Source organism: Gavia stellata, chromosome 4, assembly GCF_030936135.1.
Source record: "Gavia stellata isolate bGavSte3 chromosome 4, bGavSte3.hap2, whole genome shotgun sequence".
NCBI classification, from domain to species: Eukaryota; Metazoa; Chordata; class Aves; order Gaviiformes; family Gaviidae; genus Gavia; species Gavia stellata.
In genome coordinates, this window is record NC_082597.1 from 66,634,111 (window position 1) to 66,754,383 (window position 120,273).

Here is a 120,273-nt window from a genome sequence, read left to right on the forward strand (position 1 = left end):
CCATGGGCCATATCACCACTGGAGATCTCAAACGTAATTAGGATCATCCTCACCACAGTTTTGGAATTGGGAAATATAACCTCCTCTCTTGCTCTTTTACAGAGTGGAGATCTGAGACCTTGAATTTGAACACGCTGGGTAGCGTCCAAAAAGTCTTTGGCTGAACCAGGAAATTACCCCAGGTCCTCCTATCTTTAGATAGAGTCTTAACCACAATCCAGTACAAACACCTTTCACTGAACTGTTTTAGTAGAAACTCTTAATTAGTATGGATAATGTTGCAGTAGATACCACGGAATATAGACATTAACCCATTGCCAGAGAATTAGTCATTCCTTTCCCTATTTCATCCTCCTACCTTTTGTCTACTGTCATTGCTTCTAAATATTAATGGTTTTTCTCCTCCCTTCCTTGATAAATGTAATTAAACTATGTAAAATATTGCATTATATTGTGCACAGACACACTGTTCAGGTTACTTGGCTTGGGGGGGTGGGGGGGTGTCTTTTGAGTAGGAACATGCTATATATTAAGAAAGGTTCAACCCTCCCTTCTGGGCCCATACAAAACTGCAGGTGAGATGAACTGGTACCATCATGAGCCATGATACAAGAATCCCAGCCCTTTCACCGGCTGCTGCTTAGCCTGGCAGTACATCGTCAAAAGGCAACTCATTAAAGCTGAGGAATTGTATCTCAGGCTGCCTGTTTGCTTGTTACCATGTTTAGCCCTTAGGCTCCAGCTTGCCAGAAATGTTACGTTTTCCTGCTTTTACGGTCTAGGACCAAAAAGCCCAACAGTAGCACTTCACAGCCCTCTTGGGAGGGGGTGGTTCATGAGATATAACCTAATGAGCACAGTCATAGTGTGAATCACACACAGGCTATGCAAAGGGATGAGACTGATGTTTCCTAAGTTATTTCAACTCCAGCAGCTGCTCTTCCATTCTTTTACTCTGCCACTGATTAAAACCTCACTTTGCATTCCTGACTCATACTCTAGACCCAGCCCATCTGACAGGAGACAAAGGGCTGGAAATAGCAGCAGAAATCAGACTGTAGAAAATGCACGTTTTAGCTCAACATCACAGTGCATCAAGGACAAGGCTTGAAGAATCAGGTGTTAATATAACCATGTGAGTCCACACCTAGCATATTGTTTTAGATGGTGCACAGCATCTGCCCACTGAAAACCTAGCAGGGAGATTTGCTCAAAAATACCAAAGACAAAGAGCAGATATACATAGCAGAGAGTATACATAGAGCAGAGTTTTGCCATTCTCCACAGTCATACTTTGAATATTTTAATAGGTTTGCATATGATGATGAAATAAGCCCATTTTATCTTATTATTTCACATGTTCAGAGCCAAAAGCATTTTATTATACACAGCAGAGGTATTGTCAGCTCAGGATTAGAAATTAGAGTTTGCTTGCATTCTTTCTTCAGCTGTATCTTCCAGTGCTGTGTCCAGTGTGACTGTAAATAATTCAAGTTTACGTGTGTAACATTTGTTACAAATTTTTCCATTATTCAGCCTAAGCTCCCATTCTCTTATTTGTATCCTATTATTCTTAGTGATCTCTCAGACCACTCTAAATATCCACACACACGAAAAAGAAGCAGCAGGCATTTGCTGTCCTTACCAGCTGCAATTTAGAGCCAATACTGCAAATCTCCCCACGGGGTAATGGCTTTAAACTGAAAGAGGGTAGGTTTACATTAGATATAAGAAAGAAATTCTTAACTATGAGGGTGGAGAGGCACTGAAACAGGCTGCCCGGAGAAGTTGTGGATGCCCCATCCCTGGAAGCGTTCAAGGCCAGGTTGGATGGGGCTTTGAGCAACCTGGTCTAGCGGAAGGTGTCCCTGACCATGGCAGGAGGTTTGGAACTAGGTGATCTTTAAGGTCCCTTCCAACACAAACCATTTTATGATTCTGTGATTCTGCACATGCACATGCCCTTGGTCACAGGGCAGGCAGCACTGTGACCGTGAAAAGGAACGGGGACACCAGCTACAAATACAGTGCTCGTCATTAGGCTCTTTTTCCTATGATGACTACATATTCCCTCCGAAATTGCACAAGGCCCTCTCCTACGTATGCCTGCATTTTGCAGTCTCTAAGCTGTAATCAGCTGTCCAACTATGAGCCAAGCTGCCATCACTCACACCTTGAAAGGTGTTGGCCTCAAAAGTCCCCAGCCTGCTCTTACTTTCTGGGGCTCAGAAGGACACCACCACTGCCTCGAATGCATTTAGACATCTGGGAGCCCCTGTAACTTAAACAAGAGATTTCAGGTCTCCCTCAGTTCTAGAGAGATTAAAGGGCATTGTTTGACCCTCAAAAATGTGTCTTAATGTGTGTGTTCACCAGGAATTGAAATAGCCAAGCCTGAGCCACTGGGTGAACACAGGAAAATGGTGAGTGAAAGGGGCTTTTTTAGCTGCTGCCTAAGAGGGTTAATATCCTTCAGAAAGTTCAAAACCTCTCTGAAGCCCACGAAGGTCATAAGATAATGGGCCCCAGCCAGAATAGCTGTGTTTGGCTTGGAATAACAGCAAAATAAATCAGTAATGTAGTAGTATCAGTGTTGAAGTCTGCCTGGAAAGCACACTGTGCCTCAGGATACATGGGCACACTTGAGTTTAAGTCAAACCACTGGACATTGGGAATAGCCCCATTAAAAACTGTGCACAAGTTTAAACCCCACACAATTTTTTAAGGCTGGAGAACCTTAGATGTGGCATGCAGGATGAATGATCTGTAACGGAGATCAAAACAGACTTCATAGAAAAAAAGCTGTTAACTAAAAGTGAGGAAATAGCGTGAAGAGGAAATACGTGTTCTCATCATAAAACCTCCCTTTTGTAACAAAAGTGTTGCTTGGCAGCACGGTTGGGGTGGGCTGTATGGTGTGTTTGTGCTGTGGTTACCTTTGCATTTGCATTGCAGTTACAACACAGTAACATACAGGATGCTGCAGAGAGAACAATGGAGGCTTTCAAAGACAACCTTTATCCTTGAGGAGGGACAGGGCGGCCATGCGGGCTGTCAGCTCTCTCTGTTTGCTAGCACCTTGGATTAGGTGTGTTGTCCGGCTCCTTCTTCATGCTTAAAATGCAAGCTGGGATTACAGGAATTTTACTCTGTCTTTTGAAAATTAGAACAAGGATCCTTAAGAAGTTTCTTCTTTCATGATGCTAGGAAAAAAGCTGCTCTAAACATATGATACATACAGCCTTGAAATAATATTTTATTAATAAGATCATATTTGTTGTTTTAAAAGCATATGGACAGAGTTTTTAAAATAAAGGGAGCTGTGATGAGAAACCCAGGCCTGATGATATACACGCTGATTGAAAAGGAGAATCTACAAAGTAGTATTTTCAAGCAGCATTGTTGTAGTCTTTGTTTTTTTTAATGATGCTACTACTCAACCTGAGAATACTTAAAACCTGGAAGTCAATAACTGATGTTTTGCATAGCAGTAATGCTCCTGCAGGTGTCATTGCAAAAGTTTTGGCACAGCTTAAATGACACAAAGAGATGGAGGAAAAATTCTCTTCTGGTGTGAAAGATTGGAGCAGACATGTTTGAAAGAGGTGCGAGTGCCAGAGTGGTTCATCGATGAAAGGGCAGGAAAGACAGAGCACGGGGAGGAGGGGAGGGAGCTGGCTTCTCTCTAGTGAGCGGGGAGGGATACCAAACCTCCGGTGAGACATGTCACTGGACAGGGTCAAGCAGCAAATGCTACCTTGGCAAACAAGTATGAGGTGGGTAAACTGTGAAAGTGAGAAAGGCCAAGCAAGCCATGTGGAAAAGAAAGGAGAAATTTCAGAAGCTCTGAAATTCACTTGGCAGAAAGCAAGACTGCCTTGATGACAGGTCAGAGGCACTTCCAGTGCCTCCAGCAAGGAGGACTTATCTCAGGAGACCCTCACTGCAAACCCTGACAGGGTTGAACACAACTCTCTTCCCAACTTGTACGTGGAGTGACAAGCTGGAGCGGATATTGCCAAGGTTTAAGGGCTGGGCGTTGCTAAGGGATTTTGTTTTGCATGTTTCTGAAGTCCTGCACACCGAGCTGGGGGAAGCCAGCACTGGTCATGCACTTGCCTCTTGTACAGCCACATCTGCGGGCCGGCAGCCTGACCAGTGCTGTGCCTTCTGAATACACAGCGTGGATTACCCGTCCACCACAGACTTTTTTCCTAATTGGATCAGTTATTTTCGACTGTTATGAAGAAAGACGGACAGATTCACCATTACCTGGGCTTAGGGTTGTAATTAAGTTATTGTGGGGTAATTATGGGTAGTAAATAGGGCACAAGGAATTCTGTAGTCTATAATATGCTCACCTATAAAAGAAGAGGTATTTAGTACACCTGAAAGACACGGACCTGTCTTTTACAGGCAACCTCCTGTTCTTCACATCTACTGCAGTGGCTAGAGATGTAGATTTGTTACATTTGCATTAAAAAAAAAGAGAAAAAGCGTAAGAACCTGAGGTGGCCTGATCTAAGAAGGTGCTTATATGTAGATTTAAAAGTTGGGCCCCATTGTTGCCATTTTGTGTTTTTTTCAATGGAAAATTGCTTTCAAATCCTAGTGGTCTTACACAGAGGAAAAAAAAAAAGCCCAGCACCCTCAGCCTGATCCACCGCAGCACAGCACTAGAGCAGCTTTGGAAGAACACTCAACTGGTCCACATGCAAGTTTCCCTGTGTGACATCAACAACAAAACAGCAGGCACATGTTGTCTGCTCTCTCACCACATATGTCCACTTTCCCCGCAGGGCCAGAGAGAAGCCCAGCTCGTGGCAACCACCCCTGGCCCATCCTGGAGCCCTGCAAGGCTCCACCCATCTGCACATGGTCATGAATCGGTGCATTTTTTTCCCCCCACTGCCACAGCAAAAGCGATATTCTCAGCTAGCCAGATGCTGCACGTCGGGCTGGCTCCCCTCCCGCGCCTGCTGTAACAGTGCAGGGCAGGACACCACGCAGCGGGGATGCCCGCAGTGGGGCTTTATGGAGCAGACACGTGGCCTGTGGGACGGATGCTTTGGCAAGGATTGTTTGAACAAATTTGGGGTGGGCACAACATGGCAGCCTGGGAGGGCTTTGAGCAGCACAGAGGCGAACGGCTGCTTTCTACCCATGCTGTGGGCACTCACTCCTTGGGAAAAATGCACTTAGCAGCATCGATCCAACAGTCGTGTTAAGTGCGGTTGGCAAAACCCTTGGAAAGCGCATGTCTGCTCTCAAATTTTCCATTAAAGTCAGCAAACAACAGTTAGTTGATTCCCAGCCAGGAAAGAAAACAAAAGTAAACATGGTGTAGCCCTGGACAATAGTTCCTGATCTCTTATGAGTTTATACCCACCACCTGCAGCAGACGTATATTTTGCTCTGCCACTGTTTCCACTCGTGCAGTCTGGTTGTAGGGCCTTGGCTAGGATTTTTTTTCTCTGTAGACACGCAGCTAAAAAAAAAATTAAAAATCAGTGTAACATCTCAAGCCAGAAAAATCTTTTGACAAAATTCTTGTTAAACATTAAATTCTTGTTAAATGCTCATGACCCTGTGGTTTGGGCAAGAAGACACTCTCCTGACTGCTAACAGCATCACTGGCAACGTTTCTTTCCTTCACCCCGAGCAGTCCCCAGGATGTTTAGCTCTGGCTGCAAGCAAAGCCCCAGCATGACCTGCTGTCTTCACAAAAAGGACAGCAAATAACTCATAGTTTACACTGACTTGTGCTGCTGTTCATTAAGCAGAGGCATCTTTATTGGAGGGGAACAGTTTAATTTTTACATTCATGCCATATAGCAATAGCTTTCTCGGGGTAAGAAGACGAAGGCAAGGAGGAAAAGAAAAGGAGGTTTTCTGTGAAGATCTTCTCAACATTTTTGCTCTTTCTGGGCCATAACAATAACTCTCCTCCTAAACTAAGCAAAATATTATTCTTCCCTCACCCCCCTCTAAGATAATTAATGGTTTTTTTGGGAACCTCTTTGTACAACAGGCTTGCTGAAAACTGCAAACATGCTATAAAATACAAACCATTTTTGCTTTGGCTTAGTGGAGAATCTCTGAAGGTGAAATCTCACTGACAAAGTTGAGATCAGAAATAATCCAGCAGTCCTATCTCTGCTCCCGTATCAAAGTCAGTTCCACCTCCTGTAAATTTAGCAGTGAAGTCAGGGTGACATATTGCTTTACCTCCATATAACCCAAAATACATTCCTAGACACAGAAAAGTCAGGACAGGGTGGAGGGAAGGGAGGTTCCCAAAACAAAGGATGTTGCAAGTGTGGCTTGAGGATTTTCTTGCCAAAACAAAGTGAGATACATCTGTTTGGGTCCTTCTTCATTACAAGAGTAGTTGTGTTAATACAATGGTTGCTCACAGGTATACAAGCTCTCCCCAGGTGGAGAGGGTTAAGGTTATAACAGTGCAGGAAAGCCCCATGCGCCACACACAGATATACACACTGATGTTTTGCAGTACCTCTATATACAAAGAACTGAATCCTCCAGGGGGGTGAGAGGGAATTTAAGAACACGGGCCCTGTAAGGGATACCCCTAAAATAAGGGATAGCTCACTGTCAGTGGTAAGAAGTTTCAGAGGCCATCAGGATTGCTTTCCAACCTCCCATTTCACTTGAAAGGGATATATCAGGAGATGCAGCTTAGCATAAATAGTTTTCTACTCTAAGGGCTTTTGGGGGTACAGGAGGGGTAGTTCTGTGAAAGCCAAGCTTGTAGTTTGATATAAACCATGATGTGGTAAAGCCTCAGGTTGTTAAAAAAAAAAATAAAAAATCACCACACCTTGGATTTTCAAGTTCTGTTAAAAGCTTACTGTAACTGAAGCTATAACTTTTTTCTTCCCAGCAATAAAGCAGCATGAGATTTAGACTGTTTAAAAATCCGTCATGTTCATTGGCCTATAGTTTTTAAATGCTTGGCCTTAAACACAACTAACTTTAGGGGCTCAGGAGCTTTGCTCTCCTGTTCTTTCATTGGTGTCCCACAGACAGGCATATTTGGGTACCGCATCTATCCCTGTCATCACATACATTATGCATTATGCATGTACCATTACAGGTGGTCAGCTCTTCCATGTACACCAAATCAACTTGTCACTGTCCAGAACAAACATTTCATTTCTTTTAATATGTATTCTTGCTGGTCTCTCCAAAATACAGCAGCCACACTGCTGCTGCTGCTGCCCGCACTAGATAGAGGATTTGGTCAGGGCTTACTAGTGGAGATACTAGTGATTTTGCCATCCAGGAGTATTACAAATAACTGAAAAAGTGTAAAAATAACTTTAGGTTTGGATATTAATATTATTATTTGATAGGACAAGAGGAAATGGCCTCAAGTTATACTACTGGAGGTTTAGATTGGATATTAGGAAAAAATTCTTTACTGAAAGGGTTGTCAGACATTGGAACAGGCTGCCCAGGGAGGTGGTTAAGTCACCATCCCTGGAGGTATTTAATAGACATGTGGATGAGGCACTTAGGGACAAGGTTTAGTGGTGGACTTAGCAGAGTTAGGTTAACGGTTGGACTTGATGATCTTGAAGGTCTTTTCCAACCTAAATGATTCTATGATTCAAGAGAAACAAGCTATAAGTTTTGTGAAATCAAGTTTCCTAGGAATACTTTGAACTTCCTCAGGAGTGGAAAGAAGACTAAGCCGTGTTAGGATCTACAACAGGGACACCCTCATCTTGACACACAGACTCAAGCACTGGGCCAACAGAGATCTCAATGTGCAAGAAGTGTAAATCTCTGCACAAGGGTTGGAATAACCCCGGATATCAGTGCCAGCTGGGATGACCAGCTGAGCAGGTGACCTGCTGAAAAGGGCCTGGGAGTTACAGTGGAAACCAAGTAAAATTTGAACCAACAGCACACTTACATTGTGAATTTTGGAAATGGCATAATGGGCTATGTTAGAAGAAGCATGGCCAGCAGACCAAGGGAAGTTGTTACTCCTGTTTGGCGGGGAGTAACACTGCACTGGAGTGTTGTGACTTGAACTCTCCCAGTTCAAGAATAGGGATGCCAGGAAGCTGGAGAGGATCCAGCAGAGAGCTGCCAAGGTGGTGAGAAACCTCGAGAACCTAAGCTGTAAGAAGAGGTTGAAGGACATGGGCTTGTTTGGCCTGGTGAAGAGGAGGCAAAGTGGGGATGTAAAGCAACCTACAAGTATTTGAAAATCATCCCCAGAGATGACAGAAACAAACTTGTCACATTAGTAATAGGTGGTAAAGCAAGGGGCAACAGGGCAACAGTATCATGCTGAGGTTTGGGAGATTCAGGTTGGGCATTAGGAAAAAAATTTTTACCAGGACAGGGATGCCATGCTAGAAATGGCTACCCAGAGAGGTCAGAGATGCTCCATCCTTAACACTTTTGAAAACTTGGCTATAAAAAATAGCATGGTAACTCAGTATTTCCTATTCTGTGCACAGTGCAAATGGTGACATCTCCAGTGCAACCAACACAGTTGCTGACAGCAGATGACATTTCAATGGTGCTTCTGTGTTTGCTCCCCTTTAGTACCATACAATTTCTACAGGATTTTAGAAGCTTCTTGGCATGAAGTGAAAGAATAACAAACCAGTTTAGGTTCAAGGGGATAGAAAGAGAAATTCTTTGAGCTAACTTTAGCTGAAGACTAGGAAATATTTTCCAGTTGAAGGCCATCTCAAACTCCACGTGGCCCTGCCTGGTTACAAGCAGCAGACCAGAGCAACATTTGTTCCAACGAACATTAGCGTTAACTTGATTTGACCAACGACACTAGAACAAAATGTTTTGACCTTCTAGTAGCATAAAGAAAATCCCTTTCTTATTCCCTAGCACAAAGTTTAGCTTCACAGCAAAGCAGATGATAGTTTTTCACAGTTTTTGAATGCTTCTGTACTTCTGTGGTGTTGTTCTAATCAAGCCAGCAGTTCTGCCTCCATGAAATCTCATACAATCCTTATCTGAAAGGAAAAATACATGTTGAGAAAAAAACCCACAACACTAACTTAGAGACTTTCCTGTTGTGGGTCTTAAAATCATCACTACAAAAGAGCTTCCCCATATCTATTTTCAGAATCTACTGTACTTTTGCTTGAGCTTTGATTTTTCACAATGCTGACAGCTTCCTTTACCATACTTTTATCCTCTCCTTTCAGTATAACTCTCACATTACAGCTGTAATAGTCGCCATCAGTCAGACTGGGCCAGCTTTGGAAATGCCTTTGATCAACTCACTAATCAGAAGTTTATATGTGAGCCCCACATCAAGAAGCAGTCCGGTCTCTTAAAGGACTTTGAGTCTTGCCTAGCTGATGAATGAGCAACACAGCCAATTGTGGAAAGGTCTCAGATAAGGAAGAAACCTAACCTTGTTCGTTAGCTGTTTTCACCAGCTATAATCAATAGATGGCTTCCAGATGGATTCAAATCTTGGGCCCCCAGTGCAAGTGTTTGCATAATGTGGCATTTGTTTTTCTCACTACAGTTACCATGTTAATGTTAATTACCATGTTCAGTAGGTGAAAATATTAGAGGTTATCATTGGTTAAAGCGCTAGGACTTGGATGTACAGATTCATTTTGATTTATGGGCCTTCACTCTTTTAATGATTTTTTTTTCTTAAAGGTAGAGATGAAAATCAGAGAGGAAAGGGGAGAAGGATAATGTACTGTAGAAGTCTTCTTCATTTTAAATTTTGGAGCTTCTTTTGTAAGTAATATGATTACTTAGAGATCAGTTTTATTCTGCTTCTTTTTTTTTCAACAGCTGTGAGCTAGAGATGCTAGCTCACCTGGGAACCTAGGTATAAACAAGCAATGGGTTAAAGAAGTGCCCACGGAGATTGAGCCTATATTTTTAAACATATTTAGAAACCTAGTAGCAGTTAATAGATGCGTAAAGTTTGTACTGCATCTGTCACTTGGTAAATGCTGAACAAAGTGAAAGGAAGGAACCAATATCACAGCTGAGGAGGGAACAACACAGTTTTAAGAAATTGTAAGAAAGAACTTCATATTGAAACAATTTACTTGTTATGCCTCCAAGGCAGAATACCACAGTAATCTGCTATTCTAACAGCAGTAATGAAGTTGTTCACAAGATAAATCCTGTTTCTTTCATACTTGATGTAAAATTTAAGGAATAGCTGCTAAAAGCCCCGTGTCTCAGAAATTCTGCTGTATTGACCAGGCTCAGTTACAGTTCTGTGAAAACATATGAACTAGTTAGCAGTAATTACTAATAGAGGAGTTAGTTTTCTCCATACAAAACTGAGATGCCTCCTAGCCTGCAGAGTCCAAGCACCGAGTCCAGATAGAAGGTAATTGAGTAAATGGAAGTAAGTGGTTTAGGAATCACCAAAGATCTCATCACATAGGAAAACTTTACCCTGGAGTCTTCCTTTCAAGATGTTTGAGGCCTTAAGAAGCCTAGCTGCCATCATGCGTTTCATATAAAAATTATGATTTTTATTCCTAAAGCATGTAGGCACTTTAAGAAAAAATCGTATAATGCCACCTGGGGACAGAACTACCCTTTAGTACTGCATATCTAAGCCTCTGCATACACAAAAGTACAGAGGAAATAACCTGAACACTCTGCTCAAATCTCGTTCTCCATATAAATGTTATGGTTCAGAATGTACTGCAGGAAAAGACCAACAAGTTTTACCTGTTCTTGAAGGGTTTACTGGATTCCTGCACCCAGAGGTAATCTATTTATTGTTGCTCACCTGTCAGAACTTGGCATCTTGGCTCTTGGCATCAGCAAAATCTGTTATGAACTTGGTGCCCTTCAAAACAACCAATCTTCCCGGGCATTGTCTAGAAGAGCAGTGAGTGAATTAACCTCACCTTTGCCCTCTCAAAAACCACAAGGTCATAGCTCCATTCTGCCCTAAAATAGCCACCTCAGGTTACTCTCCAGTGACGACAATCCATGCCACTTCCTCAGCAAAGTACTAATGTGGTAGTTTGTTTAATACTTCAAAAAAGCTTATTAAAAGGACTATAGTTGCACCAAGTGGAATTTTCTCAGTGTCTGCTAGGAGCCCACATGCATGTGAAATGAATGTACAGGGCTGTATGCCACATTAAAAAAAAAGAGGTCAAAGATACTACCAAAACCGTTCTTTAGGGCAATGGGAATATCCATAGCAACACAGTGTTTCAGAATAGTGTAAGGCTTTCGAAACAAAACAATCACCATTCCTGGCAATACTCCCTTATCCCTGTGGAGCTGGAGGCAGGAATAGCAGTATCAATCAAATCTTATCATCAAAAAGTGCACAGTTATATGACCATATACTAACTTGAAAATCCGCTGCTTTTTGTTTTTTAATAGTCTTCTCTGGTTTCGGTAGATATATCTCTCTGGAAGGGAGTTGCTCTTTACTCATGTCCTGTAGCAGCAATGGACACTGTGGAACCCTCACGAGCGTAAAGAACACATGGATGCGAGGCCATACATCACCTTCCCATCCTTGCTGAAAAAAATAAGAAAGGGAAGGTCTGCGTAACTTATGGTTATAGAATGGGCAGGCATTACCTAAGACAGAAATGTATTGGTTTAGGGTTTTTTTTCATATTATATAGTTTGTTCTTGCTATTAAAAAAATAGATCATAGGTTTTCCAAATGTATAGGTAATCCATCCATACTACAGCTCAACACGCCTGAACTCAGCTGTATAAACCAACTTGATGCACAGTCCTGCAGCCCAGACTCAACCTCAGACTCAGGAAAATTACACAATTGCGTCTCAGCCATGTGACCAAACACCTGGAGAAATTTTTCAAGCTATCAGAAAAGCCACAAGGATATTGATAAATCTGTCATTTAACACCCCTTTTTTACAGTTTGGATGGACTGCAATTTCAGTGATTTCTATCTCCCTGATCTGTCTTTGACCACTGAATACTTGAAGACACTTGCAAGAGAGTGAAACTTAGAAGTGCTGTGCTGCCTTTCAAAGGTGGCAATTGGGAGATGCACAATGCACTAGTCCAACTTATTTTTTTGAAACATTGATTATATATATGATATGAACTGAAAGTACCTGCTTCAGATAAAGTGCTTTCTTCTGCTCTTTCCTGATTATAAATTATTTTTTATGATAACTATTAAACAAACTTGATATCAAAGAGCATCAAAGCTCCAAGCAGCACTACCTGCATTCATGAGCTTTCAGACTGCTAAAGCATAGCAGGTTCAGGAGTTGGTTGGGTGTTTCACCACCTTCAAGGTCAAATAACTATCAACTACTTTTTTTTTTTTTGAGATTTATTACTTCTGACAGACAAATGTAGATTAAATATATTCAGCAACTCCCACACATATTTATTGTAGGAGCTTCCTCATGCAATATGCTAGCTCAAGGGCACCCTTTTGCCAAGAGAGCTTTCATATCACCTAGGTTGTTTCTAGAAAGGTGTGAAATCTGTTCAGGCACACTGAGTTCCAATGTCTCTCTATATATACGTGTGTGTGTTTGTGTCTGTCTATACAAATTTATGTACATTGGTTATAAAAAGAATGTCCTCAGGACTGGGGGAAAAAGTTAAGCATCGAAAGTTAGGAAGGACCAGCAGTAAAATGACATTTTTAAGTCTGTTCTCTCATGTTTCCAGCATATGCTCTGCATTGGAACAGAGAGGAAGAGTTTCATCTTGAAATTACATTACAATCTGAATGACAGTCTAATGTCTATGTCCACAAGAATTCACAGTACTTTATAAGTAACTCAGCCTGTGTTGGCAATCGCAGTTTTTGACACTGCCTTACTGCTCACGAACACTTCATCTGGTTGAAATGCTTAGATGCCAGCTGCATACTGGTAGTAGACTGTAGTTCTAAAAATTAGTGCACTTTCTGTTTCTCAGCAATATTAAAAACCACACAGGATAATTACGGCAGTTCTGCAACTCGAGCAGAACACTGAACCTGCCTGAGCCATTCTCTCGCTTGAAAGTGACATACCGATTACAAGTTTCATTTGGCTAGAGGCGTTAATTTATTACATTTCAACATTATGCTGAAGCTGTAACTTCATTTCACACTGCAGAGGCCCATCCCATGCCAAGAGAGCACAGATGCACAGATAAATGCTGAAGAGAACTTGGTTTGGCAACCCCTGCCCACAATCCTGGAAGGAGGCATTTAGGTGCCAAGTTTAGATAGAAGCTTCTGCTACGTTTTGAATGCTGCCATTAAAACATGTTTGCAGTGCATTTACAACCACAAAGTGAAGTCCCATGCCAAAAGTTAACTGTAGAAAAGTGAGAACATGGCATATTTACCATATTACTTTTAAATGCACTCTGCATGGACAAGAGCAGCAGTGACTCATCTACCTACCAGCGCTGCAAAGCCACATGACATCTAAAAAAATACCAATATAGAAAAACAAGACCCTGTTTCTAACTCACATTGCAAAGAAGAATTAGAAGTGTAAACAGCTCACATAAACTAGGACAGCTGGTTTTTCTAGCCCGGTTTGGGCAAGGAACACCTTGTTAGAAAAAAACTCTTTGTATTTCAGAATACCCTTCTCATAACAATAATAATAATAATCATATATGAAAGCATAGCCTTCCAAAATGTACTTCTGCCAGAATCAGAAAAAACATACAAGAAAATGGATTCTTTTAACATGTGAAATGTTGAAGAAGCTACTGCTCACCTAGGCCAGTTTCAAACATTTCCAGAGGGAAAAAATTTTACGTTGGCTGCACCGGAGATGTGTCAGCATGTCAGAGCAACCCTCTGGGTCTCCAGGCAGCTAACAACAGTTTTCCCACACGGCATGCACGTGTACATGTGTGCATGCACGCATGCGTGTGTGTGTTTGGTGGGGAGGTTGCCTAAAAGCAGCACTGTCTTTATAGGCAGCCTCAGTACAGAAATCAGCACCCGGGGCTGTCACTGAGATATCAGGGTGCCATTTCACTACCTGCAAGGGTGAGGACCCGCCAGTGCTGCCACCGTGCTGCTCTCCCCTGGGAACACACAGCCAGGCAGCTCTGCCTGCCAGGGAGGACAGGATCCAACTGTATTTTTAACAACTGTCTGGAGATCCTGAGTGCAAACTGCTCCCAATTCATGCTCAGAGCATTTAAGGCTTTGTGAAGATGTAGCCCCTTTAATGACAATACTAAAAACATCTTCTAAGCATTCAAGAAAACTACATTTCTAGCTTGGCCAGAATGGAAGAAGACAGCTTAATTAAAATGACCAGATTTTCAGACAGAGCATAGCATTTTTTATTTCATCTCTATAGTTTTATATTGTAATGTAGTTTTATAGCTCTGCAGAAATTATTTTTCAGAAGCTGAGATCCGCTCAGATCTCTTAGGATAACGTGTTTCCTTTCACAGGGAATGCGCACCTTGGTGTTTATGCTAATAAAATCATTCCTCATACTTCTATTTCCCCTGTGCTGTATATTCTTTTCCAGTTTTAAACTAAAGATGCAAACGAAGAAAATTGTTCCAGCAAGGTCTGTAGCATATCCAGCTATGTAGCCATCTAAGAAGTTTGAACTGTATTAATTTCAGTGGCCTAACTGCTTTTCTGTTAGTCTCAGGACAGTATCAGAATTGGCCAAGTCAAATGCCTGAACTCATTTTCAACTTGTCACATAGATCAGGCAGTGCTCTAAGAGGACCCTTGAGCTACATGCAAAATCTTGCTAAGATAAAGGAGATAGATGGAACAAGACAGATTGGACGAAAAACAAGTTAATCACTAATCTAATAAAATCTATATTGCAATTGTTAGGGCCTAGTAAAACGCATACTAGAATACTTAAACCAAAATTATCTCTGGAGATAACCAATTATCTCCAGCACAAGTGGTGAGGTTCAAAAGGACCACAGGATGGTAAGCATAAGGCTTATCATTAGAGAGGGTAAAAGGCAGGCCAGGAATTTATAGACCAGACACACCAACCTAATCTCTGGTATGATATATGAAGCTCCATTCCAACAATTAATAAGGACATAGACTGAGAGTGCCTAACACACTGCCTGCTAAGGATTTACTAGGTGATCTCACAATGGCTTCTGTCACCCGAATTTGAAAAATGCTTCTCTCATTGAAATTCAGCTGGAGCAACAGTAAGCGAGGAGAGTCCCTGATTTGCCATCACCACTGTATCTTCACACAACCTCAACAAGAGAAGACTGACATCAAGCAAAAAGATGTCCTATGACTTAAGGTGAGATTTAATGGACTTTGAATTGAACTGAAAGAGAAAAAACAAATGGATGAAACCAAAGAGAGATTGCCTCAAGGTATTATGAACTGTTGGTTAATTGTACTTTGACTCTCTTTGTAAAGAATGCCTCTCCAGTCTGATCCGGTTGCTGACTAGTTTTCAACTAGTTGTAAATTACAAGTATTTGCAATGCTTTCTTAGGGAGATTATTCAACACATGATCATTCAGCAGTTTTATGGAGCACTTAGAAGCCTGAGCTTATGTTGAAGGGTGTTTACTGTGGACAACAAAGTAAAGACAGGGAGCCACAACAGCATTATACAGGACAGGGAAATCCTGTGTTTCAATCTGGATGTCATTGCTGGCTCAGAGTGTGGTTTTGCGATAGTTTAAACCAACTTAAATGGTTGCTGTTTCCTCCCTCATGACTATACTTTCCCTTTGCCTTCTCTTACATCCATTCTGGCATTTATCCGACACCTCCTTCTCTGTTTTTCACCTTCTATGCTGTGTCTCCTTTGAGCCTGTGTAGCTCTCCAGACAGCTTGCTAGGGTGTCAGACATGTGTGGCATTAGGCCAGGGCAGGCATGCGGGGCCAGGGGCAGGCTGAGGCTCTGCCTGCGGGCACTCCGCACAGTTCAGCCTGGCATGTCACCAACCTTGGCTATGGCTCTGCATGCATGACCTGCCGGGCACCTTACTCATCAGAGGAGGAAGACTCTTGCTGCAGTCCTCAGGAGAAATCAAGACCACAATGACAGTAACAGGATCTCTTAGCTATCCTCTTTCTTGCTATTATTTCATGCAATTTATTTATATGTGCCTTTCAGCGAGGTCCCTGAGTCCCATCACAGGTTTCCAGCCAGTCTCATCGCTGGCCAGCTTGTGGTGCCACACCTGCTAGTCAGGGCTTTCAAGGAGCAACAAAGTGAGCCAGGTCCCATGAAACACAGCGTTATCTGATCAGAAGGCAAGCACTCCAGGAAAAGAATATCTCAATGTTTGCATGCATGCCTGTCATACCATGCCATCATGTTCCGTTCATGTGGTGAGCCAGGAAGGTGGGTCATAACCTTGTATTTTAGAGTCTGAAAAGAGCTTCGCCCTTCCTCTTTCCTTCAGAGGACAAGAAGAGTCATCCTTTTCAAGTCTCCTCTGTCTTGAAGCTATTTGACACAGGTCCCAGACCTGTACTTCCTCCCTACGGAGGTGAGAAAAACCAGAAGCCTTGTTGCTTGCATTGTTTCATGATCACAGATGATGTTAATTGCCCCAAAAGTAATGAATTTCATGAAGCATTCTCTTACATTGCCCACTGAGTCAGGAACACAACCACTAAACAAGCCATAAAGGTACATATCATAGCGCATTATTTCATTAATCTTGGAAGAGCTGCAGTAGCATGTATTACATGCAACCCACAAACGTAAGCTGTTTGAATATTACCTGGTAAGTTAAATCCTGTGTTCTGAACCGCTGGCCAAAGCAAGCTCCTCCGTTGGATTAGCTGAGGACTTGCATGGTGGAAAGTTGCAGCGTCAGGCCTCCAAGACGGTACAGCATCTCAGCCACAGGTGGGCTATGCACTCATTGTCCCTACTCAGAGCAGTCACCCCACAAGAGCCAACAGAATTTAGGGAAGGTGCTAAACAAATATTTTGAAGGTTGAGCGAAGTGTGGGTGTCCAAGTCAAAAGCTGACCTCGTCACTTCATTAGCTGTGGAGAAACCGGAACCACCATTATTTGAATTTTTATTACAAGAAAGGGTTGTGTAACAGGCTGTGTGTTTTCCCCTGACCTATACTTGCCAGTCAGGAAAAAATCGGTAATTCTGGTGCCCAAAATATCATTAACTAGTGCTACCACACTTCCCTGTCTTCTTGAGCAAGCCTTAGAGGAAGAAAACAGAAAAAGCACTTCAAGAGGAGCCTGCCCCAGCTGTGCAGGTTTCGGCCGTTCCAGATGTGGGATGGGAATAGGGGGTGCGGGTCTCCAAGTGCCACTGCCTAGGAAGGCACTCTGTTTGCTCCACGGCTGCCTGAGCGCAGAGGAGTTAAAAGCTTGGGGTGGGGTCGTATTTACACGTTAGCTCTGTGTCGCATGCACCAGGAATTGCCTAACACGGTTTCACTCCCCTGAGTGCTTTGTCTGTAGCTGGGATTTAGCACTGCAAAGCACAGCATATCTACACTTGATGAGCGATATCTCATTACTCGTAGGAATAAAAGGCTGTTGGAGCTATTTCGTTTACAGCTGGCCAGCTGAACTCTAGACATGAAAGCCACACCCATCCTCAGTTTCTGTTTAAATGGGATTACAGGTAATTTCCTCTTGTGCTTTACTGCAGCCATGGTTTATGGATGAGAAATCAACGCATCCCTGTGAATTCACAGCTGTAAAGTAAACCCCCCCCCGGCAGGAGGAGAGCATTGCCTCCTCCCGCCAGCCCCAGCCCATACCTGGCACAGCCCTTCATTGCTGCTGGGACCAACCCACTGGGTTTGCTCGAAGCCAGGCCAGCGGAGCAGCAAGGAGAAGGCGCTGGCCTCCGTCTGGGAAGTGCCACCACGGAGTGCGCGGTGGCTCACCTGGCACTGTCTCCACGGCCACACCTGGCAGGCTGAGGGCTCATCAGGAGGGGCAATAATTTTTAGTAAAGGCATTGATGAAAGGATCCAGCCTCACCGCTGGGACATTGCGCCTGTTGCCACCTTACCTATCATGGCAACAACAGCAACAACAGCGTGGCTGCAGCAAAGCTGGGTGCACGGACTGGGGGTGGAGGAGAGGAAAGGGGACCGCACCAAGGCCTCCTGCTCTGCTGCGCCCTGTCTCCCCAGGAGTCACATTGCAGAGGAGGCACAGCTCCAGGGGCTGCTCTGCTCTCCCAAGACACAGGATCGCCCGCGAACTGGCACTGCACGTGACAGGTGCTCGAGGGAGGGGGACACCAGAGGCACCCCCAGCCTGCCTCGCAAGCCTGGGCTGCAGCACACCTCCCCAGCACGTCAGGTGGAGGGGGAAGGGCAGTGCCCCTCTGCTCCTATCCGCTCGTTTTAGCACAAGCAGTTCTGTACCCCGACTCCACTCAACCCTGCGTAATTTTACCTACTTGCTGGGCAGGCACTCCCATACTGCCACTGCAGAGCAGATCCCCAATAATATTAACCCATTTGCCCTGGAAGAGAAAGCATAATGATTTCTCATATAAATCAAATCTCAATAGCATCAGGTGAGAAACCACCATTTCAGAAACCCTGAAAAAGTTTCAATTAAGATTTACAAGAAAACAAAAACCATCTCGTTTTGGGGCAAAAAAAAATTTTACATTTTGGACTGAACAAAATATTTTCCCACTTCTAGCTTTTTCTTTTTTTGTATTAGCAAAAGCAAAGGAACGTGGAGGACACAAAAAGATAAAAAGGACCAGAGATGCACAAAAGTCCCCGGTGACCTCAGAGGTAACACACCCCAGGGGTGGGACAGCCGCAGTTAAACCTCTGCAGCTCACGTGCCCTAGAAGCCCACAAAGCGCATACCAGTGTGTCCCTCCACAATGCAGTGTGATAGGACCAGCCAATCTCTCTTTCACAGACGGTGCTATAAATATTTAGGCCCAAGATAACAAAATGAAACAGGACTAAATGCTTCCAGAGTGCTGGCAGGAGGCACGGGGCAGTCCAGGTCCTGTTCCAGTGAGCCTTTCTCGTGAAGATGTAACACAACACTGCTGGGAGCAATTTGCCAGGAGCAATTTATCAGAATTCCTATGCTGCTGAATAGCAAATTTCCAGAGGTAACAGCTTGTTTCTCATTAAATCCTTTGGTTAACAAAGCGCCACTAACCCCGCCCTTCTTTGAACAAGTCCTAGTTTCTTCAGTAGGGTGGACTCGTGTGCTTTCCAAATCGCCAATGTATTTATCACTTTTCCAGGAATTTTGCAAGAGGACGTGTAGCCACATAAGGCAGTTCTAGTGAATATGAGCTGGACCCAAGAGCATTTTGACATCAAGGTTAGTAGCCTTGACATAATAGAATCAAACTATTATAGGCATTTAGGGTGTGGATGTAACTTGAAACATATTTAGGAAATAAAACCCGATAGGCTACCACAACACAAAGTAAGAGTATTGTTCTGGGATCTCATAGGGCCTCTGATTCTGATAAGAAGGCATCCAAGTAAAACAAGAGGAATTATGACAATAAAATCAGTGTTTACTGATCAAAAGTTAAGAACTGTTGTCTGCAGTTCCGTGTGCAAGTACCCCTATTCCAACTGTGAAAACGATCATTAAAAAAATAAAAAAAGGAAAAAACACATTCAGCCTAATGGGGTAAATGTACTTTTAACCAAATACTCCTACTCCTTTTCGTTATACAACACCTTTGATAGGTGAAGCTCCTCTCTGACAGTTTGACAGTCCTTTCAGATGGTATTGAGCGTTGGAGACTTTGTGGGGAATGAGAAAAAGTTGGTGGGGCCAGAGCTGCTGCTGTTGGAACGTGCTCCTGTTTCCTACAAAACAAACATGTACAAATGAGGAGAGAAAGGAATTAAGCCAGAAAAAGACACTTTTGACCCTGGCACTCTATTCAACTTACAATATTACTGCTGAAGAAGTAAAAGCCGTTTAACCAAAAACTCCCTCCCGCATACCAGCAACTGCGCTTTTAAAGGCATGATTTTAGTGCCTCGTAGCCATTCTGTAAGAGTCACTTTGGCCAGGGAAACCAATACAGGGTAAAAAAGAGAGAGGGGGATAGGAGACATTGGGAAATATAAGCAGGATGACAAGGAGCATTACAGGACCTGGAAGATGGCAATTCCAGGTTCATATACTGTAGGTGAGTTAGCTGAAGCCAATGGGCGTCTTTGCTGCATAGTGCCTTTTAGCTCAAATCAAGACAGTTGTAAACTGTATGTAAACTTTGATTCTGAGGAGACTAAAATGCCATTCAAAGGAAAGAAATAACTACAGCCTGCATCACTTCAGCAAAAGGCCCCTTAGCCAGGCAGACCATGGCTGGGTACCTCATGCCAAGTCTGTAGAGGAGGATTCCCATTTCCCATGGGGGTAGATCTTGGAGAAGGGGCAGAGGAGGATGGAAGCTGGGGAGATGGGATTTCCTCTTTTCCAAGTTGTGGCAAGTTTGCTTGGGCTCAAACCATGGAAAGGGGTAGCTAAACAGAGAGTTACTGGGAAGGGTATCACTACCCAGAAGTGTTGTAATGTCTTCAGCCGGATAGCGACAAAAGATAAATAAATCACATTTCAGATGCCAGAAATGCTGTATAAAAAAAAAAAACCCACAAGCAGGAAACAATGGAAAGCTACTGGGCTGCTGCCTTATTAGCACTTCACAACTGTGAGAGGAGAGCTTGAGGCTGGGCCCTTCACCAGCATACTTGAGGGGAATGCATTTATTGTGCTTAAAGAATATTACTCGTCAAGGTCACCCAGACAGATGACCTGGGAAGAAGTCAAGTGATAACATGAAAACTTCACATTCCATTAAGAAATCTGCCTCTGCAGTTGTTCTCTCTGTGCCTCAGACTGAACTGCATTTCTGTATTTATGCCAAGTAGCTTTTCCTAGATCATATATCTTTGGGTTTAGCCAGACAAATGGGAAATAATAAATTTGAGTGTATAGAACAAGGAAATAAAAAGCAGAAGTTTTATACTGCTGTCCCGTTGGCCTGAGAAAACATATGAGATCTTGGCTCAAGCAATGATCAAGAAACACATTGAGCAGCATTAATTCCTCTCAAGTGCTTTCTTGAGAAACAGTTTCTCTGATCTTAGCCCCAAAGTTACCTTTGTTCCTTGCAAATTTCTGCCTTAATCCCAGCAGAGGGATAGCTATGCTTTCAGTAGTGAAAAATTACTTGTTGTAACTGAAGTGACAGATGGAACTACTAACCTCAAAGGGAGGAGACGCACAGAACTCAAAATTTCACATTTTAATCATTTTTGTGCATCTCCCACTCCAGCAATTCATCCCACATTAGCACCGACAGTGGGGTCACAACAGGCTTGAGGCATGCTTGCAGCAATACCTGAACAAGGTTTTTTGTGCTGCAAGATGTGTTTTTTCTCTGGATTACATGAGGATACAAGATCTGCACGACAATGTTTCTAAAACTGATGGGAGATGAAGGCTGTTTTTATATGCAGCCCAACAACAGATTTATCTAGCTTTGAAATATTTAATTGAAAACTTTTTTCCACGAGGGACTAGCCTGTGCCTCTTCTAGTTGAAACATCCGGGTTATAATGTCCTGCAAGGAAGTCTGTGTGTTGGAACTGCAGCCAAAATTTTAGCCAGATAGGCACAAGCAGGCGATGAGTGAGAGTCATGAATGTGATTTGTATCAGGTGAGTGTTACTATGGCTGTGCCAGAGCAAACTTGATAGAAGCTGGTGTACTGCCCTGGCAGTATCAAAAAAGAGAGTGATTGCTGCTGGGCCAGACTCCCAGCACATTTCACCTTCTCATGCACCAGCACAGGTCATTCAAAAGCTCAAAAAGAGCAGGAAGAGGCCCTTTACAATTTTTTATGCACATACAAGCTGTCCTGAAAACCTCTGCAAAACATGAGCAAGCCCTTCTTGCCCAGGGGCAACCCATTGACTCTGACTGTTTACCTCAATAAGAAATTGTTCCCAAAGTTGGTCTCCATTTGTTACAAGGAACTGACTTGCAGGTCAGGGCTTTCAGTATTGACTCTGCCATTCTGTCAAAATCACATTCCTACATAGCCTATCCAAGGAGATCTGTGGTCTTAATACAGAAAAGCTACAATTCCAATTGTCACTCTCCTAAGGTCTGTGTCAAACAAAGCACGCAGTAAAATGACTATGGTTTGCATGGAACACTGTACACGTTTGAAAGCAGACTTTATCTTCAATATTTAAAACTGATACATATTTAATTTGCCATTTTTGCTGTACTTGAAAAACAGTAATATGACCCCCCCCAGGCTAATTTAATATAGTTTTGTGAACAAAGCATCTGCTTCGCATCTCCAAGCAAATGAGTTTAAAGTCTTTTACAGAGTGGATTGCATTAACCTTTCTAATTATTTTTCTCCTGAGAAAGCATTTCCAGATTTCTCCTGACAAAACATATTTCACTCCTGAAGCATATTTACCACCAATAATTAAAACCAAAATGGAGCAAACACACACATGCTCTTGTAAAATAGGCAGCCCAACAGCAGAACTGCGAACACTGAAGAGCCTTATGGCTCCATACAGCCTTGGAGCTGCCTGTAACTACGGCTGATAACAAATTCCATCCAGCACAATATGTGTGCTAGCTACAGATTAACCAAAATAACCAAACCCCTTGCAGTTAAGGTCTGACACCAGGAATGTGTTTAGTCCTCTCATTTAAAAAGTCCTATGTTTCTGTTAAAAGCAGATGCTTGATTTGCTCCAGTGGAGCACTGTCTGTGCATTCCAGTGTGGCAGAGGATCGGTATTTATCACCAAAACAACCCCAGGAACATCCACAGGATCTTTAAATGACTGAAAACACAGTATGTGTCCTCCCTTTCTCCCCCTACCCCAAATTGTATACAACTCTGTTTTATGTTACTCTACAGAGCAGCTAAGTCACGGGACTGGTGTCTTCCTATGATAAATACCTGCACAAATCTTGGGAACTCAGCATGTTCACAAAAGCGCAATGAACTGAAGCAACAGTGCAGTGAGTCACCCAGTGGCTGCTCCCTTCAAAGGGATATGGAAATCGGAGACAGCAAACTAGAAAGGATCACCTTTCCTCTGCCTCTGTCAATGCCATTCACATACCACTTGAATTTTTAGCTCAAATCTACAAAGGAAAAAATTCTTTCACAATGGCCACATTGAACTGAGATACAATGGAAAATTGCTGATTTGATTTTGTTATAAAACGCACAGAATTATTTTGGACTAGGCACAATAGTACTAAATTCTGTTTCAACTTGGTATAATTATAACCGGCCATTCATATGCTGAACTTACATCAAAGAGGAATTTATTTTGAGTAATAGCACATAATTCATCCTAACGTAATTAGAAACGAAATGCAACATGTGCCCAGGCATCACATCAAGGGAGAAGGGGAAGTGCAAACTTTTTAATTCATACTTCGTAGGCATTGCTTAATAACATGACTGGTAAAGATTAATTATCCATCACAGTGCAACAGATCAGGTAATATTAAACAACCAAACAAAAATCAAGCTGCTCAGCACAAAGGAAACCCATTATAAACACAGTGGAAATTATACATGCCAAAGCTAAATTAATTCCTGGTATAATTCCACTATTAAGGGAAGAAAAAAAAAAGGAGAAAACATAAAAAATGCACTTGGGCCTCGGTTTCTGCAGTGCCTGGTATTCCCAAAGACAGGGTGAAGCTCTGCCTCGGCCAGAGATGGCCACCCAGCCTCCCAGGACCACAGCCCTGGCGTAACACCCCTCTTACCCCCCAGCTGCACATCTGGGAGGGCAGAAGCAACAGGACAGATGGACAGGAAGAGCAGCCTGGAGCCCACCGCCCACCCCCTCAGCAGAACCACGGGGGACACCGCGGCGGGAGGATTAGGGTGGCCACATCCCAGCACCACTGAGCACCTGCCTGGTTGCAGGAGCCTCCAGCAAGCCCTGAGGGGTCTCAGCTGAACCAGTGGCAACTGCTTGAGCTACAATCATCCCCTGAATGTCCTCAAGCAGCGGGGCGGCTTTCCAGGGGTCCTGGATTGGTACTGCTGCTGCTTTTCACATATTATGGCTAGCCAGGTGAAACGACGTCTTCATTTCTCTAGCAAAACCCTCCACACCCTACGTCTTTTTCCACCTCAAGGTACCGCTGACTGGCAAGACAGCTTTTTTTCCCCCTCCAGTATTTGCACATAGTTGCCATGATCCTTTACATAAGGACTAAAAGATACAAGGACCATGCTACTGTGTACCAGGGAGGAAACAAAAATAATAAATAATCTGAAGGGAAGATGCTGACATGAAAACCTCTTTGTAAAATGGAAAGAGCAAGTGGAATGCAAATGAGCAAAAAGCAAAAAGGCTTTCAACTGTTAAAGTGCAGTCTTATGAAAAAAAATGCTGCTTGCGAAATAAGTTGACTTATCTGCTTCAAATAAACTAAATGAAGTAGAAATGTCACTATAATAAAACGTCTGTATCATGTAGCACAAGAGGAACAGGCATGATTCTTGGCTAATGATTGCCTACCTTTCTAAGTACGTACTTTGTGCCAGTAGCTGCTGCATCGTATCTTGAGCTGGTGTGTCACTGGAGCTTTTGTAACAGATTTATAGTCTAATAATTCTGATTGTATTTAATGGATTTACCACTTACCTTTGTATGGCTGCATTTAAATCCTTTTTATCCTGATCATTTATCAGTGTATTCTTTGATTCTGCCTTGCTATCTGTCATTCAAATCAACACTGAAATTTGGCTTCAAGAAGAAAGCAGGGGGGGACCTTTATTCACCCTGAGACACACACGTTACCTTACTTAGGCAGCCAGTCAAGGGACTACAGTGAACAGAAAGGTCTCCCTTCGGTTTTCAATGTTTTTTACCACAGGACAATAGCCACACAAAGTAAATACAATTGTGACAAAAGGCTGAAGAGATCCTGATTGGACAAAGACCACCTTTATTAAATGTCTCAAATAAAGAAAGTTTCTCTGAAGTACCTTTTCCCCAGCTGTTTTTCCTCCACCTGGGTTGACTCTTCTGCACTCTTCCCATTCCTCAGCTCTGACCTTGTTTGTTCCCAGGACTTGCTGTCAGTTTAAGCTGAAACAATACTTTATGGAGCGCACACGGCTCTGAACATCACCATCTCTTGTAGCTGGGAAGAGAGGGCAAGAGCAGAGGGCTTTTCGGAGGTTGTGGTGACCTGAGATACAGAGTGGAGAGCTCCAAAGAACCAAAAGCAACTAGTCACAGTAAGTGAAAAGGTGGACTTACAACATTTGTCAGTCCCTAGTAAATATCTCAACATATTTTGGAGATAACTAAGAGTTGCTCTGGATTACCAAGCTTTCTGTAGCAATTGAGGGACCGTTGTAGCAGCTGCTAAAGCTGCCTGTGCTGGGTGCAGGCACCACCCTTCTGGGTTTTTGGTTTGGTTTGTTTTTTTAAAAATTGCCTTCTGAAGTTACCCGTGTTCTTCCTCTCTACTCAAATGTGTTTGACCAAACAAATGCCAGCAGGCCATAATCCAATTCTTTGGAAGACAGACAGCAAAGAGCAAGCTGCACTGGTTTTAGCCAGCTGGGAAAGTCTCCAACAGGGGCGTTAATCTCCCTGTGCTTTGCTCTTCCTTCCTCACATGAGCTTCAGTGTATTTTAAAAGAGCTATAGGGTTGTACTTGTATATATGTATGTGTGTATATTTATTTTATACACACTTTAAAAAAAAACCCTTTCATATATATATGCGTACAGATATAACCTAAAAGGCTATATAGTAATAGTGGTTATTGCTAATAAATGTTAAAAATGATCCACTGGTTGTGTGTAACCACAATATCAAAGCCACACATGCAAGAGGATCCTTCACCTACCACTGTTAATGAAATTTCTATTTATAGAAAACATGTTTGTTTATGTGCTTCTGATAAAGATTGAATAATGAATTCCTCAGGGTTATTTGAGGTTCACACACACAAAAAAATTAAAAGTGCTTACACAGCTGCTCCTGGACTTCTTCCCTTCTATTTGGCAGTCAGGAGTTATCCTGGACTCTGAAACAGCTTGTCTTGGTTAACAGCAAAGTTAAGCAATGTAAATGGCTAGCAATCCCCTATAGTAGGCCGTAATGCTAGGATACACATCGTACTGAGAAACTGTCACTCTCCTTACTTGCACGGATAATTAAGCAATTGCAGACAGGGATATGCAGGGCCTGGTTTTCATGTCGCTGGAGTCCCACAGAAGTAAGGAGGATTGTCCATTGCCATGATCTGTTTCAACAGGTTAAGGAAATCTTTAAGTCTCCGTTACCCAAATCATGGCTAAGCAGCTTCAATTTCCACGGATGTCTCCCAGCCTGCAGCTGCTCCATAGTGCTGGATTGGCAAAGGGAAGGTATATAATGGGCCAAAACCCACCACTTTACAGCTCTGGGGACATGTGGGACCACGGCCATACTTTCAGCTGATAATGAGAGTGAGCATGAGGATGATCTAACGCTCTTTAGAAGCCATTGTCTCCAGGAGTTTGGTCCTAGCATTGATGGGAGGCATTATGGCTTGGATTGAATCATCATGGAGAAGCTGATATTTCTGGCTGCTCTTCAGCATCTGCTGGCTTGGTCTGGCCAACATCGTAACTTCGCAGCTAAAACAAGGCTTCTGGGCTGACAAACGTTTCACCCAGGCACTCACTGCAGCTCACACCCAGCAAAACCCACTGCCTCTTAAAGACATCATGGTTCCGGGCTATCAGTTTTTACCAGTATCACACAGCAGTGCTGACACGTCCTTGCAGTGTCACAACTCCAGCTGCAATGAAGCTGACCTTGTGGTTAGCTTCAGGCAGGCGGGAAATGGCTGCAGCTTAAGGGCTAGGAGTGAGATTTAGGAACGGGCTTGCACCAAGAGCTGCAGAAGACACTTCTCAGACAACCCAGAAAATGAAATGCACCCTTCTGAGACACCCAGCATCCCCAGACATCCTGTGTTCCACTGACGGACCTGCCTTCCCTGCACATGCCCCGTAATGCCACATTCGGGCTGCCCAGTGCTTTGGGGAGCCACACGCGGGGCTGCCCCAGGAGGGGGGACAAGCAGGGGGCTGAGGGCAACCCCCCACCCAACAGACCTCATCAAGGGGCTCAGCCCCACAGGGTCCGTTGAGGGGTGAGCCAGGACCAGGGGGTTGCATCAGGAGCAAAAAGAGCTGGGACTGGAGACAGGGCTGGGCAGAGGCACCCCTGTAATGTGGCCAGGACGGGTGCCAGGGCTGAGCCAAAACAGCGTCCTGGACCTCAGTTAAGGTGGGGAGGCCCCGGGGGGGGGCTGGGCTGGGCAGTGAGGGCTGGTAGGGCCCTCAAGGGCCAGAGAGGCTCCTAAAAGTCAGAGGCACACACAGAGTTACCTGCTGTGAGGCCTTAATTCCTGAGTGCCATCTACCTACTTGGGTCTTAATTTTATTTCTGCAAATCTACCACTCAGTTGCTGCCTGCCCTGGACATAGCAAAGTCCTCTGGCTGCACAATGCTCTTTTAGCAGTGAAACTTCCCAACACATGAAGATCTTCCCTGACAGATCTAGAAACATCAAAAACCATGACAACGCTAAAAGTCCCAGTGCCTAACCCAGGAGAGAAAGGCTAGGCACCCCTCCACCCATCATACCAGGAGGCTCCCAGACCTTGCCTTAGGCGAGCAGAGCACAACACGCTGTCCGCACATCCCCTGGGTTCATCCACAAGCCCACTGTTACCAAACTTCCCAAGTATCTGTTTGATCCCTCATCTGAGCAACTTGAACCTTGTGTCCACATCCTAGGTGAGAACTGTCGTTAATGGATTTTTAGGCAAAAGGAAGACAGCTGGTGACTCTGACACTTGCGCTTAGAGAGAAAGACCCAGTGCAGGGGCTGATCTCCAGCAGAGAGCGGACCTATCTATTCCATCTGGTGATAGATACACCTTCCTCCCACATGGCACCTAAATCCCTCAAGGGTGTGGTTTAAGATGTCCCCACTTCATACCTTTTGCCATTTTTTTTCTGGTGGAGACTTATGCACTACTGCAAGCCTATTCATTACATAGGACTTCATTTTACTGGGATGAAAAAAATTTCACTGGTATCAGTTTTCCCATACTTGAGCTTTCTGACATAAACACACAGATGTGCAACAGGAATTTAAAGCATTTCTTAAGCCTCAGCTGATAAGAGCAGTTAGACATTGCATCTGTACCCAAAAAACCTCCTGCATTGTGCAAAAACCCACATCTACTTCTTGGACTATTATTGCAAAAACACCGGCATGTTTCTCCAAATAAAAATGAAACTGCAAAGATACACTTATATTCATTAGCCTAAATACATTTCCTGTCATGCTGCATTTAGACTGTGGCTGTCCATCATTTCCCATTGTTTCTTCATATTCTGTGTCTTTTTGTAGCAATTATTGCTTCACTTTGTATTTAAACTATAAATACATTTGGGCACAGACTACCTTTATTTTCCCTGTTTGTAACTGGGCCTTGTAACAAAGCATTTCTGGTAACAGAAGGAACAAGTGGTTTTCCTCTTAGTGGGTCCTGCTTTTGAAACACAGATTTTTTCTTAGAAACCTGGCAGAAACATTAATTTTAAGGTTTCTCCTCCTCCTGAATTCCATTCAGCCCTCATTCTGATATCTCCATGATGTCTGACAAGCCAGGTTAGCTACAATAGCACCTCGATACACAGCAAATCTCTAAACCTGACTAGATTAGAGCACCCTGAAATGTCTTTGGGAGCCAATATCACCTCCTCGTCATCAACCATTCACTAACCACCTACTTTTCCACATTGTTTATAGGTATTTCAAACAGCACTGAGCTTAATGTAGATCCATAAGGAATTCCAGTTGGTAATTCCCCTCCATTGCGAAAAATGAACATTTTTCTCTATCTTTTATCAGTATTTGCAGCTTGCCCTATCATGTATGCGGAGAATTCTGTGACATGTTAGGGGAACTCCCACAGGCCTACAAGATTGCAGGTAGAATCCCACTCTGTAATTTCCCCTTATCAAGTAGCAATACACAGGGTATGAATAGCCTGAGCAGAGTGCATTGACTAGCAATTCCTGGGAAGAAAGAGCGAGCATCTCGTTTTCAGGAGTGGAGCAGGAATGTAAATTATTATCCTTCAGACCACAAACCCATCAAATTAATCATCTATGAACATCAGAGACACCTATTTACATACGTGATGCAGTATAAGGAAAATAACCAACAACCTGGAATGAAAGCTGACACTGTTGTCTACATCAGGGAACATCATATTTCATCAGTTGCTTACATGGTCACCAGGTTCCTGCTCTTTCGTTCAAATATATACCAAATACCTTAAATCAAAAACAGAAATATGCAATACAACAGATGTTCAGTATCCATGTCAAGATACGCACAAGAAAAACAAACTACATAGTAAGAGAAGACACAGCATCGTTATGTTACATACAAATGCCAAGTGCTGCAAAATGTTCCAGGTGTCTCATGGAAATATGGAGACATGCTATTGAGAGCTAAAGTTTACTCAGTTTGAAAACTCTAGTTTGCTTAGAGTTTGAAAACCACATTTTGAGATGTAAAAGCGAGGAAGGGAAAAGGAGATTGGAAGGACTAAGGAATATTTTATCATCTATAGTATCTCTTAAAGAGGATATTCTCACCCCAGCTTACTGAATATTTTAATGTGTTGAGTCAAAGCAGCATGACGTTTTCTGGTATCAGATAAACACAAGCTAAGTTTTAGCAGGATTTTTTTGTGTGTTGCTATTTAAGGTCAATTAAAACATATCTGCTGGCTTCATTAAAAGCTGATTCCCAGCTCAACAAATGCAGAACAGAAAGACAGAAGGCTGGAGGGACACAGGTAGAATTAAATTTGCTGCTCTGAATAGAGCCTGGAAAGCACTTCACTGCCACTGCTCTCAGCCCCATCCCAAGCCCCACTGAAACACCTTGGTACAGTCCAGGAAGATTTTAGAGATTCCAGAAAGATTTTCTGGGTTGTTCCTGGCCAGATAAGCAGAAATATTTCAGTAAAGCTTTCTGTGGCTGCCTCTGAATGCTTAGATCCTTACCTCTTCTCTGCCTTTTTCATATCCTACCCATGTTAATGAGCACCAGAATTTAGGGAAGAAAAAAGTGGCTGCTACAGGAAGCAGTACACTAAAAATGCTCATTCACAGAGCAGGATTTACAATACAGAACTGGGCATTTCCAAGAATAGCTTTTATTTTTCTGGAAGAAAAGTATATCGTGTGCAGTCTCTCTCCTTAGCACCGTACTTTCAGGCCAGCAGTCGTATTCTGCTCCTCTCTTCCCTTTTTAATTCTCCCTTCCCAGGCATACATGCTATTCTGTACAGTCACAGTTGTCAGGGTAATGTCCAAAACCCATGGATTAATAAAAGCAGGAAATTATCTTCTTCATATGACACTACAGAACACTTTAGATGGATAGAAATACTATCTTATCGGTTACAACTGACACTGAGTTGAGTTAGCCTTCTGCTCGTACAGCCGATTACATGTGATCTCTGAGAAATGGCTCCCATCGGAGTTTATATCCAAAACCTCACCCACAAGCTGGCAAATGTAGTAGGAGAAAGCTGTAAGAGAAAAGCAGTAGCCACCCAGTTCCTCAGACATCATGTCCCAAAGCTCACTTTCATTTCTTCAAACACCAACCAGCCTTTTAAAGCTTATTTTATGTAACCCGCCGGGAGCACAGCCCGAGGTTTGTGTGGCTGCAGGCTGTGCAGTATGTAAACAAGAAAGCTGGTCTGTGCATGCAAACTATCTCCAGAAACAGAAGAGGCTTGAGGCACATTTTCCCAGAAGAAATCTGCCGTTATCAGCTTTGAAGACAAAGTTTGTTTATCAACAGTCTAAGCAGGCAGTTTGATGTTAACAGATAGGGTTAGAGATACAGCACAGCCCAGGTGTCTTTCAAAAGTATGTGCCCGTGCCAAATACAGGTCCCCATTTACGTTAACCATTAAATCCCATGGTCAGGATTGTGCAGAGAGCAGATCAGCCAACGGTTTCCTTCAAGCCTTAGAAATTGTGAACCTTGAATTCTGAGAGGACAAGGGCACACGTATGCCAATGCCCCTGGCCCGGCAAGATGTTTGAACCAACATGGGCCATTGAGGGGCTTGCATAAGTAGCTATATGTTATCTGAAATACACAGCAGTCTCAGCACATGTGCCCGCAGCAGATCCGACAGCCTGAACACCCAGCTCGCAGGCAGAATTTAATCTCAAATCCTTCTGATAGAAGTTCACATCTCAAAAGTAATTTACTTTTCCAAGGCCTCCTACTGTGTTCCTCTCCTTTTCATTGCTATTTGTTTACCAAACCACAAACTTGGGTGTATTTGAAAGGTGTATTTGCCAACACACATTGCTTCACAATGTATTATCTGATTGAAAATAAGATTTCCCATAAAGTGCTCAGAGGAAAACTGGTACCATGTCAAGAGAAGACAGCAGCAGGCTGTTACCACTTTTGTGTGAAATAACAAAATGAGCATCCATAATAACTTCCCCATGTCCAGAAAATACTGTGGTGAATATAGTGACATGAGACATCTGCCAAATCCACAATCTGTTTCTTATGCTACAAGTTTGTTAGTCTATCTTATTTGAATGAGAAAAAAAAAAAAAAAAACAACAAAAAACCCCACCTTCTGAAAAGCTGTAGGTTTGACTTCTACTGAAAGAAGTAATGCTGAAACAGAAAATGTCTTAAAAAACTTTCTCCATTACAGTGGGTGGAAAACTAGTCCTTGAAAGTAAATGTAGAAAACAGAGATATTACTACTTTCCCTATGCCTGCAAACGACACAAATACTTTTAATTATGAGAAAGGATGAAAAAGGCTGGAAGTGAACTATTTCCACCTGACACCACTTTTGATTAACTGTTGAATGCACCGATAATGCAGGATAACAAGCATCAGCCATGCTGAAAAGTGACTCAAAAATCTGGATGTCGGAAGCAGACTTCCAGGGAGTGGAGCAATCAACTGCCTGGGAAATCCCCACGTATGAGGTATCCAGGTCCCTTTGGACCTGAGGAAGGTCAGGAGTTAAAGGCAAGAGAGGCCTCACAGTGGAACAGCTGTATGTTGCCAGTGCATCCCCTTTCCTAAGATGTTTTGTTTTTTTAACAGCAGCTGAGTTCCTAGCATAACATCTCTCAATGGCTACAGAACCACTAAATACAGATATCAATTGTTAGCGACATAAAAGGCAATTTATTATTGATCCAGAAAATCAGCTTAGTCTTCCTTGGCTTTTGCGTGAAGTCAATTATGCAGATGTGGAGCACACATCACACACTGGCAAACAGAATCAAATTCTGCAGTAACACTGCAAATATATTTACTTAGCTAATACTGCAAAACCTAACCTGCGCAAATGCTACCAATACCAGCAAAATTTAGCATATTAAGTTCTTGTATTGCCACCTCGTGGCTAATGTCCGTATAACGTCACTTTGTTGTGGGGAGGAGAGGAGATAAGGAATTCCGTGTACTGTGTAACAAGCTAATAAATGCTGGCATAAATCAAAGCAGAATTTTAAATTTAGTTACATTTAATAATGATACTTTGCAATGGAATAAGACTCTTCTCTGCAAGAAGAATATGAATCAAATACTAGGTGAAAACTTAAGTAACCACCCCAGCTGTGGTGTGTCAGTTGTGCAGTCCTCACTCAGCCTGGCACTCTTGCTGGTGGAACACAAAAGACAATGTTGCCACTAATAAGTAACTTCAAAATCAATCCAATTAAGTAATCCTTCCGGGAAATTCTTGTAACCGTTTCCAAATCCTTTGCGTGATTTGAAATTCAACTGATACAGAGACCATTGTGGCTTACAGGAAATGTTACCTTCTTTTGAGAGTTCAATCCCGCAATACTGTGGTGGTTGAATTTTATTATGTCCCCATCTACTTGAGAATAAGGAAAGGCAAAGGATCCATGGAGGAGGAGGAAGACATAGGTGGAAGGGTGCCTACCGCTGCCAGCAACATCAGTTACTGACCAGAGAACCCTGTGGGCACTCACTGGTCTCCACAGAGGCCTGTCATACTAGCTTTTTATATTTACCTTAATTTCACATAGCAGTTCCCTGAACTCTCCAAGTAATTTCCTTCAAACTGCCAAGATACTTAAATACCTACACTGGCAAGCAGAGGGAGTTTCAGCTTTCATATACATTTTTATAGTCTGAAAGCAGTGGTTTCCTCCTCCCCTTCAGTGTCAGCACCATCCACAATCCAAAATCAAACAGCCAGGATAGAGGACTCATCCTTGAACAACTCAATTGGAAAAAAACAACATTCATATTCTCATCAGGAGCTCTTGTTAGTTCTTGTTCTAATCTATGTTATTTATCCAAGTACATCGTCATAAAAATAATTATCCTTTTGTGGCTATGCTATTTATCACAGGAAGGCTAAGCCTTTACTACCAGTTCTGTGTTATTTTCTGCAAATGCTTGCAAAATGCCTGCAAAAATCATTTGCTTACACGGCTAAGATAAATTGCTTTATGATTTATAGGAAGACAATCACACACAAAGCTTGATGATTTATAACAAAAAGGCTAAGTAAGCACTTTAATCATCTAACTGTATCCACATTTCTTCTGTTTAGGCTTAGCCTGTCTTCTAACAGGATTAAGTCCTGAACACTTCCTACTTTCACTGGTTACATTACCGGTATCCCATAATACAGCCACGAGAGTCACTGTAGGCTTTGTCTTACTCCTTTAAGTGAATGGTTCTTAAAACAAATAATTTGACAGTTACAGTATGGCAGGGTGGTGAAATAGTCATGAAAATTTTCTCAGTAATGCCACAAGCAAATATGTTGTTAGCAAGTGATACCAACCTGTAAGCTTCAGGGGAAAAAAGGCACTATGTGCATATACACTTTGTATGATTATTCAAATTTCAGTGTCTTTAACATACTGTGACACTTTTTTTTATATTATACATTATATTCATACACATAAGAATATACATAATTCAGTGATTAAAAAGGCCAGTGTCTGACATATACAAACATCATCTCTGATGGGTAAGTTCTACTATTATGCAGTGAGTTAGATGCAGTCTAAGAACATTGCCTGGAAGAAAATTAGTCCTTTCAGCAGTCTAGCATTCTTTCTTTGCAAACTTCTCCTACACAAGTTCTTGCTCCATCTTTGCCAGGAGTGATGGGCATGCACTTAAAATATCCGACTGGGATGCAATTACAATGGAGATTATATTTCTGATAGTTTCATGGGTTTCTGCATGATCCAGGGGAAGTTGTTGCAGTTAAAATGGGAGATGCACAACTTTCTTCCCAAGACTTTCTTTATCTTATTTGAAAATTAAGCCTGTGCATGACTGTTTGCAGAGAATGGAGAAATTTTGGACTTATGATACTATCCTGTTATTTTTACATGTAGCATTTAGCTCCATAAAGGCCCTTTTACAGGATGCCTGTAGCATGGCTTAGTCATACCTACATCATACAATGAGCGGCACTTCCTTGGAAATTAGAGCCACTCTTCACGCCCTTGCTGCATGCATACACACTCACAGACACACTACTGTGCTACCCAGTATCAAAATCCTCTTTCTGCTGCTGCCTTCTCTGTTTCCACACTAAACACAGAGAGTACACATGTTTTCATACCAGATAATGGAGGGAAAGGGTGAAATGAAGGACAGAGGTTTCTCCAAGACTTGCATGTACCTTGTGTGAGGGAAACAAATGCATGCCCAGTCACAGCAACATCCACTCCAACATGAGTACCAAGTTCGATCACAGCATGGGCTTTGCCATTTGGTTTGTGATGGTGTGCTCTTACCATCTCCAATGGGAACACAGTCAGAGGACACATGTTGAAAACTGCAAACAGATTTATTTTTTTTAAAGTGACATAACCTTCAATTTAATCCCATGCAAAACACCGATGATCTCACTCTAGAGAGGCCGTGTAAAAGCAGTAATTGCTGAAAACTAACAAGCCACAAATAATAGCATTCTGACCATGATATTTTAAAAAATCAAGGGGATTTTCATAGTTGATTCTGGGTTTGGGGTCATCCCAGAAAATCCCAGTATTGAAACTGCAGTCGAGGGAGTCTAAAGGCAAGGACAAAAGCTGCTGTCAGCGCCATAGTCTGCAAACCCCTGGCTCATTTAGAGCAAAATGATTTAGCCTGGAAAAATATGAAAGCATATTCCACATTAATTGGTCTGGTATTTCAAGGACGGAGACCAAATTTAAGTCTAAAACATGATCAACACGGCACAAAGATCAATTAAAAACAGGCCTGCGCCTATCAGAGGATGTATAAAGAGCCCCATGAATAAGAAACAAAATTAAACAGTATATTACACCAGAGAAGGGGAAAGGACACACAAGCACCAAATACCCCTGGGCAGAGAGAGACAAGGAAACAGGGAACTAGTTATTTTTCAGCTGAAAAAGATGACAGGATAAAAAAATACAGATATATTGAAAAAGAAGAGGATCAAATGAAATAAAATAAATGTGAGAGAGGGTGGGAAACTGAAATGAAGGAAAAGGGAAAATCCTCATTCAAATGCTCTGACTAATCCAAGAGAAGAAAAGCTGCAGAGGGTACAAGGACTGCAGAAAATAACCACTGCTTTCATGGCTACAGATGCCACACAGTTAGGCGTGACTACCCCTTAGAGGTACATCGAAAGCAAATGCTTTTCCCACACTTAAGCCACAGAGAGAAGCAAATCCCTGTAGAACACAGCAGAAGCAATAATAAGAAAAGAGGTGTCAGGGGGATTGGTATCAGTTGTGCTTCTGGGAGGGAGTAGGCACAACCAGAGCAGCTGCCATGGCAAGGTGATTATCCCAACACCACTGAATATACGGGGAGGCCTGGGGGCATTGGATCCTAAAGCTCGTGTTGATGTTGTGGAGCTTTATGCTGGTTCACCCTCACTGCAGCCACAGACAGCCCCCTCTGAAATGGAAGCAGAAGTACAGGAGACATGAATAAGCAATTTTGGCAAAAATGAGCTCTGTAACTGAATTAACTAGTTCATTGCAAAGGGAGGAATGGTAACAAGACTCAGCATCTCAGAGATTTCAAAGAAGTAATTTGATGCAATCATTGTATCTTTTCCACTTCCAAGTTGGTGTGAGCTGTTCCTGTTCCAACAGACCGTTCCTCACCACCTACATAATCAAAATGCTCATGGCTTGGTCTCACGGTTAGCACATGTCATGACCTCACTCAGTTTAGTTTCTTCCACTCCTCCTCTGACATGGTCATATTTCAGAGCCAGTCGTAATTGTAGCTAAAAATTAACATGACTTGTCCTTTTCATATTTGCTATTATCTTATTTGGACATCATTACCTGAAGGGTCTTCAGTTAATTCTCTGGATTGCTGATAAGGAAAGAAAACAACTCAGTGAGTAACAAACGTATAACATACACCATTAAACAGTATGAAAGACTTTTTAAAACAATTTTCTGATTTCATATTTCTATTCTTATCTAACAGGCTTTTTTTTATATAAACAAAATCATCTAGGTTGTACACTAATAGTGTACTAAAAAGCCTCTAAAAATCAAGCTCAGTAAAAATAATTTGTGTTAGTAAGCTATGTTTTGATAAAGGAAAAAAATAACTCTACTTCACTAACTCTATCTCATATAAATAAAACTGTATGGTCTCAGTTCTACAGAGATCTGTGTGCACAAATCAGTGGATAATCAGTGTCCACATATCAGGAGATAATTCTTTGCAAGAATGAAAACCAGTAGTAGTCCCAATGCACTCCATCTATTAAATACAGCTGTGTTAATGTAGTATCAAAGTTGTGACACAATTTATGGCCGGTGATATATAAACAAATTCAAACATTTCCTGCAGCAACTCTATTTGACTGCTTGAAACAGAATATCACTTTCGTATTGGAAAAGAAAGTCCTTGAATGCAATGCATTTCCATGTTTTAATGTTGAATGCCGCCTTGTGGAGTTCTCATGCTTTTTGGCTCACAGACCACCACGCATCCTGTGTTGCTAGTGAGAATTTTGTAGCTTTAGGAAATTATGAATTCAGAAGAATGCAAGCTGTGACGCTGCCTGCCTTGCACTACTTGTTTGGCATCACCGTTCTTGGGCCAACACACGTAAGAGGCTTCTTACCTTGCAATGGCATACATGTCATGCTGTGTATTTTATATCCAATCCTGTTCTGATCTAGCCAGTCTCAAGAAAAGTATTAAAAATATCTTTACTCACCAAAAAATGTTATTCTTAGCTTAGATTTGGTGATGAATCAGGAAGCATTTGTAATCGCCTATGAATCATCCTATGTTTTTAATACTGTTGCAAACTGGAGTGAATTTATGAAGTTAATTCAGGAAGAGACAGTATGAACAAAGAGAAGAAAGAGCACGGATTATCTGAAGTCAGTAAACCCTATCAGCACAAAGGGATCTAACCATCTGCTCCAACTAGGCATTTACCTGAATCTACAGCAAGTAAGAACTTTCCATAGTCATTGCTTTTACTAACAGTTAAACGTGCTACAGAATAGCAACTTCAGCTTAGTGTGAAAGTGGTGTGTGGGAGAACATTATCAGGCCCTTTAGAAGATAATGGCTATTTTTTTGGTTTCTAATGTGCAACAACTAGATATTCTTGTCTTATTCTTGTATTATTTGGATAGTGAATAATCTAAACTTTTCTCATTCTGTACAGTATTTTCTCTTATTGTTCTCCCCATTGTATTATCACCTCTATACATTACTTCTAAGACAGAATGACAAAGATTTTAACAACGTTTATAAAGTCCTTACCACTGTCTCAAAGGTAAGAGCTGCCCCTGCTAGGATATTTAGACTGTAAGACAGGCAAGCATGTAGACCCTGGATTTCTAGGGAGCCATACACATACCTTTAGCAGAGCATGAGCTGTTCAGAAAGAGTACGTGGCTTCACAAAGAGGGAGGGACTGCAATAGCCAACGCTGTCCCTATGTAGGTGGACAGGAGAGCAGAGCCTATTTTGGGAGGCAGGAGGGAGCATGAAACTCCATCTAAAGGCTATGTGCCTTGGTAGGCAGGGCCTTCCCCACTTGGTGAAGGAGACAAAGGATAACTTGTGAGCATGACCTTTCATCCCTGTCCCGTTCCCCTTCAGAGTGGGAGCCGCCATCTCTGTATACCCCCATGAGAAGTATCCTTCCCTTGGCACTCAGCCTACCTCCGGTGGTGCAAACAAGCTGGAAGCTGGCAATGCAGAAGAGGGCCCAGCCTGAAAGGGTGAAGAGCGTGCAATTCCTCCCCAGCAAAGGGAAAGTACAAGGTTTTTAGGAAGATGTCCTTAGGGAGGGGACAAAGGAACAGCAAGCCTTGAACCATGACGCATGGCTTTTAACCATCTGTAATATCACCTACATTTCTGTATCGCAGAGGCCAAATAACTTTTGCTATATTCTTTGCTCGGATCAGTTTCAGACAGTCATGGCAGGGTTCACGTGTAGTGATGAGCTCAGCATTACACAGGTCTCTCTCAGAACTGAAAAAATACAATATTGTCACAATTACAGACAAGGTGTGTTTGCAGGAGGAATTATTTCTCTTGGAACCTAGAGTGGGTTCTTCTCTTTTTTCTCTTCTGTCACTGGCCAAGGGAGGTGAGTAAGGGGTCTCAAGCCCATGACAAGCAAATACTTGTAGTACGTACCATGAACTTGCCAGCTTGGGAAATGAATCTACCTACTGTTTGTGTACTCACAGCACTGTAAAGACAGATGCTCTGGTTTATGAAATGCGTATCCAGGAATCATTTCACCACCAAACCATAATCACCTGAATATGAGAGTAGGTGACAGCAGAGCATTCAGCCAACACACTGCCTGCTAAGCAGTTGTCAGAAGAGGCACTGTCAGCGAGGGACACGTGCACAAGCATTTGCAACAGCGCTGTCAGTCTGCAGAGAAATTTCCCATAGGCAGCAAACTTCATGAAACTCAAGTCTGCATGTGTCAAAGGAGGCAGTTCAGGTTGATCGCCCAGCTGTGATGCCCTGCATTTCCAATGGCTAAGTAATACCAGAGCCCACACAGAAGCAATAGCTCTGCTACTGGCTACTCCCATCTCCAGCACATGTGAAGACCCCTGCCCGTGACTGCCCACGGGAACTGGGCTTACATGAGGTCAGAGACAGGGGACTAGCAGCACCTCTGGGACTCTGTCACATAAGTTTGCTGGTTGTGTTAGAATATAAGATCACATGGACCTAGATCTGTGTAAAAAACAAATTGTACTGAGTGCTTTAGAACACTAAATTCCTTTCCATGCTATGTAACATTACTTCTTCTTTCTACGCTGTGGAAATTCACATCTAGATTAGTCAGAGAGCTATTTCTTCATTAATGAAGCACCCAACACCAAGACTTTTTTTGTCTAATTCCTTCAAACTATTTAATGAGTCCCTACCTCATAATAATTGCATTAGCTTCTGCACATACAATTGCATGCTGGTCAAAATCAACATCTGCCTTCTTGCAAAATAAACTATTCATTGCCCCTTTTGGATATCCACTGTAGCCCAGGGCAACCTAGAAAGAAACAAAAGGTAATGTTGTTCTGGGACCTTTAGTTATTTACAGCCTAATCCAACTCCTAAAAGCTGTTAATAACTTCAATGAGAGTCCTCATGTGATGCTGTTTGGTAATGTTTATGCAGATCTCCATTTCAAAATGATTGATGGTAGATCCTAATCATATATTTCTATGATATGTAAAGTTTCAGAAAATCATGAATATTTTTTCCCCAAAAGAATAATTTGTCAGTTTCCAGAAATATATTTTCCTATGAACATGAAATACAATGCTTATAAACATCCACCACAGGAAAAGTTGATTAGGAAGAAAAAATTAACACAAAAGAGGCTGCTAAACACAAAGTCACCAAAGAGATTTGGAAAATATTACCTATGTTTTCTTAGCTGTGTTCATTTTGGAAACATATAAAATAAAAATAAGCATGGAATTTCAATATGATAATAGTAACAATGTCATCAGGGACATCAGCTCATTACTTTAAAGTTTAGCAAACACGGGACTTCACCTCTTCTAAGTGCTGACTATGTATTAAATAATCCATCACCTTAATGTTCCGGGACAGTTAGAGAATATAAAACTTTTTTTCGCAAAAAGTTGGTTTATATTATTGCAACTCTCCTAACATTTTTTAAGACAGTCCATATGATACAAATTAACTCCCTCATTTACGCGCATAAACACAAGCCTAGTAAACTTAAAGTGCATTTCTTATGGCAGAAATGGGCTTTTTTAAATAATTCCGTGCCTGATAACTTATTACACAGCAATCTTACAAGCACTATTTTCATATGACAATAGATCATGATTAGACATTTTTATAAGAGCATAATTTCCTAGACCACATAAACCTTTACTTACAATGTTGTCTTCCTTGTAAATCAGCGTCCCCACTCCATTATTATTGTCTGAGGATAAACAGTCAAATAATCACAGTTATAAATTCATACAACACTCTGATAGTACAATAAACCAGCTGGTCAAAAGGTATGACATTCTTACTCATTCCTGCTGGTCCAGGGAGATGCAGAACACACCTGTTGGGACAAAAGTTGCTGTTCCTTGCTCGACTGCCTCCAGAAAACATTGAACCAGGTAAACTGCTGACAAGAAAGCTAACCAGCTGTTTAGGCTAATCAATGCACTTACCTCCAGTCCTCATAGCTCTCTGTCTCCTATAGTCCATCTCAATTGCCTTATCTAGTGCTGTTGTGTAGAATACCAAAAACATTGACCATCCCCACTGCTGAGACTAGCATGCTTTCTATCGTTGCAGCTCAGAAAGTTTAAAAAGGACTTTCTCTGCCTGAACATCAAGTTCTGTTAGACCTTCCTCAAGGCACAGGCACATGCAATGACATCTACTGCCCAGGATCTCTCCCTCCCTCTTCCCCCCCACAAGAGGAAACAAGCCCCCAAAATTGTCTTTTGTGAGAAAGGAAAAGGAAAACTAGAAACTTTCCACTTTCTGGAGACCCAGGGGAGCTGGTGCGGCTGTGATGCTGATAAGGAGTCTTGAGATATGGCTGGGAGCCATAAGACTCCACCTTGTTATGGATGAGCAGATGATTAAAAGCAGTGAAAATCTGCAATGCTTTCTCTTCCATAAAGCAGCCAAATGCATTTAGCTAACAGTAGGAGAAGCATTGGGAAATAGTAGTAGGGATTTGGGATAAAGTGGAAAACACCTGCTGTGCTGCTGAGTGAATCCTATTCTCAACCTGCACAGGTACGACTGAACAAAAAAACCAGCCTAATATCTTTGGTGTAACCAACCACAACCAGCCAGACTAATGGACAACGTGAGAAAGTAACAGGTAATTACATCCAGTTTTGTTTCTTTTTACCTATAGTAGTAGTGCTTCTTCAGTTCTGCAAATCTTTAATGCAAAAATAGGAAAACTCACCAAAAAACAATGTTGGAACTGACTGCCTGCCGTTTGATACCACGGAGAAACTGGCCCCAACCAGAGCCTCTTGCAATGAGCCTAAGGAGTTAGAAATCCCCACCTGGCGAGGAAGACAGGAGAAGCACATTCCTCCTCTTCTTCCAGTTTGGCTAGCAGTATGGAAAAAGCCCAACTAAATACCTCTGCACTGTGTTTCTTTGAGTCTTACTCAGCCCTGGGGCTTGTGCTGAAGCAACTCCCCCTTCAGCAAAGAAACGTCCATTTGGTAGTAAAGATAGACTCTGGTTTTTTTAGGGAGATTTTTGCCCAATTTGCACTACCAGCCTTGTTCAGATAACCTGAATATGTTTTGTAAGACAATGATGCAACATGAATTAATTTTACAACATAGGAAATACCACCATGATACTAAACTTGGCCAGATATGTAGAGTTTCATGAATTAGCTAACAGAATGCAATGTAATCAATTAAAGATTTTTTCAGTACATTACATCTCCAGGAATACAACTAACAACTATGTAGGAGTTTTCTACACTGTGTGAATTACTGAGCTAAATTTAGTAATATTAATTTACTTACCGCTTCTGGATGCTAATAAATCACAGAGCTGTATGGCATGGGTGTATTTATCATCATTCTTTACAGTGGATTCCTTCTCTTCTAAGATTATTATTTCTTTATCTTTGCAACTTGCCAGAGTCTTAAAACAATTCTTGGCTGTAATAAGATTTTCTTCATATTTTTCCAGTTGGTTTTCCTTCAGGTGTTCCAAGTTAAAGTGCTTTAAAATTCCCACATCAGTTTTTTTATCAAATACCGATGCAATTGGGATTAGATCACCATCAGGTGATGCTCTTTTATTTGAATGAAGTATTTGCATCTTTCTTTGATTGTCTATTGTTGGTACATATACCGCTGCAACAACATAGCTTTCTGTAAAGATGGCATTAGCATGTTTTACCAGCTCATCACTTGGGTTATTTTCTGCCATTTTAATTTCAAAATTTGGCCAGTAATACACTTGTGAGACTTGTGCTGAATAAAGAAAATATATATGCAAGATTAATATTAAATATGAAATATACTAGTGGTCATTTTTCCCATTAATAAACATAAAGTGATATGGAATATACTTAAGCAAGCTGCAGCTTTTCCCCATATTAGCAAAATAATATTAAAATATTTTTTTACTAACACATTATTTTCATAGTCAAAAGGGAAACTTTATATACAATTCATGACTTTTCTTTTCCAGACGATTAAACTTTTGTCTCTTCTTACATTTACCAAATGGTAAAAATTTCCAAAACAAGGAGATTGTTTTAAAAAGATACAGGAAGTTATTGAAGTTATTGTAGAGGAAAAATATGTATATCAATTAGGCAACTAAAAAACCCAGAAAATTCAACATATAGGTAGTACGTTATCATTTGTGAAGTTCTACAGATTAACTTGTTTCCAAAAAATCTACCTACTTCCCTTGTTATCCTGAATACTAGTACCTGAAGTACATTTTTCATGTGATAAGTGACTTAAATGGGAATGACTGTTTTCTTTTTGTTTATTTTATCAGGTCGATTATCTATGCATCATTTTTTCAGGATTTCCACATCCCTTGGGACCACTCCTTTAATTTTTTTCTCATTTAACAAACATCTCTAACAAGCTCTAGTGGCTCCTTTTTCATTTAATGACTTGCATTCTTCATGATCCATGTGTTAGTAAATACCAACAATTTGTACAATGATCACATCTTAATACACTCTAATAATCACAGCTACCTATTGTATAAGCTATTTAGCTACATCAGCTTCTGACAGTGATCTGAATGATATAGAACCAACTGAGGAAAAATGCAAAGAGTAAAACGGAAGAAAATAAAGAGGAAGAGAATGACTGGCATGACTAGTTTACCAGCCTGTGAGTATGCCACATGTGCAATCTTAGTCTAGGAGATATTTCAGTTCTGATACTGACCTTGAACCAGCAATTTTGCACAATAATTACAAGGCATCCGAGACATGTAAACTTCACAGCCTTTCAGCGCATTAGGAAACCTTAACAGCACTTTTGGCACAGCATGAAGTTCCTCTGTTGAGCAGCCCAGGGCAATAATCCTTTTTGGCTTGCTCGCTTCACAGATGACGATTCCAGTTTTGCAATACTGCATACACATACACAAATAAACGTACACATATACAAATGAATGTATAACCATCCAGTGAAGGAGAGTCCAACTAGATTACGCATATGTAACATAACAGCAACAAAGGGATGCCACAGAAAAAGAATGGCATTTGTTGCAAAAGGGTAGGGATCAAGCAGTCTAGAAATGTGCTGATTCCTGTGGATTTTCAGTCAGTTGTCGTGTGTCTACAGCACATAACTCAATTGTTGTATTCCAGATCAAGAGCGCAAGTACTTTGACTGCAGTCCAGAAAGGGGTAAGAGGTAGACCTTTGGAAAGTCTGTAAAATCACGGAAAAAGTAGGGAGATGAATATCCCAATAGCTGGTCGAGCAGATTACCAAAACAGGAGAAAGGAGGGACAAGGTGTAGTTTCAAACAAATGCCAACACTACTCAAAGGATACCCACAGTGGGAACCACCAGACATCTATGTAGCTTCATAAACTCAAACAGCTTTGATTTATTAAAAATCATTAGCATCTAAGCATAAAATAGATTAAAATCCTTACTGTGGGACTGTGGCCCACAAGTGACCCACACTGTGGCAGGGACACTCCTGAGGGGCCCCAGCCAGCAGAGAACTCACGCCAAGACAGGGCCAGTTGGAAGCACAGAGGAGCAGGAGAAAACTGGGAAAAAGCACAAAGGAGCCGCAGACAAACCATCACGCACACAGCCTCAATCTCCTGCACCACCCTTCGCCTCACAGAAGGAATTGGGACCAACTGAGAGTAACCTACAGTGAAAACAAGGGAAGTTGAGACTAGGAAGGTGGGAGGGTAGGTGTTTGGCTTAAATTGAACCTGGAAAAAATGGATGGAGGATGTTTAACTCCTTACATTTTCTTCTTTTTCTCCATATCCAATTCAGCAAACAGAAGTCTGGTTTTATTGGCAATAAATTAAATTAAGTAAAAATCCCCCAAATTAAGATCGATTTGCCCACAATACCAAGTCAGTAATTTTTAAATCGAGATCCTATTGGACACTATGGCTTTTTTAGCCTTGATAACAATGAATATGCTTGAGTTGACCTAACTCACAGTTTTCTGTGATTCACTTGGTGAATTTTCCATATGTAGTGCTAAGAAGATACACAAGTCTTCTTTCTTCAGGTGAGGAACAGGAGGACCTAGAAAGAAACAATGGAAAGAAAAGTTAATCAAAACCACCTTGGAGAAAAAAGTAGGTGACGTCCTAAAATTAGCAAATAATTACTGGTAATGAGATAGAAAGGATAATTATCTAGCTCTCCAGTCCTAGGTGAAAACTTGGGGAAAAATGTTATTTCTGTGCATGTTGAACTAAAGAAGTGTTTCTTAATAATGTATCAGAGCTCGATTGGCCAGTTACTCTGTAAAGAGCCTTATCCTTCCACTTTACCCATCAGCACATCCATTTATGCCTGCCAGTCCTGTGAGGCAAATGGTAATGACTGTCCCAGGAGCTTCTGCTTCACAGAGCAGAGGGATCCTGGATCTCTTTTCTTTCTGTTTTTTTTTCTGCTATCTACTCTTTTCTGCTGGCATAGGGAATGATTCCTATTGACTTAAAGAGGGAAGAAACATTATGTGAATATCCAATATCTGGAATGGCCAACTCTATTCCCCGATGTCATACTCTTCTTCAAAATTTGTATATTTCAACTATCATAGTACAAAACCTTACCTTTCATGTTATATTTTCTGCTAAGATTTCAATAACATCAGGTGAGACTGAAAAAAATTTATACAATTACTTTTACTTAAACTAAAATCAAAATGACAACAAATATGCTGCCAGAGAGATATGCCAGAAGTTCGTGTATCAGCTCTCTGTACTGTCTAATATCCAGCTCACTGCTTTCAGGACAATTATATTTATTCAAACCTGTTTAAGGAAATTTAGGCAAACCAAAAATCATGATTAGTGAAAAGTTTACTAAATTTATTTCACTTTGCCTTCATCAATCTTTCCTTCTGTTCCTCCATTGTCTTTTGAATCACTGGGTACTGGAAGACAGAAAAGAAAAAGGTCTCATTAGGAATACCACATAAGAAGAGATTACATGAAGTGTAGCAGTGTATCAACCCTCCTCCTCTCGTTATCAACCCTGACAGATAATCCACTGTGATTTGGGCGTCTCAGACGCCACAATTGATTTAGGACAATGTTTGACAGTCAGGACATCGAAGTCTGGGCTCTGATACTTTGTTCAGAAAGAAACTATATTAAAATTAAAGGGAATTGCCTAGATATAAAAGTTAACTGAATCTCACATAGAAATAAATATGGCTCCCCAATGGTGATGGTGGTGACAAGGGGGTTGGGTTGGGTTTTTTTGTTGTTGGGGTTTTTTTTTAAGTTTGAATTCCACCTTTTTAGCCTACAAATCCATAATGCTTTCCTCACCCACAGAATGGCCAATACCTACACTGTCTCCTCTCTCCCTTTGCTGTCACACTCAGGACTGCCTCTTCTTGTCTTTGATACCGAGCCTCTGCTTGTTCATTTCTGCCATCCTGTCATCCTCCTTATCTGAACTTCATCATCCTGGTTCTCACTCTTCCCATCAGTTTAATTTCATTCTACTGCAAATATATACTGTTCTCCTCGATTTTAAAATAATCTATCCCTTACTCCTCTTCAGTTAAATAGTTTTCCCCAACTCACTTGTCCAATGTATCTTCATACTCCATGAAGATGTGGTCAGCAACTTTTTTTGAGTTTCTAATTTCAGTTTTGTTCCAATTCTTCATTTGATTTCAAATCCCTATTCTCCCTCAGTAAGGGAAATGATACTTCAGCTTATAAATCATTAAGACTTCAAAATTTTAGTTCAGTTCTAAGTTTGTTTTTGTGTAAACCAAGCAAGAAGCATACAAGATTTTGCATATTCTCAAAACGTTGTGCAGTGTTCTTAAAAATTTCTGTTACTTTCTACTGCTTGTCTAGTCTAAATAAAATTATAAGTTATTTAAAAAAATTTCAGTATTAATGACATTTTTCTGTGGTAGGAGACTTGACTCCCTAACTGGCATAACTCAGAACAGCATAAAGCCAGTGGCATGGGGAGAAGACTCAAGCCCAGTACCTCCAAGGATTTGGATATATCCATTTAAGGCTAGAAACAATTAACAGAAAAGGCTTAAAATAAGAAAACTGTCATGAAGCATGCTGACTAGTCATTTGGGCAAAATGAAAAATTAATGACTGAGAGAGCAGAAACGATTAACCCCAGAAAGTTGCTATGTTTCCCCTGTCTTTTCAACTGTAACCAGTTACGGAGTCTGGCCACTTACAGACCTCAACATTTCTGTATAATTCTGTCTTCTGCATATTCAGAAGTATTGCGTCAGAAGTGGAATTTGCAGGGTACAGACATGTATAATTTATAATTCCAAAGGAAGTTTGGAACGAGCAGAACTAATTCAAGGGTAACTCAATTAAACTTAACAGTAATTAGATGCAATTTATAACCAGATTTGTTTTTATTACATGCTGCAAAAAGGGCTTTAAAGAAAAATACTTAGTAACATACTGTGCTTTTAAGTTTAAACACCAAGTAACACCAAAAGAAGACAAATGGAACAGTACCAAAGGACAAGGAAATTAATCTTAACCATACCTGCCATAAGTTGAGTTTCACACTGTTTCCACTGGAAAAAAACAGCCAAACAAGAACTCAGTAAATGTATTTAAAGCATAAGTGAACATTTATTTAGTACTTTCCAGAATTTGCCTGCTCACATCTGCCATTATATCTAACAGCTATTAATTAATCTACCATGAGGATTTCTTGGACCACTGGACAAACGTGGGTCCTCAAAGTCATTCTTGTCTATACCAGTTCTAAAGCTCTTGTTCTATAGATGAAGATAAAAGTCAGTTACATAGCTTACTCTCTAAGCATTGTCCAGTTCATCAGTAGTCTTGTGTGTCCCAGTTCCCTCTTTTCCCAACTCAGACTGCTTTCCCTCCATCAGATGTATCTGATGGATCTTGAAAAGTGAAGCAATACTTTTCTGCATCATCTGCTTCCACTTCTGACATGCCTTCTACCTGCTGAATTATTTTTATGACATCTGGAAATGACTGGCTCCCAAAACTACTAACAGAGTTCAAAACAATAACTGAAAAGCTCTGATGTGTATATTCAGGTGAATACATATTTACATATCATCAAATGGTTCATGAACACTCAATGTATTTTAATGAACCTTCCATCTAATGAAAACGTACTTCTTAAAAACAACAGAAGAAAAACCCAAATAAACAAGGCAAACCAGAAGAATGACACATATCAAAGCAAACTAGTCTATGCTTTTATTATATAAATCTTCAAAAATACTTTTTAGCAATACAACCCTGAGTCTAATCTTCAATACACAAACCTACCTCATGATAGTAAAAGTTTTTCTTTAAATCATCTAGATGAACCTAAAAGAAAAAAGAAACTTAAAAGCAAACAAATAAAGGAGGCACTCATAGAATCACTGAGGTTGGGAGCCACGTCTGGAGGTCTCCAAGTCCAGACCCCCTGCTCAAGGCAGGGTGAGCTAAAGCAGATCTCTTCGGACTGTGTCCACTCAGATTTTTAGCATCTCCAAGGATGGGGCCTCCACAACCTGTCTGGGCAACCTGTTCCAGTACTCATCACCCTCACAGCAAAAAAGGCTTTTTTGTATGTTTTAGTGGAATTTCCTGTATTTCAAACTGTGTCCATTACCTCTCGTCCCATCACTGAGCACCACTGAGAAGAGTCTGGCTCTGTCTTCTTTACTCCCTCCCATCAGGGATCTATACACATGGATAAGATCCCACCTGAGCTTTCTCTTCTCCAGGCTGATCAGTCCCAGCTCTCTCAGCCTCTCTTCATATGAGAAATTCTCCCATCGCTTAACCATCTTCACGGCCTTTAGCAGGGCTCGCTCTCCTATGTCCATCTCTCTCTTATAGTGGGGAGGCCAGAACTGGACACAATGTTCCAACCACAGCCTCAACAGTGCTGAGCAGAAGGATCACCTCCCTCAACCTGCTGGCAATGCCCTGCCTAACGCAGCCCAGCAGGCTGTTGGCCTTTGCCTCAAGGGTACATTGCTGCATCCTAGTCAACTTACCCACCAGGGCCTCCAGGTCCTTTTCTGCAAATCTGCTTTCTAGTTAGTCAGCCCCAGCCTGTACCAGGCCCTGGGACTGCTCCTCCCCAGGTGCACAGGCTTTCCACTTCCCTTTATTGAACTTAGTTAGATTCCTGTTTTGCCATTTCTCAACCTGTCAAGCTCCCTCTGAATGTACATCACATCTGATGTACCAACCACTCCTCTCAGTTTTGGATCGTCTACATACTTCCTGAGGGGGCACTCTGACTCATCATCCAGGGCATTAATGACAATATTAAACAGTTTTGGTCCCACTATCCACCCCAGGGGTACATCACTAGGGACTGGCCTCCAAGCTGGACTTTGTGGTGCTGATCACAACCCTCGGAGTCTGGCAGTTCAGGAAGCTGTCAATCCACTTCACTGTCCACTTATCTAGTCCACACTTCATCAGTTTGTCTATGAGGATGCTGTGGGAGATAGTGTTGCAAGTCTTGTTAAAGTCAAGATAAAAAACATCCACTGCTCTCTACTCATCCACCAAGCTGGTCATCTCATCATAAAAGGATGTCAGGTTAGTCAGGCATGTTTTCCCCTTCATAAATCCATGCTAACTACTCCCAGTCACCTTCTTGACAGGTCCCATGGTCTTGTGTACATCCAACTTCTTTAAATATTCCACAACCAGATTCTACTCTACTGAGGGTAAATCTTCATTGCTGCACATCTTCCCACTGGTCTCAGGACATGGGATTCCTGAGGGCAAATCTTGGCAGTAAAAACCAAGGCAAAGAAGACTTTGAATGCCTTGGCCATGTTTGTCTTTATAGGGGTAGAATTTAATCTAGAAACATGGACATTAACTAGATACTTGGGCCTGAACCAAAACTAAGACCTTTTCCTTCAGAGAGATTTTTCCAAAACCATACACAAATTATTTGACTTCAATCACACCCAAGTAAATCCTGTTAAGTAATTAAGGGACTTCCCTGAAAGGAATAATACTCCTTTGCAAACTCAGAAAATACTTGTTCTTTCCACTAAACAGAGGGCTGTATCTTACGATGGAGCCAAAAATACCTTGTTTGGCACAGACCTGTAAACAGTGAAGCCAAACTCATCAGACACTTCAAATATGAGAATGCGAGACTTAGAAAAAAGACTGTTGCATTTACCCTGAGGGATTAAAAGTTAAGTGTGTGAAATGCAGGACAGAGGTACTCCTTCATATCGGTGGTCTTAATGAAGCATGCCACAGCTGCCCTCAGCATTTATGCCCAGGTTTTCTGCATATAGTAGCCAAGACACATATCCAGGTCTTACCATCATAAGAGTTCAAGCACAGCCAGAGTAAGCATTCAGATGCAAAATCAGGGAGCACTTCAGGGCTCTGCCATATAGACACAGCTAAACAGGAGGCTGAACTTTCCCAGTGCAAGATCCTAAAATATGTAACTTGTTCCTTTCCTGACTTTTGAAGCATCTGAGTGTAAAGATTTCCAAGGCAGAAAGCAAGCCATAAAATTTCAGCTATATATGAGTACAAAGAATGAAGCATCTCGTAGGTGATGATCTGCTATAGTTCCTCTCCTATACAGAAGAGTAATAACTGTAGGGTTATTGAAGGGTTTGTCTGTAAGTCAATTATAAATAAACTGAACCCCTGCCCCCAAACATATAAGTACATTATGGCAATAAATAAATAGTATTACATAAGCATACTTCTTCACTTTGTTTGGATGATTCTTTCACACAATGAATTGTCTTGATTTTCACAGCCTTCAAAAGGTTCTGACAGTCACAACAGGGAGGTTTGATGCAGTAAAGAACATCACTCTCTTCTATTTCGGGCTTTGACCTGAAAAATATATGTATTTGCACAACTGATTAATTTTCTGCAAAGCTAAAACTGAAGATAATGTTTACATTTCTTTTCAATAAAATTAGTATTTTCATTGAAGAATATTATTTCTAATTAGATTACTCTCTATCTCCTCCTCCAAGATTCCTATTTCATCTTGATTTTCTCTTCAAATATCTGATCTTTTTTGCTTCCTCTACTTCTGTGTATATAAAAGTACTACCATTATGAGCTGTATAGTGTTACAGACTAAAGATTCACCAACTATTGACAGCTGGAGTCTCAAGGGATCTGACTGACTTGACAATACTCTTGCTAGCCTACGGACCACCAAAAAAGACTGCCGGGCAGAATGCAGCAGACTGTCTTTCAAAAACTGTTTAGAGCTTCATCACAACAAGACTGGGTGATTATTTTGGCAGTGTAGGAATACAAGGAGGTACCACACCTTTTTGGGGGTGGAGGAGAGGAAACGCACACATTAAAATCTTGATTATAAGCTCAGAGCTGTAAAACATTAAGTCTTTGAAACTGGATTAACGGGTGACGAACAGATGAAAAAGTCAAAGAGAAAATCCATGGTTAGTCACTGACTTATTCACACTACACACTATTCACATCTATTGCCATAAAGAATGCCTGCAAAGTCACTCCATTAGTAGATTTGTAACGATAACCTGTACAGGAGAGCATTTGCTTCAGCATGGAGAACAACATCCCGTTTCGCAAGTCCAGTCTTTTGTTTTCTTCTCCCTGCACAGGGCAAGTTTGCATACAATATGCCAATGGGGTATCCATTATAACCTGCCCCAAACTGCCAAAAAACAAATGAAATAATAAAATAATCAAAATCTAACAGACCCTTCCAAACTTCTTCAACATTTTAACTATCTACTAATACAGCTTCAAAACCTAAATATATGCTGTCTATCTATTTCTAGGTATATATAACTTCTAAGTTTTTATAGCTATTTATATCAGATTTTTAATCAGCTTTAACACTTTGCCATGAGCATCTTACCACCCTATCACATTATCCCTTTTAACACAGTCAAGAGCTAATTTTGCTTTTGTGTCCAATGAGGTCATTGTTCTCCATTAATTTCATCACCATCTTTTTGTATCTCTACCTTTGCAAGAAACTTAGGATCCTCCTTTTTAGTGGGCCTCAGAGATTATTTTTTTAAAGTTAAATGATAAAATATTATCATTACTATTAGCATATTTATTATGGGATAATGTGTTCATGAGGGAAATTCATCTCCCTTAACTTCTTTACATGTCTACACCTGAAATAGTCGCCCTAGACTCCCTTTATACTCAAGGGAGAAAACCAGCTCTACCTGGCCTATTTCAGACTCTGGATTGGGATGAATGACACTCCAGATCTCCACCAACTATAAAGGGGAGCCAGGGCCAATAGCTCAGAAGCAGGCATGTACACTGCAGATGTCTACATTGGGTCAAATAAACTGCACCCCTTGGAGCACTGAATAGAAATTTTACAAGTGTTGGAGAATTGAATCTACTTACAAAATATCCATCCTGACTGTAGAGTGTACACCCCACACCTCGGTTTGGATCATCTTTTAGAAGAGAGAAAGATTTCCATGTCACTTGAAAACATACTTTTTTCATATTTTAAAATATTTGACAGTTTAACATGTAGTGCTTTAATGATATAGAAATGGAAGGCATAAGTGACTGCTTATATGTTGAAAGAATCCCTCCATGCATATATATTATCCAGTTCTAGACAGATACCCATACACAGTAACACAATGAGGCATAACTACTACCAAGCACAACAAATGTCAGATTTCAGAAGAACACAACAACTTAAAATCTGACTCAAGGTACACTCACTCTTTGATTAGTAATTGCAGAGTACTAACTTGATACAAAATCCTGATAACACAATATAAAAGGTTATAAATACATCAAGATCTTCCACTGATGAGATTCGCTTTAAGTTCACCTAGGTACATTAATAATATACTAAGAACGTTTAAATTTATATATAAATTTATATTATTGTTTCCCCCCTCCAAAATTGATTAAGTGATAAAATACTGTTTTCTATGTTTCTATAATATGTGTTTCCATCTTCTGCTTTAGGTTTAAGCTCAGTATTGCAACAAACATTATAAACAGTAACATTAAACATTAGTGTAACAAATACATTAATGAAAAATATTTTAGCAGTTACGTTAGGAAAGGGTGCCAATTTCTCTGACACCCACATATGTTGTGAAATATTTACTCTTTGCAGTAGCTGAATGAATCAACGGCAATAATAAAAAATATATATATGGTAATCCATCCGTTGTATATGGTTAATATTCTTTATATACTCTCATCATAACTTACCAGATCTTGCTGCTAAAAAATAACAAAGCTGCAGTGCATGTCGATGAATACTTTCCTTTGGTTCTTTTTTCTCAAGTTGGGAACATTCCAGTAAAAAATTATAGCAACAAAAAGCATTTTCCAGCCGTTTGACACAGGTATCTTTGCAGCCACGTATGTTAAACAGTGAATAATATTTTTCAAACTCTTCAGTTTGATAATCGAGCAATTTAAAATATCTGTTCAGCTGTCCTTTGCATCGTATTTTTTTTGCAATCATTTCCACAGTTTCAAAGCTTGTCATGGGTAAGAGCACACTGCTACTTATATGACTTCTGAGAAGCATATGGTCAGCTTGTTGAGTATCTTTCTTAACCACCGAATAATCTCCCTTTTTTTCAGGAGCCATCGGCCAGTAATAGACTGAAGAAACCGAACCTAGAGACAAACACTGAAAGTCACTTAAAGTGGCATACAGTTGGGTGGGACATTCAATTCACATGGGTTTTATTTGAAACAATAGGCCAATTTTCTATTGCATTGCCATGCTGTGTATACACTAGAGTCCAAAGCCTATGTAGTTACCCACAAGCTTAAACCACTCCCATTGCAATGGAATCTGAATTGAATATAGCACTATTGCAACAACTGGTACTTCACTTTCATAAATGACCTCCCACAGTTTGTCAATCCTTTCTCAAGCAAGCAGCCTCACTTGTTTCTAAGAGACTGTCTGCATAAAAAAGGATTACTTGAATAAGGAGGGATTTATTGGACTGAGCCACGTACAACACTTCTCTAGACACGATAATTAGTGAGGTCATTTATGAATTTCTTATTCAGGTAAAACTGCAGTTAACACAGATTGATTAAAAATGTATTATATACCTTGAATGAGGAACATGGTACAAGTTGTGCACGGTTTCCTGGACAAATACACAGTGCAGTCACGCAAAGAACAGGGAAGACACCGAATGATTTGTTGTACGGCATGCAACCCAGGTTTGGAGAAACTCATAGCTACCACTTTGTGTACTTTGTCCGATTCACATACTACAATCCCAGTCTTATTGAACTGAAGGGAAGAAAAGAGAAAGCTTATTTTTCACAGCAGATTTGATTTTACAAGCATGCATGCTTTATACAGATTCAAAAACACACTATAAGTTTTGCCACATTGTATTACATATAACTGCTCTTTGGTCCCAGAATCTTTAGATCTCTTTATGAAAAGTTAATGTAAATTTAGTATGATTTTTTTTTTTCTATGCATTAGTTCTCAATAAATCCAATTAAGAGCTGCTCCAATTAAGAGACACATGAAACCAAAACTGGAATCAATCAGAAAGATCAAATATAGATTTCTAAAACACTCTCAGAAGTATTTGTTTGTTTTAGCCAAATTTCTCAAGAAAATATATACACACACACACATATATATACAGCTGGGTTCTTTATAAACTCTATATTAGCTGTGGTAGGGAAAAAAAAAAAAAGACAGTGGTATTAAAGTTAATAATGAGTGTCCAGGTTCTTTAAATCTTCTGTACATTCATGTAACAGCAGGTATTCTAATGCCCACTGTTGCTACAATAGTGCAAAAAGTAAATTATACTGTTGCTGGATACAGCCCCTCTACAAGGCTGGTAGATGCACTACACAGTAACAAATTAGAATCACAGAGTAACTTAGATTTGAAATGGAAACCTGGAGGCTATCTAATCCACCTCCTGCTCAAAGAAGGGCCAACTTCAAAATTAGATCAGGTTATTTGGTTCTTGCTTAGATAACAGGTTTTGTCTTCTCTGTCACAGAAGTAGTTGGAATAATCTATTCTAGGTGATCCATGGTGGTGTTGGGTTAATGGTTGGACTTGATGATCTTATAGGTCTTTTCCAACCTTAATGATTCTGTGATCTACGGATTCAAATGTTCTGAAGTTCAGTAACACCTACAGGGAACGTTTCACTGAACACAGGACCACTTCGCCTGCCCCGATGGATGTCTGCATGGGAACTGAATACCTTGTGCCATTTTTCAGAAAAGAACAGCAGCTCTGGGATTCACTACCATCTTTCAAAAAGACTGTAAACATATATTTCCCTAAATTTCTCAAAGAAATAATAGCATTAAGCAAAGCAAGACTGAAGAAAGTAGTATCAGTGATATCAACAGAGATCTGTTACTGACCATCTGACCAAAAGGTAAAAGGATGAAGTGCCTCTTTTTTTTTAATCTGTCAAGCAATCATCTGATGAATTCAAGGACCTTTTGATAATGGTAGCCTAACTATTGGAGATAGCAGCTAGAAAAGTAATACGTTCAGGATACACCTGCAGCTCTGGAAACATGCTGTAGCCTATTTTCATTGCAGCAATGAATGAGAAAACAGGTATTTTACTTTTGATTCTAACACACAAGAAATGACCATAAATCTGAAAATGGAACGTAATTCCAATAAAAATTGTGATGATGTGATACATAGGAAAGGATGCTGTAAGAATAGAATAATTATGATTTCAGAAAGACATATATCAGCAAATTTAAGGAACTGTTAGGAAGTCTCTTGGAAAAATAATCCAAGGACTATGAGAGTCTGACTTAGCAGAAGAGAAACAAGAGTAAAATACCCTGATGTAAAGGAATAGTCAGTAACACCATGAGACCACGTTGGTTGTACCAACAGATCTTTTTCAAAATCAGAATAAGAAAAAAAGAAAGGAAGTAAAGGCAATGTGAAGAACAAGCATAAAGGAATAGTATAGCATGCACAGATAAAATTAGAAAGACTAAATTACTGAAAAAATACAGATGCTTCCACTAGCAAGGGATACAAAAGGCAAAAAGAAAAGAGTATATATAAAATCACAGGAAGAAAATCAAAGGAGGCATGGTTACATTACACAACAGGAATGGAGAGCAAACAAGTACACAGAAAAGGCTGCAGAGCAACAAGATGAAACCAAAACCAAGCAAAGCAAGATCCTGCTTTGGAAACAGAAACTGAACAAGCAAATACAACATAGAAACATCTGCTAGCCACAAAAGAGTCAGGAGACTATTGTGAACTACAGTTCAACAGACCAACAACACAACATTACTATTGACCTCCACATATGATAGGTGTTTACAGAAATTGCATGGCTGTAGTTACTCGATCCAAATGAGTTTCATGTCAGGTTTTTGTCCTACCCTAAGAAAAATGCAAGCACACTGGAGAATCTAGGGAAGGAAGCTTAGAGGTTAAAAAAAAACCCCAAACCCAACAAAAATCTAGGAGAAAGACTGAAGCTTGACATAAGAAAGTTGAGAAATCACTCCTATAAAATGGTTTGAAGATCAAGTTAGACAAGTATCTGATAATGGTGATGTAATTAGACTTAATCCTGCTTCACTGCAAGAAAATGGATTAGATTATTTCAGCCCATTTCTATGATTCCACTGTTTCACATTCAAAGCTGTTTGCTATTATTAGGTCCCATATCAGATCAACTGTTTATAAATTCAGTAATATTTAAGAAGTAGTTCTTAAAGTTTTTAGAAGTATAACGATCACTGTTACCCTTATCTGCTAACTTGATCACTGTGTAGTATTCAATCTATAGTTTCATAAACCATTCTCAGATAACCTAGAGTATGAAAAGCTTTCTACACAAGAAAAATAGTGTGTGGAGTTGAAGATAGAATATTCAATATTTTCATATTCACAACTAAAATTAAGCTAGGATGTATTTTAACTATGGAATTGAGGACATGAATAAATGATAAAATGGAAATTTCAGTTATTCCTTTCAGAAAAGCACAATGGCCCTTAGAGTGTCTGGGACCAATTTGGCTATCGTTAAAGCACCGACAGCAAGCTCCAAACCCGAACTGCAAAGTCTGTCACTCTCGTCCTGTGAGGAAAGGACTAAGGAGCTCTGCTTAACAAGGTACTGCTGCTCAGTCATGCTTAGCACAGAGGAAGGTTTCTGTTTTCTCTCACTTACTGACTGTCATCCCTAAACTGATCCTTACGTGGATGAGTTCACAGCCTACAGCTCTGCTGAGATGCATCTGAAGAGACTCACAACCCCAGAAAAGCCTGGCACACAAAGGGTAGAGTAACACGCTGGGCTTGCTACTACTCGTGATACGCTCTATTCTCGTACATAAATGGACCAAGTATAATGTTTTCAGAGACATTCACATGAAGAATTGTACTCCCTGAGTTAATAACAGCTCCAGGGAGGAAACACATTACCACTAGCCATGCTGTCTAGTACCATTCTAGCTATTGGCAAGGCTGTCAGTTTGAATGTATGAATATTGTTTTACCTGTGTATTTCACCCGCTTTGTGCTGTTCCCAAAAGCAATGACAGTTCTGGCTAAATGATTGAAACTACATGCATCAGCAGGATCACAGGGAACAGAAACTGAATCTGGTTCAGTACGCACAGGAAGGACAAAGGGAGGCCAACAACTCTGTCTCACAGAATGATTTACTATTTTAAATCACAAGTAAATGCAAAATAATCTTCACAATATCCCTACATATAGACAGTTGAACATCATTTTATCCCCATCTTCTGAGTAGGGAAAGCAAACACACGACAGTGCCACTTTTCCCTGGCAATCTCCTCCGATTCTATTATGGGGTTCATTAACAATTAGGGCATGTTGGTATACCTCAGAGATATGACATAGTGACGGGAAATGAAAAAACTGGTATTAATCAATCAACTTAGGAATCCAGTATCTTTATGTAACCTTATCAGATTACAGTAAAAAACTTAACAGCATCGATTATTACCAGTAACTTTTAAAACACAAGACTAGAATGGACCACCTAACTCATCAGATTCACTCCCCCCAAAAAGCGGGCAATCATACAATAGAGGTTTGTTATAAATGTTTTTTTGGATGGATGTCATTAGATATTTTAAAGGATAATTCTCAGTAAAATAAGAAGGAAAAATATTTCCTAGCCATGATAGCCTGTTACGTACCTGGTCAGATGGAGCATGACACTCTGGAGACTCCTCCATAAGACGAGCTAGAAATATATACAAATCTTTCTTCTCTAAGCGTACGCATGGGTGACTTTCTGAACAGCCCAAATAAAGAGGTCATAATTAGTAGGCAAATTCAAATGCTACAGAAAAGACACAGTTGACTATAGCACTTTTGGTAATAGGGGGAATGAAGGCAGCGTATTTGGGTAAAGGAAAACATATATAATTTTTTTTTTTAATATACTGCACATACAGACTAACTGTCAGAAATTACAAGTGAGACAGAGAAAAGTTTGTGACGGTATTACCTAAGGAGTGCACCGCTTACTGCTAAGCAACACTGAGCTGGTTAACAGCCATAAAGCAATACCGCCATGCAAATAACAAATCTAATAAACCCCACAGAAACTAATACTCAGAGAAAAGCTCTGGGCTGTGGTTAAACTCCTGCTGCTCGTTCTCTCTAGAAAGAAGTAGTCGAACTTCAGATGTGATGCCTTGTTTTTGTATTATTTCCTGAAGCTGAAGAGATGTGCCCATTTCAATTGACTATATTGAGATGATTAACCAGACCAAAGTGATACAAACCATCCTCCATGTCCCTAGCTCCAGAAGGTCTCCTCTTCCAAGGAAAAAAAAAAAGTCTTCCTTTTAACTTACTTCTGAAGCAAAGCACTGTAGTAAAAGAGAAAATACCTGTACGTGTATGTGTATATATATAAATGTATATAAGAACATGTAACTTGTGTTTATTAATTTTTAAAAAATAATAAACACCCTTCATCCCACATAAATGCAAACAAAACGTAAAGGAAAATCTGGTATCTTGTATTGCCGATCCCCTTTCTTTTTGCCAACACAATGAATCTTCAGCAAAACAAAAACAATTTATACCATCCGTTAAGTATGCAGCTACCAGTCCAGTGATGAAGTACTTCACAGCACCTTTTCTTATAAAACACCATTAGCACAAACATTAAGTATTTCCCAATTATAGATACCTCATCACTTTAGGATTAGCTCACTGGTGCTTAATGGACTTTTTTTTCCTTCTTTCATTATTTTCCACCAAAACCTGATTTTCTTCCATCATGTTTATCCCCAATGTGTTATTACAGAACGATTCTGTACTTCACTTACCTGCAGGTCTGTCAGCAAGAAGTCTTCAATGATAATAGCTTTCAAGTGGCAAAACTAATGCTTTTATATCTTCCTTCTCTCCTGTGACTCATAGTCACATACACCGTTTTGTCTTTGACACTACCATGGACCCACCCTGCCAATATTTGTATGCCATGGGGAGATCAGTTTGATGAATTAGAGAAGTTGACCAGGACAACTAGACGTTGACCTATGACCGCTACACACACGTCAATGCTCTCCCCCCAACTTAAAGTGAGGAATTAAAAGATAGATTTGTATTGGTATTCTTACTTAGCACTGCTCAAATCTCTAATAAAATATCTTCTCTGGGCTGTGTGAACTCAAGAGTAATTGGACAATCAATATACCTCGTATTTGATGATGTATACTCCCCTCTGAAATACAGTCTGCCAATACTTACCTATGTAATCAATATACAAAGCAGGACTGTCCAAGGCTGGAATGGCTTGTTACAAAAATTATGTAATTTCTTTAAAAGACTTGTTTTCCATGCTCAATCATGCTGTTCACACCTTTTTCTTGTTTTGTTTTTTTTTAAAGTACTACTGACTTCCTCCTACTACGGTGCTTTAGGGAACCATCAGAGCGTACCAAACATACGGGATTTCCAAAGTTTTTTCAGTTATCTTTCACTACTCTAACTAAACTGAAGTAGACGCATTGTTTTGTTAAACTGAAGCGTGAAGTCAGTCAAAAGGAGGAGTAAACAGTTCTTGAAAATGTCAGAAAAATACCACGAATGTTGTTTTTCTTGGAGTGGCAGTTCCTCAAAGCGGCAGGTGATGGGTACAAGCCCTCTGTCCCTGCTGCCATACCAGCAGAAGTGATTTACTTCAACTAACAATACACCTGGGAAGAACGCGGAAGTTCATGGGCAAGTAAAATACAGCTGAGGGCTCTAAATCCAATTTCCTATTAAATCCCACCGCGACAGTGTTTTAAACAGGCTCAGACTTGTTGAAGTTTGTAAATCCTAGAGTTCTTAAAATTCTAAAGCTTCAATGTGACTAATTTAAGCATCTGGCATCCGTTCTGGCAGATGCCCTACTCGAAGCTGACGGCCCGACTTCCAACGCAAGTGTTTGAGCCTGAAGGCAGTGTGGAACCCCGCTATTTGGGGCTGGAGAAAACTGAAGGAGGAGCCGACACGCGGCGCTTCTGTCTGCATCTTCTTTAATACCCCGAAGGACACCCACCAGCCAGCCCACAGGCCTGCAGCACTCTCGCCCCCGACTCTTCCCGGCGGGGTCACGGCACACACGGCGCCCCGACCCCGCCCGGCCGGCGGGTACGCCTCCGGGGACGAGCGGAGGCGCGGGGAGCCGCCCCCCGGCAGCACGGGCCCGGCCCTCCCGCGGCCCCGCCCCGATCCCAGCGTCCCCCGGCCAAGATGGCGGCGCCCACGCTGGGGCGGCGGTGCGGCCGAGCGGCGGGGCTGTGGGGCGGCCCGCGCCGGGCCCCGCCGCCGCTGCTCCCGCCGCGGCGGCGAGCCCACGAGCAGCCGCGGCGGGCCCGGGGCGCCGGGGGGCTGCTGGCGGCGCAGTGTGAGCGCGGCCTCTTCCAGGAGGTGTTCCCGGCGCAGAGCGCGGAGGAGCAGCTGCCGGGGCTGCTGGAGCCGGGCCGCCCTCCCCTCACCGCCTACTGCGGCTTCGACCCCACGGCCGACTCGCTGCACGTCGGGCACCTGCTGGCCGTCATGGCGCTCCTCCACTTCCAGCGCGCCGGCCACAACGTCATCGCCGTGGTGGGCGGAGCCACCGCGCGCCTGGGGGACCCCAGCGGCCGGGAGCGCGCGAGGGAGCCGCTGTCGGCGGAGCGGGTGCGGGCGCACGCGCGGGGGCTGCGGGCCGGCCTGGGGCGGCTGTTCGAGAACCACCGGGAGCTGTTCTGGGCGGCGGGCGGCGGGCGCCTGGGGCAGGCCGCGCTGCTGGACAACGCCAGCTGGCTGGGCCGGCAGCCGCTGCTCGACTTCCTCGGCGGGGCGGGCGGCCGGCTCCGCATGGGCACGCTGCTGAGCCGGCAGAGCTGCCAGGCGCGGCTGCGCAGCCCCGAGGGCATGAGCCTGGCCGAGTTCCTCTACCCCGCGCTGCAGGCCTACGACTTCCTCCACCTGCACCAGCACCACGGCTGCCGCCTCCAGCTGGGGGGCGCCGACCAGATGGGCAACATCATGTCCGGCTACGAGCTCGTCACCAAGTACGCCGGGGCCGGGGCCGGGGCCGGGGCGGAGGGCGGGCACGGCGGGGCCCCTCCCCGCTCACCCAGGGGGTCTGCCCCGGAGGCGGCGGGCGGTGGCGGTGCGCGGCGTCAGGGCAGCGGGTCTCCTGACTCCGCAGCTTGGCGGCGACAGTCCCTAAAGGACCGGGGGCAGAAGTCCCCTTCGGAGAGCTGGCGTTGGGCAAAACTGTGGCGTTTGAGAAGAAGAATTAATGGTCCTGACCATGAGCCTGGCACGCGTACATTTTGGCCACGGTTTTAAGCCTTTTCCGTGAAACGTTAACAAATTTTCAACAAAAGTGATGGGTTCTTGTGCTAGTGAATGTGTTTGCCCGAGAACCGAAGTCGGATATCCTGAAACATGGGACAAAATCGAGACAAGTCTTCTGCTGGCAAACACATCCTACTGTAATCGCCCTGAAGCAGAGGCACTTGTGGTGTATTGGTAAAGGTGGTTGCATTTCCTCTCGGAAATAAAATGAAACCTGATGATGATGAGTTTTGCATATCCACCAAATTTGGTGTGAGTCTTACAAAATTTGCAGAAGTATACAAGCAAATCAGTACATGGCAATGCTTCTGCTTGAGTACGTGCTCGACTATTACGAGACATTAGAGAATCGGCACAGAAGAAAAGCCTTACAAGTGTCCCAGCCACATAGCCAGCTTCAGTGAGTGCTCAGAGCAGAAGACAAAACATACAGGACTCTTGAATTTGCTAGTGCTGTTGCTCATGAAACGACTTTGAAGAATGTGAACTTCTTTGTTACACACAAAAGAACTTAAATTTTTAACTTCAAGTTGTTTTTTTTCCTAAAGCACTCTTCACAACACAGTGTTCTGGCATCTTTTGCCCCTCACCCCCCGGTCATATTTAACTGCTTTGTCTCAAGGATAGAATCTTACAGAATGCTTATATTTTAGTCAACTTTACCAATATGTTATTTTTTTAGATCTTTTTTTTTTTTTTTTAACATGCAGTGACTCTCCTCTTTCTCAGGATGACAGGAACAGATGTGTTTGGAATTACTGTACCTCTTATTACCAGTACTACTGGAGATAAACTGGGAAAGACTGCTGGCAACGCAGTTTGGCTAAACAGAGATAAGACTTCTCCGTTTGAGCTGTATCAGTTTTTTGTCAGACAACAAGATAACATAGTTGAAAAGTAAGTAGTTTTTCCTCATCTCGCTTTTTGACATTGTTTATAAAACCTGATCCTAACTGTTCTCTGTAACTGTTCCGTGTGGATATGCGTAACGCGAGCTCCTTGTAGAAGGATATGTTGATTATAACTGTATGTTTATTAAATAAACAGGCATGACTGGTTCCTAAGTATACAGGATAGTGGAACCTGTCTCCATATGCTGGCACATGCATCATAAAATTAGAATGTGGATGAACAAGTAAAGCACAATGCGCTTTGTTCTGCCAGTGGGGTGACTTTATCTTACGAGGTTTGTTAGTTTCAGTACCGTAACATCACAGCATCAAATGAAATCTCTCCTGCTGAGTAATAAGCAACTGCAGTTCAATAGGTATCAATTACCTCATACTAGGTAAAAACTTGTAGTAGCCAGAAACACCACATTCTAATTGCAAGAAGCTACCGGTTATAAACAAACACATAAAGTTCAGCTTCTAGAACTGCATCACATTAAAAACATGCAAAATCCCTAAGCAAATTGAAATACTGCCTTGTTAGGAAAAAGTCAAGAAATTCCTATTTAGGATTGTATTAACTGTCTAGATTAGCGGTCTCCAAATTTTTTTGATCATGCACCCCTATCAGTAAAAAAAATTTTGAGCATGCACTCCCTAATACATGTATATTTATTGATAGATTATATAAATGTACTACTGAAGTTCTAAAATTTTCTTACTGTACCCAGTGGATCATCTTGTGTACCTCCTGGGGTGCTGGCACCCCCCTTTGGAGACCACTGGTCTAGATAAAAAACGTGCCCAGGAGACAGTTACACTGTCCAACTACTACTTAAAGCTGTAGCATGTACAGAGACAAAATTCTGAATGATAATTTCTTAGGGTAGAGCAATTCCAATGAGCGAAACATGGTCTTAGATTCATTGCTTGGATTCATTCATCTCTGAATCCACATCAACCACACATAACTCATATTCTTACTGACCAGTGTAAAAATCTTAAAAACAGACAATGAGAATGTGAAAGGGTAGTGAAAATATGAGAAATACCATTTGACAGGTTTCCTTCATTGATGGCTAACCTCCATGCTGCTGTGCCAGTTACATGGCTGAAAATAAATAGCCGATAGCTTTTTTCAGGGCATTAGGTTAATTTTAGTAAGTTGCTATATGTTCTCTTTTAAATCTGCTTTTCTTTAAACTTCAATATTACTGTCAAATCTGAGTCTTCATAAACCCCAGACACATACTTCCCTTTCATATTGTGACCTGTCTCATAACTCAGTTACCTCTCTCAAAGGTTTATGCCCTGATATGTCAAATTTAGGTTCTGCATCCACAACACTTTTCAGACTGATAAGAAGAGTATGTGGGTACTTAACATTAAAATGTTTCACGTGTTCAGACTATGTAACAGTAAAGGTACCTTTTTTTAATACACTGAATTTCATACTACTGCAAGTCCATTAAAATGGATTATACTTAGATACGCACCTTTAAATTCTTGATTATCCTAAATAATCTTCCTGTTGAGATACTCACTCATCAATACATAGCATACTTCTGTCCTGCAATCACCACAGAATGGCAGTGGTATTTTGCAATAGTATATCATGCAACTATTAAGAATATGATACAAAACCTTGTTAGTTGACACACAATTGCAGTAACTCCTGGAAAATAAATGTTTCAAGAGAAAACCAAGTTGTTGATTGCAATACAAGCTTTATAAAAGCATTTGACACTATCTTATGTATGAAGACATTACCCTAAGTGGAATATTAAATAAAATGTGAGTTATCCTGTTCAGCATCCTGGGCAAAAACAGAGAGCTGTTTGGAGGGACAGAATATCTGTAATATGGATTTCTTAAATTGATTAAGAATCATTTTAGTGTAGTTAATGAAGTTGGAATGACAAAGGTAGGAGGAAATCTGTAATGATGGCTCTGTAGACAAAATAATTTTTTCCTTGCTTGTAGATATCTGAAACTCTTCACCTTCCTTCCTCTTGAGGAGATTGACCACATCATGGAAATGCATGCTAAAGAACCTGAAAAATGGGGCCCTCAGAAACGACTTGCTGCAGAAGTAACCAAGCTTGTTCATGGTAGAGAGGGGCTAGAATCTGCTAAGAGGTGAAGTTTGATTTGTCAGGCAGTTTTCTTTCAGATTTATTCAATGGTAATCCCATTATCCATAGCTTTTCAGGGACTATTTTCATGTAGTTAGTTGTTGCTCAGCTGTTAAAAGAGAAAAATGTAGTGATTCTGTAGACTTAAAAATGCATTAACAATATAAAAAAAAAATTGCAGTACAGTGGGTTACGATAAAAAAAATACTTCTGTTACTGTGTGGACCCTCAGATGCAGCTGGGGAGAGGAATCTGATTAGTTGAATAGCACTTTGTGTGAAGATAAGACTAGCACTGTATTTTGAATGATCTTTGTTCTTACAGGTGTACTAAGGCCCTTTATTACAGCAGCGTGGAGGCATTGGAAGCTATGTCTGACCAAGAGTTACAGGAACTTTTTAGACAAGCACCTTCAGCTGAATTGATGCTTGAACCTGGAATGAATGTTCTTGACTTGTGTCGCAAAGCAAATGCTATTCCAGATGGACCTAGTGGGTATGTATGTTATCACCTGTGCTCTTTGGTGTAAAAACCTCATGTAAACAGGTTGTAGTGGTATGCTTTCAGAAGTTAAACGATTGGGACAGCCAAATCAAGTAGAAACAGGCTAGTGATATATATCTCAGCATTAAAGAAGAGGGGAGCAGGTGGCCTCATTCCATTTTGAAGTGTAAGTGTAGAATAATGCAGTCTCATGTACCTTAGCTGGAAGAGGTACACCTGATGAAGGGACATGTCATGGTTTAACCCCAGCCAGCAACTAAGCATCATGCAGCTGCTTGCTCACTCACCCCCGGTGGGATGGGGGAGAGACAGAATTGGAAGGGTAAAAGTGAGAAAACTCAGGGGTTGAGATAAAGGCAGTTTAATAGGTAAAGCAAAAGTCACACACGCAAGCAAGCCAGAACAAGGAATTCATTCACTGCTTCCCATCAGCAGGCAGGTGTTCAGTCATCTCCAGGAAAGCAGGGCTCCATCACGTGTAATGGTTACTTGGGAAGACAAAACACCGTAACTCCAAATATCCCCCCTTCCTTCTTCTTCCCCCAGCTTTATATGCTGAGCATGACATCATACAGTATGGAATATTCCTTTGGTCAGTTGGGGTCAGCTGTGTCCCCTCCCAACTGCTTGTGCACCCCCAGCCTACTCGCTGGTGGGGTGCTGTGAGAAGCAGAAAAGGCCTTGACTCTGCATAAGCACTGCTCAGCAATAACTAAAACATCCCTGTATTATCAGCACTATTTCCAGCACAAATACAAAACATAGCCCCATACTAGCTACTATGAAGAAAATTAACTACCCCAGCCAAAACCAGCATGGGACAATTTAGGCAACAGCCTACGTTTCCTTACACCTCTCGGAAAGAATGGGAGTGGTAGAGGCTAAGGTAGTTTCAGTCACTCTTGACCTGGACTGAAAGTAAAGTGGAAGAGAATTTAAAATTTATTCAATTATGGATCCAACTAAGAAACCCTTAACTGAACTTTCAGTACTTAACAGCAATGAATAGCTGCTTCTTGCAATTACGAGTTGTTGTTTTTGATTTTTTTTTTTTTAAGGTACCAGAAAATTACAGATGGTGGCGTTTCAATAAATGGGATTCGAGTAACTAATCCTGAGACTGTTCTTATTCTCGGGCAGCACATTCTCAAGAATGGAGTATCACTGCTTAGGATTGGAAAGAAAAATTACTACATTATAAAATGGCTGCAGTTGTGACCACAGAACATCCCCCTAAAATGATGTATCATTTTGACTCTGTGGCTCGAAGACATACTTGAAGATGTTTCTATACTGTGCATTACTATGCAGCTCACAGCCCAATACCATCGTTCATTCTCAAAATACACCAACAGAGTTCAAATAAAGGCAGCTAAGTTATACCACTGAAGAGATTTTTCGATACTCTGCCTTGTTCAAAGCACCACTCCTAAGAGGATATGCATGAGAAGATGAAAAGATTAATTTCAGAGTCCAAAGATGGAGATGTTCTTCCCCTCATTTAACAACCTTCTGTGTTGTAGAAGGAAAACAGGGGCCAGGTACCCTGCAGCATAATCCACAGCAAGATGTGCAAAAGCATACTGGAAGCCAGTACTTAGAGAGAATGCATGCTGCTGTCCAGTTTGACTTCAGCCTAACAGAGAAACCTGCATAAGTGGGTAAGGACAACCAACCTACGATCAACATTTTTTTTCTGAACAGGTTTGCTTTGAAAGAAGCTGCAGAAGATTCACAATAAATAAGTAGAATGATTAAGCCCTAATATGTAAGCTTGTTACTGGTTACGTATGGGGGCACCTTGCAAAAAAGCTTTCCAGGCTTAATGTGGTAATACAGAGCAAATTCACTTTTTGAAGTGCAAGAGAGTATAGAGCCTTTCAAAGCTTAAATCAGCCTGATGATCCCTTTTATGCCTTCTGTGTGCTTAGTGTGACTTACAATGTGGGTGACACTTACTCCACTTCTTCAGTCCTGTGAATTACCTGGATGCGTATGTGCTATCTTTGTCGAAAGTATATCCTGGCCACTAGTTCTATAGGCAATACAGTCAGTTGCAAGACAGTATATTATACCAGAAGATTTGAAGCATGTAAATGAAAGCTTTTTTAATTTTAGATGCCTAGGAGTTGTGGGTGAACAGCAGCACAAGGGTATCTGGACCAGGAAACATGTAAGGGAAGCTATAGTACTTTCGCAATTAAAGTCAGACCCTTCAGATAGGGCAACGTGCACAAGCAGCACTTCTTCGTGAAGGAGCAAGAAGTGATCCTACTGCTTTATGGCCTAGCCAACATTTGGGATCATGGTGTCCTCATTTTCTTGTAAAGACAGCATGAAAGTGAGAATGTACTTCAAGAGTGGGTAGAATAGCAACATTACATTTGAAGCTAGTATTTCTTTATTGCTCTGAAACACCACCACCCCTTTTTATTACTAGCCACTACACCTGCTTACACACCTGGAATCAACTAAGCATGGAATACACCACCTTGCTAAAAGTCCCTTCCCATGGTGGGGTGCAGGATTGGGTTGCTTAGGCAATATAGGTGCCACAGTACTTAACAGCCAGGTCACCTGAACAACAACAAAACCCACATGTGGTTAACCAAGGTTATTTGTAGTACAAGCCCATATTTGAATTACTTGGAACTGGTTAATTGACTTTGAATACAGTAATGTAGCTGACTGGCTCAGAACTTTTTTATTAAAGGGACCCTCCCTGCCCCAGTGCGAACCCTCAGTCGGATTTATGAGGTGATTGATTACTTTGGGCTTTGGCTGCAGCGTTGTTTTCAAGATTTAAGGTAATCCTCACTCTTAGGCCAAGGAGAATCATTTCCTAGTCCATGAACTCCTAGACAACAGAGTTTTGCAGTCTCAGCAGCCACAAGGGGAGAGGCCTTAATCTTAGCTATCTGAATGTGGTAACTCATCACCATCTCTTACGTTGTTAGAATAAGTCATGGTATTTCAGCTGGTTTAAAAGCACCCAGCCTATGAGAAGAATGGGGAAATTACGATGTTAGTAAGTCTCAAGAATCCAAATATTCTGTAGTTGGGTGGGGAGTGGGGAGTTTCTGTTGGTTTTTTTTAGGTGGGTTCTTGGGGATTTTTTTCCTTGATCAACTTGATGTTGGCTTTATTTGCACTGACAAGATTTCAATACTAATAAATTATAGTGGCTTGCTGATTATACGTCCCAGTTTCTTCAGATTATTAAACTGTAATATAGTAGCACTTTCAATAGCTCACCACATGAAATTATTAGTATCAATTTCAGTTTCTAGATCCCACTTACTGCCTGATAATGAGATCTCTCTATACTAATCTCTGTTATATAAGAAAAAGTAGTTGAGTTGTTCCTACCTTAAAAAAAAGCTCTACATACCCTGTTAGCTCTCAGGACCAGTTTGTGTTGCTTGTTACTTTGCCTTAAGTCGCAGTAACGATCAGGGCTATCCTAGAGAAAGCATATGGAGGAAAAATCACAACTTTTGACATGAAAAGGGTAAAGAAGGGAAGGGAAAAGTTAAGTTCATCCACTTAATATCGCCACCTTGTTCCTTAAAGAACAAGAAGCATTCTAGCAATATAAAAGATCAGATCTGACAGTTATGTTCTCGTGGCAGGAAATAAACTCCTAAGAGTAGAGTAAGTCATGTTTCACATCTGATCTCTCTCCTGCCTTTTTTCTTTCATCTCCAAATGATGCAGACACACATAAATCCACAAATTCAGCTTCTTTGTAAAAGCATTATTACCCACTTTGATGAACTATTAAAAAGATTTTATTTATTTTTACAAATACAAAATAAAAAAGGGAATTAAATTCTTGGCATACAAGGTTTTTAATAAGATCCATAAACTCCAAGAAATTTAGTCCGTGATTCTTTTTGACCAACTCCTAGCAATCCAAACCCTACCCTGACTCTTTCCAAAGAAACAGCTGGACACAACCACTACTTTTCATGACTGTACGGGGTATCACAACTGAGCATTTGAACACTTCGGCCGAGAATCAAGGATGACCGAAACAGCGAGTATTCTTTCTTAGCCTGGTCTCATTTCTCATATACCCCAAAACAGGTATGTTCTGTTAATCAGAGACAGAGCTTGTTCAAATGTAAACCATTACTAAGTAAGTATTTAACATGTCTACAAATGTGTGATTTGGAAGTGCAAGAAGAAAAGTAATTATTTGGGCCAGATATTAAAAAAACGACAACAAAAATGTTTGTACAGCATCTAGGGACAGCAAAAACTGGAGGACATTATTGTGGTAGCTAGCAATGAAAATGTAAAGGGTAAAAGGGCGTGCAGCAGGTAAACTAAAAGGGAGCTGTCAGATCATGAAAGCACCCTCGCTAGTTTAAACAGTGGCACTGGGCATAAAACCATATTCAGGTGGTCTAGTCTGTTTTTCTCTTAAACTTTGAAGTATTAATCATCTAGTTCTCACGTCAAAGCACAGAGCTTAACTGGCAACAAGTTAAAAAGCAGATGCATTTGAGATCTTCAGTATCTACAGAAAACACTAGCTAGCAACCTCTCTCATAGCTAAAGGATTTAGCTGTGGAAAAAAAAAATACTCAAGATAATTCAAGTTACCAACAGGGCACAAGAGACTGGCAAGTTGTTTCCCCTGCTGTATTCCATAAAGCAGGGACCTAAGTTCGCAATATCTAATCTGGCATCTTTCAGAGTCAATCCTCCATAAAGCATAGGGTAAAGGCAAGTTTTAGGTCTAAGTTTTGTTATGTTTACTTCAGAATACAGTTTGAAGCACACAGACACCCCCCCTTACCCATCTATTCCACTAAGTGAAATTTGAAACTGACTACTAAAAAACTCAATTATAAACTCTGTTGACATAGGAATACTATGTTTTATTTACAGTAGTACCACACACAGGTCAGGTATTAATATCAAACATATACTAATCTAAACTTAACTACAGTGGTTATTCTCTCCCATGATTGTGTGTTTCACTGGATAGCAAGTTATTTCAAGTTAGCTGAAATTTATGCATCGATGACAAAAGTATTTTAAATTAAATAAGGTGAACTAGAAGACACTTATAAACCATCAGTCTAATCTGGGAATTTTTCAGTTGCTGCCTTCATTAGGCTTTTTTCCATAGTTTCCCCATAATTTCTTTTAATGGTGGCAGTAACAGTAGCATTTTAAGTATTTTAGTTCCATTCTAGACAACAGATTGTTTAAAAAAACATTAATAGCCAGTAGCAGCCTGTCTACACTATTACTTATGCAACTGTACAAGAACTAACAATGTAGAACTGCATGAGGGCAAGTACAAACATACGTAAGGCTGTACAAATATAGGTAGTTATAGTATTAACTTGTAAGAACGTAAGTCTTGCCACCTGAACTACAAGTCAGTTCAAAACTTTATTTCTGGGATAATTAATTTTGTGTATTATCTGTTTATTTAATAACAGGATTGTTACAGCATGAATTTTTAAAGACTTGCATTAAGGATTACAAATCAAGTTCATTTCTTGGCACTCAAACATTACCAAATTGAAAATTTTTGTGAAACTTAAAAAAGTCATAACATTTCAAAAAACAAATTAACACTGTGGAAATTTCACATGACGTTACAGAGCCAGTTATCACTTGCAGGAATTTCTTAAATAAATGGAATTCATTTGCTTTATGCAGCATTTCAAAACTTTACAAGTCAGAATATTTCTTCACAAGAGACTGCTGACTGAACTTTGGGAGTTAAAGCTTAGGTAGCAATTCACTTATGGACTGCTCTACCTTGTTGAAAACATACTACTTAGATGTCAAAAGTAAAAGGGAGAGAGGTGTCAAGTGAATGCCAACCAGAAATATAATAATTTTGACAAAACTTTTAAAAGCTTTCACTGTTCACCAAAATTGATTTGAAAAGTGGCTTGCACTTCAACTTCACTACAGTCATGTTTCTTGAATCTGAGAACTACCATCCCTGGATACAATGCAAGAAGTTAAAATGACTTTCTTTGTATTCATTACATGTAATGCATACATCATGACATTTTAGGCTATTTAAACTACAGAATAGATTTCTGTGTTCTGCATGAATTATTTCAGATCATGCACAGAAGTATGCAAAAGTTGCATCCGTCAGACTTAGCTCCTTGTGCTTATATTGGTGCCAAACTGAAGATCACCATGAGAAAAAAATACATTTTTAAACAGACCTTCTTTAAACTGAGGTCTTAACAGTTTTTAAATTTTCAGTCTTTAGCAGCTTACAAAAAGAATTCAATTTCTGTTAACTGATGAAATGGGGAAGGAACTGAATATGGTAATAAAAACTTCACTATTATTGGCTCAATATCGTAAAAGCAAGCCACAGGTGTTAACAGCAGTGTCCTATGTTTCATGCAAGTTGTGTTAAAGATATAAAATATGAGCAACACCATAGTAAACATTTTTACTTTATACAAAAAAGTGAATCTGCTTGAAAAGTACATGCAAGTGTACTGGCTGTAGTTTAAATAAATTTTTATTCAAAATTAAAATGTTTACTTTTTAAAGGCTAGTGTGATCAATATTTATCTGTATGAATTATAAGAAGATAACTCATCAACTTGATTTCCAACCTAAAATTCCCTAATTTTAGGATTGTCCTCAAAAAAAAAAGCTACTTACAGCACAGTAAAATTTCCTCAAAAGTATCTGGTGTAAATATTCCAAACCCACAGACTTTCTTTCATACTGTCATACATTCCAAAATTTGGAAGAAGTTGGGGGGATCCCCTTCTCCCTGGCCAACTTAACCTGTTTTTAAAAGAAACACTTATTATCCCATAACAGTTTTGAAATTGGTTTTTATTTTTCAATTCTGCCAGAACAAATTTACTGTCGGATGGTCCAGGGGCTTGGTCCCAGGGGGGAGAGGAAAGGAAACATATTCTTGTAACCTGATTGTAATCCCCAACATTTATACACAAGCTCCAGTGCACATGATTAACTGCACCCACTTTTTAGTAGGCTGTTATTGTTCGCAAGCTCCAGGCTAATTCTTCCTACATGATACTCCATTAAATGCAGTTCAAAGTTTTGTCTGCAGTTTTAACATTTGGGGAAAAAAAATGGGGACGCGCATACATAGTAATACGGTAGGCTTTTCTACTGTGCTATAAAATTGATACCTCCATCTGTCATAGTGCATGCATATATTCATGAAAGAAAATACTCGGTGCTCTCTTCTCTTCACAGTATTTAAACTTCTATTGTAAAAGCAGCTTAAAACTATGCCACAAGACTACACCGTCCATCTTAACCACAGGCAACCTGTTTAGCAAGTCAGGCACTGGAACTTCAATGTTTTTTCCCCAAGTTCAAATGAGACTGTCACTGAGACAGTAGACTTGGTCTGCTTTAATTTGCACCAGAAAGCTGGTAAGAAAACATTTAGAGCCATTTATTATGTGGATTAAATACGACTTATTTTGCAAAATACAGCATATTTTTCTGTTTGCAAATCAAACCAACTGCCTTTACATGAGCAGATTTACACAGTTGCAGTACACAGATAAGAGTTCATAAATAAAAATTCTACTCCGTATACCATGCCTAGCAATTTTCAAGTCAATGTAACCTCCAATGCATATAAATGGTGTGACTGGTACAGTCTTCACCAAAGATGTGTCTCACGAATCTCTGCAATGATCTGACTGGCTCGCTGCAGCGCCTGCACACAGAAAGACAGAAAAGCCAAAGTTACATAGGTTTTCTGAAGAGATTTCTCAAAGAGGTAACAGCAGCAGTCTAGGAAGTGTGATGTTAAAAATCAAATTAATCATTTTCATCATGAAATGAGTGGTAACCTGCAATAACTCTGAAGCCTTCCATCTGTAAAAGATAAGGCAAGTGGAAAAAGCAAAAGGTAATGGTAAAACTTAGCATAGGTGTCATAAAAACATTTCTCTAGAGAGATAAAAATTAATTGAAAACTGAACTTCCAGTTAGAAGCAGAAAGAGCTCATTGTCATTGTTCTGAGCAACTTTTACATACTCAGCATTCCTGGTAACACCTATGTTTGTATTAACATTTTGTGTTTATAAATAAATTTTCAAGAAGGAGAGACTTTTTCACCACACACAGTTTTAATGCTTTAAACCTTCCTCAAAATAAAAGGGAAACTGTACGTATTTATTACCTTTAGTATTCTGATGCATTCATTACAGACTAGCCTACTAAACTTTGCAAATTTAAAAGCTCAGAATACCAACTAATACTAACATTAAAGTATTACTCCAATTTGGAGAAATCTGAGCTATGAGTTTGGCCCTGTAAGTTTACAGTTTAAACGACTTAACAGACAGTTCCCCTCACTCAAATGTTGATCATATGATAGCAAAGATTAAACCTGCTGCAGGTGGTCTTGGACAAGCTGTTATTTTCAGGGTGTCCAAGTCTCTCAAACACATACTGTTTGACCACACTGCATGAGAGAAAAGCACCTCTTCCTACTTCCTCAGTGAGCTGAACAGGCAGAGGGACTCTTCTATGCAGTTCAATCCAAAGCAGCATATTTCTGCTGCAGCTGTTGCAGACTGATAACCACGTAATTGAACAATAAAGAAATAAAGAGTTCTGTAACATAGTCACGTCACAAACTCACTGTCATACAGATGTACACAGGGGTCATAAGTGAGTTCCAACATTTCCACTGTTCACATTATGGGGTACTGTCTAGCTACACCAGCCATTGGCCAGTAGGCTCTAGGTGAAGCATACATATGAACAGCACTTAAAACACTGTAAGCTTAATCCCCCAAAAAAGAACTGCTGAATACCATAAAGTAAAGTTAAATAAAAGCAAATTATTAAAACCAAATGTATAATTGAAAAATAAAACCAAATTAGAGCTTCTGCTTTATGCCCAAAATATAGTTTAAGTCACTTCTTCCCAACTACTCAATCTACATAATACTTTCTGGTTATATATTGCTTTTAATTCCTCTAGCAGAGAGAAGTAATACACTGGCATACTCCTAAAAAGCAGCAAAGAAAAAAGGAAGGCAAGTCTTCCAAAAGTCTCACATTTATATGGTTTCAATTTAATTAACTAGTCCTATTAGCTCCCGATCTTTTTAATACCTTTAGCATGTCAGCTGCCTCTTTTCTGCGCTGTGCCATGTCCTCAGATTCCGTCAGAAGGTCATCCAACAACAAGGATTTATACAGCTGGCCTACCAGTTCACTCTGCAGAGTGTCTTTCACATGGTTCACCAGAAAATGCATCACTGCCTTTGGCACACTGCAAGCACATAAAGATTGTTTCTTCAGAAGAATTATTCAAAACCAGGTCTGTTCTAGATTGAGGAATCCCAGAATCACAGAATTATAGGGGTTGGAAGGGACCTCTGGAGATCATTTACTTCAATCCCCCCCTGCCCCACCAGAGCAGGTTCACCTGCAGCAGATTGCACAGGAATGTGTCCAGGCAAGTTTTGAATAGCTCCAGAGAAGGAGACTCCACAACCTCTCTGGGCAGCTTGTTCCGGTGCTCGGCCACCCTCAAAGTAAAGAAGTTCCTCCTCATGTTTAGATGGAACTTCCTATGACCAAGTTTGTGCCTGTTACCTCTCGTCACTGGGCACCACTGAAAAAAGACTGGCCCCATCCTCCTGGCACCCACCCCTTAAGTATTTATAAGCATTAATAAGATCCCCTCTCAGTCTTCTCTTCTCCAGACTAAAAAGACCCAAGTCCCTCAGCCTTTCCTCGTAAGAAAGACGTTCCAGTCCCCTAATCATCTTCGTAGCCCTTTGCTGTACCCTCTCCAGCAGCTCCCTGTCCTTCTTGAACCGGGGAGCCCAGAACTGGACACAGTACTCCAGGTGCAGCCTCACCAGGGCAGAGTAGAGGGGGAGGATAACCTCCCTCGACCTGCTAGCCACACTCTTCTTGATGCACCCCAAGATGCTGTTGGCCTTCTTGGCCACAAGGGCTCATGGTCATCCTGTGGTCCACCAGGACTCCCAGGTCCCTTTCCAGAGAGCTGCTTTCCAGCAGGTCAGCCCCTAACCTGTACCAATGCATAATCTTAAAGAAAAGCCTCAGTTTGCGTAGCCCTTTTCCCTGTTACTCCATAAACGTATTGCAGACATGGTTATTTCCAACACAAGACAAAAAGCATCACCTGAATCATCACCTGAAAGCCTCTGAATGAACTGGAGTTAAAAAAATCAAGTTATATGTGGCTAAGAGGTATTACTCCTGACCTTTACTTACTAATATGAAGAACACAAGGGCACATTGCTGGCTCATGGTCATCCTGTTGTCCCCCAGGACTCCCAGGTCCCTTTTCACAGAGCTGTTTTCCAGCAGGTCAGCCCCTAACCTGTACCGATGCATGGGGTTATTCCTCCCCAGGTGCAGTACCCTACACTTGCCTTTGTTGAATTTCATAAGGTTCCTCTTTACCCAACTCTCCTGTCCAGATGACACTGAATGGCAGCACAGCCTTCCAGTGTGTCAGCCACTCCTCCCAGTTTTATGCCATCCACAGTGTGAGCAAGTGGCTACACACAACCTTGTCTCAAACTACCAGGAATTTATCGCTACTATAAATAAACAAATCTCAAGTAAACGCAGTGTTTTTTTACAATTTAAGAGCTGTTGAATTTCTTCCAAATAGGATAGCTGCATTGTAAAGACTATATGTAAAAACATTGTAAAAACTGTATGTAGTGTAAAAAATGAGTTACTTTGCTCACTAGAGACCAACCTGAGGCTCCACTGTGCTAGGCATGACAAAAAGCTAAGTATTTCAACCCCAGAATCAATCTTAATATGTGAATGAGAAAGGAAAGAGGCAAGGAGAGAATTCCTATATCCAATCTTACTTAGCAGATGAACTGAAAACAGGATCACTGTTCAAACACTGGGCTGTATTATCTCTGATATCAGCAAGCATAACGCGAGGGCAATTTAAAACTGCAAATGGAGTTTAAGTGTGAAAAATGTATTTGTCTGGAATGGAGGCAGGCAGCAACCAATGAGAATCAAGAACAATCCATCAGAAAGACACTACACAATCTGTATAGCAACATTTTTCAGCTCTACGTCAGGCTAAAACACCTGAAAGAAAACACTGTCTTAGCTCCGATTTCCATGCCACTAAGCTTCCTGAAAAAAATTCCAAGTATTGAATCTAGCTGAACCTGATTTTCTTTAGGACTTCGGATATGTGTAGCAGTCCTCTTCTGAAAGAGTGGGGGAAAATACTTGCAGGAGTATTGACAAAATCAAATCATCATACTAACACAGTACCAAAATCTGGGGATATAAACACAGGATCAAAAAACGAATTTGTGCACCTCGGGTTATTTCATCAGTGACAGTAACTGACAATAAAAATACTGATGGTCATTCCCAGCTGAGGAATAAAACATGTTAGTTTAGACAACCTTGTCGGTATAATTCTTAGCAGCAGTATTTTGCAACTAGAGTGGACTGGGAGTTGACATATAATCAGTAGTGACTCATTAAGTAGTGACCATATCACTCTTCTCATGTGCCCATAGCCCTAAATCTAAATCAAGGCAGATCGAGTTTTTGCTAATTCTCAGGGTGCTGCAATTGTCACTGCAGAATTAACTTGATAAGGACCATGCAAGCCTAAACAGCCAGACCCAAGATCAACCAAGATCCGTCAACACATCTGAGCTTTTGGAATCATACTCCCAAGTTTGGCTGGGAATTTTCCCACTACATTCTGCTGCTTTATGGTTCTTTACTAGCCAGTTGTGGGAAGGCTTCTGGGAAATCATGAGGAGCCCGTATAGATCTACTACTACTCACATAATTCAATTTACAGTCTCCTTTCAAGCCAATACATTGCAAGTTCTACCAAAAGAAGAGCTTAAGAAAGAAGCCTAGAATATTTTGGAAGTCACCTGGCTAAGAGTGAAAGCAACCCAAAACTCAGGTTCAAAGCTCTGTGGGTACAGATACCATCCAAACCATCCAAGTGAGAGCCTGAATTAGTTCTGCAAGTATGATATGGGATGGACACGAGTACCATCTTTGAGAGGTATTTCCTAAAAATATTTCTGAATTAGATGAGGATTTCCTAATATATCAAATTTATAATGCTTGAGATATGCATACATAACAAAAAAAAAAGCTATTTACTGCAAAGAATGTGAAGGGTTTGTTTAGAGTACGCAAGGAGGTAGCACTACTAGTACTAACACAGTAATAAAATTAAGGTAAACAAAGCAATTCCCTGCCATGAAATACCTAAAATTATATTGAGAAAACTAGTTTATTGGATAGAATAAAACTTTTACGACCTCACTAATCTGCTCTAAACCCTGGTTTCCAGATTCTCGTATTTCTCCCAAAATTTCCCATATATATATATATATAATATATATTAAAAAATATATACAAAAAATTAGGTCCTTCCACAAAGACTTAAGCAACGTGAAGTTTTACATCATTCTTCATTACAAAAAAGTAGTATGACAATTTTTAAGCAAAACTTAAAGGCATTTTCCATATTTGCATACAGTAGAAACATCACTTTTATGCTATTTCCATCCTTATAGCTAAGTACTAGAAAACGTAGCTGCAGTAGTTCCTATACAACCTTCCTGTCTGAAATAACAGGATGGCAAAGCCAAGTTCTGTCAGGGCTACACAGCACCTAGAGTTATTCTAGTTATTTGTTGCAAATTATCCATGTGAATTGCAGTATCCTCCAGAAAAGCAGGCATCTCCTAAATAATTAAACCTTTTACTTAATATAATATAGAACTCAAACCATTAGAGAAAGTAAGTGCTTCTTCAGGCTTCTTAATTCTATGAATGGTCAAGTTTTACTGCTGCTGCCCTTTCTAAAAAAAAATATTTTCTCTCTGCTTACAAACATAAGAACATGATAAAATAACAAGATTATATACATGACCCTTGAGATACCACAACATTTGTATGGCTTAAACATTTCTAGGGAGTTTTGTCTTACCTGTCCTGAATATTCTTCCTCACAATAAGGAAGTAAGATTTAATAAGTCGTTCAATCACTTCACAATCTCGTTGCTCACGGGCAGAAAGTTTGCGTGCAACAGGTACAGGCTATGTAAAAAAATAAAAACATCAGTTTACCAATTCTGCTTATTTGCATAAGTAAATAAAACTCAAACTGTGGAGTCTAAAATAAACTATTGCTCTTTTAGTCTGATAGTTTGATAGATGTAACCTCTAATTCTTCAGAAATATAATTAAAGACATGTCAAAATCCAGATCTGTGAAACAAAGGTCAGAGGGCACCAGTACTATTTTTTTTTTAAAGCTCACTAAAGGAACTAAGCTGTCCAAACACTTAAGTTAAAAATAGATGGAGATCCTTTAAGTGGTTTTTGTCTTTAATGATTCTTTTCCTCTAATATAAAAAATACCAGCTTCAGCAAAAAAGAGCGGGAATTTGAGTTGAGACATGAGCTGAGATTTGTTTCTGTACAAAGAGCGATCAAGACAAGGAGTTCACTTGCACAGGAATTTGTGAAAAGGAAGTCAGTTATCCCAAATCATAGGCTGAAACTGGAAGGTGGGAAAGATGAAGGACTGGGCAAGCAGGAAAGCAGAAGAGACTGGCTAGAGCTCCCTGTCCCTATAGTGGTAACAAAGATATATATTAGTAGCAAAGTTACAAGATCTGGAATTCAGATGTTTTCTTTCCTGAACCTGAACTACAAAGAGGAGGTATTTGTCTTCCATGACTCACCACATCTAATAGGTTTACAGCATGTCCTTTTTGAGGACTAGCAGGTAGGGCTGCAGCTGGCTTGGATTTTTCCTCTGCTGATACCTCTTCTGCTTTTGACGGTTTCAGCATTCCTCTCCAGTTGCCTGTTCCAGGCTCCTGAGATGTATCCCCCGCTCCAGGAGCCGCCTACACAAACAGCACAATGAAGAAACATTGGAGAGTTAGAACCTGGGCACTACAAAGCAGTGTCTGATCAAATCTACTATTACCGAGCTATAGGTAAGACTCACTAAAAATGAGGTTTTCATATGTATATTCACTTCATTCTATTCTTCAGTTCCCCACCTTTGTTCTCCCTTTGCTGCTTACAGCTGACACAGAGTACCAGTAAAATGAAAGCTTTGAAAACTCATATTCTTTCTAATAATGGTATGAAAATGCCTCAAATAGAGAAGCTCCCCCAGCATTTTAAGGGTCTACAAATCACTTCTGAAATACAAAATGGTCTTCCTAAATCATTTGGCTTTTACCACTTTTACCATACAACCTTGGAACAATATAACCTACACTATCAGGATTCATTCTAAAAGTATGTTTTAAAGATCGCCACAGCTCTTTGAAGACTTGTATTTAAATTCTTTGGTATTTTATTTAAATACAAACTGAAGTTTCTTACAGCAACAGCTGAAAAATACACACATTTGTGTTTCCAGGTACCATAGCTACAAACCTATTTGTGCTGCCAGAGCTCAATTTACAGAAGGCTTTTTTTTTTACCAAATCAAAACAAAACAAAAATCTCCATCCTCTGGAAGCGAACATCAGCCTTTCTGGGAAGTTCCAGACAAAGAATGACTCACTGATCTCCTGAGAAAAGGACATAACACCCAACTCAAACATTAGGAATCACTGGACAAAAGAAGTATTAGTAGATAGTATCTACCACATGTTAAATTAGTACTGAAAAGACAGTTTATTTTGATGTGGAACGGTTGTAATTTTTATTTTGTACCTTTCCATAAGCCTAGTATCTGTTCTATTTACTACTGTGCTTTAAAGTCTATTGCTGTTTGAAAAACATTCAAGGTCATTCAAGGCTCTGAACTACTACTACTACTACTTATGTCTTGTTTAATATATAGGAGGAAGAAAGCTACAAATTTTTCCATTGTGTTTACAATTAAAACACCACAGGCTGATCTCGAGTCTAAAAAAAAGAGTGAGAAACAAAGCACGGCAAACCAACAGTTGCACCAACAAACCAACAGTTGCATACTAGGAAGAAACCCAGCTAAACCGTGCACATCAGAAATTTTATTAAAATGGCACAACTGTTCAGAGGCACTGTAAAAAACACATTATAAGAATTCAAATCAACCTCTACTAGTAAGACAGAACCACTGATGAGGAAAGCTTCATTACATTATTTCTGATCGCAAGACAGCTATTCAAAATGGCAAAAATCCCTATGCCACTCTCATTATTACTGTGGAGCCTGCTCTATCTCCAAAGTAGTTTCAGAAACAAAGCCACATTCTTTCACAAGAAAAAGAGTGTTGAGTACGTACCTCCTAATAAAAGGACACGTTTTGTGGGAAGCACAAATTAAACCAAATTTGGCAGCTTCCTGCAACTTCTTAAGTCACAACAGTACCCTCACAGTAGCTCTTGATTTCTTTTCAATGTTTGCAGCATATCAGAACCTCTAAGACTCTGTTGAAAGTAATAGTTAAAATTCTACTACTGACTAGATTTTGACTAGCTACACTTTGTTCAGGACAGAAATAGCAGCTTTGCACTAGAAGCTGAATATGCATATGCAATGAAGCAGGAAGCCTGAGTCCTCTTGGTACTCCTAATACACAAACTTGTGACTACCCATCTTTTCTGACTCCAAGTGAAAGCCATTAGCAAAAAAGTCTTTACAGTAATGAGCTGTTATTTTAAGGTGAGAGACAGCACACCTAAAGTGTAAAAAAAAACCACTGCAGAACACATTTCACGAATATAAGTAAATCAGGGATTGAACAATTATGTGAAACAACAAAAAGGAGGTTCAGTTTGAACAAAGCCTATAAAGATTCCCTGCAGGAAGCAGGAAACTCACATTTTTAGCTTATCTTCTGTCCTCCTTCTTTAACTGTCAACACATTAAAAACATGCAGTTTAACAACCATGCTGAACACTTTCAGTTACAATACTGTTGCACCAAACAATCTATTGACTACAGTTTGAGGCAAATTATGCTGCATACTTGCACCACAATATATTGCAACCAGGAGTTCAAACAGAAAGCAGTGACTTTGCCACCTAATGGCACATCTTTACCTGCCACTGCACATATTAAAATCAGTAATGCCAAATAGTCTATACTCTGTAGGGCATACTGTGTCAGCGACAGAGCACTAACACTAACTGCTTTCCGTACTATCTGCGGTGCACCACAACAGAAATGTGCATGCCGTGCTTATAGGAAAAAATCAAGACAGACCTTGCCATCAGCCTCAGCAGTAGCAGCAGTAACAGTCTCCTGGGAAGCAGGTGTCAATGCACCTGGAGCTTTAGTAGACTAAGGAAGGTAAAAAATGCAGGGAGGGGGGGGAAAAAAAAAATTTCAACTGAAGACCACCAAATCTACCTAGCAAATTTCATACACTTTTACCTACTAGCATCTTTAAAAATCCAGAAAAGAAAGTATTTTGAATTTGCAAGGAAAACAGTAATATAAGCAGGGAAAAAAAAAATCAATAAAAAAGCATCTCCAAAATAGTTAAAAGACTTTTGGCTTATCTGCCCTTCAATTTCATTTTAGCTCCTACACTGATAAGATAAATATGAAGTCAATAAAAAGAAAGATCAAAAGAGCACTGAAAGCAATCTCTAGATAGCTACCTTAAATTCCCAGTTCATCCATCAGCTGGCTTCTAATGATTAAAGGCAGCAATATTAGATCCATTCTGGGACTGTTTCATTTTTTAAGCCAATAAACTTAATGAACTGATTTCTAATAAGCTGTAGTAACTCCTGTTACAACCTGTGAGGAGCTTAAACTATATTCTGTATATTTGGATTCTAAATGCTTCACATAATATTAAATACCTGTCTAAAATTCCAGCTGATTGTCAGACCATTCATTTCTACAGCCAGGCAATGTTTTCCATGACACTTGGTTCTTTCACCCATGTACTTACTTGTCATTGAACTAATCCCAAAGCCTGGTAAAACTAAGCAAGCTCCAGAGACAGAATACATGACTGGATTATGATTATCAACTGAAAATGTCACCTCCATCATCTTCTCCCAAAGAAAGCAAGACTGCAATAAATTGCAGAGTGACTTAAAAAAAACAAACCAGCCACCAAGTCACTATGTTGGCATACTGACTATTTTAAATCATTTGTTTACCTTTTGAAATCAGTGTGTCTCAGCCATAAATTTAAGCATATGAGTTCTGACTCCATCTTTAACAGCTGCACGCATTTTAAACCTTACCTCACATAACATTCAAATAAGTGTAATATTAATGTAAATTTATAGGCAGGTCTTCAGAAATCCCAGATTTAAAACCTGCCAAAAATTGCATCTTTGGAAGAAGAAAATAACATTCCACTTCTATCTTATGAAATTGAAAGAAAAAAGTCAATACCTGGAAGCTCCCAAGACTGTTACTAGAGCAGCAGATCAGAGTTTCCGATACTTAGATGGGATCAAAGAAGAATGCATTAAACTTTAAATGAGTAAATAAATAAAAAAAAATCAACATTTACTTACCTTGTCTCGTGGCACAGCAGAAGGCAATTCCCGGGCTAACCTGTTACGCCTTTGTTCCTTTAAAAACAATCCAGCAAGACCTCAATTATGTATTACTCTGTATCAACACATATGCAAGATTCATATTTTACAGATGAATTACATTTTAGAGACAAACACTAGTAATTTCATCTCATCCGATGTCATGTAGTCATACTATGATCCTATGAAAACCTCAATTATTTGGATAAAACTACTCTGATTACCTAGTCAAAAGTAAATTCTCAATATAAAAACTTTTGCAAAACTTTTTGCAACACACACCATAATCAAAACTAGATCAAAGCTACACAGTTTGGCTCAGCATAGATACCCTACAGCCCTCATTAAGCTTTAAATCTTCGAAGTAATCTAAAAGGATTTGATTCTGTGGCCAGCAGGGTCAACTATGATTAGCCCAAAAGGAAGAAGGAGGAGGCAGGATTCACTTCATAGCAAAACAGAATTTGAAGCAATCAGGACAAAGATAGATCTGATTTTTCTTGAAATTAAGAATTGATTGTCCACTGAATAAGGATAAGATGTTTTACGTGCTTTGTTTCTTCAAAAATTTCAATGTCCTGTTCAGGAAAATGTTGGGAAAGAACTAGTTCAAGTAATGCAGGATTAATACAATAATCTTGTATGTTCAACTTCACAAAGCCCTTATTTTTGTACTCACGTCAATTTGCACACACATTGTTTCTGAACTAGATTCAAGAGCAGTCTACCAAGGCAAATTCAATTGCATACCCACTCAGTACAAAATTTATGTATAGAAGAAAGTAAAAAGTTAGAACTAAAGAGCAGAAATGATAACATAAGCATTTAAAAAAAGAACACTACTATGAAAGAATGTGTTGGATAAGAAGGGGAACACAAGAATATTAGCGAACTTTTAGCCAGATGAAGTACTGCAACAAAATCAGACTGCAAGAAAGAATTGAGCAGATCGGTTGTAGAACAACTGCTGCTATAGGATGACGACAGCAACAAGTATTATCAATCAAAGGTGGGCTTGAAAAAAAGACAGACTACTGAAATTGTGAAAGGCTTATGGGAGGCTGATTGAGAAAATTGTCGTAGGGAAATTGAAGCATAATAACACAGATATTCAAGAACAATGCTGAAAGGAAGCAGAAATTAGAACCTGAATAGCAGAAACAATAATTGTATTATCCTTTCATGAATGAGAGGAACATTATAGCTATCGATACATTCTGTCAGAGACAAAATGCAGTTACTTCAACATTAAAGAGTATTTAACATAAATGTTTCTCTTCCAAAAAATTAATTTAATAGCCAATACTCGATTAGCTGCCCATCTTATTTTCCAGACAGAAATACAGGCAGAATTGTTTTCAGTGAAATATCAACCACTGTTCCTGAATGTAATATGCAGTATAAATCAACAAATCAACAGATGACAAGATGAGTATACACCATATTTGTAATATATCACATTTTTATACTTTAAAATGTAGAATCGTGCTTCAATGAAAGAAATTGAAGCATTTGTTCTGTTACAAATTATTTAGGCTCTCACTTAAAGGACTCAAAAGACTTTTTAAAAGAATGTATTTTCTTACCTCTATGTTGTTATTCATTAAACCACAGGCATCAGCAAAGTCTGGATGTTTGGTATTGATATAAGCTAACTCAATGGCCACTAGATTATGAACCTGCAATGCAATGTCATTCACAGTTCAAAAATTCAGTGAGTAAATCTAATGCTAGTGAAGGGCAATGACCTACAATGCTAGAAAGCATAGTCTAACTGTCCATAGCAAAAGACTGCTCTTAACTGCCCCAAAGACATTAAAAGTTCTGCTCCAGAAGGCAAGAACAGAATTCATTCATTGCAATACATTCAGACCTTCAGCCATTGAATGTTACATCAGTTTAACTTGTTAGCTTCATCAGGCTAACCCCTCTCCAGCAATAAATAAACAAAACTCAGCAATGTAATGAGTGTAAGCTATATAGTAATGAAGTGAGCTATGTAAGTCAACCTTCAGCCACAAGCCACATACAACACTTGAACCAGTGACAGATGGCTCACTGTGGGGGATAGCAAGCATACAGAACCATTTTTGCTTTTCACATCAAATATACACAGAGTCAGTAACTGAAACACATTGTTTCCTCCCCAATAAGCAGCCCAAAGCAGACTTTTATATTAAAGCATATTTACTTAAAAACTAGAAGCTGAATTTTTAGTTCTCACTAGCTAAAGAGCATTACAAGCAATATCAACATTTTGTGTTGATTTTATCTCCAAAACACACAGAATAAGGACTATAATTTAATTTTCATCATTGAATCCTGACCTCTACAGCTTCTGTTACAAGGGAGGGAAAAATACCTATATCAGAAAGACTAGTAGTTGTTAAATCCAAGTTTTAGTAAAATTCTTCTTGGGAAATTGAAACATAGGGGACAATAAGCTGAAGAGGGTTCCCCGCACCCCTTTGGTTTTTAATGTATCTATCTTCTAATACAGAAGAAGTTTCAAACTGTGTAGATATTAACTACCTAGCTATTTAACAAATATAAGTTAAGATTCATTTAATAATTTGGGTTCCTGACATTACAGAGCAAACAGAAGCATCAAGAAAGACTCCAGAAAATACAAACTTCTTCCAGCAAAATTATAGTAGATGGAAAATTACCATTTCATTTGTGACAGGAAGTCTTCTACGCAGAAGACAGGTTACTACTTCAACTATGGCATCGTGCAATTTAGGAAACCTCAATAATTCCTAAAAACAAAACAAAAAATTCTGGAATTCTCATCAGTAATTTTTTAGGGAAGTGCGGGGGGAAAAAGCCCCATCATTACAAACATAATTCTAAAACATGCATTTTTACCTGTGTACTGTAATTACTACAGTGCTGGATAATCCTTTGCATTTCTTCATGAACCAGCTCCACACAGCGCAAGCTAGGTTCTTCTAAACGTTTGATTTGCCTTTTTACCAGCAATTCAAATGAAACTTCAGGAACAAACAAGGCAGGACGGGGACCCTAGTTCAAAAGGAGAGAAAAAGCTGCTAAATTGTGTACTAAAACAATATGCATTTCTAAGAAGTAGTATCTGATGAAGCCCAGAATAAAATCAGGTCACAGTGCTAGCACTCAGAAGAACATTCAGAACAGATCTTACAAGTAAAGTATGTTATAAGAATATTTAAATATAAAAGCTGTAAAATATAAAGCTATTACCATTAAGACAAACTCTGTGTTAAATAATGATTAACCAGCACCCTTACAGAATCGTGAAGATTTCTACCTACTAATGTCACTCTAGGCTTACAACTGTGAACAGTTCTTTTCACATTTGTGGATCCAAATTTAAATGAAATTTATTATAAAGGCAAAGACATCATTCATTTCATCCTGTAAATAACAGCAATGAGATACAAGCATTCACCTTAAACTCATTCCATATAGGATAATGGCTGCAAATTTGGATAGTGTAATTTTTCCACTTAAAATACCAAAAAGCAGGATTCAGCCTCTTCATATTAACTTATTCATCTGACATCATTAATTCACAGGACTGAAGGAACGCAAATGTGTTGAAACTTTATCTTTGAATCCAATATATAGCAACAACATTTAGAAATACAGAACACCACTCACAGTAGCATTTCTAATGGCAGTCAGAATATCAATTGTGTTAAGGCCACCCAGCGGGTCAACAGATTCTAAAGTTCTTCCAAAGGTCTCATGAAAAATGTAACAGATTCTGGCTCCACCACATCTGAAAGAATAAAGTAAAAACTGACATAGCAAACAAGAAAAAAGCTTTCATTGCAAACATTTTTAAAGTTAATTGGATTGAAACATTTTTGAGTATGTTACATCCAGTGTAGTACTACTGCCAATGCAAGCCAGCCAAGAGCCACTGGGTCCATCTAACTGCTCAGTCAATACTCTAGAAAACCATTTAGTACTTACAGCTCTGAAGTCTCTATGTATTTTGCTGTTCCTTCAATAGTGTTACAATATTCTGTGGCAAATTTGGTAATAAGCTGCAATAAAGTGGCACTTTTGTCCTCAACAGGTTCCCCATAGCTATTTAGTAGAGACTGGTACTGAGCAGCTAAAACATTGATTCTGGTTTTCAGTTCTGGCAAGCAATCCCTGATATGATGCATCAGTAGTCTAAAAATAGAAGAGTCACTCATTAGAAGGGAGGGAAAGTTTCAGCTTTATCATCTCCATCAAAACAGAGAAGAGACAGAAAATAATCACCAAAGGAGAACATTTACTCAGGAAAATTACAGTAAATTCAGAGACTGAATTTGGAACCAAAAAGTTTTCCTTAATGTATCACTGCACAGCACCAAAAGAGAAAGGAAAGGTACATAGGTACAGTATGTTTACACATATTTCTAACACACCAATTTATATCTTAAAGTATCTTTAAAAGCCCACATTTATTTTATTTTACATAATACGTAATACCTGTTCAGTGTTCTAGCAAGATACTTGGTTCCATTTCGATTGGCTAGGGAAGGATACTTCTTTTGAAGAAAACCATATTCATCACGAATAGAATCAGCTACGCTCTTCTTATTGTTAATATCCAACTGACTCCTGAAGTTAAAAGGCAGAGTTACACAGTAGTTAACAGATGCAAAGTAAAAATAATTTACACTTCTCCTTTTCTGGATGGAACATCTAACAACTGGTTTTTGCTTTACACACGTAACTCTTCTTCCTTAGATAAAGGGTTTTATTTGTTGTTCCATGCAGCACAGTCAACAAATCAGTATGGGTAGCAGCTGTACACGATTCTATCAAAACTACATGAGATTTGACCTAGCTAATGCAAAAAATAAAGTGAACAGTACTATAGCCCTATGCAGTTAGCACTAATGTATACAAGATCCGTACTGAATTGGTGCTAATGCGAACAGCTGACCAGAAGCATCTCTCAAGCTAAAACACAACAGCAGAAAGAAGTAGTGACACTACAGTTCTTTTAGAAGAAGTGTCCCTACTCCTTTCTAAATTAGCAGTTGGTTGAGTGGAAGAAGAACAGACAGGCTCGAGAAGTAGAGCAACAAGCATCTCGCTTGCTTATTCAGAAGTTTATTTCAACATCAAGTCACCTTATTCTTAAAACCATATTCATGGTTAAAAAAGCCAAAACACATTACTTCATATGAACAAGAGTTTTAAAAATAGCATCAATGTGCCCAGACAGACCTGTTCACTACTCCAATGATGCCAAGTTTGACTGGAATCACTCTTCCCATGAGCACATCCATAGCATCAGTGCCAGCATCCATGAGATCCAGCTTTGTGATAACAGCAAGGGTTCTTCGACCTACCAAAAGGAAAACTCACTCACAGGGATGTTTTGTCTTGATCAGGGTAGCTAAAACTCAGCATTCAAAAAGTTCCTCAGATAGCTGCATGAAGTTTAATACTGCAAACCAGCAAAGACTAAGACTAATATCACATGTTCTTGCACATCTCAAGGCCCTCATTAACAGGAGTATAAGAAAGTATTTGGCAGGTACTGCTCCCCACACAGATCTGGTTAAAGAAAAAGGTTTAGGCACCATGCAGTTTGAAATTATAGTCATCACTGATTACAACAAACATTTTTGCATACTACATGAGGTTACTAAGCACTTGTGGAGAAGACTAAGTAAGGCAGGGAGAGGACTCGCAAGTGTGAGTGGACTGAACATGTATTTCTAGCATGTATGTAGGACCAGATGTAATGGCAATCTGTTTGGAACTGTATTTGAAATACCACTAACCACTGGAAAAGCTGCTAAAGAAGGCAACAGGCCCACTTCGAGCATACTGCATCAAATACATAGGTGAAAGCCCCAAGAGGTGGAGTAATTTGAAATCCATCCACTGAAGAAGCGTTAAGGGATTTAATTTTGCTAATGAAACATATTTTAATTGAATATATGACTGAATGTTTTCCGAATTAAAACTAAGCTTCATATTGCACACTGTGAAGGACTAAGTGACCTAAATTCATTAAATAGGTAAATACTGCACATCTAAACAGGTAGGCTAACATGCACAAGATTTGACTGGGACCTTAATATTTCCTGGGCTCTTGGGTCTGAGAAAAAAATATATTTTAAAGAAAAAGTTCTTGCCACAAAACATTTTTCGAGTCTAAAAAGAAACCAGTACCTCAGCAAAACCAGTAGGTTCTTGGGTCCTGAAACTTTCAGATGAAGGCAAGTCAGACAGTCTACCCAATTTAGTACTTCAAGTTCTTATTACATACTATTATTCCTACAGAACCTGCAACATGAGCTGCCATTCCAGACCTTTAAGGTTTAGAATTTTGGGAAGTGATCCCAAAGTCACAACTGATCATTTTTACAGGGGTAAATTAAAAGGAAAGGGTCTGCTGCCTTGAATCAGGACAATTGGACTGAGAAGATGGCCAGAAGAGGTTCTCCCTCGAGATTACGAGGCTGTGGAACCCATAAAGGCTTAGGCAGACAGGCCAAAGCAGACTCGGAGTCTGAAAACAATCAAGAAATGTTACATTTTATGGGAAGAAAAATTGAGGGTAAAGCATACCAACACTAAATTTTAGCCTAATTTCAGTATTCCTATTTTTCAAGTATATTCTTCCATATTCTTTCAAATCACACAGTGCCATTTATTAGTCAATAGTACCAATAGCACTTTCCATAAACAAGAAGCAGGCACCCAGTAGCTTCAGAACTGTTTCAAAGTCATTAGGTAAATATGAAATGACAATTCTCCTTTTAGATTAAATCAAATCAGTCAGTTCTGTCACATAAATGCAGGGCACCAAAATGGATACTGACAGTATATATTAATTTTGTTCTTACTAAAAGTCACTAAATTAACAGCTTGACAGTCAATTACTAGCTGCAGGATGGTATATTTTCTCTACTAAAAGAAACAACATTGGACAATAAAGCATGAAGTCATCCTAACAGACCACTGTAGACTACTAAAAATCTCAAAACCCTGAACATTCTGTAATGCCATTTTGCTGCTCTGGAAACAGAACTGGCTCCTATGACTGTAGGATGGTATATTTTCTCTACTAAAAGAAACAACATTGGACAATAAAGCATGAAGTCATCCTAACAGACCACTGTAGACTACTAAAAATCTCAAAACCCCAAACATTCTGTAATGCCATTTTGCTGCTCTGGAAACAGAACTGGCTCCTATGACTACTAAAATAGTTATTTGGCCTGTTTGTAAGGCAGAAATCTCTTAGATATTAATTCATCACAGCATTGTCTGAGTTGCAGAGACTGCAGCAGGAAGTCTTTAAGCAAATATAATAATTGTATTTTCTAGGAAATGCAGTGACATTTGTTTTTGTTACTACTTTTTGCACAAATGACTTCAGTTTATTTTAGGATTTAATTTAAAAAAAGAAGTTGAATTACAGGTTTCAGTTTTTCTTGCTGCTTACCATCTGGATCCACTTCCCGTGCAATTTTAAGTGCTTCTGAAGTGGCCATGTCTGTGTTAGCAGCTGTGACTGCCAGAATAATTGAATTTGGGTTACTGATGAATTGAAGGATTAGCTCTCTTATTTGAAGTTCAATGTCCTTAGGCTGATCACCAACAGGCACCTAGAGAAAAAACAACGTAGAACTGTTCAAAATAGTATATTTAGGCTTGTGTGAGACCACTCATTGAAAGTTCATAACCTATACCACAGTGTAAGATATTTTTCCAGCCCTTTCCTCCACCCTTCATAAACAAAAAGGAAAGAAAAAGAAGATCTTGAAAGGTATAAAAATCAAAAACATTCTTACAGAAATAAGAATCCATTCAAATTATTTGATACTGTTGTCAAGAAGACTTGGTATCCAAGAAGCACCTGCACAACTGGCTGAGTGAGGTGTGTATGTGTGCATAGGCAGGGAAAGAAGTCATCTTGTCATCTTCTAGTGTATCCTCACTTTATGCAACTTCTTATGCAAAATATGCATAGCAACTTCCACAGGAGCAATGCGGAAAACATTTTCAAACTTGTCAACTACCCATCTATCTGCAGGTACAACTTCGAAACTACGAGTGCTACCTCTTATATTAAAAAGAACATGCAGCCCGCACAATGCTTCCAGTCCCTCAGTTGTATATAGAAAGAGGAAGAACTTAAGCAAATCTACCTCTTACAATGCGAAGAGCACCAGAAACCCAAATCTTACACCAGAAGATGGTGACATCTCAAATTTATATAACCAACTACTTAACCTGAGGAAAGCCGTTTATCTATCAATACAGAATAATGCCAAAGAGTGAAGACACATCCTTCTTTCAAAATACACTGTTCACAGTGAGTCAGAAGAGAAGCATTCTTCATCTTACCTTTGTCATTCCAGGTAAATCAACAAGAGTCAGATTTACAACATTAGATGAAAAAATCTTAAGATGAATAGGTTCAGGACTGATCCCCTAGAAATATATTAATAATAAAAATTAATCACTGTACTGGATTATTTAACTGCACCCTTTAGAAAGCCAAAAGCTGTAGTTTCATACTAGAAAAACTTGCTTCCATCATACACCTTAGAACTATGTGGTGAGGAAAAAGAGCCAGCCACATCTGTCAACCAATTCCTTTGTCTTTGGAAGCAGCCCTGTTCCCCACCCCCTCCCCCCCAGTGTAATGCACAAAAAAGCTTGTATGTCAGAGATTATATAGATATGCAAGAATAGAATACTCGATTTTATAATTACACATAAAGCCATGTATGTGGAAGAATGGAAGCAAGTTTAACTCAAAGTTTCTTTTTTGCAGTATTATTATGGAAGCTTTGAAGTAAAGCAACAGCCACTCTCAGCATTTTCTTTTAGCTGAAGTAATTTATCTCACACACAGAGTGAAAAAATCTCAAGATAGCATGCAGCATTACTGTGTTCTTCATTAGAAAAGTTCAATGCTTTTCATTTCTAGCTGCCAAAACTGTTTAAGAAAGGTTTAAGCAGCAAGAGAATTTATAGCAAGGCAAAGACAGACAGTGCAACATTTACCTTATTATTTCCTGAAATCCTCTCTGTTTCATTTTCTATTTCCTGACGAATTTCATCAAAATCTGTATAGATCTGAAGTATGGAAGAAAAAAATTGTTTAAAAATCAAAGACAGCATCCACTTACCTAATTGCAAAATAATGGTCTCTTCTCCAAGAGACAGTGAAAAACTCTGTAACTAAGTATACAGAAGGTGAGAAAAAATAAGAATGACTATTAGTCCTTAAGCTAATGCTAACAGCAACCATCAGTGCTAAAAATTACAGAAATTGGAATCTTGGTATTTAATTTGTTGATTAATACTGTGAGATGGCAGTTATTAGCACTTACTACCCCATCGATGTTAGACAAGGTATAAAATAGCGTTCAACCTAAAGAGAATTCCAAACACTTAATTCCATTTCTAATCTAGTTGCAATCCTTTGAAGTTAATAAACATGTAGCCTGAACCTCTTCTCATCTCGAAGGGGATGAAGAACAAGGACAGAGTTTCATTTCAAAATTTTTCCACTCTTGTCAAAACTATTCTCCTTCCACCAATCCAAAATAAGTTTGTAGCACAGAGCTACCCTTGCACAAGCACAGAGCTACCCTTGCACAAGCACAGAGCTACCCTTGCACAAGCACAGAGCTACCCTTGCACAGGTTCCCTCTGCATTCCTCTCTAGATTTCCTTCAATTTCTAGCACTGCCTAGAAGGTGAGGAAATCAGTTTAAAGTAATAAACACTTAAATAATTCATCTGCCAACAAAAGGATACTTTTTTTAAGCAAAGAATTAAGCTTTGGCTCTCTTATTGAAGTCCTAGGTCATCTCAGTTTTTGCTTCTCCCCCCTGAGGCATGTTAGGCTGTTCCTTCCTTTTCAGAGCTTTCTAATAAATCTATGAAGTAGCCAATTCTTCCGTGGACTGAGACGACTTGTGATTATATACTTCCTGTGTATGTCCATTCTAATTTTGCCAACGCACAAAAAAGAAAAATCAACAAAATAACACAAAAAGGAATAAGATAAATAACTCAGCAGAATCAATGACCCATACAACAGAGAACCATTGATCAACTCTCTGTCTTGAGTTTAGAAGAATGTTTTTCAGAAGTTTTCTACTCATAAAAAGCAAAACAGAAAATCCTCAATACTCTGGCACACAGAATAGCAGGCAGAATAATCTCCTTTTTGCAAAAGTCAAGGGAAGAGAGATAGAATTATGTATATATATATGATAGCATATTTATGACACTGCTACTCCATCATCAGAGTAAACATACCTTATTTTTGGTGTGAAGAAATTTACCCCACTCTTCAGCATCTATCTCTGAAAACAAAAAATTGATATATGAGGAAGATGAAGCAGATGTTTCAACAACATTTTTCCAAGAGCCTGTTTGTCGAAAATTACAATGTGATTTTTGTTTTGGTTTTTTTTTCAAGCAGCAAGAGAAAAATTAGTCGGCTTTCTATGATTAGATGTTAAATAGCTCAGTATAAATACATTTATGATTCTGCTTGTTTAAACAATGCATCTCATTACTCTTTATAATTTGTCTCCCTTACACAAGGTCCACCGTCCTAATTATGACTGAGCCAATCAGCTATCCTACCATTTTTCAGAAATGGTCTAGTCCAGTAAATACCAGCTTGCAACAGAAAACCAAAGATTTATTGGCAATAACTTTAAAAACCTGAAAAAAATACCAGCTTTTAGCATCTTTTCTTTTACCATGCACATGAGATCAAATTACAGCTGAAAGAAAAAGTTAGAAAAACCTGTAGAACCAAAACCAAGCAAAGAGAAAATACGTAGGAATTCTGCATAACAACGAAGTCTTAGGAGAGCATGTCTCTTCCCAATTCTGTCAAGGACCAAACATCTTTACTCTTGTCAGTCACCACTGATGTCTGGAATTAACTTGGGGGCTACTCAAGAGCAGTCCCAGAAACAGCACAGGAGGTTTTGTCAGTTCTTGCTTTGTAGCGCAGGCAGCAGTTTGAGTCACACTGCCAGAAACTCACACTTCCAAAACTAGGTTTCCACATATTAGTGGTAAGTTCCATTTCAGATTTTTAGTTTGTGGTCATTTCCCCTCTGCTCCCCAATACAGCTCTAGAACAGTCTACAAGAAACCTGGCCATGTGGCAAACACACTGCTTACCTACAATCAAGTCATCTTTCAAAATGTTTTTTCCACTCAAGTTAAAATTCAAGATACTGATCAATAGAGATTTTTTAAAAGGATTTGGGAAGTAAAAGTGCAGGAAATTCTATGAAGCAGCAACAGCACAGAAGAAAAGCAAATTCATCTCATTCTAATGCAACAAGGTCAGAAAACTAAAAATCAACCAGATCACAAGACTCAGCAAAATAATCAATAAACACAGTAGCCAAAGTGTAAAAGTAAAAGTATAATCAACAATAAAGTGGCATGAAATGTATGTGGTTTAGTGTATATAAGCATGCACTTTATGCGTAGGGAGAAAAAGCAAGTGGATAAAGGCAACCTTTAGAAAGGTGTCTTGGATTTTTCCATGTAGCAGGGTCTGCAGTTAAAGAGAAACAGCATTGAATGATGTTTAAAATTTTAAATCATATTTAATATAGCATTTTATTAACTTTCAGTACCAAATTGTGTTACAAAGATCACAAATGCATGCAGACAGATGTGCATGCTATTCTACTATTGATGAGAATGTGTAACATACTAACAATACGCACAGAAATAAGATCTTAACTAAACACTGATAAATGATGCATATTAATCAGATATTCTATATGACAAAGTTTACTTGATGATGACTTTATTATTGCTGTTCATCTAATTCCAACAGCTCACAATATTTTTATCTGAGCACAGAAAACAGCGCCATTAGGTTCTGCAAAGCTGAACTTCTTTGGCAAAATAGGTTTCTCATCATTTACTCATAGCGAGAATGTCCCTGGAAGTAATACTACTGTACAGGGAAGAAATCTGAGGGTTTGCATCAATCTTTCTAATGCTCAGTTAAAAAAACAATTACAGCAGTTCTGAGGCAGATTTAAGAAGAGAATATCAGCTATCACCCTTCTCAACTTTTAATTTTCTCAAAATATTTATGGAAACACCATTACAAAAAAATTTTTATTGAAGGGTTGATGAGTTTACAACTCTGTATTTTTATGGGATGCCAGTACAGCACCATGGAAGTGCAAGGATCAAAACAAACTGGTGAAGACATTTTTGGCACAAAATGCAAGTAGCACGCCAACAATCAATGTATCAGTTTGGGGAGCCCAGTACACCTGGGGAGTTATTTTAATGTCTTGCTCAGGTGCATAAGTCAAAGGTTTATCATCAATGGAAATATGCTGATTTAGATGGACTGGATCCATTACGGAAAAAAAAAATTAAAAACCAACTATTTTTATCCTTACTATTCTGCAGGCACATGAGCTATGAAGAAAACATGGTTAACAGGCAGTTTTTGTTTGTCTTGGTTGGTAAATAGGTAAAATTACATACCAGCCTCTAAAATAAGTGCAAAATGAAAGGGCTTATTAATTCCAGGTTATTAAACAGGTTTAGTTTATTTACAGTTCAGAGGAAATAAAGGAAAATGCACATACAGGAAGAAACTACAGTATCTTCAAAATTGTATTGCTCATCCTCTCTTAAAAATTGAATCTAAGAAAGTAAAGACAGGCATAAAGCCAGGAAGAAAAGATACAGCAAGATACTGCCACCATTACATTTGAAAGATATGGAGAAAGCACTCTCCTGTTATGTCCCTCCTAGGGAGATTATGTCCTCCTAGGACACACTGTTTTAGTTTTAAATTACTGGTTTTGTGGTGGCATAGAAATTTGCAGCTAGGTACTAGGCTTAGTTCTATGTATAAAGAAATGTTTTGGTTTAGTATAATCTATTAACTTTTCAAAATAAATATAAAAAAAGATACATTCTAGTTAGAGACATTGCATTTTAACTTGTTAACATCTACGGATCAAAGGAGACCAAAAATTTTTTAAGTTTTAACAAGCTGCAAGTTTTCTTTGCTATATATAACACAAGAAAAGACTGAAGCTATGATAAATGGCTTAGTCTTAACCTCACCCTTGGTGCGCATAAAAAAAAGAAGAAAAAGTTAAGGAATAAATACAGTCTCCTGAGGTGTACAGAAAATCTCATCCGGTCCAAGTATAAGCTTTTAGAAGTTTCATTTTATGCAGCCGGGAAACTCTCGCCCCACTCTTCTGAGGAAGTCTGTACTGACACCTCTTTAATATTTGAGAAAAGTTTCCCAATAGCTCTAATTTAATGCAAAGGAGTTTTTAGGAAAGGAGGAAGGATTTGCATTACTCAAAATGCAAGGATGCTTAAGGCAAGGAGAAAATGTTTTCATTAGCCTACATTCAACAACCCAATGTTCTGGTTTAAATGTAGAACATTTTTTTTAATCACTAGTTTCACTGGTAACTCTGTCTTCCCCCGGTTACATTACTTTCTGGAAGCTTTCCAGGCAAAACTTTCAGGAGAATTATCACCTGATTACATTCAAGATTCAATGATAGATAACAGTGTGCAGAAATGACATTTTGGTCATCATAAAATTAAGTATTACAGATAAGAAATTATTAAACCAGCAGCTATTAAGAACAAACAGATCCTGCCTTTCAAAAAAACATCTCCTGAATAAAGCAACAGTCTGTTTGCTTCTCTGGCTTTTCATATCTTAAAGTGAGACCTGAAAACTTTAATTAATATACTAAAAAACTAGACATGATTACGGTATTTTTCTCAGGACTGTGCTCCACCAAATTGTTACTTGCTATCTCTTATACTGCACTGCTCCTTTAAGAAGCTCAAATACAGTACAATGCTAACTTACTTCAGTTATTCATGTATCTTTTCTCCCTTTCTAAAGCAGTAGAAGTGTTCTTCATACACAATGGGAACACAAAGAAACTGTTCAGAGGCATAAAAGGCTACCACCCTAGAGGATGTCTTGCAGCATGGCAACAAGAATTTCCCAAATACTAAAAAGGATAAAAATCAGCAAAGCATGAAGAATCTCACCTGTTCTCCTAGCTTTCTAGTTCCCATACCTTCACAGCTCTTGGACCCAGCAGGCTACCATCTGAACTCTCTTTTCCACCCCCTCCCATCACCTCATCCTTTCCTAGCTCTTTCTCTAAATAAAAAAAAAAAAAATCCAAGTCATGAAAAAAAAAGTGTGACTCTTCCAATCCCTCCTCTGTGTTGTACCATTTTTTATGGGCAAGCTCTTCTGAGTGAAAGTTCTTTTTCTTTTGTGCTTCTACAAAGCTAAGTACAACGAAACATTCCACACTGTTTGGGAGCTAGGGCTAAGAGATTCCTATTTGAAGCAAAATGCTGACAAAACAATGTTGATTTAGCAGGCAACAGATCTGTATTAATTATTCCTGAACAGACAGAATTGATATAGAACACAGAATTTGAACAATGTTCATCTTCCTACCTTGGACAAAAAAAAGAACCTATAAACATTTACTAATTGACCATTCATATGTTCCTTCCTCTTTTCCATTTCCTAACAAATGGATAATCTACCAGAATAGGTCTTAGCTACAAGACCAATTTAATAATTCACTGGGCCAGGCCCAGTTCTCTCATAAACACTGCTTCTCCTGCAATTTTATAAGAGAACACCACAGTGTGGTATCACAACATCAAACACACCATATGTGCTGAATCACTAGAGGCTAACAATAAACAGCGAAAGCATAATGAGAACATTTCCTTCACACCAAACCACACACATCTCTGTAGAACATATGTATCAGTCTGAAATATCATGTTATGAAAACACAGCGCTTCTACATATTTTTAATGGAAAATTCATCTCTCTGCTATTTTCTGACTATCTTAATCTATTGCAGTGACCACCATACAAGGGTATCACATAGCTCATCAGTGACTTAGAGGAAGAGCAGAGGTGATCTTTAATGTTGCATGTTAGAAAATCAGAAGTTAGTTCAAATGACTGGCTGCAACTCTCTCAACAATCTTTCCCAATGTGCTCCCAAGAATCAAATAAAAAATAAAAAAATCCAAAAAACAAGCCCCAAAACCCCCTCAAACCAACCAAACAAAAACTCTAAACTGATATGAACTGATATTCTTTGGCAGCTCACATGCATCAGAAGATGTTAAAATTAAGCTACTGGAGAGACACAATTTTTTCCTTCATAGTCATAAAGACAAGGCAATTGTCCATGCATAAATAAATACCACAGCAATCCAAAGTGCTTTGTCTTAAAAACAGGGGAGCTTTCTGGATGCAAACACTCAGAGGTAAAACTTAAGCTTGTAAGAACCACAGACTAGTACTATTTTTAAATGGACGTATTTATATGTAATACTAGTACATATCTAGAGCAAGCATTAGGATGGATAAAGGTGACAAATCACAAAACAAAGAGGCAGTTGCATAAAAGGATGTGTGCACACAGAGAGTTCATTACCAGCACATTCTGAAAGCAGCATGCTGAGACTGATACTCTCTTGTCCAATACTCAATTTGTAAAGAGGAAACCCCTCATCTGGAGAAAATACTTTTCTGCAAGACTATGGATAGACTGCCCTCTCGGAAATCCCAAACGCATATTCAACCCTACCTCAACATCCACCTCATAACAAACAGAAATATGACCTGTAATAGTATAGTGACTTATCATCATGTCAGACAGCATAGCCAGTATAAGAGGTTGCCATCTTTTTTTCTTTCTAAGCTACTTGATCCCATATTCTCAGATGTAACACCACAATCTCTACATATGCTAAACCAGGTCAGTGACAAAACCATTTAGACCGTGATTTGCCTGAATTTTGGAGGAAGAAGAGAGGCATTTCAACCGCAACTGGTAAGTCACAAAGGTTTGTCTGTTCTTACTAAACAAGCCCACGTCTCTCTCAAAGGAACATCAAGAACAGATTATAATATGTGCATCTTGCATATTGATTTTTTTCCCCAAAGATCTAAATGGGCCTTATAAATATTAATTTAGTCCAACATCCTTATGCAATAATATCATTATCCCATTTCAAATTTAAAATCTGAATCCCCAGATTAAATGCAACCTACAACAAAAAGGCCCTGCCTTGACTCAGAATACTCTAATTACAAAACTATCTTTAATACCTGTAAAGTTGCAGAGCAGAACAAAATCATATTTTATCCTACAACTCAGAATCAAAGCATTCTGAAAAGTACTAGAAACTATACACTGCCCAATGCAAGTAACATAAAACCATATTTAATGAGAACAAATGTGCCATTTCTAAAAGGTTGCTCAGCGACTCTCCGAATTCTCCACCCTTGCAGGTTTTCAAGACCGAAGTGGATAAAGCCCTGAGCAATCTGTTCTTGAGTTCAGAGCTGGCCCTTTTTTGAGGAGGAGGTTGGACTAGAGACCTCCTGAAATAATTTCCAACCTGAATTGTCCTACAATCTCACAATCCAGCACACTCTGGATTGCACACTGAAAGTTCTTAATTTTTATGAACCTGAATTGTGTTCTCTGCTTGCAGCAATAATGAAAATTGGAGCTTAAACCTTTCAAACTGCGCAATATTAGGAATTGTTCTTCAGAAACCAAAGGCTATAAATATTACATGAAAACAAATACTGTAAAGAACTTCTGATACCTTGATTTACTATTGCTAAAAATAAATTCAAAATAATTTGAACACAATGAGAATTAATAATCATAGCCCCAAGTTTATCACTCCATCAAAAGCCTGTGTACTTTTTACTGTCTACATCAAAAAGCTAAGATTTATCTTATGATCAGAAGGTGGATATGCCCCTGCTGCTCTTTCATAAGATCAAGAGCAGTAGTTAGTATAAAATGAGTGTTTAAACTCCGAAGGGACAACTGAGATTACTTTCTTAATCTACTGAAGGATAACATAGAAACACTACAGAAGACACAAGCTTCAAACTAGACAGCTTAAGAACATTGAAAGTGTTGTTCTTGATGCACTTGGAATCTCTCATTGCAGCCCAGTAAGGCAGCATCTGTAAGCTACAGAATGTGCCCATTAAATTCTGTTTGCATCTACTACAAGCTTGTTCTCATTTTTCCTTCTTCCATTCTATTCAGAACTTACCTATTTCCTAACCTTCTTCTAAAAAGCCACATACTCATCTTCTCAAGGAAAAAAACTTATTTATAGAGCAAAAGAAGAGAAGAAGAAATGCACACACAAAAAACCCCCATGTTCTCTAAACTCTAGACAATCATTATCATAACTGAAATGCTTTCTTTGGCCTGCTTTTCTCAAAAGCATTTCCTAAAAGCAAACAGGAAAGCTTAAAACATTAAAGATATTTTGAATATCCAAAAGATTTTGACTTCATGACATTTGCTAAATGGACAGAACAGATGTGACAACAGCTGGGTTTTCTTCCAAGTAAATTTTAAAAAGCACACTCGAGTTTTAAGATTACAACAACTGATTTTTCAGTCAAATGAACAAGATAGATTAAAAGCCTCTTTCCTACTAGGCAAAACAGACTCTTGGATCACACTTACCATTTTCATCTCCAGCTGTTTTCCGACCATCCTCTGGGGAAACATGCACCAGCTGCAGAATAAGGGGTCTCCGGGTGACAACTCCAGTACCTCGTGGGAGCAGATCCCTCCCCACAAGACTTTCCAACACAGAACTCTTTCCACTGCTCTGAAAATTGGAATACAGCTACATGATTTTCTTAAACATCAAAATGCTGTAATATTTTAGTTTTAGATTGCTTTCATCACTCCTGCAAACAGTGCTCTATTCTGTCCTCTGCTATACAGTGCCCGGGGGGGTGTCTGATAGACTCACTGCATTCTGGACCACAAGTCTTATGACGAGCGGCTGAGGGAACTGGGGTGGTTCAGTCTGGAGAAGAGGAGGCTGAGGGGAGACCTTATTGCTCTCTACAATTACCTGAAAGGAGGTTGCAGAGAGGTGGGTGTTGGCCTCTTCTCCCAAGTGACTAGCGACAGGACAAGAGGAAATGGCCTCAAGTTGCACCAGGGGAGGTTCAGGCTGGATATTAGGATAAATTTCTTTACTGAGAGAGCGGTGAGACACTGGAATAAGCTGCCCAGGGAAGTGGTGGAGTCACCCTCCCTGGAGGCACTCAAGGAACGTGTGGACAAGGCACTGTGGGACATGGTTTAATGGGCATGGTGGTGTTAGTTGATGGTTGGACTTGATGATCTTACAGGTCTTTTCCAACCTTAGTGATACTGTGATTCTGTGATCTAACACAGTGGTATAACACTGCATAGGCACTAAAGGACACAAGTCTGCTATAAACCAGTAACTCTCTAAACCTGCTTGGGATACTTAAAAGCCATGTAGATAGATGTATTTCCTATCTCTTAGGGCTAAATTAAACATTTAATAGGTTTCAGAAAAATTAATATCCTATTTAACATTTTCTACCCCAAATATTAATCTCTCCAGAAACATTTTTAGAAAAGAAGAAATTGTTTTTCTTTATAATGCTAAGAAGGAAATTCTGTGTCGTCCACCATGTCATTTTCTAACATCCTGCAGTAACACTTCACTCTGTAGACTACGGAATTTAACCTTCTGTTAGTATTAACATGGGCTGGCTATGTTAATACTAACAGGATCATTATACAAAAAAAGATATTAACTATGTACACTTGAGTACATTAAGCCATTACAATCTTATATTCCTTTCAGTTTAGGTGGGGTTTTTTTTGTATAATGTATCATATCAGCTTCAAGTCCAGACATTGTTTTGTACTCTAAATATATAAACTAACATTGTTTTATAATGTCTCTCCTACTCTCTATGTGTGTGTGTATATATAAGCATTTACAACTTAATTGACTGCAAACTTCTGTCTACGTAATAACAAACTGTAAGAAGTTGTAAAATACTTAAAGGCTGTGATATTACTGAAAGTCTACATTTAAAAATGTTCTCCTATAGCACTTTTGTATAAAATGCAGAATTGGGCTACACGGTCCAACAAGCAGCTGTGAACACATGGGTTTTAAGAGTGACTCAAGACTACTACCACATTGAAACTAACAATAAACAATAGACTCAGATATGTCAACATAATACTTTGAAAGTCTGACTGATAAGATTTTGTGTCTTTTTAATAGAACTGTATTAAACTCTTCCAGTTTTCTGCAGCTGGAAAGTCAAGATGGGCATGCCATGAGAAAACCTGCTCTGACAATCATTGCCATCAGCTATGAAATGTTTCCATATTAATGCTACTACCGAACATTTCTCTTGAAAAAAACCCAACCAAACAAAAAAAAAAAACACAACACATGCTTCTGACAGCCAGAATATGCATTACTGTTATACAACCTCAATTCAGCTTACCAGTTCTGAAAGAACAGATTCAAGACTTCAAGTATATCATAAAATGAGTACATAACCTAGCACAACATGAAATAAAAGCAATGTTGAGTATCTTTTAAATATTATGCATTTAGTGACATCTTAGGTGACTTTTCTAAAAATTAAAAATAGATCAGCAGAGATCAAGCACCACAGCACTATTAGACACCACATTTCTACTAGTGCAGTAAGACAAGACAGGAACGTATTACATGAGAGCATTAGAACCTATTAAAATGGGACTTGTACGCAGAATCACAAAATAAATATTAAAATAAAAGGCCAAACCCCTAGAAAGTTTGAACAATGACAACAAATGAAAGCCTTCTTTTATTCTAACACTTTGCTGTATAACTATGCTTTATGGCACAGAAAAATGCTGTGTTATCAACAATGTCATTTGTCTCAATAGGTGAATAACAAACCAAGGCAGATTGTGTATATTTTTCAAAGTAAATCTAAGTCAAATTTGACAGACAGGTCAACTGTCTAGGAAGAGTAGGGAGAAGGACAGGGTCACAGGAAACAAAGATAGCCTTATTAAGATTATTTGCTTCAAAAGACTACCCTAGAAAGTAAGTAATAATTTTATTCTTCAACTGACCTTCTTCAATCAACTTTGGGCATCTTCCATGCAAGGAGCTTATGGCAGGACATTGGGCACTGAAATCTTACCAAAGAAAAACTGAAGAACAATCTGGCCAAAGCATGAACTAGCTCTGGAAGCCTCCCTGAGAGATTTCTGTTGTAGCACACTTCTGAAGAATTACTGATATTACAGAATGTGAAAAACCATAAACTTCAGAGTGACAAACAACAAACCACTTCTTAACAAACTTCATAATTTAAAACAAGTGAAATGCCTGCTCAGAAAGATGAGACATTATAAAGGTTCATCAGCTGCATTGGGAAAAAACAAAACAACAAAACCACCAGGGTTTTGTTTATTAAAAATATTTTGAACATCTCTTGAGCAAGATTTCTTACACATGGGTAGAATGATCACTCAGTCTCAAAGGGCTGGAGGTGAGACTTAGATGAAGTGGCTTCTCCTGAACATACAATCCAAGTAGAGAAGGAATAGTAATAAATAGCTGAAGTCCTTACCAAGAACCTCATCAAGACAGCAAACCAAAATCCATGGCACAAGTTGCTGCACACTACTGCTTATTGTTTGGTCTTTCCGAAAGAGTGGTATTGCAGGAAGCTGAGATGGGCACACACCAAACTATGTATGGAACTAAAACACTATGTCTTACACCACTCCCACAGTTATCTTTGGATGTAGAAGGAACAATCTGAATCCTTTGCAAATGTGAAGTCATACATTAGATGAGACACTACAGTACTCCACACATCAGGAAATTTGTTTCAAATCGCATTACGTTCCCTTATTGAAGCAATCTGTTCTTGGAACTTAATACAGTATCTAATGACGTACTCCTTACTCTGGGCCCCATACACGTCCATTTCCAAGAACTGTCTGGGAACATGGTAAGGAAAGCAGTAAACACAAAGCTGATCTTTTTCTGCCAGTGGGGGGAAGGGAGGGATATGGGGTCTGTTCAGAATACAAATTCAGTTCAGCCAGTTCTTCATACAACAGATGTAGACGGAGACTAATGCTGATGACCAAAGGTTCCACGGGATTTTTAGGAATAAATCTGCAGCAGCATCATGCTTGTTTTGCCATCTCATTGGAATGCTCATCACAATTTTAAGCACAGATTGAAATGTACGAATTCATTTAATGACAAGTCCAGAAAAGCATTAACAAATTCTAACCTTTTGTGGGAGATCAGTCAGGTTTTCATCTGGACCCACATCTGATCCTACTTTGAAAGATTTATAAGCTGTGGTATCTAGAGGAACTTTATATAGATTGCTCAGAACAAAAAAGGCAAATACAGGAACACCTTGCTGTCTGTTGCATCTTTAACCATTGTGTCAAACTTCCATTGCCGAGTGTTTAACACTCTGCTCTGTTAGCCATCATCAGTCTCAGATAAGGACCTGAGTTTGATGGATGGTAAAACCATTTTTCCTAGAAGTACTAAGATAAGAAGAGATGATGCACCAAGGGACTTAAATATTTTACTTCAATACACACTGGCAGTATATATGATGTAAATCTTATCAGCTTTCTCTTAACAGTTATGTTTTCATCATTGTCAACATCATCTTGATGTTAATCTAAAACAATCAAGGACGAAGGGCAGAATAACAGGGAAATGATTGTGCACTTACTCTCACAAGTTAAAAAGCTGAAATCTGAAATACAAAAAGCCAGCATCTCTACTGTTTAACAGTCCTAATGATCTTGCTTCAGCCTCCCGATCCTTCATTGCTTCTTAACTTGTCCCTGCATATTTCAACTGTGTGCACTTCAGTATCAAAAGGCATTTGCTCCCATCCATTACAATAATGCTTATGAGAAAATTCGGGTTGCAACCTGCGTTATTACTTAACCATATTTTTCAGGAATTCAGAAGCAGCAGATAGCAGTGCATGATGTTATAACTGTCCAGCTTCATTAACAGCAAGAGATGGTACTTGTCAATAACCCTAAAGGGTTATTGACAAGCCAAATGGAAGAGACTCTGTATTGAAAATTTTGAAGTAACACTATGAAGTTTTAAGCAGGCCTGATGAATTATTGTAAGACATTCTTTGAAACAAAATTGTACTTCTAGAAAGATGAAGAAGAGCTAACAGGCTGATCCCAACTTGAGAAAGCAGTGAAACCAGCATAATGTACTGCTGGCTGTTGCAAAATACATTTTCTCTGTGAAAGATCTTGTCCAGACTACAAGAGACTGTTGTTCCTGCAGGCCATTCCCCATTCGCTTGAATAGACAGCTTTCCTGAATCAGTTAGGAAGAAACTGGAAGCCACAGGAACTCCCTCCGCAAAAGACAGCTTAGGTACAAGTAGTAAGGAAAGCCAGAATTTGCACAGCTCAGTCCAAATTCTCCAGGAATCCTGTATTTACACTGTATCTAAATGTAGATACATGCCAAACAATAGCAAATAGATAAAAGATTTGCAGATGTATTCTTTCTCAATACGTCAATTCCTGAAGTCCTCCAATAATTCACTTAAGAAAAAAATACCTCATGTAATTAGAAACAACGAGTACATAACTTCCCTAAGTTAGATCATGGAACTGTGGTATTTGAAGATCCACATTTCAAAGCCATACAGACTGACCTTACATAGTATTGCTTATACTACTATATTACAAAGCCAATTTACATCTTCAAATTAAAAAAGTTCTAAACAGAGATTTATTTTTTTTTTTTTTAAAAAAGAGAAAGCCAGTCAACCTTCTGGCTACTATATGAACAAATCTTTTCCAGGAACTACACAGCCATTTTCTCTCCAGATTCTGAAACACATTTGCCAGGGCTTTCTGCTTTAATACTCTTCCCCTTCATTTTCCTGAAAACACACTTCCTTTGCACTGTCCCCTGTGGACAAGATACAAGATCCACGTGTTCTAATTAAAATACAGGTTTTGCAAGAAAAACAATTGCCAATCACAGGACCCTGGCAGCAAGCATTCAAAACTTGTAGGGGAAAAAAAGAAAATAATACCACTTCATTCACATCCTTCTACAACTGTGTATTCTCTCCGCTCTTCCAAAATAACTGCGTGTTTGCAAACAATAAAATCAGTATCTTCATTTAAAAGATGCTTAATACTGCTTTCCTATTAAAAATCTGAGAGATTAAAGGGAGGATGAAGAGATCACTATTATTAGACCTATAATTTTAATTCATATGAAGTCTGTACAAAGTCACAGTGAAAATGTCATCCTTCCAATCATAGAAGCCTTCAGGACCTAAGAAGTACAGCTGTTTAGAAACTGAGAGTGTTACCAAAAATCCGATGTTCTGTAACAAGAGGGCCCATCACAGAAAAGAAACAGCACAATGCCAACTGTTGTTTGCACTATATAACTTTCGCAGCAAAATTTATATTATGTCTGGTAAATGTAAGCAGCTAATTAATGTCAGCCTCACTTCGTTGCTTGTCTGGAACAGACGCCAGAGCAGTCAGGGCAGGATTTGACAGGAGGAAGGGATGGCAAAAAGGAAAACAGTTACAACCAAAACCAGATACAGTGAATGTCAGATATCAAAACAAACAGGAAAACCAAACCAGGAAGTTTGCAAAACATTTGGGAGAAAAAACAAGCTCTCCCCAGCCATAATAGCCAGCACTGAAGCTATGCTCTAGTTACATCCCCTTATATAAATGTATTTTTGCATCTGCTTGAAATCCCAGGAAAGATCACTAGACAAAAAAAAAACAACAACCCCAAGAGAGGAAGACATTCCTGAGTTGAGCTTGGCATGGGGTTTTCCTGGTTGCTTGCTTGGTACAAGCTGGAGTTTCCCTCACCTAAAATTGGCTTTTTGCCAACACAATGTAGGCTATATTGAATAAACTGAATAAGCTGAAGTGGTTTAAATTTCTGTTCCCCTGACCTTCCCTGACAGGGGAAGGTCACAGAAGCTCTGTAGAGCTTCTGAAGTTTAAGACCACAATGCCAGTCCCTCTCAAACCAGATGCTTTGATACAGCATCCACTGCATTCTTCTCTTCATTCCAGTAGCCAGGACCATACATTAACTTTCCATTGCTGTCAACTTCTTAACAGGCAAATTACCATTCTAACTGTTTAGCCTAACAGAATATACAGTTATACACATTCAAATGCTCTGGCTGTTATCTTCCCCCTTGGCAACAAAAATTGGTTTAGCATTGAAATATCAGCTAACAAAACAGCTCTTTCGGATGGAAACATCCAACAGAACCATCTGTGTTAAATATTGTACACCTCCCCATTTAAAGTCCCAAAATAGCATTAACTGCAGACTGAGCAAAAGCACTATATAAATGTAGACCTGAAAGGTCATTTAAGAATCTCATTGTGAATTTCAGTAGTTGCTAGATCAATTTCACCATGTCTCTACTAGAATCAACACTACCAAGTGCAAATAAAGCCCAGGACTTGTTTTTATAATGTCAGTATTAAAAGAACTTTGCTACAAAACTGACACTAAAGTTTGTATACAACTAGGTCAATGACTTCTAAAAACCCAAAACAGATTCCAAGAATTAATGACCTGAAAAAAAATAACAGCAATTCAGTTTTACACATCTCTAGGCAGAGCTTTTATTGTTTGGGTTTTTTTTAAATTTATTCTAAAACTCATGCCCACTTTTGTAGTGTAGGCATTTCATTTTTGTGATAGCATCTACGTGCCTTTAACATACAAAAGTCCATAACTAACCAAACTTCTTTTCTTCCCCTTGCCTCCTTTTATTACAGTTTTAATGTGTTTGGTTGAGGCACTTCAATACCACCTTGTTACCCCTTACAAATACGGATCACAAAGCATTTGTAAAAAACACAAAGGTTTAGTATTACAGTATTATTGAACAAATATTGTTTATATAGTATTCCCAGCCTGCACTTTTTTTTTTGCACTTCAGTAATACAGTTCTAAAAATGGAACTGAAATACTGAATCGGGGGAAAAAACAGAACACCTATCTAGGAATGGCAAAAAAACCTGAAATAGTGATGACAAGTTGGCAGTCTGAGGGTGTCCTTCGTGTTCTATCAGCAGCAAACAGTCTTCAATTTTCTTAATAGACTCTGTACTAGGATACAGAAATAACTTACACAGTATTTATGTGGAGAATGAGAAGGAATTCTCCTACAACTGAGTCACAGGAACACCACTAAAAGAAGCACGAGAGGCTGCCTAAGTGTGTAAAATTTACTGATAAATATTTTGTAATTAGTACCAAAATCCGTCTAGAAAGAGGAAAAATTAAGACATTTAAATTGCTCAGAAGACAAGGACGGTAGGAAATGAATCCCAAAACAACAGAGGAAGGGCAAAGGGGACATGGGAAACAGAACTAACATTCAAAACTATATTAAGGATTATAAGCAGTTTCTAATTTTACATACTCTAGAAAAGAAAGAATTAACCTGATGCACAGAAGTAGAAAGAAATAAGAACTGAAGAAACACACAAGAACAAAACAATAAAAGGGTAGAGGAGATACAGAAGACAGGTGAGAAAAACAAACAGCAAAAACTACTTAAAAAAGCACTTTTCTTCTCCTTGTTGAATATGTAAAAAGGTCATTTAAGAAAAGTAACAGGCAAACTGGAAGGAAAAAAAAGCATAGATCAATTAACAGAGTTACAGAAATCTTAATTGGTAGCATTTGTTTCCTACAAAAAAAACGGAGGTGCAAAATTCTAAATTGTTTGTGAATATTATTCAAAGAAGAAAAAGTAAAGACTGCATATGCCAGTAGGCTACAAAACAACCGTGTGAACAAACTTAAAGGCCACATAGCACTTAACCAAAAATATCTCAAGAAACAAGATTGTTTCAAGGCACATTTCAAAAAACCATGGAACCAAGCTACCAGCAGCAAAACTATCAGCTCTAAGGCCATATTTGAGACATCTCCAGAAATCTGGTCTACAATAAACTAACTTCAAATGAATAAAATAATAAAATTTTATTTAAATTATTTTAAGACTAACTGCACAAAATAGCCATCTACAGAATCAGCATGTCAATAAAGACAATTATTTCTTCCAACAAGCCTGATTAAAAACAAAACAAAAAAACACGATACAGCTTGCTAGACATTTTGCTATATATTTTCCTGCAGTCTATAAAGGACTTTGTTTTGGCATGCTAAGAAATATCATACTAATTCAAGAGGTTTTATGAATATACTGAATACAGCACTGAATGGATATTAATACTGATAGGTAGACTAGTGAAGTCAAATGCATGTCAGTACTATCTTAACTTTCAGCATCTACTGTACACACTTATGAAAAGTTAACTAGGACAAAGTTGTTTAAAAGGATGATAAAAAAATGCCACTTTAATACATTTCATACAGTGAAACAGAAAAAAATACTTCATTAATTTTTTACATAGAAAGATGCCACACCTCTGTCTTGCACTTTCTGTTGCAGAACTAAACTAAAAAACAAAAACTCAAAAAACCCCCCAAAAACCAGCTTCCTTGTATGACTTTTAATGTAAAGGAGATTAAATGTCTTCATAAAGTGATGTACTCCTGTCAACTACAAAAATAGCAAGTACCTAACATACCTTACCAGTGCAAAGTCTCTCCCACTCAATTCAAGTATTTTAGATCTCTTTTATAAAGTGGCTGATATAAAGTCAATTAATCTATCTGATGTATATTGGTAAAACAGAATGACAGCTGGTTGCCTCACAATCAGTTTGACACTGTAGTTGGCTTTGAGCAAACCTATTCCATGCTTCAGCAATGTGCAAGCTTTATCCACACAGCTCATGTGTTTTAAGTCATATAATGAAATCCCTGACTGCAGAGTAGTTGGTATTCCTGTCTTAGGTAAGCAAGTAACATCACACATTCAATAAATACTGTCACTTTCACAGAAATAAAAGGAGAGATCCATTAACTTCAAGCTTTAGTTGTGTTTAACGTTTTGTTTTTAATTCCCTTATGACTGCTGCAGTTCTGGTCACGTATGTCCTGCTGCCAAAAGTTTTGCTGAAGAACGGCATCCCATTTGAATAGATCTGAAAGGGTCTGAGCTACCTTCGAGCCCAGCAGCAGCAGCATTATCGGGCTGAGACGCACACCTTCTGTTACAGCCAACAAAGGCTAGCTTCGCCTCTCATCTTCACTCCCCATCATCAGCTAAGACAAAGAGGTCCAAACAGCAGAAGAGCTCGCAGCAAGGGAACCCGATCCACGCCTGCAAGATGACGTTCCGCTACCACATCCCTTTTATTCAGCCCCCACTTCACAGCGACTGTCAGAGAAGGGAAGCCACCGACTAGCAACAGCAGTCACACTGAAGCACAGGGCCGGCAGCGGGCCCCCGGGCGGGACTCACACAGCCGGGGTAGGCCCTCCCGGCAGCCCTCGAAAGCTCCTCGGCCGATCAAACCGCTACTGAGAAGCGTAAAGGGGAGGGAGGGCCGTGGAAAAGGCACTCCCATTGCAAATGGTGGGGAGGCAGACAAGCCCGGGGAAGGAACTGGGGGGGGCGAGGGCAGCCGAGGGCGACCGGGGCGGGCGGGACGCCCCCCCCCGGCCGCCCTCGGCTGCCCGCGTCCCCCCGTGCCCTTGGCGGAGGCGACCGCGCGTCAGCAGCACCGGAGGCGCGATGGACGCTTCGACTTCGCCCTCAGAACGATAAGGGCCCGCGCCGCCCGCTCCCCCACCCCGGCTTGGCCTGCCTTGCCTTGCCTTGCCTTGCCGCCCCGCCTCGCCTCGCCTCACCTGCGTGCCCACCACCACGATCTGCGGCAGCTGAATGATGTCGGCCCCCACCGTGTTGAACACATCCTGCAACTTGTTAATGACGGGAATCAGAGCCTCCATAGCGGCGGGGGAGGGCAAGGGCCGGGAAAAGCGCCGGCGATGAATGGGCGCGACGGGCAACGGCTCCCGTCAGCCGCCCCCTCCGCCTGCCGCCATTGGCGCCGGCCCCCGCGCACGGCGCGGCCCCCAGCAGGCTGTGCGCGCCCGCCGGGCGCAAAGCGGCCGCAAACGCCGCCAGGCATCATGGGAATTGTAGTGCAGGGGGAGGCCCCGCGGAGGGCGCGCGAGGGCGCCCTCTCAGGCGGCGGCGGCCGTTGGGGGGTGTCAACCGCCGCCGCCTAAACACTACGGGGCCCATCCCGCCCGGGGAGGCAGAGTTTCTGCTTTCCGAGCGCCCAGGACCCAAAAACATTTGAAGATCAGACAGCGTAGTCGCTGTGGTCTTGTATTACAAGCCACTCCCAAGTTTTATTCCATCTTTGGGTACGATAAAGCAGATCGCCTCTGGGGATAACCAGTAGCAGCGCGGCCCAGGAGTTGAGGCGCTGCAGGCAGCCCCTGTGGGGGAGACAGGCCTCATTGCCCCCGGGGCGGCTGCCGGAGGTAGTTTTTAGCAAGCAGCGTGAAGCGGCAGCGTTTGTTCAAGGCACCATGGTTTGAAAACCCTTGAAACGCGGGAAACAAGCAAACTTGCACCCCGACAGCCTTCACTGCTGGATCACTAGGTGTGGAGGTGCTGATGCCTGAATACCTCAAGGAAGGGTGCTGAACGGCAAACTGCTAGACCTTGTCAGCGTCGGGTCTAACACAGCCAACAGAGCAGGAAAATAAAACTGCTGGGGGCACTGAGGAAGCATTATGGAGGTCTCTTCAGGGGGAGAAAAGAACCAGAGAAGACCTGGTCCTGCAAACTGTGCAGCAAAAAGAATGTTCTCCAACTTATGTTCATGTATCAAGAATTATAATGGACAGATTTAAAAACGTTGTGTTTATTCTGTTTGGGGTTTTGTGGATATTTTTGTTTTCGCTGCGAGTCAAATAATGGCAATCTGAAATTTTCTAACTCAGGTGCATAATAGCAGCGGTGGATGTGGTGTCTGGCAGGGCTTGGGAAGTGGGAAACTGTGTGACATCTAATATTCAGCTGTGTTATACAAAATGAATGAAACCAGAGGATGACTTGTGATGCGAGATCACAACAAACAAGCTGTCTGATCTTTAAATGTCTTTCCCCTGAGTGCATTTTCTCAAAGATAAATTATGAATATGCTAGCAGTGAGTTGAATTCTGGCTTTGTCCTTTCTTGTAAGCCAACGGAGTAAAAATACTTCCAAAAATTTCAAGTTCTGGATGGCATTAGAATGTGTGTTCTTATTCTATACAAATTAGTCCTTTATAGTCTTCATGTCTTGAAACCCTCAAATGTTGAAGGAAAGAACATACAAAAGAAGTATGTTCTTATCTATATATCTTTACAACAGAGTTTCTCATTCTTACTCAGGAAATTTCACACTGCTTGTCAGAAGACATACTTCATGATAAAAGCATTAAGATGGCTAAGCAAATTGAAACACTCAAAAATTAGTGTATTCAGCACAGATAGAAACAGTTAATGCATGTAAAACTTTGTGAAGAAGTGCTGAATAGCCTGTTGGTGAGGGGTTCTTGTCATAGCCATACAGGCATGATTATCTGGCAGCTTCACCCACTAGCTTTCAGTGTGCTGCAGCCGATTGCTCTCAGAGCCATTGAGCTCATCAGTACTGGGATGCCATTGGGCATCTGCCTCTCCTGCTTCCAGGACAATAGCAAATGTTCCTTGTGTTGTGCACCTTACACAGCAAATATGCTTTCTGAAGGGTTTGCCATTCCTTGTCTAGCATGGAGCCTCATCTCTCCTTCCTTGAGCCCCTGGAAGGAAAAATTTCTATTTCCCTTGCACGGGAATAGAAGCTGCTAGCACCCAAAGTACATAGATAACCCCAGTTCTTTTCTCTGTGCAAATCGCTTTTCTCCTGCCACTTTCGTTTTGCCATATCACCTCATGGACACCACTGTGAAATGGAGCAAGTGCAACCTGTTTTGTATTTTTATTTAGACCAGAAGCAGGACATCTTGGAGAGAATGTAGAACTGGAAAAGGGTCAGAAGAATGTAGAACTGGAAAAGGGTCAGAGAGGGACAAGGATGATGAAAGGTGTGGCACAGCTTCAATATCAAGACCAAATAAGTGAGCTAGGAATCTTCACTCTACCAAAGAAATCACATGGGATAGGGAGGATTAGAGGTCTGTGTAATCATTAGCAGCCTGGAGTGGGTGGAAGAGCATGAGTTTTATTTATTCTCCCTTCCAATACAAGTATTTTGGGAGCATCTAATAAAATTAGAAGGAGCCAGGTCAAAATAAAACAAAGACCGTAGCCCCTCATGGGTAGGTTGTTGACCTCTTGAGCTCCTTGACAAAGGATGTCGTAGACAGTAAAACTTTAAATGGATTCAGATGATTTTTGGCCAAATTTAAGAAAGAGAAATGTACTGCATGTAAATAAATAGCTCTGTAAGAATCAAATCTAGCTCTGGATGTTTCTGAGCTCACAACGATTGGAAGCTGGGAGAGTATCATGCAGAATAACTGTGTGTGCTTGCCCTTTAGTCTGTCCCATTATGGCTATTCTTAGAATTTTATCAGTATAATATCTCAAGAAGCACACAGAGAAAATACCAGTTTCTGTACTGAGTTGAGATAACCTAGCCTGCGCCGCAGAGATGTCGAAAATCCTATCAGGGGCAGGATACCCAAATGGAGAAGCACAGCTCAGATGGAGGAAGTGAATTAATGAAGGAAAGCAAGAAGAAAGGACTAAAGAAGATACAAGACTAGGAGACATCAGAATGCAAAGTTTAACACATTGTACATTTCTGGCTAAAAAGTGGGAGCCAGAAATGCCTCTGCTATGAAGTGCCTCTGCACCAACTTAGGAAATCCAGCAGTTACCTCAGCCCACTTGAGGACTGTGCCATAGCAATAAACATTTTAACAAGCAATGGTCATCTGTAGCTTTAACCCTAACTTTCCATGGCAGACTTATATTGTACTGAGCAAGAAACTCAAAGATCTGATAAAAGGCAGTAGTAGTCAGACTGGTTATTTACTAAAAGTTAATTGATGTGAGGGAAGAGGAACTGCCACATAGAATGTGACCTGATATCAATCTACCTCTGAATCTCATCTCTAAGATGGTCCAGCACCAGCGCTCTGGGGAAAATATCTTCTGATCTTCTGATCCCAAAACTATGTATTAAATAATTTTGATATTGCTGTAAGAACTGAAGTAGACAGTTCAATATTTCTTCTGGTTTATGTTACTGGAAACTAGATTGCTTTATTTACCATAAAGTAGTTTTTTTGTCCCATCACACTAAATTCTTGGCTCCAATGACATCGTGTGACAGTAAATTTCATGATCTAATTATGCATAGTGCAAAAAATCAGTTTGGTGTCAGTATTAAATTTGTCATGTTCTAATTTCATTATAAGCTCCCTTGTTTTATGTTTGAAGTCAGGAGAACAAAATTTCCAGTCTTTCTTCTCTATGATAGGACTTTATACTTTTGCATCATCATCTGCTTCCATTTTTGCTCAGACAGCTGGAGTCTCTTTATATTGACATACTGACAGTCGTGGACAAGTAATTTGCCATTTAAATAATTTATGCGAGACAAGGAGACCACAAACTAGCACCTGAGTAGAGCATATTTCCTTGCCATTGTATTTGTCTAGAGAAAGAAATATTTGAATATCATACTGAAATGGATCAAGTATGTAACATAACATTTGCACAGCATGCATAATCATACTACTTTGTACTGCACAAACACTATTAGCAAAATACTTTTGTAAATTATTCCTTGGTAATGTCACCTTTTGTAGCCATGCAATACAGCGATTATATGGGTCTGGCAGAGCCTGAGTTTTATGTGAAGCCAAACTGAGTGGTGTTTTTGTATTCTCCAGAGCAACCTCATCACAGATGTATCTGTAACACTTTCTCACAGCACTTATACCAGACATCTGCACAGCAAACACCATTAGAAGCTAAGGTGAATAAATTCCTGAAATCCCTTGACAGAATGACCCTTCATTTGGGTGTTCTACACAGATTTTCTAAACTGAGGGGTTCTAAGCCTAGGTCTTTTTCCAGAACAGAAAGAAATCAGACGTTTCGAATCCGTAGTCAAGGGGTTCTGCTGAATTGGCAAAGCGAGCTCTCCTACACACTTCAACTGGCTCTAAGAAGGTCACAGTGCTGATAGGAATCCCTGAGTTACGTGTTACCTGTGCTGAGACCCAATCTCTGACAAAACCAAATAATCCCGGGGCAGGGATGCAGCTTTGTTGAACAATATGATGAACTAAACAGCTGAGAGTTCCTTATATTCACTCACTGTATTCACAGGGAAGTTATTTAACTAAATTCGTTGAATATTTGGGGTGTCGCACAACCTCTGACAAAACACGCTTGCAGAACTGAAAGCAGGTTTCAAGATAAGGAAGAGGCAGGGCACAGAGGGTAAGAGCCGCAGGGCAAACACAGCAGTCATCAATCAGTAACAAACCCCGAGCATTCTGGTAAGTGTTTGTAAGACATCAGCATTTCTGATGAGGCCAATAGAGGTAAAAGCTTTGGCTAGAGATGAAAATAATCTCTGTATCGTTCTGAACTGCTGTACAACAGTGCTCCCCTCTCCTCCCCCAGCTGGGGCGGTCAGACTTCTTAGAATAACCAACACAACAGAAACAGTTGCTTCAGTGAATGATTTTCACCACTGCAGTGGCAACTGGACAGTTAGATGTATTCCAGTTGAGCAGTTCCTCTCCAGTGGAGGTGCGTTACTGAATTTGTCTGCCGAGCATTGGTTAGTGATAGGAAGTGCAAGTGCATAGTACTAAGTCGGTAATCTCTTAACTTCTAAACAGCAGATTTCTGTTTTCCTCATGCATTTTGATGGGCTCACCAACAATCAACCTCAACATCCATTACAGGACTTCAGTAGTCAAAGGATGGATATTATAAGCAAGCTGTTTCTCACTCTCATTGTGCCGTCTAGTACAGAAAATTTGGAAATTTTCGCTTGGTATTTACCCACATCATTGCAGAAGCTTTAATTATATCTTTTTGATAGAAGTTTTTTGCTTCTTTTGTATACCATGTGCTACTGAACAAACAGAGGAATCAACAGGTGGTGGTGTGAAACACAAGGATTTCTTCCCTAGAATTTTTGTTGACTTAAGCAATCTCATGGATCACATATTGCTTAATGGAGCTTGAAAAGTGGTTTTAAATGTGGAAACACCCAGAGTCTGGAGTCTGCCAGGTGTATTCTTAGAGCAATGCCAATTAATAACAATAAATTTGAAAGAAAATATGAAATAATTGCTGCTTGCATAAGGAATGGTTTGCAAGTCCAATTTTAAGGTGAATAGTTTTTACTTTAAAGGACCAAGCTTTTGGGAATAAAGGCAATAACCTCCTGTCTGCTATCAAGAAAGTAACTATTTATTGGAAAACAGAATGCATGCTTAGTTAGCATTCAGCTGAGGCACTGTAATTGGAAAGGAAAATAAAGAAACCTTACCCCAACCAAGGAAGTAGGAAGCAGCAAGTTTGCTGGCATTCAGGAGGAATTGAGCTTGTATCTTCTACTTCTGGATCTAATATTTTAAATAAGGCTATCACCTGTGGTCTTTTTAAGATAAAATAGTATGCCAAGAGGAGCATTTTTTATAATACACATTTTCTCGTACATGCTGCTTTTTATATTATGATTGGCACAATTTTAAGTTTAAGTTGGAAATATAAATTGAGCATATGTGATTTACAACATCACAGCCTGCCTATAAGACTAATGGATACTTCAAGTGCATCTATCTTAAGCTTTTTAGTTCAGGTGAGGGTTGCAGTTCTGGAGTGGATACTTGATGTCTTACCTGCCACGCTTTGCGTAGCATCACGGAGTTGTCTTGGAGCGCATGGATGTGAGTCTTTTTACATGAAACAGAACTGCAAGACGCACTTCAGCCACTAAAGAGCATTCAGTTAATAGGACCAGCTTAGTGCTCAGTCTGAAATCGAATTCCAAAATACAACACAGGTAAGGTAGGTATTTTGTAAATGCTGCATCCCAAAGCCTTGAGCTAAAAGATGTGGATTCCATTTTGGAAGCCAAGAAACATGCAAGTAAGGCAGAACAGGCAAAGCAGGTAGTTCTACATAGCTAGGCAATAGGTCTAAACAGAATTACTATCTTCTTCCATCATGGGGTCATTCATTTAATTTCACGCTGTGGGAAGGCTCCTCCATTCAGTAGCCATCAGAGCCCAAAACCCATTTCCCTGAGGCGGGGACCCTTACCTAGAGTTTGGAAGAATGATGTTAAAAAACATGCTCAAAAGAGAGCACAGATTTGGTGGTGGAAATTCTTGATGAATTCTTGTGATAAGATCCTGATGGTTGGAAGCTATGTGAGTTGACTAGTGATAAGGATAATTAAAAAAAAAAAAAACAAACAAAAAACTACAGAGAGTGTAGCGAACAACTGGAAAACTTACCAGGGTATGTGATAGATTCTTCATAACTTAAGACTTTGAAAAATATGCTATAACACAAAGAAATGTATCCATTTGAAACAGAGAGCAGGTAGCACATCCTGCTCATGACACCAGAGCACTGTGTTTTTGAGATTGAAACAGAAACTAGCAACACGGACATGGGGTAGACCTCAAGCAAAAAAACTTTGCCTGGTGTATCCTGATGTAGCACATGAACTGGGTCTGATGAGGCAAACAAGCTCAAAGTATTGTGTTTACCAAAGGCAGACATGCCATTCCTCTCATGTCAGGAAGCTCATACAATGCCAAGAACAATTCTGTGGTAATGAGACAGTATTAGTCAGGCTTTTACCGAAAGCCAGAGGAGACAACGCCTACCACTTTCTTACCAACCCTGTACTTGATGGGCTCCTGGACAATTTGCTACCAAGTATAAATATCAGTGCTTATTAAACCTGCTGATACAAAGGAATTAAGTAGGACCTGTCATTATGGATTTCCTGTAGTTTGAATTTAATATTTGTGTTTCCTTATTATAGCACATTTTAGGATAAATTCTGTTCTTTTTGTCTCCATGTAGAAGGCAATGTATTGTGTTTAATGAGGAAAATAATGGTTTTGGAACAAAGATAATCACAGGGGGAAAATAATCAGAAAAATCAGTGGAAAAAAATATGTAAATGGAGAGGGAAACATTACTTTCTGTGGCTCATCAGTACTTATTTCAGATACTAATTTGTTTACTATGTTTGCAAAGAGCAGAAAAAGAAGAAACTAAACAAAATTCTTGTACTCAACTCCTTCCAGACAAGAACTAACAAGTAATACAGTAGATTTTCCTCTCTGTGTTTTGGGGGAAGTCTTTTCTGCAACATTGTGCCCACCTGGAGAATACCAAGAATAAATCGGATATAATCAAAACAGGTTTACTCTGTACAGATGATGGCAATTGGAGGCAACTGCAGATGCCTTTGTCTGTTAAAGGATACTTAGAAAAGGAGTAGCTGCAGTTTAAGTGGCACTTCTATAAACTGAATGTGTGCTTAGCTAGTGAACAAATTTAAAGAATCAAAGTTGCCTATGCTTAGGATCATGATCCAGCTAATTACCTGTTCATTTTTGCTTCACAGCACCCCTTCAATTCAGTGCACAAGAGATTACACTGAGCAGCTACTCAATGCTTTGTTTCATCCTTTTGTTCAGAGCAGTGCTTGAGTAATAGTAAGAAAGATGTGTGGCTACATTGAACACGCTCCTTTCTTTCTGGACTTATCTATGGGGGTGGCAAAGTCGAAGCCCATAAAGTAGTCTCATAACAGCCTGATCACATGAGAGAACATTATTATTCCCATTATAGAAATATGGATCTAAACTGTGAAGGATTGCATCTTTCCTCTTCCCAATAAAAGATGTCATAGTATTACATACAGCCCTTTACATATTCAGAATATATCTCCCACCAACTTAGCAGTACTTGTGAGTAGCCAGCACTGCAGCAACAGATCGATCCTTACAGTTAACTTGCACAATTGGAAATGCAGTTTAAAGATTTCATCAGCAGAGAAAGTAAACAGTAGGTGGACCAGAAAAAAAAAGTCAACCAGCAATGCTTATTTAATGATGCTTTTATTTTACGGGATACAAATTTCTTTTCTTTTTAAGTACTCAACAGGAATTAAAGTGCTTAATTTTTACAATTCTCCACCCACCTTATGACCAAATATACATATATTACAGAAAATATATACAATACCTGCAGACTTTTTACATTCATATATTTCTTGACCATAAAAATGACAACTTACATTTGCACAACTTACAACAGCATTTATATTTCACTGTTTTAATAGTCTTCGCTTTATTGCAAAAGCAGAACAAATTTACACCTCTTCCAAATACTAGTATTTTTAAAAAAAAAAAGTGTTTCCTCAATTAAAACCAGAAATGTTTTCATTATGAAGGGGAATTACAGTGCATAGCCTATAATTCTGATGTCAAACCCTACAGCTGATCCAGATCCCACTAAAATCAATGTATTAATCTGCCTTGAGGGCTGAAGAATAGAGAACATGCTAAGAGAAAAAAACAATACGTCTGTTGCAAACTGTTCCCCATATGCAACAAATTTGGCCTCTTTCTTAAAAATACTAGGGCACATACATGCAAAAATGCTTTGACAGTTCCCCCTTTTCTGAATATTTTCACTATAAATAGTTAATGAATCTACAAGGATGAACTATAAACTGAAGTAGGTTGGTGTTACGCAGTGGCTGAAAACATGTTTTATTCAAAGAAATCTGCCTGAAGATTTTAGTAGAGAAAAACCACATTCTACATTCACTTGTGCTAGGAAGAGGAAAGGGTGAAAGCAAAATGCCATAGTTTTGTCTGGGAAGAAATTTAATCACAAGGTTTTAAAGGAAGCAGATTGAATGCCTTACTGAACTTAGCATGTTTGGGTGTTTTGGTTTGGTTTTTTTGTTGTTTTTTTAAAATGAGGCTAAAATAGTAAACATGCCACAAAAGTAGATCTACTTCTGTTGATTTTTCTTTTGGAAAGCATACTCAACACAGTCAATATACGTTATATTTTGAATGCAGCACAATGTGGTTTTTGATTGTAAAATACTGCTTGAAAATAGGTCATCTGAATAATGGTCTCAAATATATAAATACACATATATACATATACACACATACATATGCATACGTGTATATATACACACATACACAATCATTAAGTTAATGTTATGTTCTGTTAAAGGAAAAGGATTTAGGAAACAATCTGACTAGCAGATTAAAACTCCTATCCAAGGAACATACTTCACTACAGTCCCATGGGTCAGAACCAGCTAGGTAAATTCCTCATACCAATAGGGCCACAGATCAGAGAAAAAAACGTAACTCCATATATTTCATTTCCGATTTCAAATAACAGCACACCACAGACTAAGAATGATGCCTATTTTACCAATGGATTTATCTTAAGAATAGTCAATTCTGCCACAAAAGTATTTCTCTTCAGTCATTTATTTTTGGATATATATTTCCAGCTGTTTACATTCACCCCTACATCAGTTATCTCCAACTGAAACCCATCT

General features: G+C 39.8%; 3 protein-coding genes across 8 annotated transcripts; 1 reads left to right on the plus strand and 2 right to left on the minus strand.

The window, feature by feature from the left end:
- Positions 1-38,465: 38,465 nt before the first annotated feature.
- On the minus strand, positions 38,466-58,077 carry LOC132316914 (cytidine and dCMP deaminase domain-containing protein 1-like). The gene is made up of 12 exons (XM_059816712.1): positions 58,039-58,077; positions 48,136-48,177; positions 47,525-47,603; positions 46,832-46,861; positions 45,699-45,749; positions 44,802-44,890; positions 43,548-43,734; positions 42,150-42,605; positions 40,809-40,865; positions 40,521-40,567; positions 39,534-39,655; positions 38,466-38,610 (listed from the first exon to the last, which is right to left on the minus strand). Exons 1-12 carry the CDS (start codon positions 58,075-58,077, stop codon positions 38,466-38,468), a joined length of 1,344 nt encoding a protein of 447 aa, XP_059672695.1.
- Positions 58,078-60,247: 2,170 nt separating this feature from the next.
- YARS2 (tyrosyl-tRNA synthetase 2) lies at positions 60,248-68,423 on the plus strand. Its single transcript, XM_059816713.1, has 6 exons — positions 60,248-60,305; positions 60,396-61,404; positions 62,426-62,593; positions 64,570-64,725; positions 65,046-65,216; positions 66,284-68,423. The coding sequence occupies exons 1-6, from the start codon at positions 60,248-60,250 to the stop codon at positions 66,441-66,443; spliced, it is 1,722 nt and encodes a 573-aa protein (XP_059672696.1). The 3' UTR covers positions 66,444-68,423.
- Positions 68,424-70,618: 2,195 nt separating this feature from the next.
- On the minus strand, positions 70,619-110,702 carry DNM1L (dynamin 1 like). Of its 6 annotated transcripts, none has more exons than XM_059817201.1 (20): positions 110,522-110,702; positions 100,336-100,483; positions 94,281-94,319; positions 93,050-93,096; positions 91,784-91,855; positions 91,118-91,204; positions 90,213-90,375; positions 87,977-88,097; positions 87,230-87,361; positions 86,720-86,926; positions 86,402-86,522; positions 85,628-85,783; positions 85,429-85,518; positions 84,346-84,438; positions 82,739-82,795; positions 81,459-81,536; positions 78,986-79,153; positions 78,227-78,336; positions 74,350-74,509; positions 70,619-72,936 (listed from the first exon to the last, which is right to left on the minus strand). In XM_059817201.1, the coding sequence occupies exons 1-20, from the start codon at positions 110,621-110,623 to the stop codon at positions 72,880-72,882; spliced, it is 2,208 nt and encodes a 735-aa protein (XP_059673184.1). In that variant the 5' UTR covers positions 110,624-110,702; the 3' UTR covers positions 70,619-72,879. The 6 variants fall into 6 exon arrangements, with proteins under 6 accessions (XP_059673184.1, XP_059673187.1, XP_059673185.1 ...); XM_059817204.1 differs by lacking the exon at positions 81,459-81,536 and adding an exon at positions 81,378-81,382 and having other exon boundaries at positions 82,735-82,795; XM_059817202.1 differs by lacking the exon at positions 94,281-94,319.
- Between the last annotated feature and the right edge of the window lie 9,571 nt (positions 110,703-120,273).

Excerpts from the sequence above, each read along its gene's own strand:
- LOC132316914 (XM_059816712.1), bottom strand. The coding sequence starts at position 58,077 with ATGGAGGAGTCTCCAGAGTGTCATGCTCCATCTGACCAG. Across the intron at positions 40,866-42,149 it reads TTTATTAGCATCCAGAAGCG|CACTAGATAAGGCAATTGAG; the intron begins GTAAGTAAATTA and ends TCTACACAACAG. Across the intron at positions 40,568-40,808 it reads GAGAGCTATGAGGACTGGAG|ACAATAATAATGGAGTGGGG; the intron begins GTAAGTGCATTG and ends GTTTATCCTCAG.
- YARS2 (XM_059816713.1), top strand. The coding sequence starts at position 60,248 with ATGCCCTACTCGAAGCTGACGGCCCGACTTCCAACGCAAGTGTTTGAG. Across the intron at positions 64,726-65,045 it reads GGGCTAGAATCTGCTAAGAG|GTGTACTAAGGCCCTTTATT; the intron begins GTGAAGTTTGAT and ends TTGTTCTTACAG. Across the intron at positions 65,217-66,283 it reads ATTCCAGATGGACCTAGTGG|GTACCAGAAAATTACAGATG; the intron begins GTATGTATGTTA and ends TTTTTTTTTAAG.
- DNM1L (XM_059817201.1), bottom strand. The coding sequence starts at position 110,623 with ATGGAGGCTCTGATTCCCGTCATTAACAAGTTGCAGGATGTGTTCAAC. Across the intron at positions 86,927-87,229 it reads CTTGCTAGAACACTGAACAG|ACTACTGATGCATCATATCA; the intron begins GTATTACGTATT and ends TTCTATTTTTAG. Across the intron at positions 85,519-85,627 it reads GTAGTAATTACAGTACACAG|GAATTATTGAGGTTTCCTAA; the intron begins GTAAAAATGCAT and ends TTTTGTTTTTAG.